Source organism: Paroedura picta, chromosome 4 (assembly GCF_049243985.1).
Source record: "Paroedura picta isolate Pp20150507F chromosome 4, Ppicta_v3.0, whole genome shotgun sequence".
Classification (NCBI taxonomy): domain Eukaryota; kingdom Metazoa; phylum Chordata; class Lepidosauria; order Squamata; family Gekkonidae; genus Paroedura; species Paroedura picta.
The window spans coordinates 13,007,524-13,137,931 of NC_135372.1; the positions used below are offsets into that span (position 1 = coordinate 13,007,524).

The 130,408-nt window shown below is 49.1% G+C and overlaps 2 protein-coding genes across 5 annotated transcripts; both read left to right on the forward strand.

Moving 5' to 3' along the window:
• Positions 1-1,348: 1,348 nt before the first annotated feature.
• Positions 1,349-103,569, forward strand: KCNN1 (potassium calcium-activated channel subfamily N member 1). Of its 3 annotated transcripts, none has more exons than XM_077331961.1 (9): positions 1,349-1,454; positions 55,683-56,132; positions 57,724-57,819; positions 64,430-64,848; positions 88,366-88,507; positions 90,291-90,401; positions 92,269-92,396; positions 97,955-98,024; positions 100,250-103,569. In XM_077331961.1, exons 2-9 carry the CDS (start codon positions 55,764-55,766, stop codon positions 100,520-100,522), a joined length of 1,608 nt encoding a protein of 535 aa, XP_077188076.1. In that variant the 5' UTR covers positions 1,349-1,454; positions 55,683-55,763; the 3' UTR covers positions 100,523-103,569. The 3 variants fall into 3 exon arrangements, with proteins under 3 accessions (XP_077188076.1, XP_077188075.1, XP_077188077.1); XM_077331960.1 differs by lacking the exon at positions 1,349-1,454 and adding an exon at positions 34,466-35,111; XM_077331962.1 differs by lacking the exon at positions 1,349-1,454 and adding an exon at positions 47,153-47,247.
• A 9,344-nt stretch (positions 103,570-112,913) lies between these two features.
• Positions 112,914-127,367, forward strand: OCEL1 (occludin/ELL domain containing 1). Of its 2 annotated transcripts, XM_077331963.1 has the most exons (6): positions 112,914-113,058; positions 116,318-117,581; positions 118,677-118,861; positions 120,403-120,574; positions 121,109-121,159; positions 125,967-127,367. In XM_077331963.1, the coding sequence occupies exons 2-6, from the start codon at positions 116,397-116,399 to the stop codon at positions 126,084-126,086; spliced, it is 1,713 nt and encodes a 570-aa protein (XP_077188078.1). In that variant the 5' UTR covers positions 112,914-113,058; positions 116,318-116,396; the 3' UTR covers positions 126,087-127,367. The 2 variants fall into 2 exon arrangements, 1 of the variants encoding a protein (XP_077188078.1); XR_013229941.1 differs by lacking the exon at positions 125,967-127,367 and having other exon boundaries at positions 120,407-120,574.
• The last annotated feature ends 3,041 nt before the right edge of the window (positions 127,368-130,408 follow it).

Consider the following 130,408-nt stretch of genomic DNA (forward strand, 5'->3'; position numbering starts at 1 on the left):
TGTGATCTGCCCTGGACAGCAGCAGCTCTTCAGGGGCTCACAGCCTGAAAGGTAGGTTTGCCAACTGCCTGGTTAGGCCTGGAAAACTCCCAGAATTACAACCGATCTTCAGGTGGCAGAGCTCAGTTCCCCTGTGTGGACACTCTGGCATTAGACCCTGCTGAGGTCCCAAACCCTGCCCACTCCAAGCTTCACCTCCCTCCAGGCATTTCCCAGCCCAAAGTTGGCAACCCTAACGCCAGAGGTGCTTCCCAAACACTCGAGATTCTGGGGATCGAACCTGGGACCTTCTGCCTGCAAAGGTTGGGGTCGTGGTTCAGAGCGACGGCCTCTAGTCTGGTGAGCCGCGTTTGGTTCCCCACTCCACATGCAGCCAGCTGGGTGACCTTGAGCTGCTCACAGCCCTGTGAGAGCTGATCCCACAGAGCAGTTCTCTGAGAGTTCTCTCAGCCCCACCACCCGCCCCAGGGGCCTGTTGCAGGGAGGAGAAGGGAAAGCAATTGGAAGCTGCTTTGAGACTCCTTCGGGTACTGAGAAGCAGGCTATAAAACCCAATTCTCCCTTCTTCTCTACAGGGTGGGGGCCAAGCCCACCCCAAGCCAATGTCCCTCTGGCCCAACCCCTGCATTTCTGCAGTGTTGTGGGGATCACGTCCCATTGTTTAATCCCTCTGCTCAAGCAGTAGGATGAGTGACGTGGGACTCACCTCCCCTGAAGCCTTGGCAGGGTTTGCGTGGGAAGCCGGGAAGTCTCCTGGGCAAGGGAGGACTTGGTCAAGTCCTGCTTCTTCTAGAAGTTTGGTGTAGTGTGTATTAGCGGGGGGGGGGGGGGGGGGAGAGAGAGAGAGAGAGAGAGAGAGAGAGAGAGAGAGAGAGAGAGAGAGAGAGAGAGAGAGAGAGAGAGAGAGACGCTTACCGAAACGTTCCTCTTGGCTGCACATGCCTTTGGGGAATTCCGTCCTTCCTTTGTACGCTGGCAGTGCCCTTCCTCAAGCCCCAGTATCCAGTTTCTCCCTGGGAAGGGTCACAGGGGGAGAGAAAACTAGGTTTTTCTTTTCCAGCAGGTCCCCCCCTCCTTCCCTCCCCCAAGGTGGATTCCCTCTCTGCCTTTGCTTCATCCGGGGATGCCCTTTTGCGGGGAAACTGCTTCACTCCAATTAAGATAAAGAGAGAGGAGGGGAGAGAGAAAGGGGGGGGGGGGGGAGAGAGAGAGAGAGCCAAGCTGGTTGTGTTGCAGGAAAAAGCCGAGGAAAAGCCAGGCAGGGCGGTGACAGGCATACCCAGCATAGCTGCATTGTCTGAGTATTTATAGACGGGCGCTTTTGACTGGGGGGGGGGGTGTGGAGAGAGGGGTGTGCGCCTGCCCTTTGGGATCGGGGAAACAGCAGGTGTGCGTCTGCTAGTCCTTTTCTTCCAAAGAGATGAAGGAGATGGAGCCTGCCGTTCCCGCCACAGGTAAGTCTGAAGCTTTGGCCTCACCTGCGAGGGGTCTGAAGGAGGGATGCGGGCGCCTTCACTTTCCAAACAAAGTCAAGATTGGAGAGGGAGGGGGTGGAAAGTTCTGTCTGACAGCTCCTGGCGGGGCCCCCCTGCTAGGGACGCCAACCTTCTCCCGTTTGAGGCTCGGAGGAGATAGGGTTCTGCATGCATGCCCCGGTCTGCTTTGGACCTCTTTGGACTGGCCGTTCTTTGGGGCTCGGTTGCCACTTTTCTTTCCGGGGTTATGTCGCCTGGTTCTGGGGGACTGAATGGCTACCAGGGATGGAGGACAGGTCTTTGTAGGGGCGCAAGTGGGATGAGGGAAGCTAGCTTAGAAAGGAGGGGACTGTGGCTGAGACCCAAAGTGCTCACCCGAGAGACCCTGCCCAGCCCTTCAGACCCCTCCCAGCTTCCTTTCCCTGCCTTCCCTTGAGAGTATGGACAGCAGGCCCCCACAGGGGTCAGTTGGTCTCCCCACGTTTTCCTTCCCTGGGGCAAGCGGGGCAGGAGGGGGGGCGCAATCCACAGGCTAATTTACAGACGAAAATCCTTCCCATTTTGGGGATGTTTTGCTAAGGATGCCACTTTGGATTGACCTTGGACTGAATTCAGCAAAGGCGCGTCCTTTGACGGGGTCTATCCACACCCATTTTAACCATAAGGTCTCAGTAGAACCTCACTGTATAGTGGCAGTATACCTCTTGTGTGCAGGATGTAAACCTTTATGGCCTGTTTGTATGTATCTGGCAGTGGCTGAGACACCGAGAGACGCTTGGCTATAGGATCTTTATTCTAGTATGGCAGAAAGATGTTTACTGGCGGCTCTTGGCTACAATAACTAAATGGAACCTCCAGGTTCAGAAACAGTGTACCTCTGATTAGCAGAGGCTAACAGGAGGGGAGGGCTGTTGCTTTTCTGCCCCACTTGTGGTCTTCTTTTCAAGGCATCCGGCTAATGACGAATGATCCTCTTAGCATAATGACACAAAGCAGTTCTTCCTTAGTCTGGGCACAAACATGATTATCAGTGGCTATGACCCGTGACTGGTAAAATGGAACTTCCATGGACATGGGCAGCCAACCTTGGAGTTAACGCTGCAATGGTGGAGGAGCATAGCTTGAATCTGACTCCCCTTGGACCTTTGGTCTGGCCCAGATGTGTTCTTTGTGTGTCCTGAACTGCAAGTCGGGTTGTTGAATTGATAAATGCCATGCATGGCAAACCTGTGGAACTCCCTGCAGCAAGATTTATTTATTTATTTTATTACGGCCCAGGGCAGTTTGCACGGAACGTTTCGGGAAACATAGAACATCATATATCAATAACAGTCATAATATAGCATAACATATCAGTCACCATTCTAACAATAAATATAAATTTTAGCAGATTACTATAATTAATTGATTGAACAATTTCAATAGAGCAACCCCTAAGAAGGTCAGAATCCATCAGGTGATGGCGGGTATGGCTTAAGGGGGACCACCTGGTCTTTGGTCAGATGTTTTGTCGGATTAACCTCAATCAAATGCCTCGTAGGGGAGCTCCGTTTTGCAAGCCCTGCAGAATTCTGAGAGTTTGTCCAGAGCCGTGATCTCTTCATGTGGGGGCCAGTACAGAGAAGTCTCAGGTCCTTGTTGGTCCAACGCACTTCTTTGGGCCAGGGATTACTAGCCAGTTGGTGGTGGCAGAGTGTAGTGCTCTTTTGGGGACAGTCTCTAAGGTACACTGGGCCCAGTCCGGCCTTGAAGGGAATTACCAAAACCTTAAGGCCAATCCAGAATTCAATTGGGAGCCAGTTGAGTTGTTGGAGTACCGGCCGGAAGTGGGATCTCCATGGTGTATTGGTGTGGATCCTGGCCGCGGCGTTCTGAACCGATTGTAGTTTCCGGATTGAGGATAAGGGTAGGCCTGCGTAGAGCGACGTGGTGAGAGCCTCTTCTAAAGGGTTGGACGGATTTGTGCGGAAGGAGACGCCTCAGCCGCAGCTATGAGGCTGGATTGCTAAATGAAATGTCCGTGTTCCCCTGGATAACCAGAGCTGGGAAGTGACATGAGGGGATCTGTGCTTTACTAAAAACCATTTTGGAGGCGTCTGGTATGTGGAAAACAGGAGCAGGGGCTGGGTACTTCAGGGCTGCTCTTGCCTTCTTAACATAAATTAGTTATGCTCAAACCGTTAAGAGATCCCCAGTCAATATTCTAGCTTGGTGAACTCGTATTATGCAATTATTCTAATCAAATACATGGGCGGCACAAGCCCTGGGATTTCTTTCATAGTTCTGTACAAGGCAGAATTACGGCAAGCCCTGCTTCTCCTTGCACCACAATGAGACAGAGAGAGGGGATATCTCTCTTTCCATGCAGTAGCCCTTCGAATCAGGCAACGCCCAGGAGACCTGCAAATATGGGACATCTCTGCAAAAAAAAAAAAAATTTGGAGGGGAAAGTCGAGATCTCAAGTCAAACTCTGACCTGGCCCTTCAGCTTCACAGCACCCCAAAATCCCCACGCATCTCTTCTTGGCTGTATGAAGGAAATATTAGCATCGTCTACTGTTCAAGAACAGAGAAGTTGAATCCTGGAGCTCGGGAAATGGCTGGTCTTGAGGAAGGAGCTGGAATCCAACACAGGTGCATCCATAACAGCTCCTGGAAATGCAAGGCCGAGCCCATTTTCCGACCCAGCCAACAAACTTTGCTATGCCAGTGAGACTCCGGGGTCTAGCGTGGGACTCAAAGTTAGGTGGGCCAGTTGGGAAAGAACTGGAAATTGGGGGGTGAGGGGTGGAGCCTGGGAGGGCGGGGTTCAGGGAAGGCAGGGACCCCAGTATGGTACAATGCCATGAGGTCGACCTTCTGAAGCAGCCTTTTTATTCAGGGGAACTGGTGTTTGTTAGCCAGAGAACCATTGTGACGTTGGGCTATCTCCAGGTCCAACCTGGAGGTTGGCAATCCTCTTCATATGCCCTGGATCCAGGACTGAGCTGGTAAAAAGCAAGATTACTGGGATCAGATCCATCATGGGATCTGCACCCTGATTCCCTCTGCTGCCGTTCGTTAGGGAAAGGGCACTCTGCACATGCTCAGATATGTTCCATCCTTCATCCAGGTTGGGAACAACTCCTGGGCAAGAAAGCTGAAATTTCTTTTATTAAAACTCCATGAAAACAATGGGGGAATTAGGTTCAGGAGATGAAAAGAAAGCCCTTCACGTGAGTCATTATTAAATTGTGGGACTCACTGCCACAGGATGGTCGTGACAGCCACTAGCTTAACTTGGAAGGGTGGAGCATGAGAAAAATTCACAGAGAAGGAAAGATCGACCCATGGCTAACTGGAACCTCCATTTACAGAGGCAGTCTACCTCTCAATACTGCTTAGAGGATGAGTGATGGGAGAAGACCCGGGTGCTAGACTGGAGCAAGACTTTTCTTATTAGAATAGTTTTAGACAAAATACATGAGATTTGTTAATTATTCAGTGGGGTAGCTCCAAAGGATCTCCCTGTCTGTGTCAGAATACCGAGGTTTGGGCAAGGAAGCAAGATGCTAGCTTGGAGCAACTTCCGAGAGGGGGTCACTGGGGGGGGGGGTGTGGAACAACATAGTTATTGAATTTCTTGTGTTGTTCATGAGCATGTCTAGATGCCACTTGAGTGGCCGTCCAGTTTTATATTTCTACGATTCTGCAGATTGGCGCCTCACTGGATGTTGTTTTCACCCTCTCTAAAAAAATTGATCTTTTTTTTTTTGTAATGTCTTTTGAATGACTTGCAAAGAAAAAAAAACATATTTTAACAAAATCTGTTTGTCTGGAAAAGCAATTTCTTCTTGGCACGGCAGGCGTGTGTTTCCAAAACGATAGCGACTAAACAGGGCAATCATTGTGCAACTCTCCCTCTTTGCTCTTTGGAGTGGTTTATTAATAGCACGTCCCTTTTGTTTTGGAAATGAATGGCTGGCAGATGGTCCAGACCTGAGGAGAGGGCCAGGATCAAGAGGACTCTCGCTCCTGATGGGGAACTGGCTCCACGCAAGGAGAAAGAACCTGCCAGGTGTGGCCAGGACAGGATATCCCGCAAGATTTTCCTATGTTTGCGATTTGCAAAAAGGTCCGGACTTGCCAAGTCAAATCTTGGTGATCCGTAAAACTTGCTTGGTTTGGAAAGTTCTACGGAGGTCAGGTCAGGTTTGCCAAATGTCCTCTTTGCAGCTGCAGCTGTGTCCATTTGCTTAAGAGCCAGTTTGGTGTAGTGGTTAGGAGTGCGGACTTCTAATCTGGCATGCCAGATTTGATTCTGCAGTCCCCCACATGCAGCCAGCTGGGTGACCTTGGGCTTGCCACAACACTGATAAAACTGTTCTGACCGAGCAGTGAAATCAGGGCTCTCTCAGCCTCACCCACCCCACAGGGTGTCTGTTGTGGGGAGAGGAATGGGAAGGCGATTGTAAGCCGCTTTGAGCCTCCTTCGGGTAGAGAAAAACAGCATATAAGAACCAACTCTTCTTCTTCTTCTTCTTCTTCTTCTTCTTGCTGGAGTCTTCCAAAAGCTAATTTGTCCAGATTTCAACACGGAGCCCCCAAAGTCCTGAGGCATCTATGCTTTAGGAATCCCCTCCCTCCCTACGTGTAAAGTTTCCAGTTAGCGCTGGCATAGCCCATGCATTTGTGATTTCCGTATAACAGATGACCCTTCAAAAAGGCAACCTTGGTGTGATAACATGGGCCTCCATACAAAATATCGTTCGTGTGATGTATCAGTGTGCAGAAGCACATGGGTTCAGCCACAGAAGGCCACATGAGAAGATGCTCGATGTACTCAGGCATACAGTCACACTGAGATTTATTTATTTGCAGTACTTTATCGGTGCATCTGTCCTTATCAGTGATGTTGGGGTAAAATAAAACACAGAAGGAAAGGAAATTGTTTCAGAGGAATGGAAGGAATAGAAATGTGTGGCAGCGCATGCACAAGGTTCTGCACATTTCGTGGTCTGGGCCAAATATATTTGCAGGACTGTTTAACATTCTATGCCCCTAGAAGAGCTTTGTGCTCTGCAGGAGCAGGTTGGTGACCCTTGTAAGGTGCATCTGGCCTAGCCTACGGCCAGGGCATTTTCGGCCCTGGCCCTTGCCTGATGGAATGAGCTCACGGACAAACTGAGGGCCCAGCGGATCTATCTCGGTTCTGCAGGGCCTGTAAGACAGAGCTCTGCTCCCAGGTGTTTGGTTGAGGGGGGGCTGAAAGAGATTCCCCCCCCCCTTGACAGTCCTATAGCCTATTTAATCATAGCTGGTTACAGGTAGCAATTCATTTGGAGGTTTAGGAGGGTGGGGGGAAGGAGTTTGGGGAGGGGTCTTTTTGGGGTGTTTGGGAAGGGTGGGAGGGGGTTTCTATTCAATGTTTTATTGATGGATGGATTTATTGATGGATGGATGGATTTATTGATGGATGGATTTATTGATTTATCTCAATGGATGTTGGGAGACACCGCGAGCTGGCTGGAAAGGAGCCATGGCATAGAAACATAATAAACAAACAATAAATAAATATTGAATCCTCCCCACTTGAAACATTAAAGAATAGTATACTGTTGAGAAACCCCCGAAACATTCTTCAGGCTTCAAGAAACCCCAGAAGTGGCGCAATTGTGCAGAATGTGGTAGGGAAGCAGAGCTGTGAATGACCCCCCTTCCCATCCCCATAGAGGAAAACTAGAGTTGATATTATTCTTTTGCAGAATAGAATTTTAAAGTGAATGTTATTAATTCGCTTAATTTTAATGCGTTTATTTATTTTCGTATTTGTTAACCGCCATTCCCAGACCCAACCCAATACATACAAACTAATATCGGTGGCAAAAAAGCAAAACAAAAACCAGTCTGCAAAACTCCCCTTTCCCATCCACCAGCATCATACTACAACAGTCACCATTGCCCTGAGGAGAGGGGGGGATCTACTGCCAGTGTCCAGCCTATGGACCTATGGAGGGAGGGATCAGATCTTTCTAGCCCAGCCTCAACCAAATGCCTGGTGGAAGAGCGCTGTCTTGCAGGCCCTAGGGCAGGGGTAGTCAAACTGCGGCCCTCCAGATGTCCATGGACTACAATTCCCAGAAGCCCCTGCCAGCGAATGCTGGCAGGGGCTTCTGGGAATTGTAGTCCCTGGACATCTGGAGGGCCACAGTTTGACTACCCCTGCCCTAGGGAGTGCTCTCCCGGGAGCTCATTCCACCAGGTCGGGGCCGAAACTGAAAAGGCCCTGGCCTTGGTTGAGGCCAGGTGTGCCTCCCAGGGACTAGGGACAGCCTGTAAATTCATATCCGCAGAGCAAATTGCCCTGCGTGGGGCATGAGGAGACAAACAGTCCGTCCGATAAGTGGGACTCAGGCCACGGATGGCCTTAAAGGTAAGAACCAAAACCTTGAACCTGAGCCAGCTGGTAACCAATGCTGCTGCCTCAGCATAGGCTGGAGATGGGCCCTCCAAACTTTTACAGGGATTGTACATATACCCAGAAATGTAATCCTTCCTGCGTTCCCAAAGAGAGATAGGGCAGAATAGGAAGGAAGGAAGGAAAAGCAACAGAAAGAAAGGGAGATGAAGGAAGGAAGGGAGGGAGGGAGGGAGGGAGGGAGGGAGAGAGAGAGAGAGAGAGAGAGAGAGAGAGAGAGAGAGAGAGAGAGAGAGAGAGAGAAGAAAGAAAGAAAGAAAGAAAGAAAGAAAGAAAGAAAGAAAGAAAGAAAGAAAGAAAGAAAGAAAGAAAGAGTGAGCATTGCCTGATCCAGCCTGGGAATTTCCTGGATATTTGGATGTGGAACCAGAGGAGGAGAGGGTCCTCAGTGGGGTCCAATGCTGAAGAATCTACCTTCCAGAGCAGGATCTGATCTTGGTCACCTGGAAGTCAAATTAGCCTCAGCATCAGAGTGGAACCTCCACGTTCAGAGGCAGTGTACCTTGATTACTTCATGACAACAGCAAAGGGTAGCTTTCTAAAATACCTTTAAAAATAAATTCATCCATGTCATTCATGTCTTGTCTCTAATCCTGGGCGATGTCTCTAAGCAGACACAGAAATGAAGATGCTGGATGGGTGATCTCCTCCAGCAGAGCTGGTATTATGGGTATGTCCGTGCACCGCTGCCTTCCATGATGCCGAACTAGAAAGTCCACTTGCTTTTGGGAGCCAATTCTGGATGTGCTCCCAAGCTGGTTGTATCAGTGACGGGATGCTACTTTAGACAGAGCAGGACTTTCATGTGCCCAGTTGTGAGCTTGTTATGTTCTTTTTAAAAATCCTCACCCTGAGTCAGATTATTATTATTATTATTTAATGTTTAGACTGCCCTTCTCCAATAGGTCTCAGGGCGGTTTACAACATAAATAGTTAAAACACCATAAAATCCACATAAAAACCCCAATTAACATCAACAAAAGTTACATATAACATATAAGCGGCGGTGGTCACAATTCTGATCTTAGTCACCTGAGTTCCCTTCCAAGTTCAGCCTGGTGGGGAGAATAATATTCAGAAGAGGGTGGCACCAATACAATAGATCTAACAATGATTTCGATGTTAGAGATCTCAATATTGGAGGGGATCCTCTGATGGATTTGTGGGAGAGATCCCTAGTATGCCCCCAGAAGAACCTTAAGATTGGCAAAAAACCAAACATATTGGTGGTCCTTTTTGGCTGTGGCCCCAGCTTAGTGGAACAAGCTGCCAATTGAGACCTGGGCCCCGACGGAACGACCCAAGTTCTGCAGGGCCTGCAAAACAGTTTTCTTCCTCCCAGCTTATAGCTGAGGCTGGGATGAGCTAATATAGTCACGGGATTCCCTCCCTTCATCTCTGGGGTATTCCCAACACTAAACTCAAAGGTGAACTCAAAGGGGAAATTGACTGACAGGTGGCGGACTGGAGTGCTAGGCAGGACAACGGAGCGCTGCAAGTTTTCACTGACTGCTTTAACTGTAATGTTAATAGCATGACGTACAAGATATGATCTGAATTGTTTACATGCTGTACTTTTAACGGTTTTCTATCCTGCGCCCTGAAGCGGTACAGTCCCCTCTTGCTACCCCAGGATTTAACCACTTTGCTTTCTTCTGCTGCACGTGCAATGTGATGGAAGACTCCGGCCGCTGTCGTCCCACCCAAAGCGCTCCTAGCTATCTTCTCCCCGTATTTGTCTGGCCCCGCAGTTCCTTACAGGGGGAGAGAGAAGGATCCCATGTGGAATTAATTCTCTCTTAGTCAGCCAAACTCTACTGAGAATTACTCCTCTGCCAGTGCCTATTTAAAGCATCCCTGACCTTTCTTGCATCTTTAGGAGGGGCAAGTCTTGGTTGCTACAGACAGTGGTGTGTGTTTTCTGGGAAAGCAAATCCCCCCCAGGGGGGGATTCTTGGGGGCTGAGAAGTCTTGCAAGTGAAGGGAGTCCATTCCAGCCAGCCTCAGAGGCAAGGCCGGGGGGGGGGGGAGGGGCGGAGCAGCAAGAGTGGTGCCAAGCTTAATTGTCTTGCAACATGCTGTCCAGAATTCTGTTTGTGATTTCGGAACTGCCATGTGCATAAAAGCCAGCAGGGTACCTTAATGTGCTCACATTCAAATACATGCATGTGTCCAAGTGACCTGGGAGGTCCAAGTTAGCTCAGCCTCATCAGATTGTGTGAAGGGTGAGCGGAATCAGCCCTACTTGGTCTTCAGATGGGCAGTCACCCTGCAACCGCTCTGCAGAGGCTGGCTGTGGCAAAGCCCCTCTGCACGCCTCTTGTCTTGAGGACTCGACAGGTCACCAGAAGTCAGCGCTGACTTGATGGCATTTTCTACCACTACCGTGCCAGAGAAAACGCAGCCTCTTGACACTCTGAGATTTGATTTCTATAGGACCTTGGAAGGGAGCAAACTAGGCCAATGCACGCCATAATCTTCCTTATCGCTTAGAGCAGCGTTTTTCAACTTTTTGACCATGGGGAAGCCCCTGAAAAAAAAAATCAGAATTCAAGGAGCCCAGGAAGTGATGTCAGCTCGTCACACACACCCTGCCACACCCCCAGAAGTGACATAACTACCTGCACCCTTATCCCTCCTTTTGCTCCCTCCTTGTGCCTTCCTCTGCCTCATGTAGGCCAGAAAGGAGAGCAGGAGCTGAGAAGACAGCCTGGACCCCTCATATACCATGCTGTTTCAGAGTTTCTTTCAAGCCAGGGATTTCTCCCTAGGGAACTGATCTGAAGTAAGATAGGAAGATAGGAAGTTAGGGAGCTAGATAGTAAGATAGGAAGTTAGGGAGCTAGATGCACAGATTATTACTGCTATTACAGTATAATGTTCATTTATTGATTTAAAAAACCAAATAAGCCCCCTGGTGGTGGGGAGGTCAAATTGCTTCCAGCTTGGTAGTGGCTGGGAAAAAGGAAACACTAAGGCCATTTCCACACAAGAAAAATGTTCCTGGACAGCCTTGGCATGTTGGCAGCATATATAAACCCTTCCACATGATGTTGCAAATATCCCAAGGCTGTCCAGTATCTGGGTTGTGATTTGGACATTTTACAATTGCGATTTCAGGGATACAAAACACTGGATTTACCACCCTAAATTCTGCAAACCACCGGTAAGCAACCAGTGAGTAACCAGGGATAAAACCATATGGAAAGGGGAAGGCACAATAGTCCCGCAGCTTTGTCCTGCCCTCATTCCTGCCCTCCTCTCTCCATTTCCTGCTCTGAGAAAAAAAATTTTTTTAATGCTGCCGTATGTGGAGCAACGAATATGTGCCTCTGTGTATAGGAGAAACGGTAGGGCACAGGCTTCTGTAGGGAGTGGACTGCAGCAATCTGTTTTATTTTTAAAGAAACATGAGTGGGTCGGGAGGGGGAATTTATGTGGAAGACCTCTCGCTCCTCACCTGGCGTCTGCTTTCTGAAATTTTTGTACTGTTCTTTCTGTGGCAACCGGTAGACATTACAGCATGCATGCATTGCCACACATAAGTTTCAAGGTGTGTTTTTTTTAAATTAATTTTTGCATGCACACACACACACCCTGCACCTAAGTGGCAGAGCACCGGCTGCCTTCTCTGGGTGACTTTCAGTTGTGACCTTGGCAGCCCACGGATGAGCCACACTCAGTCAAGCCAGGTGGCCTGTGGATGCCACGGGTGGCTGCCCCTTTTGTGCTGCCGGGGCTGGCGCCCAGGCCACCCTTCTTGCCTTGCTCTACTGCCCAAGGCCCCAGAGAGTTGGCTGCCCAGGCAGGTCCCTTGGCCCCCTGCAGAGTGGAGCGATGCCCGCAGTAGGCAGAGGAAGAGGAAAAAGAAGAAGAGTTGATTCTTATATGCCACTTTTCTCTACCCGAAGAAGTCTCAGAGCGGCTTACAGTCGCCTTCCCTTTCCTCTCCCCACAACAGACACCCTGTGAGGGAGGTGAGGCTGAGAGAGCCCTGATATCGCTGCTCGGTCAAAACGGCTTTATCAGTGCTGTGGTGAGCCCAAGGTCACCCAGTTGGCTGCAAGTGGGGGAACAGGGAATCAAACCCAGCTCACCAGATCAGAAGTCTGCACTCCTAACCACTACAGCAAACTGGAGTGGTCGTCTGGCAGCCCACTGAGCCAGAGATGGTCGGCCAAGGGCTCTAGACACAGCCTGTGAGTTCTTGGGGGTAGGGGAGCACAGGTGACTGCCTGGCAGGTTGCAATATTGGGAGGGTTAGAGGGACCATGCTGGGGGGGGGGGTGGACAGATGCAGCGGTGTCACATCCTCATAAAACACCCACATACACATATACACACATCCTGCAGGGAGCATGGCCAAAAGATCTGCATGAGCTGCGAAGGAGCGGTGAGACCTGCCAAGTTAGAAAACCCCCTTGGGGCTCCTCTAGTCCTTTGGCTCCCAGAAATGGCAAAGAAACCCAGCCGGCGGGAACACACCACAGACAGGCTACACATGAAACATGGAGTCAGCCTACCGGGGACGTTTTACCCGGCCGCACTTCCAGCTTACGGGATTTCACTCAGAGTTGGCAACATATCTTCGAGACGTGCATGAGGTCTAGCAACTTGTGTGTGTGTTTTTCCTTCCGTGAAACGGGGAAGCAGGATTCTGGGCCCAGTTCTGCAGTGGGTGGTTTGGAGTTTGGGGACCTATGCAGCGCCGATAGTTCCTTTTTTTATCTAGAAGGAAGCTTCTGCTGGGAAGGTAACGGTTTGCCTGAAGGATTTCCACCTTTCCTTGGGGAATGAATGTCAACAGCAGGCTGACACACATAACGCATACATACACTAAGTCCCCTTAACAGCCATTGCTTTCCCAGGGGGGTAATAAATTCTCCTCTCAAAGGATGCCTTTATTGGCGTCCATGACAGACCTGGAGATTTAAAGCCTCACCTTTTGTGTTGACATCAATATAAGCTATTAGGGAAACAACCGCTAAGTGGTGTTTAATAAAGTATTTACTCTGCCTTCACCAAGAGGAAAGAATCTTGGAGGGTTGGGCATTCCCTCCCCCAGCTCAGTTTGCCATGGAGTAGGGGCTAAACTAAGGTTGCCAAGTCTCCAGGTCACACCTGGGGATCTGCTATTATGCTTGCCATCTCTGAATTGGGAAATACCTGGAGATTTGGGGGGTGGAGTTGGGGAGGGTGGGATTTGGGGAGGGCAGGGACCTCAGCAGGGGAGAATGCTTTACAGCCCCCCACCTCCATGCAGCCATTTCCTCCAGGGAAATTGCCCTCTGTCACTAGATGAACTGTGATAGTGGGAAAACTCCAGGTCCTACCTGGAAGTTAGCACCCAAGTTTGGTTCCCTTGGAGAAAATAGCTGTTTTGGAGGATGGACTGTATGGCATTATACTCTGCTAAGACACCTCCCCAAATCCAGCCCTCCTCAGGCTCCACCCCCCAAATCTCCAGGTATTTTCCAAAACAGAGTTGGCAATTCTAGACTACACTCTGACTTAAGCCAGGTCAGATTGTGTTTGTGAGGCTGAATGATTTCTGTATGGGGTTATCTCTGGCTGGGATATCGCCATAGGGCTGTCAGCCGTTGGTTAGAACCTAGTGATGCGGCAATGGGAGGGGCAGAGATATGGTGGTAGGGGGTGTGTGCCGCTATGTATAACATGACATCACTTCCAGAGAAAACCAGAAGTGACATCATGTAACTCTAGGAGCCATTCCGCACGAGTTTAATGTAGCAGAAGGCTTTCATTTTGTAAACGCTACTAATTTGCAGTTCCGCAAGACGTCGTACACAATCTGCAAGACTCCTGCAACAGTTCTGCAAAAAGCGATTCATTGTAGCGCTTCTAGAGAAATCGGGAAAAGTGGATTCACCCTTCGAAAAGCGCTACACTCTTGCGAAAAAGAGTGTAGCGAAAAAGACCTGTGCGTTCTCATTGTTGTGGTTCTAACAAAGTCCCTCCCCCTGGCTCTCTCCTCCGAACTTCCGGCGAAGCAATTGCCATTTTTTTTCCTTGGAGCCAGCAGGGAAAGCAACGAACCAGCGAGGCTTCATTCACCCAGCGAGGCTTCTCTGGCTACAGTCCCTCCACAGAAGTGCTTTAAAGCAGTGGTCCCCAACCTGCGGGCCGCGGCCCGGCGCCGGGCCGCAAAGGCCATGACACCGGGCCACGGCTCCGTCTCCCCGCCCCCCCCTGCAGTAAAAAACTTCCCAGGCTGCAAGCCTGCGGCCCGGGAAGCTACTTACTGCGGGAGGCTGGGGAGAGGGAATCAGGGCCGGGCCGCGCCCGTGCAGGCCGCGCCCGCGCAGCCCGCGGGTGCGGCCTGATCCATGGGTGCGGCCTGCGGGCGCGGCCGGGTGCAGCCCGCGGGCGCGGCCCGATCCGCGGCTCGCGGGCGTGGCCCGATCCGCGGGTGCGGCCCGCGGATGCGGCCGGGCGCGGCTCGCGGGCGCGGCCCGAAGTGTGGCCGTGGCCCGCGCAGGCGCGGGCCCTGCGGGCGTGGCCCGATGCCCTGCCGGTCCCCGGCCTAATAAAGGTTGGGGACCACTGCTTTAAAGCTCCCCTCAAGTCCCCAAGCACAACACAGCCCCGTTTGCAAGTTCCCTTTATTTTCAGCTGAAAATCGCGCCCGTACGGGGGAGGGGGGATTTTTTTTTTTACTCGGGGGAGCATGGTAATGATGAATCGCCAGCTCACATGCCAGCTAGATGGGTCTCTCCATTGCAACGAATCAAGGCATATTCGTTGCAACACGTGTGTGTGTGTGTTTTTTTGACCTGTGCTTAAAGGGAAAGGGGCTTTTCCGGAGCATGATAACAACCACCCATTGGCTGTTCGTTTGATTGACGGCCAGGGGCGGGACCAAGCACAGAAAAAATCGCTTCCTTTCTAGCGATTTTTGCGAGACCGGAAACCTGTGGGAAATGAATGAAATGCTACTGGATTCCACTACAAAGGCAGATATGCGTAACACCGAGATTCCACTATTTAAAATAGCGTTTCCGCTTTGTGGAACCAATTGGCAACATTGGTCCTTGTGCGGAAACACCCCAAGAATTGCCAGAAACTCTGTGGTTCCCTAGGGCATAGGAAACATGGCAATCCTGCATGTGGGAGAGGACCGATGAAGAGGAAGATGAAGAAGAGTTGTTTCTGAAATGCCTGGCTCTTTCTCACAGAATGGCCCTTTGGGATTAGCCCAAGGTGGGTCCACCTGGCTTGTCTTCCTCTTGTCAACAGTGGCCAACCAGGCCGGAAGCAAAGGTGTGCAATCCCCATGTCTTTTCCCCAGTGCTTCATCCATATAGCTGGACTGCCTGTGAATCGCTCAGGGCAGGTAACAGTATTAAAATGACATAGAAATTTAAAATATCAAAACAATTACAATACAGCCAATATAATAATATGAATATAACTAATATAACTAGTGCCCGTTGAAGTAAATTGTCAGACGGGGGGAATTTGGAAAGGAGCTTTTCTTGCTGGGTCTTATTTTAGGCTTCGACCATAAGATCAGCAGAATAGCTCTGTCTCGGAGGCCCTGCGGAACTGGTTCAGGTCCCTCAGGGCCCTGATCGTCTCTGGGTGTTTGCTCCACCCGGCATGGGCCAGGGCCAACTTTACCTCCTTTGTGCCGGGGACCCTGAGCAGATGTTGACTCAAAGATCTTTGTGCTCTCAAGAAATTATACGGGGAAAGGCAGTCCCACAAGTATGCTGGACCCCAAAAAGGTGAGCTTCCCAGAGTGGGAGGGCTAAGAGTTTTCTGGACTTTGCAGACCCCTTGACCTGTGATTCTCTTGATCAGTTTCTTAGCAGTTGCTGAGAAGGGGCCTTGAGGTGGAAAGAGAATCCGATCCCTTCATTCCTTGTGGAAGAAGGGGAGGGGAGAGCCTTTGGCTGGCTTGGTCCTCTTCCTCCCAGTTTGGTGTAGTGGTTAGGAGTGCGGACTTCTAATCTGGCATGCCGGGTTCGATTCTGCACTCCCCCACATGCAGCCAGCTGGGTGACCTTGGGCTCACCACGGCACCGATAAAACTGTTCTGACCGGGCAGTGATATCAGGGCTCTCTCAGCCTCACCCACCTCACAGGGTGTCTGTTGTGGGGAGAGGAAAGGGAAGGCGAATGTAAGCCGCTTTGAGCCTCCTTCGGGTAGAGAAAGGCAGCATATAAGAATCAACTCTTCTTCTTCTTCTTCAGTAATCTCAGGGCTCTCTCAGCCTCACCCACCCCACAGGGTGTCTGTTGTGGGGGGAGGAAAGGGAAGGTGTAAGCCGCTTTGAGCCTCCTTCGGGTAGGGAAAAGCGGCATATAAGAACCAACTCTTCTTCTTCTTCTTCTTCTCCCCAGGGTCTAGTGGATTAATCAGGCTAATAAGAGCGTAATTTATCCCATGCCCTGGCAGGAGGGAGAGGGAGCAGCCGGCTCATGAAATATTCAGGCCTCTGCCCTCATAACAAGAAACGGAGCAAAAGTAATTAAAACATCATCTCGGAGGGGAGGGGAAGGACGGAGGCGAAGGGCTCAGGAGGCCAAAGACGGGGTGGGCCTGATCCAGCTTCCTCCGCTGGCAGCTGCTGAGGATGTTCAGATGAGCAGGTGGTATTGTGTTCCACGGGGTTGCCATATTTCTTGAGATACGAGATAGGAGCAAGGGGAGGAGAGGCACCTTACCTGGGGATGGTGCTTTACAGTTCCCAGATGTAAATCTGGGGGCAATAGTAGGCCCCCTCCCAGGGAGGGGTCCAGATGGTACAAGGACAGCCATTTGGGAATCCTATCCAGGGCCATCAAGAAACCCCAAGGTTTGACAAAACCCTGGTTAAGAAAGCTTGGATTAAGATGGCAGACATTCGAGATGCCAGCCACTAGGTGTCCTGAATTTACAATTCATCTCCATACAACAAGAGATCAATTCCCTAGAGCAGGGATTCCCAACCAGGGGTCTGTGGACCCTTGGGGGTCTGCAGGAGCTCTGAAGGGGGTCCATGGGAACTCGGAAGTGATGTGGTATGGGGGGCCTGGGTTATTTTCTCAACTCCTACTCTTCTTTCTGGCCTGCATGAGGCAAAGACACCGTAATAGCAGTAAAGGTGGAGGGAGAGAGCAAAAGGAGTGCTAAGGGTGCAGGTAGTGATGTCACTTCTCGGGGGTGCTGCCAGAGGCGTGGCCAGATGACATCACTTCCGGAGCTCCTCGGAGTCTGAAAAATTATTTCCAGGGCTTCTTCATGATCAAACAATTGAAAAAGGCTGCCCTAGAGAACACAGTTGTTTTGGTGGGTGGACTCTAATTCTACCATCGACATCACACTGGCAGGACAGCATGACCATCTCCATTTTGCAGAGGAGGGACGGAAGCAGTGAAAGTTTGGTTTTCCTGGGCTCATCCGGTGAGCTGATGAAAGAGGCAGGATTTGAACTGGTTCCCTTCCTCGAGTAGTCTTTGGTCTCAAGGAACTTCATGTCCAAAGGGTGTGTATTTTTATTTATTTAGAAAGTTATGAAGAAAGGAAAAAGAAATACTGCATATTATTTTATACTACAAAACTTCTATTTAGAAGGAGAAAATATTCATTGAGCTTACCTTTAACAATACACATCCTGTTCTTTTGCATTGCTTTGAAATTACAAACCACATTTTGCGTTCTCCCCATAGTTAACATATACAATTTGATGATCGCCGTTTTCTTTCCATTTTATATTCTACTGTTCAATATAGTCTAATATTGGCCTCCGTTCTCTTCTATATTCCATTGTTGATTTTGCCATTGTCCCGTATTCCATCAGTTTATTTAACCAATCTGGAATATCTAGTGGTTATTCTTCTTGATGCATAAAGGATCCTAGCTGCTGTTACTATATTTATACAACCTCATTATACATTTTAACATTATTTGGTACCTTATTTAATAACATACATTTTGGAGCCAACACACATGTAACTTTCAATATCTTTTGCATCTCATCATGGATCATAACCCAATATTTCCTTGCTTTCTGGCAGGTCCACCACATATGCATTTATATTTTGACATTTCCAGGACTTGTCATTATAGCTCTTATAAATGGTATGCACCTCTTACATTGCATTTGCAGAACCAGGCGATGGAGGGGGAAGGAGACTCACTTCATCCAGCATCCTGTGTCCACCTGAGGCCATTGGAAAGCTTCTGGGTTGCCATCTTCTGTTGCTTGGCCTTAAGGAGGGTGTTGACGTGGGAGTTTTCTTGACCTTGGTTTTCTCTTTTATCGACATCCTCCTTGCATTCAGACAGGTTTTGGCACTGTGATATTGCAGCTGCATGGGGCTTCCTGGGCAACTTCGGGCTGTACTTATCATTCAGTCACAGCATTTCCATTCCTCTCCTACCCCGATGAAGTTCTGTCTGAAACAATCCAGTGATTGTTTATTCCATGCAAGGAAAGTCGGCATGGTGGGGAAACAAAAAGGGTCCACTGGGCCAGCAGTGATGCCATTGCTTTTCCGTGGGGGAAAAAAAAAACTGGGGTGGGGAGCCAGGAGCTGGGTGGGAAGCTGATGCCAGGAAGGATAGACACTCAGGCCTCCCAGTTTTGTTTTGGCCACCTCGGACTGGTGTGCTTTTGAAAAGCTCCTCCAGATCTCTCTCCAGATTATGGGGTTCTGACATATCTGGGCTTGTTTCTGAAGTGGACACATAAAGCCACCTTATACTGAATCAGAGCCTTGGTCCTTCAAGGTCAGTATTGATTATTCAGACTGGCAGCTGCTTTCCAGGATCATAGAATAATAGAATCCTAGAGTGGGATAGCCAGACAGGCTATCTAGTCCAACCCCCTGCTCAATGCAGGATCAGTCTGCGTGGAGACTGTCAGTGAGAGGACCACCTTCTTAGGCAGCCCATTAATTGCTGAACTACTCTGATTGTGAAAAAAATATTTCCTGATATCTAGCTGATATTGTTCTCTCTGTAGTTTAAAGCCATTACTGCTGGTCCTCTTCTCTGGTGCAGATGGGAACCTTTCCCTGCCTTTCTCTAGTCTAAGTGACAATCATTCAAATACTTAAAGGCAGCAATCATAGCCCCCCTCCACCTCCCCTTCTCCAGGCTGAGGTCTTTCACATCACTTATTGCCTGATCCTTTTTAACTGCCTATATCAGGGATTGAACCTGGGACCTTCTGTATGCCAAGCAGATGCTCTGCCACTAAGTCACAGCCCCTGTGGAGGCAATACATTAGACAGGGGCTGGCAGGGGCTCATGGGAATTGTAGTCCATGCACATCTGGAGGACTACAGGTTGACTACCCCTGCATTAGGAAACTTCATTGTCCCCTTAAAAAAAAATTCCTCTGTTTCAGTAGGCATGTTAGTTTGTTGCAGCACCACAAAACAGAAGCCAGTGGTACCACAAAGATTAACAACATTTATTCCACAACGAGCTTTCATTGCTGACTTCCTCAGATACAATAGGAAGGAAGAAAATCATTGTCCTCATTTGGAAAGAAAAGGACAGAGTAGGGGAAAGTGGGAGAAGCTGACAATTAATCACTTGGGATTTTTTATACGACGGCTTGAAATGCTGAAGATTCATTTCTGCCTTGCCCCTTTCATGTACAAAGAATTGTGATACTGCCTTCTTTATGATCTCACAGGATTATTTTTTGTTTTGTAGTGCAGGAGCAATGCACACGGGCGCCACAATGATGGGGCAAACAATGCAGCGTGCAGAATGGAATGGAAAGATGCATCAAACTCAGCAGAATCTAATTCTATAATTAATTTTAGAAATTCTCCTAAGATTCTGGAGCAGTTAGAATTCAGGAACAAAGGGAGGGGTGGATTGGGATGGGGGGACGCATCTTGAATTAAATGGTTTATTGTTTGTACGCAGAACCTGGGGGTGAGGTATTTGGGTGTCTTTTCCAGTTGGCATTTGGTTGCAGAGGGAATTTGGTGCTTTTTCTCTCACTTCATTTTTTTGCCAAACACCCCCAAGTTCTTGTTGTATACCATTTGGCTGACACGAGTACTGAGCTCCTGAACACCTTAAATTGATTTTAGCACCTTCCCATAATAGGTGTGTATCTGGGGAAGGAATAATTCTGCAATTTTACAGACACGATGGTCTGAGCACACTGCTGTGATTCTGATCTGTGGACCGATCATTTAACCCCTCCAGCTATTGAAATGCACCAAAACACAATGAAAGAGCTCATCTGTCCCCGCGTGTAGAGAGTAAGCATCTCAAGACTCCCTATAATCTCTTTTCTTGGCATGCGAGTTTCTCTGTTGGGAAGAGATTGCAAATAAAATAACCAAGAATGCAGTGCCTCTGTATATAGCTTTCAGCAAAGCTCTGGCCCTCAAGGAGCTATCTCTGCATATGATAGCTGGAGCCAAATGCCTGCGGCTGCCTGTTAGCAGCAAGGTGTCATAAGAAGTGGGAGCTTTCTGCATTCTGCAGAGCCTGCAAGATGGAGCTCTTCCGCCAGGTCTATGGTTGAGGCTGGGGTCTGAGTAGAAGATCTGATAGCCCCCTCCCCTTGGTACTAGGCAGCGGTATGCCGGGGTCATCTATGAAGGGGGTTATGGCTCCCCTCTTGCCATTTCCCTATTGGAGGATTTATACTGCCATGTTCTTTTACCTATTTGTTATAAATTTTATGTCTTTTTTCATTTTAATGGGGTTTTATTGGGGTTTTAATTGTGGGCGATTGTTACCCGCCCTGAGCCGGTCTCGGGAGTGGCGGGAAATCAAAAGATAGATAGATAGATAGGTAGGTAGGTAGGTAGGTAGATAGATAGGTAGGTAGGTAGGTAGGTAGGTAGGTAGGTAGATAGATAGATAGATAGATAGATAGATAGATAGATAGATAGATAGATAGGCAGGCAGGCAGGCAGGCAGGCAGGCAGGCAGACAGACAGACAGACAGACAGACAGACAGGCAGGCAGACAGACAGACAGACAGACTTGGTTCTGAAACTTTCCTTTGTAAATTAAGGCTAGCGTTCTATGGGTAAGGTTTGTGACAGCCCCAATGTAAAGGGGTTGGAGGAAAGGGGAGATACCTCTATGAACCCCAGACTTAGCGTGGGAGCTTGTTCTTAGCAATGCCAATCTCTCTCGTGAAGTGCCCTGATGGGCCCGTTCTTTGAACTATAACAAAATTGCTCTGGACTCTTTCTAAGGAATGCCTCAGCTCTTTTCTTGTTCAGCAGAAGAGTATTGCAGGTTCGCGACAACTGCTGCTGAGCAGAGTAAGTGGACGGTGAGTCCGACCTTTTATGGGATGGTGACCGAGAAGTACAAACTTACTTGCCAGGGCAAACAGTCCAGGGCCAGCCAAAGGTGTTTTGTTGATGATCTTGTTGTCGGCTAATCCAGCACTGCATTTTCTTATGTGGCCAACCAGATCAGAACCAAACACAGAGCTGGAAGGGACCACTGAAGAGAGCAGGTAAAGGTTTGGGTTGGCAGCAGAGGATAGAACCGACAGTAATGGCTTTAAACCACGTGTAGTACAGTACTGGCTAGATATCAGGGGGAATTATTTCACAGTCAAGAATCATTCAGCACTGGAATGGGCTGCCTAAGTAGGTGGGGAGCTTCCCCTCACTGGTGGTCTTCAAGCAGCAGATGGACAGATCCTTATCCTGGGTGCTTAGGTCTGATCCTGCGTTGAGCAGGGGATTGGACTAGATGGCCTCTCTGACCCCTTCCAGCTCTATGATTCTAGGCCATAAACCAGTAAAATAGGACCGCAAAACAACAAAGCCATTAAAACCTTAGCTCCTGAGTGCCCGATTATCTGCGTCAATCCTGTATTTCCCTTCATTGTTTTCCTTTTCCTCTGCCGGATACTGTTGCATTGCAGGCAGTCTGGAAATATAAGAAGTAAAGTACAGAATTTGGCAAACTGGATTGTTTCCTTTGCATTTGGAATGAAAACCTAAGCTCCTGGAAACTAACTCTCAGCCCAGTACTGTACAGTCATCCGTTTGATAAGATCAGTCACGCCGGGTGCCGGTGCAAATGGTAGCCATAGCCAGTCCCCTCACCCACATATCGTAGCTTGATATGACAGCTCATGAAGTCATTTCTACTGGTGATACCACGTAGGGCAGCGTTGGCCAAACTGGCTCTCCAGAGGTCAATGAACTACAATTCCCATGAGCCCCTGCCAGTGCTGCTGGCATGGGCTCTTGGGATTTTTAGTTCATGGACCTCTGGAGAGCCATAGTTGGGTTTCAAGGGTTTCAAGGCAAGGGATCCACAGGTGTAGTGTGCTGCCTCTGTGTTGCAGCCCTAAGATTCCTTACTCTCTCGTCCAGAGCAGACTAGTGTGGGCTAGTGTGGTTAGGCTAGCACATGGATAAAGCCAGGATCGTCTTCATAGCTTTCTAGGCCCTGGGTCAAGCAGTGCACCGGGGCCCTGCCTACACAACCCCTCACAGGGATAAAAACATAAGCTATCGATAAAATCAAACATATTTATCAATACCTCTGTATCGGTCGCTGTAGTCTAGAGATCAACTGTATTAGCAGGAGATCTCCAGGCTCCACCTGGAGATTGGCAACCGTAGGTGTGTGGTGGTACTTGAATATTCCTCCCCCCCTTCCCCCATTTCCACTGCCACCTGCCTCCATCACACATCCCCAGCACGCAGGCACACAAACCTGCCTTTTGATGGGAACTCGAGAATGGTCAAGTGATTCTTTCACGAGACCCCAGAGTCCTTCTTTTCATAGCGTGGGCTTGACCTCTGCTGGAATATTTCCCGGTAATGCGTCCTGGCAGTCATTTATTAAAAGCCCGAGAGCTCCTGGCAAAAGCAACAAGTTGAAAAACAAACCCCAGGCAATACATTTGGCACACCACGCAGCCTTGATCTTGGAAACTCTGCGAAGGCTCTGGGAGTGCTTGTTCTTCCAAAGAGTACCAGGGTTGCTACACAGAGGCTGGCAATGCCGAATCACCTCTGAACCTTTGGACATCCCCTCCTGGCTAGACTTCTGCAACTCGCTCTTGCAGGGCTTCCCTTGAGACTAATCCGGAGACTCCAAACGGTCCTTGCGGGTACCCAGAGGAGGGCACACATGATACCGGTGCCCTCCTGGACACGTTGGCTCCAGATTAGAGACCGGATTAGATTCCGAGGTTTTGGTGCTGACCTTTAAAGCCCTAAATGGTCTGGGACTGCCTCTCCCCGCAAAAGTACTTCAGTCAGCAGACCAAAATTGGCTCCGGTTCTTTGGTCCCAAAGAGAAGAAACTGGCCTTACCCCTTGCCTGGTGGAATGCTCTGCCAACTAAGATCAGGGCCCTGCGGGACCTTAAGCACTTCCGCAGGGCCTGCAAGAGAGAGCTGTTCTGCCAGGCTTACGGTTGAGGCTGAGGATCAGACCACCTAATAGGATTGTACTGGCTGGCCCACACTTTCTGAGGGAACACCTACGGGGACACATTCCTTGGAGCAGCAAGAGCAATTCCGTCCACTTAAAGAGCAAAGCCCTCCTTACTGCTCCAATGACTGGTGTACCTTTTGGGGGAAAGGGTAGAATGTATTTCAACATAAACGTGATTTTAATATTATTGCCCGTATTTTATTGATTCATGTTGCCCACCTCGAGCCTCATGGGAACAGTGGGTTATAAGAATAAAGTTTGATTTCTGATTTTTTTTAAATTTTATAAGGGGAATGGAAGTCAAAGTTTGTTAGCATGGTGTAGTGGTTAGGAGCGCTGACTTCTAATCCTGCGACTTCTAATCCACTCCCCCACATGTAACCAGCTGGGTGACCTTCGGATTGCCACAGCACTGATCAAGCTGTTCTGACCCAGCAGTGATATCAGGGCTCTCTCAGACCTTGAACTGAGATGTTTTCACAGAGGAGGGCAGGGAATGGTTCGTGTTGGCAGCAGAGGACCGGACCTACATTAGTGGGTTTGAACAATATCGGATATATATCAGGAAAAAAAATTCCACAGTCACAGTAGTTCAGCAGAGGAATGGGCTGCCTCAGGAGGTGGGGAGCTCCCCCTCACTGGCACTCTTCAAGCAGTGGCTGGACAGATCCTTATCCTGGATGCTTGAGGCTGATCTTGCACTGAGCAGAGGGTGGGACTAGATGGCCTGTGTGGCCCCTTCCCACTCTAGGATTCTATGAGTCTATGAGATAAGGCATTTACACTAAAGAGTCTCTGAACTGCAGAGGCAGGAAAAGCCATAGGGGGTGGGAGGGGAGGGGCATGGCACATGACAAGGGCAGGGAGTGGGCTTAAATTACAGGCAGCTGGGTGATATTGAGAATGTGTGTGTGTGTGTGTGTGTTTTTAACAGCAATAGTGATTTAGCCATGGAATCGGGTGCCTAGAGAACTGGTGAGCTCTCCCTCACGGGCGGTGTTCAAGCTCCATCTGGATGAACGCTTGTCAGGGATGCTGTAGGCTGATCCTGCTTTGAGAAAGGGGTTGGACTACATGGCCTCTAGGGAGCCTTCCAGCTCTAGGATTCTCTGGTGGCCACCAGGTGGGATTGCCAGCTCTGACTTAGGAAATACTTGGAGATGTTGGGAGTGAAACCTGGGGAAGATGGGGCTTCTAGAGGAGAGGGGCTTTAGTGGGCTATAATATCATAAAGTCTACCTTCCAAGCCAGTAGTTTGCTTGAAGTAAACTTCTCTGTCACCTGGAGTTCTGCTAAAATTCCTGGAGATTCCTCCCTCCCTCCCCGAGGTTGGAACAAAGCAAAAATTAAAAAATGGAGGCTAAATATCTCTTCAAAACTTTTTGTCAAAAGATAGCCTCTTGGTTATTTATCAACAAGAATGTCAAAGTCTGCGAAATATAAGCAACTGCAGCTGATCTCAAAAAAAACCATAGGAAAGTCTCAAAGCAACTTCCAATAATGTCGATTTTCAAACTAAAATCTTCCTCAGGATTTTTATATGTTGCTGCCTCTGTACTTCCCACTTTGTTGGAATCTGTTCTCTGAATTTTGTTTCCAAAAGCAGACACTGACGTTCTTTTTGATAAGTAACCAAGAGGCCATCTTTTGACAAAATGTTCTTTAGGAGAGGTTCTTCCATGATTGAGCCAGCTTGGCGTAGTGGTTAGGAGTGCGGACTTCTAATCTGGTGAGCCGGGTTTGAATCTGCGCTCCCCCACATGCAACCAGCTGGGTGACCTTGGGCTCGCCACAGCACTGATAAAGCTGTTCTGACCGGGCAGTGATATCAGGGCTCCCTCAGCCTCACCCACCTCACAGGGTGTCTGTTGTGGGGAGAGGAATGGGAAGACGACTGTAAGCTGCTTTGAGCCTCCTTCGGGTAGAGAAAAGCGGCATATAAGCCCCAACTCTTCTTCTTTTTCCGTAATATCAGGGCTCTCTCAGCCTCCCCTCCCTCACAGGGTGTCTGTTGTGGGGAGAGGATAGGGAAGGCGACTGTAAGCCGCTTTGAGACTCCTTCCGGTAGAGAAAAGCGGCATATAAGAACCAACTCTTCTTCTTCTTCTTCTGATTATTAGTGACAAAGACTATTAGTGACAATGACTAAATGGAACTTCCAAAAACTGAGAGTCTATCTTGGAGTACCATTGGCTGGGGCCAGCTATAAGGGTGGGTTTTGTCCTGGGGATGCTGGCTTAGCTTCTGTATGGAGCAGGGTACTGGACTAGTTGGACGGTTGATCTAATCCAGCACAGTTGTTCTTATATTCACAGTCATGGGCTGCCCTTGAAGGCAGCCTGGCCCCATGCAAAATGCAGCCGCTTGGTTTTGCAGAGTTGGACTGCAGAGCAGGCTCATGTGGAGTTGCTAACAGGCCTGGAGAAAAATGTCTTCTCCCTTTAATAGAAGCTTAATCGGATGTTCTTGACCTCTGTGCAAGCCAATTTCTGCACTTCAAACCTCTATTTAAGGGAAAGGACTTTTTCCCCCAACCAAGGTCGGCTGACGATTCTTGAGCAACAGAAAAGAAGGAAAAGCAAAAAAAAACCACCTGAAAAACAGGTGAGAACCAAAGAGGTCGAGGGATTCACAAGTATCAAAATATATTAAACTAGTAAAAAGGCCCATTGTATGAAGAAGACAATAGGCGCTAGCAGGTGGGGACCAGAGCGAGCGGCAGGCGAGGGACAGAGCGAGGGACAGGCTACCTGAAAGAGGAGGCGGGCGGCGGCTCCTCGGCGTCTCGTAGTTTTTGCCGAGGAGCACCAGGTGTGGTGCGCTGGGCTGCGGTGGCTCCTCTGCATTTTTTTGTTCTTCTGCGGCTTTCCCGGCGGCTCCATTGTGTTCTGGGGCCATGAGGGCAGGGAGCCGCCAGCAGCAGCGCTGTGCGCGGCTGCCGGGGCTCCCAGGGCGCCGGCTTGAAGCGGCGACAGGCTCCTCCAGGGGTTTTTTTTTTCTGCTGCCTCTCGTGGGAGCGCCGGCTTGGAGCTGCGAAAGGCTCCTACAGGGTTAATTTTTTTCTGCTGCTTGGAGCTGGGAAAGGCTCCTAAAGGTTTTTTTTTTCTGCTGCTTGGAGCTGTGAAAGGCTCCTACAGGGTTTGTTTTTTTTTCTGCTAGCTCTCGTGGGCTTGGAGTTGCGAATGGCTCCTACAGGGTTTTTTTCCCCTGCTGCTTGGAGCTGCGAAAGGCTCCTACAGGGTTAATTTTTTTCTTCTGCTTGGAGCTGCGAAAGGCTCCTACAGGGTTAATTTTTTTCTGCTAGCTCTCGTGGGCGTGCCGGCTTGGAGCTCCTACAGGGTTTTTTTTTTCTGCTGCTTGGAGCTGGGAAAGGCTCCTTCAGGGTTTTTTTTCTGCTAGCTCTCGTGGGCGTGCCGGCTTGGAGCTCCTACAGGGGTTTTTTTTTCTGCTGCTTGGAGCTGGGAAAGGCTCCTTCAGGGTTTTTTTTTCTGCTGCTTGGAGCTGGGAAAGGCTCCTTCAGGGTTTTGTTTTCTGCTGCTTGGATCTGCGAAAGGCTCCTTCAGGGTTTTGTTTTCTGCTGCTTGGAGCTGGGAAAGGCTCCTTCAGGGTTTTTTTTTCTGCTGCTTGGAGCTGTGAAAGGCTCCTACAGGGTTTTGTTTTCTGCTGCTTGGAGCTTTGAAAGGCTCCTACAGGGTTTTTTTTTCTGCTGCTTGGAGCTGGGAAAGGCTCCTTCAGGGTTTTGTTTTCTGCTGCTTGGAGCTGTGAAAGGCTCCTACAGGGTTTTTTTTCCTGCTGCTTGGAGCTGTGAAAGGCTCCTACAGGGTTTTTTTTTCTGCTGCTTGGAGCTGTGAAAGGCTCCTACAGGGTTTTTTTTTTCTGCTGCTTGGAGCTGGGAAAGGCTCCTTCAGGGTTTTGTTTTCTGCTGCTTGGATCTGCGAAAGGCTCCTACAGGGTTTTTTTTTCTGCTGCTTGGAGCTGTGAAAGGCTCCTACAGGGTTTTTTTTTTCTGCTAGCTCTCGTGGGCGTGCCGGCTTGGAGCTCCTACAGGGGTTTTTTTTTCTGCTGCTTGGAGCTGTGAAAGGCTCCTACAGGGTTTTTTTTTTCTGCTAGCTCTCGTGGGCGTGCCGGCTTGGAGCTCCTACAGGGGTTTTTTTTTCTGCTGCTTGGAGCTGGGAAAGGCTCCTTCACGGGTTTTTTTTCTGCTGCTTGGAGCTGGGAAAGGCTCCTTCAGGGTTTTGTTTTCTGCTGCTTGGATCTGCGAAAGGCTCCTACAGGGTTTTTTTTTCTGCTGCTTGGAGCTGGGAAAGGCTCCTACAGGGGTTTTTTTTCTGCTGCTTGGAGCTGGGAAAGGCTCCTTCAGGGTTTTGTTTTCTGCTGCTTGGAGCTGGGAAAGGCTCCTACAGGGGTTTTTTTTCTGCTGCTTGGAGCTTTGAAAGGCTCCTACAGGGTTTTTTTTTTCTGCTGCTTGGAGCTGGGAAAGGCTCCTTCAGGGTTTTGTTTTCTGCTGCTTGGAGCTGTGAAAGGCTCCTACAGGGTTTTTTTTTCTGCTGCTTGGAGCTTTGAAAGGCTCCTACAGGGTTTTTTTTTCTGCTGCTTGGAGCTGGGAAAGGCTCCTTCAGGGTTTTTTTTTCTGCTGCTTGGAGCTTTGAAAGGCTCCTACAGGGTTTTTTTTTCTGCTGCTTGGAGCTGGGAAAGGCTCCTTCAGGGTTTTGTTTTCTGCTGCTTGGAGCTGTGAAAGGCTCCTACAGGGTTTTTTTTCCTGCTGCTTGGAGCTGTGAAAGGCTCCTACAGGGTTTTTTTTTTCTGCTGCTTGGAGCTGGGAAAGGCTCCTTCAGGGTTTTTTTTTTTTCTGCTGCTTGGAGCTGGGAAAGGCTCCTTCAGGGTTTTTTTTTCTGCTGCTTGGAGCTGGGAAAGGCTCCTTCAGGGTTTTTTTTTTCTGCTGCTTGGAGCTGGGAAAGGCTCCTACAGGGTTTTTTTTTTCTGCTGCTTGGAGCTGGGAAAGGCTCCTTCAGGGTTTTGTTTTCTGCTGCTTGGATCTGCGAAAGGCTCCTACAGGGTTTTTTTTTCTGCTGCTTGGAGCTGTGAAAGGCTCCTACAGGGTTTTTTTTTTCTGCTAGCTCTCGTGGGCGTGCCCGGCTTGGAGCTCCTTCAGGGTTTTGTTTTCTGCTGCTTGGATCTGCGAAAGGCTCCTACAGGGGTTTTTTTTTCTGCTGCGTGGAGCTGCGAAAGGCTCCTACAGGGTTAATTTTTTTCTGCTGCCTCTCGTCGGCGCGCCGGCTTGGAGCTCCTACAGGGGTTTTTTTTTCTGCTGCCTCTCGTCGCGCTAGCGGCGAAAGGCTCCTCCGGGGGTGTTTCTTTTTTCTCTGCAGCTTCTCGGCGGCTGGAGTCTTGTGTTGTGTTTGCGGCGGGGGCTTCCTTGGGGCCGGCCTGACGCGGTGAGAGACGCTTCGCGCCTCTCACCGCGTCAGGCCGGGAGCAACTGCGAGCCGCGCTGAGCGCGGCTCGCAGTTGCTGGGGCTGGGAATCGGAGGGACCAATCGGCAGGCGCTTCGCGCCTGCCGTTTGGTCCCTCCGGTTGTCTGTCATGAGGAAGGGTCCAATCCGGACCCTTCCTCATCCCGGACACATCCCGCCCCAGAACCCCTTACTGTTTTATTTAGTCCGTGGCGCCCGCGGCGCCACGGGCGGTGTACAGATGGCGCCCGCGGCGCCACGGGCGGTGTACAGATGGCGCCCGCGGCGCCACGGGCGGTGTACAGATAAACCATTTATTGAAAAAAGCTCAAGGTAATTAAAAAAAACCATTAAAAACATATAAATATCAGTCACCATAAGTACAAACAACTTGGACCTAACACATTTCAATCTATAAGATCTTCATCAGAGATCAATACAATCACACACAGTTACAATTACAGTAGAAGCATAAAAATCCTCCTTTCAACCAGGGGTTAAAAAATTCCTGTGGGTGACAAAGATATTACAAAACCAGTGCAGTGGTTTGCCCACAACTGTATTATAAATCTATTAGAATGAAACATTAATAATAACTCCTTCCTTCAGTAGAATGCCTTTGCATTTCCTGGGTCTGCAATTTGCTATTGTTGGATTCCATTCAAGATCTTCTCTTTGTCTTGAGAGCCTTTTACAGCCTGGCAAGGAAACCCTCGGAAGATCTCTTACTCCCATATAGATCTGCTTGCCATCTTTGCTCAGCCCAATGATAGCTAAGGAATGGTCTCCTTCTAGGAGAGGGCCTCAAAGACAGTAGTGGCTTTTTGGGGGTGGCTTCTGACTTCCAGAATGACCTGCCAGTGGAGGTGAACAAAACCATTGTGTTTTAGTGGGCATTTGCTGGCTGATTCTGACAGTGGTGACTTCTGCAAAGGGTTTTCTGTAAGCTCTATAATTTGGGTGGGTTACTTAACCTAGGATCCCGTTTTGGTTGACTCTTTATGTTTGATTGTTATAACCTTTTTCACTTATAAATATAGCAAAGACTACTACATCATTGTGTCTCGTGAGTTCCTGTTTTCTTCTGAGTCTATAATTTGGGCCAACAAATTTTAGGAATGGATTCTACTGTTGCTGTGTTTCTGCAGCCTTCGTTGTTGTGCTGATATTGGTTTCTTGAAAACTTCATGGAGCACAATTAGAAAGCAGAGTAGAAAGCAGAGTAGAAAGGGTCGAATAAATAAGTGGAGCCAGAAGGCTAGAAGGGCATCCATGAGCATATCTTTGTATGCTGTACACTGGGGAACATTTAGCAGGGTTCTGTGCCCAGCTGGCTGGATATTAAACAAAGCCCAGACTTGCTGGCTATCCTCAGAGCTTGGAAGCTAAGCAGGGCTGGCGCTAGGATGGGAGATCATCGGGGTAGGCTGAAGGTGCTCTGCAGGGAAAGACCATGTCTGATGACCTCCACTTCTCACTTCCCTTGAAAGCCCCTTGCTGGAGTGGCCATAAGTCACTCCACAGCACTTGCATACATAGAATGGTTTGTTCTGTTCTGCTACTTCTTGGTTGGGAGCATGGGGATTATAACCTCCCGTGAGTTACTTGCCTTTTTCACTTTGCCCATGTGGAATAGCATCCCTACAAAGAAAATTACTGAACATTTGGGCATCAGGAGGGCTGGGCTGGTTGTTCTACACAGGGCTGTTCCTGCAGTTGTCTATATTTTCCGGGTTTCTTTTGTATTGGTCGCTGGAAGTTGACATTGAATTTGCACCTGGCTGTCTGCATACAGCGTCTCCGAATACTGAGGATTAGTTTCATGTCATGCCATTCTCATTTGCCTTGGAGCTGGTGGCCGGTCCCACCTCCTGTGCTTTTTTCAGAGGCATGAGTGGCCCGGTCCTGCCCCCTTTCCTGTTTTTTTGTTTGCTCTCATCGCCAGCCTCCCTCCTCCCTCTCCTGTGGGAAAAGTGCCCAGGCCCGCCCCTTCTCCATATGCTGTGCCCCCCACACAAAGCTTCTCGGGAGCAAGGCAAATTCAAAGGCAGGTTGAGAAAATTAGTGCCTGCTTGCACCTTGGTTTTAAGTGTGCCACTTCAGGCAAGCATCTTTGGTCATCAACTCCCACCCCCCCCCACCCCCCAGATAGTGCCTGTTGTTGTTTTTTAAACAGTCATTATGTTAGGTCGCTCCTATGTTGTAAACAAGGGAGCTTTTTTTTTTTTTTTGTACAGAGAGCCAGTTGGTGGCCCGGCAAGACGGGTTCGATTCTGTGCTCCCCCACATGCAGCCAGCTGGGTGACCTTGGGCTCGCCACTGATAAAGCTGTTCTGACCGAGCAGTGATATCAGGGCTCTCTCAGCCTCACCCACCCCACAGGGTGTCTGTTGTGGGGAGAGGAAAGGGAAGGCGACTGCAAGCCGCTTTGAGCCTCCTTTGGGTAGAGAAAGGCAGCATATAAGAATCAACTCTTCTTCTTCTTCAGTAATATCAGGGCTCTCTCAGCCTCACCCACCCCACAGGGTGTCTGTTGCGGGGAGAGGAATGGGAAGGCGACTGTAAGCCGCTTTGAGCCTCCTTCGGGTAGAGAAAAGCAGCATATAAGAACCAACTCTTCTTCTACTACTTTGAGAAGGCCTGGAGAGGCTGCTGGATGAAATTAACAGCGTTCCTCCCTGCCTGAAACTGACCACAGCTTGATTTCTCTTCCTCAAATTGACAAAGAACGTTCAATCTAGCGATCCCCAACCTGTGGGCTGCAGACCACATGTGGTCTGTCGACTAATTGGGGGTGGGCCCCGAAGGACGCCTTCTCCCCCCCATCGGCCCTTTACTTCATCCCCCCCCCCCGGCCCCTTACAACACACTTCAGGTGTCATTGTCTCCCATCACTCCCAGATGGGACTATCTTGTTGCAGAGAAACAAGCTCAGGGTTCCCATTGATTTGTCATTGTCATGAGTTAAAATTTCCATGAAAATAAAACGTTCCTTATGTTCATTGTTGTGGCGTGTCTGTATCTTATTTTGAAGGGATTTTTAAACTTTATGATAGTGATCAGAGAGCATTAGGGCAGTGGTTGAGAGTAGAGGAGTAAACTACCCCCCCCCCCACTGGGCCTCAGTAAAAGGCGTTGAGTGGTCCCTGGTGAGTGGTCCCCGGTGTTGAGTGGCCCCCGGTGATAAAAAGGTTGGGGACCACTGGTTCAATCTTGCTGGAGGGGGAGACGGGAGGCAGTATGTTTGTGTCCTGCTTGTGCTACTTTGGAACTACATTGTAATGTGATCCTGTTCAAATAAAAAAAAAAAGCCATACAGCAGGGAGTGGAAGAGGGCAAGCAGAGACACTGCATTGGTCAGATCTCAAACGTCATCATTTTGAGGTGGGGAGCAGTGGAGGAGGCCAATGCAGCTTTTGAGTTCCACCTTAGGTTATTATGAAGTGGGAGGGACTCACATGTCCTCAAGCAGACATGGAGTGCAGTCGGGGCTGCGGCTGAATCAGGAGATTTTAGTGTGGAAGGAAGGAAATTCTGCAGAGGTTTATGGGTGCTGCGGCGAAGTTTTTAGTCACCTCAGTAACGGCCGTGGAGTTTAAAGCCATTATCGTGGGGTTCCACAAGAGCTCCCTGGGGGTGTCACAGACTTTCGCAGAAGTTTTCATGGCCGCTGACATCATTAGGCATCAATGGATCTCCCTTCTGCTGTTGCTCTCCAGGCCTGGTTTCTTTCTCCACAATTGAAATGGTCAGTGGTTGATTGAGTGATTGGCTGGTTCCCATATCTTACTTCTGCATCCGTGTCTCCACTTCTGGGATTTCACAAAGCCTGAAAAAAAATATTTCAGGGGGTTCGTCCAAGGTCAAAAGGTTGAAAAAGGCTGCCCTAGAGTCACCAGAGTTCCAGAGTTCCCAAAGGGGAGGGAACCAACCCATAAGTTATTTGGTCATCCTGGAGACACCATGGAGTGTTTGTCATAGTTTGAAATGAAGTCATGAAGAAACGAAAGCAAATGGGTCCTCCAGAAGCAGCAATTTGTAAAACGATTTGTTTTTAATGGAGCATTGGTTTAAGGGAACTTAGGCTTTTAGCCTCTAATCCATTTGTAGGGGAGATCTTGTAGTTCTACTTTTGAAAGCCACTGATATGGCATTGTCAACCATCCCATAGAAAAAGTGATGATATGGTAATGATGGTGAGCATGGCCAAGCCCTAGGAGAAATGGCTGAGGGATATGATGAGGTTCAGTGTGGGGCAGGGAAGGGGCAGGATGGCTCTCTTGATTTAAAAGGTTGTTACTTGGAGGAGGGCAGGGGAAGGTTCCTATTGACAGCAGAGGACAGGACCTGCAGTAATGGGCTTAAACTCTGCATTGAACAATTCCGGCTAGATATCAAGGGGAAATTTTTTCACAGTCCTTTCAGCAGTCGAATGGGCTGCCTAAGATGGTGGGGAGCTCCCTCTCACTGGTGGTCTTCAAGCAGCAGCTGGACAGATCTTTATCCTGGATGCTTGAGGCTGATCCTGCATTGAGCAGGGGGTTGGACTAGATAACCTGCATGGCCCCTTCCCACTCTAGGATTCTATGAGTCAAATTCAGCAGGGGAATGGGCTGCCTAAGGAGGTGGGGAGCTCCCCCTCACTGGCGGTCTTCAAGCAGCAGCTGGACAGATCCTTATCCTGGATGCTTTAGGGCCTAAAGTTTAGGCTGATCCTGCTTTGAGCAGGGGGTTAGCTGGTAAATTATGCCCCAGCTGTGTTTTCACCATCCCAGCCTCCTACTGTTGGAAAGTGGATAGACTTTAACTGGGACAGCTCTTTAATCATTTCAGATTCTTAACGTTAATTTATTGTATCTTCTGTACTGTTCTATTGGATATGTTTCATATATTGTTAACTGTCTCCATTCTCCTTCAGGGTAGAGGGAGCAGGACATAAATTTGATATTTGATTTGTTGAATAAATAAATCATCTGAATTGGGGAGTGAGGGGGGGCAATGAAAGTATGCAGAATAAATGGATGGATATTACCCCAAAGACAGCTGTGTTATTCTCTTGCAGTATAAAAAGAAAAAAAAGGGGGGGGGGCTTTTGGTACCTGAAAGGATGTTGGAATAAAAATTCTTTAAGGATGCCAGCTATTAAAATGCAGAAATTAACCCGGAACAGAACGGAAATGCCTCAACGGATTCATTCTTTGGAGCAGAAACGCAGCCCCACAACCCAGAATAAATGAACGGACCGTAGTGGTAAGGGGAGGTGGTGGGGGAAAAAAGCGGAATAAATTAACGCTTGCGGAATGATCCAAAAAAGAATCCAGCCTCATTTGAGGACGCCGGGTAAAGACGGAATGAACGCATCCGGAATATCGATCGCGTGTCCTGAAGAGTCGGAAGGACAGCCTCGCTCGCCGCCCCCCTCCCCGCAAGAGCACTTACTCCGGATCGCAAGGGGTGTGATTTTGCGCGTGTGCACCTTGAGAGAAAATAGGCAAGGGGGCGGCGCGGCGGTGGGGAGGGGGGTGGGCTGCGAGGGGAGGGGGCGGCGCTGCCCTGAAGCCCACCAATGGGAAGGGTCCCTTTCGGATCCCACCAGGGGGTCGGCGGGGCGGGCGGGGGGGAGCCGCCGGAAAAGATTGAATCGGCGCCCGGCAGTGGTGGGGATGCCGCGGCGGGCGCCCGGAGCTGTCCTTCAGCACCCTCCGCCGCAGCAGCGCAATCGCGCCAGCTCCGCAGTCCGGGCCGTGGAGACGAGCGGTCCGCTTCAGCACCACGGACAGCTCCAGAGTTGGCCGCCGAAGGACTGGGCGCTGGCCGGAGCGCCCCCGCAGCCGCCCCTTTTCCTCGCCTGCCCGCCCCCCCTGCAGCCTCTCCAGCACGCCCTGGACCCCCTTTTCCCCCTCTTCCGTCCGCCCCGGGACCCCGGCAGGCTGTGGCCGGCTTGCCCCAGCCCCTTCGGGCATTCCTCCAGTTGGCGCCCTCCCTGCCTCCTCTTCCGAGCCCATCCGGAGTGCGCCAAAAAGACGCCAAAGGAGCGCGGCTGCCTGCAAGGGCTGGTGCTCCGACCTCATCTCCCGCTGGCACCGCCTCAGTGGGCCAAGGAAGGACCCCAGGCTTGGCACCCTTCCGCCGGCGAGCCGGCCTGCCCGGACTTGGCACGGCAGTGGCGCTGCCAGGCGAGCGGGGAGCAGGCTCGGTGGCCACCGAATCCCCAGACGCAGGAGAGGGAGACAGCGCCGGTGCGGAGAAACTTCGCTCCCCAGCGCACGTCTTCGCAAACCTGCTTGTGGAACCGGCCGCCCGTCATCCCGCCGAAGGTAACCTCCCTTGCCTTGTTGGAGGGGGGGGGTTGCCACTTAAGACCCAAAGGTGCACGTCACGACCCGCAGGGATCGCACCGGATTAGGGGGCCGTCCTTCCCCTTCCCATAACGTCTTTCCTTCGGCACTTCTCCCCAAGCCAACGGGAGTTTTCTTTTCCACCGCCCTTGGTCCGTGCACATTCTTTTCACGACTTTCACAAAACGAGTGTTGTCTTTGGCGTTAGCGTTGTCATACGCCTTGCAGTGGGTGGGTTCCATTTGACAGAGTGCCTGTTTTTCATGGATTTTTTTTTCTGTTAAAAAGACTCATTGCTATTCTACATGGCCACGGCTTACTTAGAACTGCTCATCGGGATTTTTTTATAAATAAAGGGGCCGCTGTTGGTTTCTGAACGTCAATTCCTGCCAGTTAGGTCTACCCCTTTACTGCAGGGTTTGGGGGAGGGGGAGGGGTTTCACCTCTCTCAGCAGTTCCATTCCCTGCAAACCTCTTTCTAGTTTGAGTTCGGGAGGCTTGGGTGGCATCATCCCTATTGGTCTGCAAAGAGGGGATTTGGGGGGTTATCGTAAGGAAACGCCTTGTTAGAAAAAATGTTTGTTCGAGTGCAACAAATTTTCCTTTATTAGGGCCCCGTGGGGGGAGGGGGTGTTTGTCCAAATGATTCCAAGAAGTTTGGATGGACGTAAGATACCACGGATATGGGAAAGACGGGTGCAACGAGCAGGAATTGTGTTTGTGGTCTCCCTATTCTCCAGGATGGTGGGCAAAGAGCAGCGGAGACCCCCACATAGGCAGGAGGAGGCCTCTCTGTGTGGGGTGGGGAATGGTTTGTGGGTTTGTGCTTGCCCTGAGGGGTTGTGTCTATGGAATTAGCCTTACAATCGCTTTCTGGGTTGGTTTGTGTGTGTGTGTGTGTGCGTGCTGCTTTTAAAATAATTATCTCTCCCTGCCATTCTCTTTTTTTATGTAAAAGTTAGCGTTACCGTCCCCACCTCCTTTCACATAAGAAAATGGAAAACCCAGGTCCGCAGTCGGCCCAAAGCAAAATATAGGCTTCTGCCGCTGAGAATAGGTGAAGAGGTTGGGAAACATGCCCGACAAACTGGGAAATGGAGACATTTTACCCAACTCAACCTGGGGGTGGGGGTGACGGGAGCAGATATGGTGCTCTTTGAGAAGGGCTTTTCTTTTTCGTGCAGGGCCAGAAAACAGTTGCCTGCACGAAAGCAGGGAAAACCCTCTCTGTTTGGGGCAGGTCCTTTTTCTCACTCCTTCATCCCGCAGAGCAGGGGTAGTCAACCTGTGGTCCTCCAGATGTTCATGAACTACAATTCCCATGAGCCCCTGCCAGCAAACGCTAGCAGGGGCTCATGGGAATTGTAATTCATGAACATCTGGAGGACCACAGGTTGACTACCCTTGCCGCAGAGAGCAGACTGGGATGGGAGTCAGCCTGGAGCCAGGAATGCTTGGGTAGTTCAGTGTGGGGGTGGGTTGTGCCCCTTGGCAAAGGCGTGGCCCTTCAAAAAACCTGACTCCAGCTCCTTCCTGGTCTCTGAACGCCAAAGGAACAATCAGGAAGGTGGGTTAGGGACTGCAGCTGGTCTCCGCTTCGTGTCCAGAGGCTGGGGGACGAAGACCGCGTATTGACCTTGCCAAGGGTTGATGCAGGAGTCTTTTGACCTTTTGAGGTGTCAGCACAACCCCTAAGGGTTGCAGTAACCAGCTACTGTGGGTGGTAGAGAGATGGAGAGGGGTGGATGGGTGGTACCACCTGAAAGACAACCAGGGACCCATTCTGCACACATTAGATAATGTACTTTCAATGCACTTTAGAAGTAGATTTTCTTGTTCTGCACAGGAAAATCCAGCTGCAAAAGCACATTAAACGTGCATTATCCAACATGTGCGGAGGTTTGCAGTAGCACAAAATCTTTGCTAGCCAGAATCCCCTTCGTCTCGTGCGTTCAGAGATATTCTGCAATGGGGTGACTCATTGCCCTAGCAAATGGGTCCCTGTGCAAAAGGACCCTTCTGCTCCAGCAATAAGTGGGCAATGGGCAAAACCTCACAAGCCATGCCTAGCAATATTACATTTAATCTCAGGCTCTGCGCTATGCCCTGCCTACTGAAGTAAGGAGGGCGTTCATGGTCAACAGGGTTTTCTTGGTGATAGTCTCACACTTCCCTCTCTTTGTAGGAAGGGATTGTGGCTCGGCGCTAGAACATCTGCTTGGCATGTGGAAGGCCCCAGGTTCAAACCTGAGCATCCCCAATTCAAAGGACCAGAAAGCAGATGATGCCTGATACCCTGGAGAGCGGCTGCCAGCCTGAGGAGGCAATGCAGACCTCAATAAATTGCCTGACTCAGTGTGCAGCGTCTCCATGGATTCTCCCTGAACTGGGTGCTGTGATTGTGTGTGTGTGTATGTATGTATGTATGTATGTATGTATGTATGTATGTATGTATGTATGTATGTATGTATGTATGTATTTATTTATTTTAACCCTCATCACACCTACTGTTCACAATGCCTTTCATGTAGTTTCCTGCAGCCATTCCTTTGTGGATGTTTGGATTTAGTTTATATTTTGGGTCTGGGGGGAGGGGGATGTGTTTTTATATTTGTTGCAAACCACCCCGGGCATGCTTTTGAAGAGAGGCTGGGTATAAATATTTTAAAACCAATATCCAGATGCATCTGGGGTTGCAGTTGTGGTGACCGAGTGTAACCGTGGCTTCATTTGTGTGTGTGTGTGTGTGTGTGTGTTACTGTATTCCTGAGCAATTTCCTTTGAGAACCAAATCAGAGATGGGTCTCCCATGTGGGAAAGTTCCTCGTTCCATGCGAACAAGAACTCAGAAGCACCTAATTAAGTTGTGAAGAAGAAGCTTCAGGGCAGACACAAGGAAATATTTCCCTGCTCCATGAGTAATTAAACAATGGAATTTACTGCCAGGAGAGGGAATGACGGCCACACATGTAGATAGCTTTAAAAAGGGAGTTGGAGAGATTTGTGCAGGAGATGTCCATCAATACCTCCTAGCCATGGAGACTGAAGGAATTTCCTCCAGGCAGAGGCAGGAAATCTTTGAATACCAGTGCTAGGAGGCAGCAACAGGGGTGGGGTTCGGCCTTAATGCCTTTCGGCGAGAGCCAGCTCAGTATTCTGGTTAAGAGCGGTAGCTTCTAATCTGGAGAGTCAGGTTTGATTCCGAACTCCTCCTCCACATGCAGCCAGCTCGGTGACCTTGGGCGACTCACAGTCCTGTTAGAGCTGTTCTTACTGAGCGGTTCTGTCAGAGCTTTCTCAGTGTCACCTACCTCACATGGTATCTGTTGTGAGGAGAGGAAAGGAAGGTGATTGTAAGCCACTTTGAGACTCCTTCGAGCAGTGAAAAGTGGGGGATAGAAAACAACTCTTTTTCTTTGTTTGGTTTTTGGGGGTTACTGGTTGGCAGCCATGTGAAACAGGATGCTGGACTAAACAGACTACTAGTCTGATCCAGCTGGTGCTGCTTATGTTTTTTTATGATTGCCAAAGCATTTTTGTCACACTGTTGTGGGGGGATTTGCAGGTCACATTCCACATACCACGATTTAAGCTCCAGGAAGGAAGGGCTTTTCCTCGGACCTTTTCGTGGCTCCCACAGCAATTGGAACTGAGACGAGTCTGTGGAACATCTCCCCCCCCCCCCCGTGGCCTTCACCTGACGCCTTCACTGTCCTTAAAGCGCCATGCACAGACCTTCTGACTGCAATGTGTACTTAGTGAAAGCCAGCATGGTGTAGTGATTAAGAGCTCGGTTTGATTCCCTGCTCCTCCTCCACAGGTAGCCAGCTGAGTGACCTTGGGCTAGTTTCAATCCTGTTAGAGGTGTACTCACAGAGCAGTTCTGTCAGAGCTCTCTCAGCTCCACCCACCTCCCAGGGTGTTCGTTGAGTGGAGAGGAAGAGAAGGAGATTGGAAGCCGCTTTGAGACTCCTTCGGGGAAGTGAAAAGCGGGGTAAAAAAAAACAACTTTTCTTCTTCTTGGCTAACTTTCTCCCAGCACATTGGTTCACTAGATACAATGGTTTCAAGGAGGTTTCTCTGTCAATGGTCAGTGCTGTGGAAGCTGATTTAATTATGGAGTCAATGGTCTTTCTGGATTCCCCCGTGATCTAATGGTTATCTCTGTGATCTTTGTCATAAATTCTGTTTTCTTGCATTACGTGAAAGATGCTGAATGTCTGATTGGTGTAAATCTGTTACATAGTGGAATCCCAAAGAAGTGTGCTCGGCCCCAACCAGAACCAGGGCCTTTTCACCTCTGACCCCAGCCCGGTGAAATGAGCTGCCAGCAGGAATCTGGGCCTTATCAGAGCTACCAAAAGTCCCAAAGGGCCTGCAGAATGATGCTCTTCCAACAGACATAGGGTTGAGGCTGATAGAATCATAGAATCATAGAGTTGGAAGGGGCCTCATGGGTCATCTATTCCAACCCCCTGCATTATGCAGGACACCCACATCCCCATCGCTCATCCACTGTAACCTGCCAAGCCTTCACAGAATCAGCCTCTCCGTCAGGTGGCTATCTAGCCTCTGTTTAAAAATTTCCAAAGATGGAGAACCCACCACCTCCCGAGGAAGTCTGTTCCACGGAGGAACCACTCTAACTGCCAGGAACTTCTTCCGGATGTTTAGATGGCATTTCTTTTGAATTCATTTCATCCCATTTGTTCTGGTCCGTCCCTCCAGGGCAAGAGAGAATAACTCTGCTCCATCCTCAGTATGGCAGCCTTTTAAATATTTGAAGATGGTTATCAAATACCCTCTCAGTCGTCTCCTCTCCAGGCTAAACAGACCAAACCCCTCACCATCTTTGTTGCCCTCCTTGAACACAGAAATAATGCTGGGGCCACCCGCCCTCCTCTCCTCTCCACCCTCCCTGCCATCAGAATTTGAACTGGGGATAATGAAATTAGAAGATATCTTATTTAACCCTGATAGGAGATTTTATTGGAGCATTTTCAGCTTACTTAATATCTGTAATAGAAATAGATCTTATACAGCTTTTAACCATGTTTCATATGTTGGAAACTGGCCAGAGATACATTGAATAATTAATTAATCAATCAATTAATCAATTAATTAATTATATGATATTACTCAGTCAATGGATCTTCCATTTGGGACAGGGAAAGGGATAATGGGAGGGGAAGAGCTCCGAACGTTCTGCCATCTTAAGCCACTGCAGTGGAAGCCACACCTGACTCAGCGTCCTCTGGGAGGGCCTGTGGCTCACTGGCAGAGCATCTGTTTGGCATGCACAAGGCCCCAGGTTCAATCCCCAGCATCTCCGGTTGAAAGGGTCAGGCAAGAGGGAATGGGCAAGTCATCTGCCTCAGGCCCTGGAGAGCTGCTGTCGATGCAAGCAGAAAAAACTGACTTTGATGAACAGACAATGTGATTCAGAAGAGGGCACCTTAATGCGAGACATTTGAGGCAGGGAGCACTTCTTTGGTGCCATTAGAAATGTTCTGGACCCGCAGGGCCAGTTCGAGGTTTCAGTCGACAGTGACCATGGCCCCAATTGGCCGGACACCAGGGTTTATTATATTTATTTCTTTATTAGATTGGTTGACCATCACTCCCGGTCCAGCTGGCTCGTGGTGGTTTACATCAAGCTTTAAAATACAAGCCCAGGACCCTTCCCTAACCCACCCAACCCTTCTGTCCACTCCATGGCCCTCCACAAGCCCCCCATGGCACAAGAAGGGAGGAGCTCCAAGGAGGGATCCAGTAGATATTCCTCAGCCTGGCCTCAACCAAACGCCTCGTGGAAGAGCTCCGTTTTGCAGGCTCTGCAGGACTGTGATAGCTCCGACAGGGTCCTTAGGTCTTCCCGGAACTCATTCCACCAGGTAGGGGCCAGAACTGAACAGGTCCTGGCCCTGGTTGAGACCAGGTGCATGGCTTTGCATGGAGCATAAGGCGTTAGGTGGATCCTCAGATATGCTGGGCCTAGACCATGAATGGCCTTGAAGGTCTCCCCCTTATCCCTTACTATCCCCCTGCGTATCGCTCCCGTATTCTTCTCCCCCTTGAAAACCCTTCCATCTGTCAACATTCCATCTGTCAACATTCTGTACCCGTTTTCATGATCTCGCCATGAAGTGCTTTTTTGACCTGTTTATGTGAACTCTTTCCTTGAAACATCCGATGAGTTCTGATTTGTCATATATTTTAAAGCCTTGTCTCAATCACGTTCTCCCTGACCTGTTTTTCACTTATGTCTAAAGAGTTTCCCACTTGTGTCTAAAGAGTTTATCAGTTTCTTCATAGCTTCTCCACTTGCAGGTGTTTTATCTTTATGACCGTGCTAGCTTGCTTTCACCATTTTGATCTATGTTGTTAGGAATACATGTATTATCTGAAAGTTAGTGCATGCTTTTGATGGGGAATTAGCCTGGGAAGGGGGGGGCACATTGGTAAGTGTACCAAGACTTGAATTGGGGGATAGGGACTGCGAGGTATATATAAAAGTATGCTGGCAGTTTTGTCAGTCAGTTTCAGCAACAAAAAACCTTGCTTCTGTTCGCTGTTTTCTTCAATAAAGAGATTTCTTGTTTGCAGCAGACCTGCTTATTAGAAATTTGACAGGGTCCATGCTCATTTGCCTTCCCCACCTGCACATGCCCATTCCCTGTCACCAAGGGTTGGTATATGAAACTGGGGTGCCACTGCCATGGTCAGCAGAGGTACCACCAATGTGCAGCACCCATATGATCTTCCTCTGTGACACTGGGCAGTTGGGAGCATGGGTGTAGACAGGTGGCAGGGAAGGCGCATGAGTGGGAGTCATCAGCAGTGGGTCCACCAGAAGTCCGGACGCATGGCAACAGATATTCTTCTAAAACTGATTTCAAAAGCCAAGTAAGAGGGGGCACGGCTGGTTTAATGCAGGAGTGTTAACATCCCCCAAAAGGGGAAAGTCGGAGCAATTCCGTCCAAGAGGCAAAAGAGCCCCCTCCGATCAAATACAAACCATGCAAACCATTGGTCCATTTAGCCCTCTGCTGCTTCTTCTGACTGGCCATGGTTCTCCAGGGTCTCAGGCAGTGAAAGGTCCTCATCCCCAAGAGAGAATTGGTGGCCTTTGGCATGCAAAGAAGCTACTGAACCACTGAGAGATGACCCCTCTGGGTCAAAAGAACACACAAAGGTAAGGTCTATTAAGGTCAGTCTGGTATACCATGACTGGCAGCTCGACTTGCCAGCCTCCAGGCGAGCCCTGGAGATCTCCTGAAATTAGGACTGATGTCCAGACAGGTCCCCTGAAGAAAATGGCTCCTTTGAAAGGTGGACTTTCTAGGGCAATCTTTTAAAACCTTTTGACCTTGGAAGAATCCCTGAAAATATTTTTTAGGCTTCAAGGAATCTTGGAAGCAGTGCTGTGCCCCTTCAGAGAAATGGGTGTGAAGTAAGATGGTCAATCTATGATTGATCATTGACCGTTCCCATTGTGGAGAAAGAGACCAGGGGGAAGGAGACAGTGCTCCAGAGTCTCTCTCCGTGCACACAAACAATCAGCTGATCTTTGATAAGCTGTTGATATGCCAGCTTGGTGTAGCAGTGTTTGTGGACTTCTAATCTGGTGAGCCAGGTTCGATTCTGCACTCCCCCACATGCAGCCAGCTGGGTGACCTTGGGCTCACCACAGCACTGATAAAGCTGTGCTGACCAGGCAGAAATATCAGGGCTCTCTCAGCCTCACCCACCTCACAGAGTGTCTGTTGTGGGGAGAGGAAAGGGAAGGCGACTGGAAGCCGCTTTGAGAATCCTTTGGGTAGAGAAAAGAGGCATATAAAAACCAACTCTTCTTCTTAAGTAATCTCAGGGCTCTCTCAGCCTCACCTCCCTCACAGGGGGTCTGTTGTAGGGAAAGGAAAGGGAAGGTGACTGGAAGCCATTTTGAGACTCCTTTGGGTAGAGAAAAGCGACATATAAGAACCAACTCTTCTTCTTCTTTAACAAAGATCGTGGTGTGGGATTACTCATATTCTTCTGCTGTACAGCTCAGAAGAGTTTCTGTCCAAGCCCTCATCCACAGTGCACTCACATTTGGTTTTGACATCCTGGGGAGTCCCAGACCCTTCCTGAAATATCCAACATCACAATTGATCCATTTCTTTCTTTCCTTTTTCACACTTTTGACTGAGGAGGAGCCCCTGAAATGATCTTTCTGGTTTTGAGGAGCCTATGGGTTGGCCACACTTCCCCGCCTCACTCCATTCCCATGGAGTGGCATCACCACCTGCCTTAACAGACAGGCTCAAGGAGGATGTGGGGGAGAGAAGGAGGTGGTTTAAGGCAGGGGTAGGCATGTAGGTTCTGCCCCTCTCAGGCACAGACACCAGAAAACTGGAAAGGGAAGCAAATACAGCAGAAGACAGAATCAGGATACAGGATGATCTTGACAGACTGGAAAACTAGGCTAAAAAGAATGAGATGAATTTCAATAGAGATAACTGTAAAGTTCTTCACTTGGGTAGGAAAATTCATATGTATCACTATAGGATGGGTGAGACTTATCTTGACAGGAGTACATGTGAAAAAGCATCTGGAGGTCTTAGTAGACCAGAGACACTGAACATGAGTCAGCAGTGTGAGTCGGTAGCTAAAAAGGCAAATGGGATTTCAGGCTGTATCCAAAGAAGTATCGTGTCCAGATCACAAGAGCTGATGGTTCTGCTTTACTCTGCTCTGGTTAGACCTCGCTTAGAGTACTGTGTTCAATTTGGGCACCACAACTGAAGAAATCTCCAGTTAACCACGTCAAGTTCTGTATCCAGTTACATCAACAGAAGGTTCTGCATGCCAGAAGAAAGTGACACCACTTTGACGAACAAACCCATTAAGAGCTAGCCTGTTGTCTGTTTTGCAGATTTTTCTCCCCACGTAAAACTGCATTTCCAGCATTATCAGTTGGTTCACTGAGTGTATAATATTAGGAGTGATGGTTAGGGTTGCTGGGAATATATATTATGTCATCAGTGACTGGGGGGGAGGGGCAGAGAGAGAGATTATTGTTTGTTTATTTAATTTATACCCATCCTTCCTCCTTGGACTCAAGGTGGGTTACATATAAAATCCCCATAAAAGCCACCTAAAAACAACACAAATCTAAAATATACTGAAAGAGTAAGATCCCTCCTGCCTATTCCAGTCAACTAACAATCGTGCATGAAATATTATAGTGGGCCTTGAGGGGGGCCCATAGATCTTGCTAACACAACCTCAACCAAAGTCCTGGTGGAAGAGCTCCATTTTAGGGGCCTGATGGGATTTTGCCAGCTCTGTCAGGGCCCTTGGTTCTTCTGGGAACTCATTCCAGCAGGTCGGGGCAAGGACTGAAAAGGCCCTGGCCTGGGTTGAGGCCAGGCATATCTCTTTGGGGCCAGGGGCAACTAACAGATTAGTACCTGCAGAGCAAAATGCCCTGCAGGGGGCATAAGCAGACAAGCGGTCCCTCACATAGGCTGGGCCCAAGCCACAAATGGCTTTAAAGGTCAAAACCTTGAACTTGATCCAGGTTAGAACTGGTAACCAATGCAGCTGCCTCAGCTCTAGCTGGATATGAGTCACCCAAGATGAACCAATGAGGACCCTAGCAGCTGTGTTCTGCACCAGCTGGAGTTTCTGGGCAAGGGCAAGCCAGCATAGAGCGAGTGACAGAAGTCCAATCTAGAGGTGACCGTCACATGGACCACTGTGGCCAGGCAGTACGGGGGTGGTTAGGGCACTAGTAGCCTCGCTTGGCAAAGATGGTAAAATGCCATACGTGCTACCCTGTGACCTGTGCCTCCATCATAAGGGAGGCATCCAGGATCACCCCCAAATTCCTTGCTATGGACGAGGTGTTAAATTGTGCTCCCACAAAGTTAGGAAGGTATGCTTCCTGTCCTGCCCCTTTCCTGCTCAAGCACAGGATCTTCTCCATCTTGGAGGGTTTGGGTTTCAGGTGGCTCTGCTCTAACCATCCAGCCACGGCTTCCAAACATCTGGCAAATGTATCGAGAGGGAGGGGGGATTCCGGGGGGCCATCCATGGGGAGATACAGTTCGGTGTCTGCATATTGATGACAACCCAGACCATAATTCCATTCCAGCTGTGCTAGAGGGCACATGAAGATGTTAAGTAACATGGGGGATAGTACCGCACGCTGTGGTACCCTACAAGGGAATCTATAAGGGCATGATATCATCTCCCCCACTGCCACTCTCTGTGGAAAAAGGAACACAGCCATTGAAGGGATGTTCCCCAAATCCCATCCCCAGCGAGGCAGTGGGTCAATAACTTGTGGTCAACCACATGAAATGTGGCTGACAGATTGAGTCATACAAGTACTGCCAACCTGCCCCAATTCAGCTGGCACCAGAGTTCATCCAACAAGGCAACCAACACCATCTCCACCCCATGGCCAGGACGAAAGCTTGACTGGCATGGATCGAGCACCGAAGTTTCCTCTGAGTAAGCTAGGAGTTGGTCTGCTGCGGCCCTTTCAACCACCTTACTCAGAAATACAAGATGCAAAAAAGGGCAATAGCTAACCAGGTATCGCAGGTCCAGCAATAGTTTTTTCAGCAAGGGTCAAACTACTGCCTCCTTCAGCACATTTCACAGTAACATAAAAAGGTAAAGGTATCCCCTGTGCAAGCACCGGGTCATGTCTGACCCTTGGGGTGACGCCCTCCAGCGTTTTCATGGCAGACTCAATACGGGGTGGTTTGCCATTCCCTTCCCCAGTCATGACCGTTTACCCCCCAGCAAGCTGGGTACTCATTTTACCAACCTCGGAAGGATGGAAGGCTGAGTCAGCCTTGAGCTGGCTGCTGGGATCGAACTCCCAGCCTCACGGGCAGAGCTTCAGACTGCATGTCTGCTACCTTACCACTCTGCGCCACAAGAGGCTCTTACAATGTCCAAATAAAACCCCCATAAAATCCCCATGAAAACCCCAGACATACAAACACAATTCATTAATCAAAAACCAAGGAGGAAGATACGGCAGAAAAACAAGTCCCTCACATATGTAATGTACACGCACCGTACATGTATGATACAAATGAAACTGCCAAACCAACAGCAAAGTGTCGATCAGATATTCTTCAAGCAGGGTTCTGGTAAACCCCAAGCTTACATGAGAGCTCTCCATGGGTCATGCGGCCTTCCCCCGATGTTCAGACAACTGTCCACATCACTAGAAGCTACTGGAGCCCCTTCCCCTGTTGCTCCACAGGCCTAGTCTCTTTCTCCAGAATGGAAAAATGGTAAATGATCAATCCATTGATTGACTGACTTCTGCATCTTCCTTCCACGCCCACTTCTCCCAAGGGGCATGTCAACATTTCCAGGGGCCCTGGAAGGCTGAAAAACATTTCAGGGCTTCCTCCACAGTCCAAAGGTTGAAAAAGGCTGGGGTGACACCAGAAACCACTGGTAGCAATTCACATGCACCTAAATCAAAGCGCATTTCCATTCCTTCCTTCCTGCAACCCCAATCTGTCTAACAGAGCAGGCCTTTGAGCTCAGTTCTTGAGCAGAGTTGTGTGGGTGGAGATGCCCTTTCGGAAGCTTTTGCGCACTGGAAGAGTCCCTTGCTCTCTTCCTCTCCCCATTTATTTCTCCGTGACCCACTTCAGACCGACTCCTGGACTTGTTTATTTAGAAAATGTATTTGCTGCCTCTCCGGAGTCTGGAGACCTCCTCGAGGCAGCTCTGAAGATCAAAACAACGCAGCAAAATAATAAAATTGACCACGTGGGAATTATCAGTAATAAAACAAGCCGTCGAAACAAAGCCAGTGGGAGGGGCATTCCACAGCCTAAAGTGGCATAAAGAAAACTGCCCTCGGGTTCGAAGCAAACCAGAAGAACAGCTTTATCAAATGATAAAACACCATTGTCAGAACGCTGGGTGAAAAGAAATGTAAGGACCCAGCAATTCATGGAGGATAAGGCAGGTGGGGCCAGGTGAGAAGAAGAAGAGTTGGTTTTATACCCTGCTTTTCAGCACCCGAAGGAATCCCAAAGCAGCTTACAATTGACTTCCTTTCCTCTCCCCACAACAGACAGCCTTTGAGGTAGGTGGGCCTCCCCTCTGCTGTGCTTCAAGGGAGACTTTCAAAAAGACCCTACTCTGAAAGAATATGTCCCTGTAATACCGGCTGCATTGAAACGATTCTACCTCTGTTTTTCTCTTGTCTGTTCTACGCCATTATTCGTGGGCGGTCCATCAACCCCCTTTTTTATGTGGGACATATCTTCTAGCGTGCCCCCTGAAACAGATACAACTACGGACATGACGTCCGTAGTCCCACCCCAGGGAGCACGCAAGAAGAGGCCTGGGTGATTGCGGAGCAGTGCGGAGGCCGCTCAGCCCAGTACTGCTAGGAAGGTGAGTCTGGGGAGGAGGTGGGAGAAAGAGGAGGTGGGAGGAGGTGTCTGGGTGGGGAGAGGTGGGAGGGAGGAGAGGATCTGGGTGGGGTGAGTTGGGAGGGAGGAGTCAGGGTGGGATGAGGGGGGAGGGAGAACTGTGTCTAAATGGAGGGGAGGTGGGAGAAAGGAGGGAGTCTGGGTGGGGGAAAGTGGGATGAAGAAAGGAGTCTGAGGAAGAGTGCCTGCACTCGAAATCTCATGCCTTGAATCAATCTTTGTTGGTCTTCAAGGTGCTACTGCAGGGGTAGTCAACCTGTGGTCCTCCAGATGTTCATGGACTACAATTCCCATGAGCCCCTGGCAGCGTTTGCTAGCAGGGGCTCCTGGGAATTGTAGTCCATGAACATGTGGAGGACCACAGGTTGACTACCCCTGTGCTACTGGACTCTTTGTGGTGCTACTTCAGATCAACACGGCGACCCACTTGACTGTAGGCATATAAGTTGGTCTTAACAAAAAAACGCTCATGAGCTTCATTGGTCTCTTTTTAATCAAGCGCTTTTGCCGAACCTGCCAAGCCTGGTTATGGAGAGGTCAACAACCTGGCAATCTCCATACGCTAGAGGTCAATTGCACTAGAGAAAAGGGCTGCACCGCAGGTTGAACTTTAAGGCACTGGACCCCCCTGAGGCCCTTGCCCTCCCCAGGCTCTGTCCTCAAATCTCCAGGAATTTGCCAACCTGGAGCTGGCTCCCCTGTCCCCCATCTCTTGCCAGCAACCCAAGGAGGTCCTGGCAATCCGAGGTCCTGCCGAGATCCAGAGCTGGGAGACTGGGGATTGTAAGAGGGTTTCCGACAGATTTGCCATGGCTTCTTTCCATTTTTGTTTTCTCTAGTTCTTGTCTATTAATTTGCAGTGTTCTGTTGGACGGAACAGCACAGCAGTATCATTATAATCGTGGTGGTGGTGGGGGGGAGAAGGTCTGCATTTCATGGGGCGGGTGCAGTCGATATACCCTCCTCAGGGGCAGGCTGAGGTCAACCTGGCTTTCCTAGGGAGTGCACCAGTCTTGGCTGGCGTGGAGCCCCTGTGTTTATGAATAATCAGCAACAGTCTTCTAATCAGTTTTATTTTATAATTTTTAAAAACAAACCCCAGCCTTCCCTGTGTCTCACCGAAGGATCTATCCAAAACCAAAAGCTTATGCAGAGGATGTTGGGAAGTCAATTTCTATGGCTATGAAGGGGGAGCTCCCCTCCAGCGGTGGATTGCTTTCCTTCCCCCTGGCACTGAGCATCTCTGTGCATTTTGGAAAGCACAGATTGCCTGTCAAAGAGATGCTCTTTCCCCCTGCCACCCCCATCCTGTTACCGGAGGCTGCCAGAGCTTTGGGGCAGAGGACATGGACATGTCATCCGAGTGTCCTTTCCATCTCCATCAAAGCTGAATGCCGAGGCAAGCACTGCCCAGGGAGACAGGGCCAGAGGGCACCTAGGGGAAAGCCGGCTGGTGCAGGTTAAGGAAGAAGATCTCCTGGGTTGCTCCTGGGTTGTTCTGGGATGTGGCCCGGGCTCACCCCCCAATCCTCTCTTTGATTCAAGTGGAATGTCTAAAATTAGGTCAGATCGGAACGTGTTTCCTTCAGCCCCTTATCAGCTGCTTCCATTGGAATGCTTCCTGGCCCACCTTCTAGGCAAACAGGGCGCACCTCTGTGCTGATGAAGCCCTAGACTTGCCCCTTTCAACCTTTTAATGGTGGAGGAGACCCTGAAATATATGTTTAGGCTTTGGGGGGCCCCGGCAGTGATGTCAGCTGGCCACGCCTCCCTACCACGTTCCCAGGAAGTGACATGTCTCTGGAAGTGACATCACCACATGTGTTAACAGGCAGGCTTAAGGAGGATTGGAGTGAAGGGGGGAGAGGAGCCAATTCAAGGAGAGAGTAGGTGGGCAGGACCTGCCCCCTCCCAGGCACAGAAACTAGGAGAGAATTCACTCATGCCTGAGGGTGGGGGAGCAATGGAAGTGACCAGTTCCCTAGCTTGTGGCTGAGTCCATCAAGGCAGGAGGGGAAAGGCCAAGGACACCTGGGCTGATTCTGCACTTACTTTGTTTTTTTTCCATTGTGGATCCTGCTGAATTCAGATCAATTTGAACTTGGGACTTCCTCTATTCCCCCCCCCCCAATTGAAACAGAAAGTGTCCTCCACTTGATTTGGGAAGCTCAGAGCGGGGAGGGGGGCCAAGCACAGCAGGAGTCTTGAAGGGAGGGGGGATTGGAGACAGCAGAGGAGGGAAAATAAATCCAAGAGGCAAATCTCTGCCGAGAGAAGTTAGGGCTTCTGGAGCGCAGTCACTTTAAGAGAAGCCTTGCAACTGGGAACCAGGAAGTCTTTGAACTGACGCCCTGGCCCATCAGGCAAGACTGCTTTGCTACAGTGTTGGAGGCATGAGGCAGGAAGTTAATTCTCAGAAAGCAGAGATCTGCACATTTACTGATTCTGATTTTTGAAATATTGAGGGTTATATCAACTTCTGGATATCACGGGGGAAAGGTAGGATCACTCTGGATCAATCATACATGTTGCAGAGGGAAAATGTAAAGAGCCCAAAATCAAAGCGGAAATCGAATTCAGTGTAGACAGTAGGAATTTATTCAAGCTAGCAGTGGGTAAAAAGCCCTGTGCAGACTACACCCCAGTTGGGAAACTGTGCCCTAGATAGTTATCCACTTTATTTACATCTGGCCTTTCTCTCCCATGGGAGCTCAAAGGGGCTGACCTCATTCTCTCCCCCATTTATCCTTACAACCACCCTGTGAGGGAGGTTAGGCTGAGAGTGTGTGACTGGCCTCAAGGTCACTCCGAGACCTTCCATAGCACAAGTGGGGATTCAAACCTGGATTTCCCAGATTCTAGTCCGACATTTCAACTACTACCCCACACAATCACAAAATTGCCTGTAGGACTGAATCGAGATTTTTTTTCCCTTTCTGTATGAAAAAGTAGTGCCACGTGGGTGCACCAAATGGAAAACAAATTGCGCACAGAGAGCCAACGTGAGGCAGCTGTTGGAGCATTAAGAGTGGGGAGATGCTGATTGGGATCTAGCTTAGCTTTGGTTAGTTGCACCGCATCAGCCCAACCTAACTTGCAGCGCTTTTGTAAGGATAAAAACAAAGGAAGGAAGAGTCCTGCTACTGTGACTGGCAGGTGAGGAATCTTTTCTGCATTCGCTTTTCTGTGCTTGTAAGTACTTCTTGGGGAGCTGGAGGTTTCAGGTGTGTTTCGCTCCCTCTAGTGGTCAATTCGATATTACATCACTTCTTGTTGGACATAAAAATCTGCAGTTTAAATCTACAGGGAGATATGCCCGACAGAAAGCAATATCATATTGAATCGAGAAGCCACAGGGACACACGAGGGAGGGAAATGAGCTTGTGTTAAAGCCCCTTAATAATGCTGACTGTCCCCTTACATTTGTGCTTCATCAATGCATTTGAATGGGTTTGTAATGTAAAGGGAGGGCAAAAGGGAACTATGGAGCAGGGTGATTAATGGCAAATGCCTTCTGCGTAAACTTTGGAAATCAGAAGCCTGATGATGGCAGCTTCCTAATGCACCAGACTCAGATCTGCAAGACCCAGGTTCGAATCCCCATTCCAGCCCAGAAGAGTGGCCTTAGGCCCAGTCACACTCTCTGAACCTAACCTACCTTTCAAGGTTGTTGTGAGAATAAAATGGAGGAAGGCAATAATGTCATAAGCCAGCTGGGTCCATGGGGAGAAAAGTAAATATATAAAACTTGGAATTGCAGCCCAGGAACCAGAGTGAGAAGATTTTTGGAAGCTTCCCTGCACTCTTTCCTTAGTGTGTCTAAGGGAGGGTGGCCAGACTGTGACTCTCCAGATGTCCATGCACTACAATTCCCATGAGCCCCTACCAGCATGCAGGAGATCTGACGAGCCACAGTGTGGCCACCCCTGCACTATACTGAGAAGGGCTGCCAACCTCCAGGTAGAGGGAGCCAAAAAATACAAAATGGGATACACAGTGTTCAACACTTTCAAATCCAGCCAAGGAACTGGTCAATCTTGTGCTTTGCTCGTGAATGCTTGCTCAGCGGACCCCAACAAAAACTTTAAAAGTACCTTCCTTACAGTCTTTTATAGTGTTCGGAGTCATCACTTTGCAATGAAACAATGAAGAAACTCAGAAGGATGTGAATATTGTCCACAGTCAAGCAAATTGCTGGATTGACTGGTTCCTCGGTTGGATGTTGGCATTTCCAGGGGCATTCCTGCAGCTTGTTAATATCTTTGCAGCCTTTCTATGAATTGTTTGGGCTTTCCAAACATTCGGTAAAAGCTTCCCTTCCCATTGCACCAATTCTTGCTGTGTTGTCTTCACACAGTGGATGCTGTTCTTGTGGATAACCTCCAGGTAGGGGCTGGAGTTCTCTTGGAACGAACTGATATCCAGATTCGTTCTGCTGGAGAAAATGGTGCTCGAGTGGACTCTACGGCATTGGACCCCACTGAAGCCCCTTCCCAGGCTCTCCAGGCTCCCCCCCCCCAAATAGGGATGCCAGCCTCTAGGTGGGAGGTAGGGATCATCTTGACCACAAAGATCGGTTCCCCTGGAGAAAATGGATGCTTTGGATCTAACCCAATGATTTGACCCTCTGTGCCATTGTACGCCAGTGAAGTCCCTGTCCTCACCAGGCTCGACCCCAAATCTCCAGGATTTTCCCAAACTGGAGCTGGCAACCCTGTCCTCCCATTCCCTACTGGTATCCAGGGGGACCTGGCAAATCTAAATCTCCGGAAATTTCCCAACTCGGAATTGGCAAGCCTACGGGCTCTGTCTCATTCCACTGTGCAGAAACTCTGGGATGCCACAGCCTCTAGGAAGGGCCCCAATCCCCATTTCAGATGCCAAGGCCTTGGCACCTCCGCGTACTACCCCCCCCCCCCAACTCACTTCTCTTCCTTGAAAGCCATGGCGTCTCTTTGCCCTGTAATTTCCCTTGACAGCCCGGGGTCCCTTTGCAGGGAGCACTTTGCCTGCTGTCAGGGTGAGCATAATATGGGTGCCAGAGCTTTGGAAGGTGTAATTAGTCACCCCAGGAGTAGCACTTCAGTAGGACCCTTTTGGCGTGTGAACAAAGCCACTAGCTCAGGGGGAAAGGGGGAGAGCGTGGGGTGGAGCGCGGCAGGTACAATTGCACCCTGGCAGAGCGGATGCAGGGTTTGATTGGCACCTCAGCCCATCCCAGGAGAGTCAAGAGCTCTTGGTGTCGTGAGTGGGAGGGTGGGAGGGCGGGTAGAGCCCTCCCAGATCTATGTTTTGCATTGTCACTGTTTCGGCAGCTCTAACAGGACTGGGACTGGCCCGAGGTCACCCAGCTGGCTGCATGCGGAGGAGGAGTGGGGAATCAAACAAGACTATTCCAGATTAGAGGTTGCTGCTTTTAAGCACGGCACTGAGCTGGCTCACACCCAGGGGTGGCCATTGGTGGCTCTCCGGATGTCCATGGGTATCGTAGTCTATGGAAATGTTAACCCTGACTTACTTGGCAAGAGAGGATGTGTATGGCATTGCTGGTGTGGTCCCTGGAATGTTTTTAAGCATCTTACCACTGCTGAGAATTACAGGGTGGGGGGAAATACTATCTGGTTGCAGTTCACTTATGGGGACCCTCTTGCGTTTCGAGGCACGAGGCCTGCAGAGAGGTTTGCCATGGCCTTCCTGGGTGGTCTCCCCTCCAGCTACGAAGGGGAAGGAACCTTGGTCCATCGTCTACGCCAGGGGTAGTCAAACTGCGACCCTCCAGATGTCCATGGGCTACAATTCCCATGAGCCCCTGCCAACAAACTGGCAGGGGCTCATGGTAATTGTAGTTTGACTACCGCAGTTTGACTACCCCTGGACACAGACCAGCACCAGCTCTTATATCACCAACTACCTTGACTTTTTATCTGGAGATACCAGGGACAGAGCCTCTTGTGGTGCAGAGTGGTAAGGCAGCCATCTGGCAGCTTTGCCCATGAGGCTGGGAGTTCAATCCCAGCAGCCGGCTCAAGGTTGACTCAGTCTTCCATCCTCCCGAGGTCGGTAAAATGAGTACCCAGCTTGCTGGGGGGTAAACAGTAATGACGGGGGAAGGCACTGGCAAACCACCCCATATTGAGTCTGCCAAGAAAACGCTAGAGGGCCAAGAAAACACTAGACCCCAAGGGTCAGACATGACTCGGTGCTTGCACAGGGGATACCTTTACCTTTACCTTTACCAGGGACAGAACCATGGGCCCATCTGCATGCCAAGCAGATTCTCTACCACCGAATCACAGCCCCTCCCCTCATTTGAAGTTAAACAGCCTCTGAGGTAGGATTTATCTCTAACACTCATGCCAGGAGCTGCTGGTAGACCTCTCTGCTGATTTGCCCTCCCCTCCTTTTCCCAGCGAGTGGCCACCTCGGCATCTTGTTGCAGGGAGTTCCATGAGTGAACAGAGCCAAGTGGGACAAGGGATTTCCTTTTGTGCTAAGAATCAGGAACGGGACAGCAAAGGACAATAAAGTCTTGTCTTGAAAGCTTATTTTTGACAGAGCTTTTTTAAACAATCGCAGTAATGGTCATGCCAGGGGCAATAATTGGCATGTATATAACCAGTCTCTGAAAGGGGTACTATCCTGGCTTCTGCTGGGACAGGTAGTCCAAAGGGTAGAAATGAGTCTTAATTCTGCTCCCTGGAATGGGGACTTCTGCATTCTAGCTTAGCAATCGCGTTAGGAGAGATATATCTGTGCCAGTATGTTTAGTTGATCACCTCTGTCTGTCTGAGGGACAGTTATGATCTCCCGGCGTTGTAAACATGAATAATTGTTCCCCCGTTCTCTCTTTTGAACAGAGAAGGGCGGTTAAGGAAGGAAGCGGCAGAAACGCAAATGGGTGGAGAAGCCAGAGTTACGTGTTCGAGGGCTGTCCGATTTTAGCAGACTGTCCAGTTTTGGAAAATCGGACGTGGGACAAGACAGATCAACCTGTCAGATCCCTGTTAATTTTCTCGACAAATTCACTTGGCTTTAGCAGCAAAAGCAGATTATTGAGGTGGCGGTACAAAGCTTGTGATTATTCTCGCTGAAACTGATTCAATGGGCATTACAAGGATCCATATAACTCCTGAAACCCCAGCCCCAACTGACCACAGGCAGGCTTCCTCTGGTCCCAGGAAAAGGGGGGCTCCTCCCCCCTGCCCCAGGTATGGAGGGAGGGAGGGAGAATGAGAACTAGCCCTGCACCCAGGGGCCGATGTGACTTCCTTCTTGCAAAGCAGACTTAAGGCCAGCCTCGCCGATAACATGCAAGTTCCCTTCTCGCACAGTTCCATCCTCACCAGACAATGCTGGTAATTAGACGCATGAACACATAATGCAAGACCAGAAAAATAGATACACTCAGCTAGCTTTCCCTCCTCTTCTCCAGACTTAACATTCCTAAATCCCTCAGCCTTTCCTCCTAGGGCTTGGTCCCCCAGGCCCTGGGTCATCCTCGTCACTCTCCTCTGCAACCTCTCAGTTTTGTTCACCGTGAGGCCTCCAGAACTGCACACAGGACTCCAGGAGGGGTCTGACCAATGCAACAATGGGACTAGGACATCTTCTGATTTTGATGTGATGTCTCTGTTGATACAACCCAAGACTGCATTCACTTTCTGTACTGCTGCATCAAACCCTATGCTCCTATTTAGCTTACAGTCCACGAGGACCCCAAGATCCCGTTCAACACCGACTGCTCCCCAGATATGTCTCTCCCATCCAGCAGGCATGCTTCTCATTTTTGCAATCATGGTCAGGATTGTCCACTCAGACCAGCAGCCACTCTCCAGGGCCTACAAAGGAGGCCTTTTGTGCCATCTCCGGCCAGATCCTTTTTACTGGAGATGCCAGGGATTGAACTTGGGGCCTTCTCTGAGACAAGCCGATGCTCTACCCCTGAGCCCTCCTTCCCAAATCACCAGAAATTTCCCTTCCCAGAGTTGGCAACCCAAGGCACCTTCTCGCTGGGCCCCCATCAGAGGCAGGCCGCCAGCCCCCCAGTCCAATCCTCAAGGGCCCTTTTCTCTCTCCTCCCCAGGTCCATGCTGATTCCCCAATTGTGAGCCATGCTGGATCCAAGAGCCCGGGCAGCGAGAGGAGCCCTTTTGCCGAGATAGCCATGAACAGCTGCAAGTTCAACGGCGGCGTGGTCCGGCCCCTGAGCGGCCTGAGCGCCTCGCACCGGAACCTGCACGAGCTGGATGCCGAGACCCAGCCGCTGCAGACCTTCCACGACTCCGGCCTGGAGGTGGTGGTGTCCAAGTCGGAGCGCAGCAAAGTGTCGGACCCCCACTTGGACGAGGAGGGGGCGGCGGAGGGGGGCGCCCACGGCCCGAAGAAGAACCAGAACATTGGGTACCGGCTGGGGCACCGGCGGGCCCTCTTTGAGAAGCGCAAGCGTCTGAGTGACTACGCCCTGATTTTCGGCATGTTCGGCATCGTGGTCATGGTCACCGAGACGGAGCTCTCGTGGGGGGTCTACACCAAGGTAAGGAAAGGGATACGTGTGGGGCTTGGCATCACGCATTCTGTTTGTGATGTTGAGTCATTTCACAGGAACATGCCCCAAGTTTGCTTGACAACACTCCAGCGAGGTAGGCTCAGGGGCCGTGTGGCACAAGGTGGCTTTGAGTGGGGTTGATGCTCAGGCGTACCTTTGCACCCCCCCCCAAAAAAAAACCCTATGCCTCTTTTCGCTCGGTCTGGCTGTTCAAGGTGATTTGCTGTATTTTAAAAAAGCATCACCCAGAAAATGACACAGTCCGAAAATGACGTCAAGTCCCCCGCACGCCAGGTGACTTTGGCACCAAATGCGCTTTCTCAGCCTAACCTATCAGGGTTGTTGTGAGGACTCAACAGAGCCGTTTGGATGTCCTTGAAGGAAGGCCGGAATACAAATCGATAGATAAGTTGGTGGTGGTTTTATTTTTTAACATCCGTCAGAGCAGGGGTAGTCAACCTGTGGTCCTCCAGGTGTTCGTGGACTACAATTCCCATGAGCCCCTGCCAGCATTTGCAAACACTGGCAAGGGCTCTTGGGAACTGTAGTCCACGGACATCTGGAGGACCACAGGTTGACTACCCCTGCGCTAGAGGAGATCCAGTCGATTCGAATTCTCTGCCTTGCTAACAATGTAACTGGTCCGTAGGTTAGATTTCAAGTCATGTACGTTTTCCCGGGACCAGTTACATCATTAGCAAGGCAGAGAATTCGAATCGACTGGATCTCCTCTAGCACAGGGGCAAACGCTGGCAGGGGCTCATGGGAATTGTAGTCCATGAACATCTGGAGGACCATAGGTTGACTACCCCTGCATCAGAGGACTGCGGGGGGGGGGGGTTCTTTAACCCATTCACCTCTAGCTGTTCTTCTACCGAACATCATAAGAACATAAAGAAGAGCTCTGCTGGATCAGTCAATCTAGTCCGGCATCCTCACACAGTGGCCAACCCGTTTCTCTGATACCAGAGAAGCCACCCTTCAAAACAGCCATTTTCTCCAGAGATATGACCTTGGTCCCCTGGAGTTCAATGAAGAAGAAGTTGGTTCGTATATGCTGCTTTTCTCTACCAGAAGGAGTCTCAAAGCAGCTTCCAATCACCTTTTCTTTCCTCTCCCCACAACAGACACCCTGTGAGGTGGGTGAGGCTGAGAGAGCCCTGATATCACTGCTCAATCAGAACAGCTTTATCAGTGCTATGGTGAGCCCAAGGTCACCCAGCTGGCTGCATGTGGGGGAGTGCTGAATCGAACCCAGCTCGCCAGATTAGAAGTCTGAACTCCTAACCACTACACCAAACTTATCTCTGTAACAGAGGAAGAGTTTCAGGTGCCACCTGGAGGAGCCAGCACTGAGCTGGATGGATCAGGAGTACGATCCCTTCTTTGTACCTCCTGGTGCCACCTCTGCGTTGCCCATCTGCCACCACATTGCCCCTCTCCCTTGAGTCTGAGACTCTGAAGAGTGGACCACCAGCATCCAAAGCATTCCCCCCCCCAAAAAAAATAGGTCCTACTCTGGGTCAAGAGGATCTCTTTGCCTGTCTGACATGATTCTTTCTTCTCTGCTCTCTTTCAGGAATCTTCCTATTCATTTGCACTGAAATGCCTTATCAGCTTGTCTACTATGATTCTCTTAGGGCTTATCATCATGTACCATGCTAGAGAGATCCAGGTGAGATTCGCCTTCTTTGATGCCTTCTGGATGAGGGGATATGTGGCACTCTGGGAAAGGAAGAGGGCCTGAAGCTAGCAAATCATGGAGAAGTCTTGTAGCCCAGCTTTCTTCCTGAATTGCTAGCTTTCTAGACACAGGGATGGGTGTGCATGTTTCATAATGGGGACCACTCAGGTATGCAGTACTTTGCCTGCAGTTGGGATTGCCTCAAAATGTGATTTCCCTGCAATGCAGCTTTTGGTAGCAGCGACAGAGGCAGATTTCATGTGTAGATTCTGAAGAGTTCCCTCCCGATCTTGGCGTGCAAGATCGAAAGGCGGAAATTGAGTTTTCAATGTCGGCGTGCCAAGGTTTCTTCTAATTAATGACTGATTCCGTTTTCTGAATGTCTGGTCATTTTTTTTGTTCAGTCTTAGGAATAGCTCTCCAAGAGCCCCTCACTGACAAGGAAGTCTAAAGAGCAGCTAGAAATTGATCTCAACTTTTGCAGCATCTTGGGGTCAATAATAGAACCTGCTGATGAAAGGAGTGCAGAAAAGATAAAGTTTATTGATGGGTAGGTCTGAAGGAAGAATTTCTGATGCAGGGGTGGATCCTGACTAAACTGGCAGCCCCCCCCCCCTCCAATTCTCCTTCCTGGCTGCCACCCTCTATCAGGCAGAAGGGTCCTTGACCTATTCTGCACACAATAGATAATGCCCTTTCAATGCACCTTCGAAGTAGAGTATCCTGTTCCGCACAGGAAAACCCAGCGGCCAAAGCACGATGAAAGTGCATTATCCTGTGTGTGCGGAATAGGCCCTTGTCTCCCAGGACCCACATTTTTAGGAGATTCAGCAGACTGCAGTGAGATGGCCTAGGCAGACAAGTTTTATTCTGGAGCTAGATGGTTTTTGCTGGATCCACCTCGCAGGTCGGTAAAATGAGTACCCAGCTTGCTGGGGGGTAAACGGTAATGACTGGGGAAGGCACTGGCAAACCACCCCGTATTGAGTCTGCCAAGAAAACGCTAGAGGGCGTCACCCCAAGGGTCAGACATGACTCGGTGCTTGCACAGGGGATACCTTTACCTTTACCTTTTACCTTTTACCTCGCAGTTCACCTGAAGTGCATTTTTTTCAAGATTTCTGCCCACTGTTCCCCACCTCATGAAGTTTTGGGATGGGAATCTCTTTCCCCTTATTTTAATTCCCCTTTCCCCTGTGAACGTTCCCTCACAAAACCTCATCCATTTCATTGGGGTAATTTTCCTTCACTGTCTCCAACAAGGAGCATCCCTAATAGCCAAGATCTGAGGACCCCAAATGGATGCTGGTGGGCCAGCATTTTCCTAGTGCCCACTGTATGTTTTTTGAAAGCGGGAGAGAGTGGGCAGAGCCTTTGTTCATGAAGAAGAAGAAGAGGAAGAAGAAGAAGAAGAAGAAGAAGAAGAAGAAGAAGAAGAAGAAGAGGAGGAGGAGGAGGAGGAGGACGAAGAAGAAGAAGAGGAGGAGGAGGAGGAAGAGGAGGAGGAGGAAGAAGAAGAAGAAGAAGAAGAGGAGGAGGAGGCGGAGGAGGAGGAAAAGGAGGAGGAGGAGAAGGAGAAAGAAGAAGAAGAAGAAGAAGAAGAAGAAGAAGAAGAAGAAGAAGAAGAAGAAGAAGAAGAAGAAGAAGAAGAAGAAGAGTTGGTTCTTCTATGCTGCTCCTGATTGGCCACTGAAGGCTCCTGATTGGCCCCTGGAGGTTTGATTGGCAGTGCAGATTTGTAACAAACGTTACTTCAGGAGCAACTGTCTCTACTGGACTTCAAACACACACATCCCCACCTGAAAAGACCAATCTATCCACAACAGAGAACGATGGCAGCTTCCTACCAGTGTGTGTTATTGGTCAGTCTCACTTGGAACGAATTGGGTCCAGCCACATGTTGGCCGATTACAATTGCAGGATCACGATCCTGCCTTGGACCTCAAGCTCCAGTCTTCGGCAGATTGACATGTGTGCACACACACCCCTTCCAGAGCAGCCCTTTTCTCCAGGTGAACTGGTCCCTGTTGCCTGGAGATTGGTGATAATCCCAGGAGTTCTCCAGCCATGAACTGGAGGTCAGAACCCAGTTCTAAGAGCCAGGGGGCTCTAGGAACTAGCCTGGCTTCTTCCCCTACCATCTCCACTGAAAAGGATGTTTAGGTTTTGTTACTTTGGAAACCAGAAGAGTGGCACATGGGGACACCATGACCGCACGCCTGCTGGCCCTTGCAGCCATTACCCAGCTGAGCAATCACAGCTACTGTGAGAGCCATCACAGGCAGCGGACACTGGGCCAAAGGGCCTGTGCACGAGGCCTCACAGGCATCTGGTGCCAGCTTGCTGTGGGGTTGAACAGTATGGAGAGCGTTCCCTGTAAACCATCCTTATGTACTGCAGCTGCATGTCCAGAAAGCCCACTGTGGGCTGCTGGTGCCGGTGGCCGTTTTTGCAGGGAACAGGCGTATTGGGAATGAATGGGTGATCCTATTTGCCTCCCAAATCAAAAGCACCTAGCAAATGTTTGACTTTCTCCTGGCCCTCGTGGCCAGACAAGATGAGGTGGCATGGAAAAAAAGGCATAAATCATGCCTCATGCATGATCCACCACCCAATGACCGTCCCAAGTAAATGCAGGCTCTCCTTTTTGACAGCCGCACAAATCTCACAAATCATGAACTAGTTTTCATACTCTGCACTTTACCGATGCGTTAGAGCAGGGGTAGTCAACCTGCGGTCCTCCAGATGTCCATGGACTACAATTCCCATGAGCCCCTGCCAGCATTCGCTGGCAGGGGCTCATGGGAATTGTAGTCCATGGACATCTGGAAGACCACAGGTTGACTACCCCTGCGCTAGAGGAGATCCAGTCGATTCGAATTCTCTGCCTTGCTAACGATGTAACTGGTCCGTAGGTTAGATTTCAAGTCCCGTCCGTATTCCCAGGACCAGCAGTTGATTTAATACACAGGAGCTAGTGACAGCCAAGGTGGTGCTGTGAATGTGGCAATCTGTCTCAGATTAATATCGGGCAGATCTGGCCTGGAGTCCTCCCTCGCCGGCTGATCTTGACCTAGGTGTAAACTGCACGGGGCTTTTATTCCAGCCCCAGATCGATTCAGTCCCTGCCCTCTACACAGAATGCGATTTCCATTTGGATTTGGGGCGATTTTAATTTTCCTTCTGCAGCAAGAAGGATTGATCCGGAGTGACCCTACCTTTATTGTGCTTTATCTTGGAGTGCTTTTAATCCTGAATATATTCAGAAAATTGCATTGTTTTGAATCTGGGCTCTCCTCCGTGGTAGAGGACCCGTGATTGGCTACAGGTGGTCATGTGACAAGCCTGCCTTAAAGGAGAAGCCCCTAAGTTCTCTCAACTTCTGTCGGCCTTGGATTTTTTTGTGTGCCTTCTTCGTCCCCCTTCAAGAAAAGAAAGGATTTTTTCCCTCCCTCCTCTGACTTCTTGGATCCTCTTCCCCCCCCCTCAAGAAAACAAAGTAAGAGTCTCTATTTGCCTCCCCCCCTCCTCTGAGCCTCCCTAATCACATGCAGAAGACTTTCCTGTTTCAATGGGGAGGGGGGGAAGAGGAAGACTCGAGTTCAAAGCAATCTGAATTCAACAGGATTGACAATGGAATAAAAAAAGTAAGTGCAGACTCTGCCCTAGTTAATCTCTCTCAGCCTCGCCGACCTCGCAGGGCTGCTGTGGGGATAAAATGGCGAAAGATGCCTCGAGTCCTTGTTGGGGAGAAAGGCGGAGTACAAATGACATCCAAAAATATAACTAATATAGGCATTCACCTAAGCCAAGGGTGGCCAGACTGTGGCTCTCCAAATATATTCATTCATTCATTCATTCATTCATTCATTCATTCATTCATTCATTCATTCATTCATTCATTCATTCATTCATTCATTCATTCATTTGTATACCGCCCTCCCCGAGGGCTCAGGGAGGTTTACAAAAAAACAGGGAGGGTACAATTAACAAATGTCCATGGACTACAATTTCCAAGAGGCTCATGGGAATAGTAGTCCATGGACATCTGGAAAGCAGTTTGGCCACCACCCCTGACCTATGCCCTTGCAAATAATCCACCAAAACTGGGCCCTTAATTTGGATGGATTTAAAGGGGTTGGATCCAGATTGGGTTTTTAGCTGATGGGAAAGCCTTCTGTCAGGGGAACACAATTTAGAGCTAGATAGCTAGAGAGCCACCGGACAGAAATACAGATTCTGTGAGCTTAGACAGATTGCAGGTGGGTGGGCAGAAGGGATTGTGTCCATGCTTGGCCCTTGTGACCCTTTCTTTCATGCCTGGGAAAATCCCGATGGCCACTTTGGGATCAGAAGGTGAATTTCTTGCAGGCCAGATTGGCCAAGGATTGGGGGGGGGGGGGTTAGTTGGGGGGAAGCATCTTCTGGGCATGAAATTGGGGTCACTGCAGTGAGTTTCTTGCATTCTGCAGGGGATTGGACTAGATGACTCTAGAGGCCCCTTCCAGTTCTATATTCTGTGATTCTATTCCAGCCTTCCCCCACCCACAGCCAGCCATTATTGTTCTGGAACTGATGCTGGTGGGGCAGGGTGGGGAGAGACAGGAATGTTTAGGAAGGGCAGGAAGGGCAAGTCGACAGTCTGCCACAGGAAGAAGGAATTGACCGAAATTATACGTCCCCTTCTGTTAGCAGAAGACTTTGTCTGGTTCCAACCCAAGGTTCTAATCTAGGAACTAGCCTGGAAGATGCTCTGCTCATAGCTACTCCAGCAGGCTTTAGCATAGAAGGCAGATCTGAAAAACGATGCCAGCAAACATTCTCCTTATCTCAGTTTCTCCCTGGACTTTGCAACTGTGAATTTTGTGGCTGCATTCATAAGTAGAACCTGCCCATAGCGTGTTCGCATTTTTCATAATGCTACATTTTGTTCCCAGCACCACTATGAGTGCGTAGCCCCAATATCATATTACATTCCAGTTTATATTCTAATGCAACCAAGAGCTTTTAATTTGCACCTTAACGATTTTGTTTTTGTAATTTCTTGTGGATCCTAGCCTTCAAATGCTCCTCTCCCAGGGCTCTTCGCTATGGGGGTAGGAATCTACTGGTTGTCCCGGGCCTTCTCAGCCTTGGCCCTAACCTGGTGGAATGAGCTCCGGGAAGAGCTAAGGGCCCTGATACAGCTATCTAGATTCCACAGGGCCTGCAAGACGGACCTCTTCTGCCAGGCATTTGGTTGAAGCCGGGGGAGAAGGTTGACTGGAATTTTGATCTGGGGGTCCCACCCTATTTGAACGCCCCAGAGTTACAATTAAGATCAGGATATTGTGATCATTATTATTGTTGTTTTTCATGGGATTTCATGGGATATATTGTTTTATGGTTTTATCTGTAAGCCACCTCAAGGCGACATGGTCATGAGAGGCAGGGGATGGATGGATTTATTTGTTTGTTTGTTTGTTTGTTTGATTTATATACCGCCCTCCCCGGGGGCTCAGGGCGGTTTACATGAAACTTATGAACGATACGTAAAACAATCGATAACACATGAATAACCATACAATATTAATAACAGGTAGTTGTAACAATAAACAATGTAAACAATGATACAATAAACAGTACAAACAGGTCTAGAGCCCTCTGGTGGAGTTCTGAGAGGGAGGGAAGCTGGGGCCCTTCATTTGCTGTTGATTACGTCTGGTCTCAACCAAATGCCTGGCAGAAGAGCTCCCTTTTGCAGGCCCTGCGGAACTGTTTAAGCTCCGTCAGGGCCCTGATCTCTTCCGGGATGGATGGATGGATGGATGGATGGATGGATGGGTGGGTGGGTGGGTGGGTGGGTGGAAGGAAGGAAGGAAGGAAGGAAGGAAGGAAGGAAGGAAGGAAGGATGGATGGATGGATGGATGGATGGATGGATGGTGGGTGGCTGGGTGGGTGGGTGGCTGGGTGGAAGGAAGGAAGGAAGGAAGGAAGGAAGGAAGGAAGGAAGGAAGGAAGGAAGGAAGGAAGGAAGGAAGGAAGGAAGGATGGATGGATGGATGGATGGATGGATGGATGGATGAGTGGATGGGTGGATGGATGGATGGATGGATGGATGGGTAGGCAGGCAGGCAGGCAAACAAACAGGCAGGCAGACAGACAGACAGACAGACAGACAGACAGGTAGATAGATAGATAGATAGATAGATAGATAGATAGATAGATAGATAGATAGATAGATAGATAGATAGATAGATAGATAGATAGATAGATAGATAGATAGATAGATAGATAGATAGATAGATAGATAGATAGATAGATAGATAGATAGATAGATAGATAGATAGATAGATAGATAGATAGATAGATAGATAACTATCAGGTGTTACCCAAAAGGGAATTGTGGTGAATGATGAATATTGCAAGAGGCTGGGCATCTGCAGCTGCACTTTCTATCTGGGCATGTCTTGCAGGACAAGCCTCCAACTTCTCAAGCTGGCTTAGGATCCACACTTAACTATCAATGGCATCTCCCCCCCCCCCCCAAAAAAAAAATGCAGCAGAAAACTTTAAACGTTTTCGACTCGGTCGGTAATCCTGCCTGCCTTCTCTGTGCAGCTGTTCATGGTGGACAACGGCGCGGACGACTGGCGGATCGCGATGACCTACGAACGGATCTTCTTCATCACCCTGGAGCTGATTGTCTGCGCCATCCACCCCATCCCAGGCCAGTACTTCTTCACCTGGACCACCCGCCTAGCCTTCACCTACGCCACCTCTGAGGCCAACACCGACGTGGACATCATCCTTTCGATCCCCATGTTCTTGCGGCTGTACTTGATCGGCCGGGTCATGCTCCTGCACAGCAAGCTGTTCACAGATGCCTCTTCCCGCAGCATCGGGGCCCTCAACAAGATCAATTTCAACACCCGCTTCGTCATGAAGACCCTGATGACCATCTGTCCCGGGACTGTGCTCCTGGTCTTCAGCATTTCCTCCTGGATTATCGCTGCCTGGACGGTCCGCGTCTGTGAAAGGTAGGGCCGGAAGGGTCACGGGGAGAGTGCATGGCGATTTGGGGGGGCCTCCCGTACCTCTGGCGCAGCTGCGGAGAAACCCAGGACCCTTCACACATCAGCCCGAAGAAGAAGAGTTGGTTTTTTATAGCCCGCTTTTCCCTGCTCTAAGGAGTCTCAAAGCATCTTACAATCGCCTTCCCTTCCTCTTTTCACAATGGACACCCTATGAGGCAGGTGCCGCTGAGAGAGCTCTGAGAGAACTGTGACTGGCCCGCGGCCGCTCAGCAAGCTGCGTTGAGAGGCGGGGGGGAATGAAACCTGGTTCTCCAAATGAGAGTCTGCCGCTCTTAACCACAGTGCCACACTGGCGTTCCACACGGGGGCAGTACCTAAGGCAGGAGGAAGGTTGGGGAAGCAACTGCTTCCCCGCCCCCAACCAATCCGTGTATTGCACGGTTGGTTCTAACTGCAGCCTGCAGTGTTATCACCTTCATGGCAGTGCTAGCCTGCCCGGCCTCCGCACTGCCTCACAATGTACCCAGGCCTTGGGTGGGGTGGCGCTGACCTGGCCTCCCACAATGGCCCATGCTTCTCCAGCTGCCCGCCTCCTTCAGTGCCCTTGAGCTGTCCCAGCCTCTTCTGGCACATTCCCTGCAGTGGGGCTACAGATGCCACATCCGTACCCATTTCCATCCCAGGGGTGGCGCCACAAGATGTGTTCCACATCAAATATTAGACTGCTTCTTGCCCTCCAGATTTGCTGCAGAGTGAAAGTGAACTCATTCTGCAGATGCTTTTCGACGAGAGATTAGTTTTCTGTGCCTATAGCACCTTTTTGCTTCTTGGTGGGACATTAATTTTTGGAGTGAGGCCTTGCCTACGTTTTGGAGTGCTGCACTTCCCATGCTGCACTCCCCCCTCCCCCCCCCCTGGGAGAACTTAGCCGGAAAGGAAAGAGAAAAGGTAGGATGCCACTTTTAACCAGGCTAATGCGAAGGCGCAGAGTGGTAAGGCAGCTGTCTGAAAGCTTTGCCCATGAGGCTGGGAGTTCAATCCCAGCAGCCGGCTCAAGGTTGACTCAGCCTTCCATCCTTCCGAGGTTGGTAAAATGAGTACCCAGCTTGCTGGGGGGGTAAACGGTCATGACTGGGGAAGGCACTGGCAAACCACCCCGTATTGAGTCTGCCATGAAAACGCTAGAGGGCGTCACCCCAAGGGTCAGACATGACTCGGTGCTTGCACAAGGGGATACCTTTACCTTTACCTTTACCTAATGCGAAGGTTAGGATTATTAGCATTATTAATTATTAACAATTAATCATTAATTATTAACCAAATCCCTGTTGTTATTATTAACAACAACAACAGCAACAACAACAACATTTCTATCTCACCCTCACCTGGAGGCTCAGGGTGGGTTACGAAGCATTACAGTACATATATAAGATATTAAATGTTAAGTTTGAAAAAAATATTTCAATTATAGGCTCTGCTGTTTTGCCACCCTGCCCCATTCCCTGAAGCTACTGTTACTTTCAGTGCTGGGGTGGGGGACAAAATGAACTTGAGAGGAAACCAAAACAGGTTAACGTCTTTTTGGGTGCCCACCAAGTGTTCTTGAGAACCCATTCAAGCAGAGTCGTTGGGGATTTTAGCCAGCAAATAATCTAACTGGTCATTAGAGATTTGAGTAGCTGAGTAGAATTTTTAAAAAGCTGCTTTGGCAGCAGCTGCCACCACCACAAGAGGATGTTCAATGTGCAGGTGAAGGGAAGGGCAGGGTTGATTTCAGACTAGAATCTAGGAGACCAGAAGGAAGGGCCAAACTGTGGCTCTCCAGATGTCCATGAACTACAATTCCCATGAGAATTGCAGTCCACGGACATCTGGAGAGCCACAGTTCCAACCCCACCCCACTTTAGAGTAACATCTACCCACCAACTACTCCTCTTCCAGTTCATACTCCTCAGTGAGGACTATGTTAATCGGACTCCTCTCCCCCCCCCCCACTCTCCTACTAAAGGCAATATTAGCTATGCAATTTTCAAATATTTTAACTGTATTCAACCAATTTCAAATTTAATTTTTGTATACTGTTAGAATGCATTTATTTTATCGACACTGTAACCCACCTTGAGCCTTTTTGAGACAGGGTGGAATAAAAATTGAAACATTCACCCTCTTTCTCTCTCTCTCAGCCTAGCTTACCTTATAGGGTTGTTGTGAAGATAAAACAGAACGGAGGAGAATGAGGCCAACTAGTCCAACCACCCATCCATCCCTATTGGAGAGAAAGGTCGGGTAGAAATGAATGGGATGGCCAGCGTGGTGTAGTGGCAGACTCTAATCCGGAAGAGCCGAGTTTGATTTGCCGCTCCTCCCCATGCAGCCAAGCCTTGGGCTAGTCCCAGTCCTGTTAGAGCTGTTCTCACAGATCAGTTCTGTGAGAGCTCTCTCAGCCCCACCTACCTCACTGGGGGTCTGTTGTGGGGAGAGGAAGGACGGGCAATTGTAAGCCACTTTGAGATTCCTTCCCGTAGCGAAAAGCGGGGTATAAAAACCAACTCTTCTTCCCCTTCAAAAGAATTACTCCTGGCTTGGCTGGGCTGTCGGGCAGCTTGTCCTTCTCTGGACTGCTGCTGGCATCAAACGACTCCTCTAAGAGCGTTTTCAAGGCTGACGCCAATAGGAATGGGGAAGGACTCTCCGGAAGCCCCTTCCAATCAGATCAAATTCAGCAGGGAACCATGAACTCCAACCCCTTGGACCCATTTGGTTGCATAGCAATGGAAACACCACCCCCACGCCCCTTTGTGTCCCATTGCCATCTTGTGCCTGCCACAGGGCCTGGGCTTTTCCCCTCAGCTGGACCAGGCAAGGGGATGGCTAAACTGCACCAGCCGATTCCCGATCGTCTTCTCGTTGGTGTTGTCGTCAGCGCGGGTCGTGTTGTCGTCCTCTGTCGTGTCGCCGCCGGGCCTGTGATGCTTATTAATGTGCTGTTGTTTTTCCCTCCTCTCTAACCGCTCTGCTGCTCATAGGGATAAACTGTGAGTTTCCCCTTGGTAGAAGTCGGGTAGACGCAACCCTTGCACGGAGGCTGAGCTATGCGTAGAATTTAAGATTAGCTGCAGTTTGCGGGGCAGGAAAGAGCTGGGCGGATCGACATGAACCTTGGAAGTTATCTCAGAATGCCTAAGGTTTGGAAGGAACCTTTCTCCATCTATCATCCCTCGTTCTCTGCCCGCCTGCCCCCATTCCCTCCTTTGCATCATCCGTCCTTCCCTCTCCCCAGCATCTCTCTCTCACACTGGTTCTCCCTCACCCTGGTATTCTTCCCTCACTCAAGCTGTCCAGCCTTCCTAACTTCCCTCCCTGCCTCCCTCCATTTTTCCGTCCCTGCCTCCTTCCTCCTAGCTATCTTCCCATTGCCCCCTGCCTCCCTTCCTCTTATCCATTCCTCACACCATCCATCCAGTTCTCTCTCACTCCTTGCATCCTTCCTCACAGCATCCACCCATACTCCTCTCACTCCCTGCCCCTCTCCATCTATCCATCCATCCCTCATGCTAGCCCTGTTCCGTTCTCCTTTGGTCTCTCCCTCCCTGCCCCCTTCTTTCTATCTAAGCCTTCATCTTCTTTGTGCTCCTCGACACAGGCCCTGCTCTCCTTCTGGAGAACCCATTCAAGCAGCTGAGCCCGCGTCCGCCCTGTCCTCCTCTCCTATTTCCCCACCAAACCTAAGCAGCTATGAGCACCTCCAGAACACTGCTACTGAACATGGAGGTTTTCTTGAACTCCTACAGTTTGCAGAGGTTCAATGGACTCACCTTCTATTAGTTGGAAGGGAGTTTTCCCAAGCATCGTTCTGGCAATGGATCCTGAAGGGGTTTGGTGTTGCCCTAGCTAGAAGAAGAAGAAGAGCTGATTTTTATACCCCGCTTTTCCCTACCCAAAGGAGTCTCAAAGCGGCTTACAGTCGCCTTCTCTTCCTCCCTCTGCAACAGACCTGTCCAGTAGGTGGGGCTGAGGGACCTCTGGCAGGATTGCTCTGTGAGAGCAGCTCAACCAGGGCTGTGCCAGGCCCAAGGTCACCCAGCTGGCTGCATGTGGAGGAGCGGGGAATCAAACCTGGCTTGCCAGAGGAGAGGCTCTTGACCACTACACCCAGATGCCCACTGCTCCCTGGGAGCCATCGAGGTAGACTGGCTGACATTTTTTTCTGCCCTTCTGATCTGCCTCCTCCGTCCGTCGATCTAATTTGGCAAGCCAGGGTTCTGGCATTTTTTTCTCTCTCCACTCTAAGCATAATTTTATCAAGTTCTGTCAGGTCCCCTTTCTCCCATTCCCTTCCCTCTAAACTCAAGGTCCCCAAGCTCTTTCCCCATTCCTCTCAAGGAAAGGTATTCAACCCCCTTGAGAATCTCTGCTGCTCTTTTCTATATCTTCTCCAGCGTCCAATCTGCCTCCCTAGAATCATAGAATCATAGAATCATAGAGTTGGAAGGAGCCATGCAGGCCATTTAGTCCAACCCCCTGCTCAACGCAGGATCAGCCCTAAGCATCCTAAAGCATCCAAGAAAAGTGTGTATCCAACCTTTGCTTGAAGACTGCCCTATCTCTGATATTTGCATATGCTCAACAAATTACTGCCACGAGACATATGTCTTGAACCAGAGGGTCTGTGCCTGTTTCAAGAGAATATGTAGGTTTGGGCTTGGCAGTGAAGTACCCCCAATCTACAGAGGCTGTTTCATGGCCTTTGACCCTCATAGCACTTCTTTTTCCACCCTGTACCCATACTTTGGCCACCTCATGAGAAGGAAGGACTCCCTGGAGAAGAGCCTAATGCTGGGAGCGATCGGGGGCAAAAGAAGAAGGGGACGACAGAGAATGAGGTGGCTGGATGGAGTCACTGAAGCAGTCGGTGCAAACTTAAATGGACTCCGGGGAATGGGAGAGGACAGGAAGGCCTGGAGGATCATTGTCCAAGAGGTCACGATGGGTCGGACACGACTTTGCACCTAACAACAACAATAACCCATATATGTTATTGATATGTATTTTATGTGGGTTTTAAATTTATTGTCAACCCCCACGAGCTGGCATCGTCTGGGAGTGGCAGTTAATAAATATAAATAAATAAATATTTGGGGTTGTATCCCACTGATATTTTCCACGGATAGATGAAAGGGACCAAATATAATTGCCCAGTCAGCTTCCCCAATAAGCAGACTCTGAGTTGAAGAAATCTCTTTATTGTAAGGATTAGCAAAATAGGTACATGATGTTTTTCGGCAAAACTAAAGTTGACACAAACTTATACCGCTGCCCCAGAGCCCACCCCCCAGGCCCCCTTTGGCATGCAAAATGCCAGGTGCAATAACTCAATATTCCCACACTGCAAGCCTGCCAAAGTGAAAGCAATAAAGCAAATTGCCCACGGTATACCAAGAGCTGCCACCCAAGGTCAGGAGTAAACCAGGAGACTTGAAAAAGGCTTATTGGAAATTGACTGCAAGCCTTTCTGGCATTGGAAAGTTAGAATGGCAAAACTCACGAGACACTTCCCAGCAGGCCCCATTCTTTGGTCAAGCACAGCCAAGTCATGACGGTATACAAACAGCACACTAACCCATGCATAAACGCAACATCGAATCAACATGGCAAGATCTTGACAGGTCTCTCAGACACATCTACAGTTTAAAAAAAATCAGAGTCCGGTGGCAACTTTAAGACCAACAGGAGTGTAAGCTCTCTTCCTCAGACCAACACGGCTACCCACTTGAATCTACCTTTTTGAAGGGGGCAGTTCTGCTCATTTTAATAATTTTAATTTTAATAAAAATTTCAGTGTTGTCCCCTTTTTCATAAGCGGGACCTGCTGTGGTATACCTCCTATATTAGTTTTCGCTTTGCCATCTAGATGAAGTATTGAGACAATGATTATGCAAATGGTAAGACAAAACTGGGTCACGGAACATGAGACGTTTTCGAAGGTGTCGAAAGACCGAAATTTGCTGCCTAAGATTACTTCATCTGAGAAATAGTCATAGTACCATCCTGGTGGAAAACAGGCCCCTCTACTCTGTCTCCTTAAATTTTAGATTCAACTGGGTCGCCGTGTTGGTCTGAAGTAGCACAAATAAAATAGCGTCCAGTAGCACCTTTAAGACCAACAAAGATGTATTCAAGGCGTGAGCTTTCGAGTGCATGCACTCGAAAGCTCACGCCTTGAATAAATCTTTGTTGGTCTTAAAGGTGCCACTAGACTCTGATTTGGTGACTTCAGACCAACAGGGCTACCCACTTGAATCTACAGTTAAAGACACACACACGCACAGAGTCCTGGGTAATATCACAGTCAACTTTCTCATCTCTCTCTCTGCCAGTTTGCACTAAGGCTTTGCTTAGAGCAGGATATGAGTTGCAGTACCAACAATACAATACAATACAATACAATACAATACCTTTATTGGCATAAAGCAGATTAGGAGACTATACAAAGATAGTCAAGATACATCGGACAGTTTAAGTTTAAAAACTGAGGACAGAAATTTAGCCATAATAAAAGTGACGTCGGCATCCTTATCACTCAGTAAAAATTGGCAAACCAAGTCTCTTGAATGGTTTCTCCATTTTGGTATGAGAGGTATGATATGCCTTCTCTGTTGAGTGAACAAGGGGCAATCCAATAGGATATGTTGGATGGTGTCAGGAGAACTTGATTCACAGGTGCATAGTCTATTTTCGAAGGGGATCTTGGCAAATCTCCCTTGCAGTACCAACAGGATATCCCCTGCTCCAAGGTGGGAGCCCCAGAATCTCTTACAGTGTCAGAGCATGGCTTCCTGCACATCCCATCTTGACCTTTGTGCTGCTCAACTAGCAGCATAAGGAACCGCTGACAAAATAACCCTTCAAAGAAAAGCTCTAGCTTGAGAACCTCTGATAATGCCTTGTGGGATCGGACCAAGGGCCTTGAAGAGGCCATGAAGAGGCCAGACAGATGCCTCCCTCTCCAAAATCTCAGGAGTAGGTGATAACGTTTTGCTTTTTGCTGAGACCCCTTCTGTGGAACACCAGTAAGGGCAGCTTTGTGGAGTGCTCTGACGTGACATGTGTTATGCTACCTCCTGGCCTTCCTTGGCATTTCCTACTTATTGTCACGGCCACCAAAGGTTCTTGCCTTTGAATTCTTAGTGGGACCCAAAGAACTGGATGGCTTTAGTGACATTTGGTAGAATGCTAGAATGATCAGCATATGAAGGTGGTGCTGAAGTAAAAGGGGATAGAATCATAGAATCACAGAGTTGTAAGGAGCCATGCAGGCCATCTAGTCCAGCCCCCTGCTCAATGCAGGATCGGCCTCAAGCATCCAGGATAGGGATCTGTCCAGCTGCTGCTTGAAGACCACCAGTGAGGGGGAGCTCCCCACCTCCTGAGGCAGCCCCTTCCACTGCTGAACTATCGGACTGTGAAAATCCCCCCCCCCTCTCTGATATCTAGTTCTACACATAGTTTAAACCCATTCCTGCAGGGTTTATCCTCTTCTGCCAATGGGAGCCTTTCCCTGCCCAATTGACCACCTTTCAGATACTTCTAGAGAGCGATCACGTCCCCTCTCCACCTCCTCTTCTGCAGGGTGCCCATTCCCGAGTCTCTCAACCTTTCCTCATAGGGCTTGGTCCCCAGGTCCTGGTCCCCAGGTCTTCATTGCTCTGCTCTGCACAATTTACTCTAAATAAAACAGCTGCTTCCTCTTATACATAGGGCTTATTTAGAAGAGTTACTGTATGGCAGCTTCAGTAAACTTCATACATGTAATGGTTTCAAATAGGTACAGTTCTCATTTCTCTACACTTCCTTAACTAGACCTAGCCACGAAAGCTTAATTTGCTAACTTACTGCCAAGGCTAAAAAAGGTAAAGGTAAAGGTATCCCCTGTGCAAGCACCGAGTCATGTCTGACCCTTGGGGTGACGCCCTCTAGCGTTTTCATGGCAGACTCAATACGGGGTGGTTTGCCAGTGCCTTCCCCAGTCATGACCGTTTACCCCCCAGCAAGCTGGGTACTCATTTTACCGACCTCGGAAGGATGGAAGGCTGAGTCAACCTTGAGCCGGCTGCTGGGATTGAACTCCCAGCCTCATGGGCAGAGCTTCAGACTGCATGTCTGCTGCCTTACCACTCTGCGCCACAAGAGGCTCTTATTGCCAAGGCTAATAACTCCCATAAAGAACACAGATCCTTCACCCTCTCCACTGTACCTTGCTCAAATCAACTCATTTCTTATAAACTCATAAGAAGTAAGCAGTAAGGGATGCCTCAGGGAAGCTCATCCCCTGCCACAAGTTTTGAAGCAGAAGAGTTGGCTTTTATACTGCACTTTCACTGCTCAAACAAGTCTCAAAAGTGGCTTACAGTCGCCTTCCCTTCCTCTCCCCACAACAGACACCCTGTGAGGGAGGTGAGGCTGTGAGAGAGCTCTGAGAGCGAGTCACAAAGGGAGCTATCACACTTAGGTTGTTTCTTCTGCAGGTGGACTGTCAGGAAAAGGATGCCGTATTTGAATAAAGTTGTAGAAAAGAGCAAGAGTCCAGTAAAGGGCTCTGATAGAACTGCTCGGTGAGAACAGGACTACCAGGACTGTGAGTAGCCCAAGGTCACCCAGCTGGATGCATGCGGAGGAGCGGGGAATCAAACCCTGCTCACCAGATTACAAGCTGCATCTCTTAATTATTGGCAACAAGCTGGCTAATTTTGTTAGTCTTTAATAAGGTGACTGGATTGTCCCACTTTTGGAGGGACATCTGGGGGTACCTGGCAAATTGTACTTATGTTGAAATTTTTAAAAAATATACTATTTTTGCATTCTATCCGTTCTATGAAACTTTTTGTTGCTCCATATAGACCAAATTTTTAATCAAGACACCCCCCCCCCCGGTCAATGGTGTCCCGCTTTGTTGTTGTTGTTGTTGTTAGTTGCGAAGTCGTGTCCAACCCATCGTGACCCTATGGACAATGATCCTCTAGGCCTTCCTGTCCTCTACCATTCCCCAGAGTCCATTTAAATTTGCTCCGACTACTTCAGTGACTCCATCCAGCCACCTCATTCTCTGTCGTCCCCTTCTTCTTTTGCCCTCAGTCGCTCCCAGCATTAGGCTCTTCTCCAGGGAGTCCTTCCTTCTCATGAGGTGGCCAAAGTATTTGAGTTTCATCTTCAGGATCTGGCCTTCTAAGGAGCAGTCAGGGCTGATCTCCTCTAGGACAGTTTACTGTCCCGCTTTACCAATGTTAAAATCTGGTCACCTTAGTCTTTAAGACTCTTACTGGACTCGTGCTCTCTTCTTAAAAGTATCGCCGACCTGTTCTTCAGCGTCTAACGTTCAAAGCTACATTTGAAAACAAAGATAGCAAAGATCTGAAGATGGCAAGGAATTGTGGCATCTTAGCCTGACTCAGGTGAAAGCCCATCAAGGAATGCTTGTTTGGATGGTTAAACAGAACCTCTAGACGTAGTCTCTTTCTGATCACCAGTGACTGGACGGATCACAATAGCGAGAGATTTTGGCCTCTGTGCTCTGGTACTCCTGCTTGTAGGCTAGTAAATTAGATGCACTGCTGATCTGATTCTACAGGTCTCCTCTTACAGCAAAGCCGAGTGTCACTAAGATCTTCCCTCTACAGGTATTTCCAGTTACCTGGATTTTGACCTGCCTGTTCCTTGCAGAGGGTTCAGGTTGCACCCATCCTCCAAGGAACCCGCTCGCAGCCAAAGAAAAAAGGACCTGAGGCCAAGTCCCAGTGAGCAAACCATGAAAGGGTTGCAAGAGATCTGGGTCCAGCTGGCCAGCGTATCTTTTGCAAAAGCAGGGCAGAGATCCTCTTTAAATAATGTAGGAAGGGTCTAGATTGCCATCTGTGGGCAGAAGCTGAGTGCCAGTATTCACTCTTCCTTCACTTGGGAGAAGGCCGGGGCGCAATGGAAAGTCCGCCAAGGCTGATTCGGCAGGAGAGAGAGAGAATCCCACCAACTGGGACAAGGGGAGGGTCTGGAGCCACAGTCAGCAGCCTTTGACCACGGAAGAGCCAATGTCAGCAGCCTAAGCCGGAAAGCAACAAAGACCTAAGATCTGCAGCCAATAGATGCAGAACTCAAAGTAAACCCTGCTCATAATGACTGATATTTTCATTAACATAGTTATTGGGAGTCCTTTGCTAGGACATAGAATGCAAGAGTCTGAGAATACATCATACTGAGTGTTGCCAGCCTCCAGGTGGGGCCTGGAGTTTCCCCTGTATTGTAGCCGTCCTCCAGACTACAGAGGTCAGCTCTCCTTGGAGAAAATGGCTGTTTTGGAGGGAGGCCACTATGACATCAAACCAAGAGCTGGCAACCCTGGCAGGTGTCACCATCCCAATAGAGTTCTTCCCCAATGCATCTAGCCAGAAAGGCCACAGTTTTGGGATCGAGCATTTGCCTTGGAGTCGTGGGATCCACCCCAGCATTTCCAGTTCAATGGTCTGGGGCGTTGGGAAAGGTCTCTTTCTCTGCCCGAGACCCTGGATAAACCCTCTGTCAACCTAAGTGCTAAGCCAGGAAGGAGGGTTTGACACAGCTTTGGGTCTTCAGCGGCCCATCTCCTGTGACCTGAGATCCTTGAACCGGAGAGGCCAGAGCCCGTCGGTCCATCTTTCTGTAGCCAGATATGTGTCCATGTGAAACCTCACCTGAGCGTTGAATCTTAGAGTTGGAAGGGACCTCCGGGGTCATCTAATCCAGTGCAGGAAACTCACGACTCCATTGATTTCCTTGTATTGACTTCATTTATGCTTCACTGTTCTTCTCGATGAGGACCCAAGATGTCTTTGCAGCATCCCCCCCCCCCTGTTCTCTGCTCCCTTGATTACTGGGGATTGGGGGTGGATTCTAAAGTTCTGCTCCAATGCATCTCGCTGGAGAGGCCTCAGTCCTAGGATGGAGCACGTGCTTTGGAGGTTGTGGGATCCATCCCACCAAAGGTCACCCAGCAAAGGTCTCCAGGGCAGAGTTGAGATTCGAACCTGGACCTCCCGGATCCTACTTCAACAGTCTAACCTCCCCACGGGCTTGACACTGCCTTCAGTAGAGCGTGCCTTTTGGCACCTTTCGTTCTGAACAGCAACCACCCTCTAGGGCAGGGGTAGTCAAACTATCGGCCCTCCAGGTGTCCATGGACTACAATTCCCATGAGCTCCAGCCAGCATTCACTGGCAGGGGCTCATGGGAATTGTAGTCCATGGACACCTGGAGGGCCACAATTTGACCACCACTTCTCTAGGGTCTTAGGAAGCCCACTGTAACAAGAAAAGATTTTTCAGTTACGTGAGGAGCAAACGTAAACTAAAGGAGGCAATAGGCTCGCTGTTGGGTGCGGATGGACAAACTCTAACGAAAGATGCAGAGAAAGCAGAAAGGCTTAGTGCCTATTTTACATCTGTTTTTTCCCACAGGTCAAAGTGTTTAGGCACATCTAGAGATGGCTGTAGCCAAAGGATAGTGTCTGGGTGGCAGGTTAACATGGATAGAGAGGTTGTCGAGAGGCATTTAGCTGCACTGGATGAGTTCAAATCCCCTGGTCCGGATGAAATGCACCCGAGAGTACTCAAAGAACTTTCCAGAGAACTTGCACAGCCCTTGTCCATCATCTTCAGAACCTCTTTAAGGACTGGAGATGTCCCGGAGGACTGGAAAAGAGCAAACGTTATTCCGATCTTCAAAAAAGGGAGGAAGGATGACCCGGGAAACTACAGACCAGTGAGTCTGACCTCCATTGTGGGGAAGATAATGGAACAGATATTAAAGGGAGTGATCTGCAAACATCTGGTGGATAATTTGGTGATCCAAGGAAGTCAGCATGGATTTGTCTCCAACAGGTCCTGCCAGACCAACCTAGTTTCCTTTTTTGACCAAGTAACAGGTTTGCTGGATCGAGGAAATTCGGTTGATGTCATTTACTTGGATTTTAGTAAAGCTTTTGACAAGGTTCCCCATGATGTTCTGATGGATAAGTTGAAGGACTGCAATCTGGATTTTCAGATAGTTAGGTGGATAGGGAATTGGTTAGAGAACCGCACTCAAAGAGTTGTTGTCAATGGTGTTTCATCAGACTGGAGAGAGGTGAGTAGCGGGGTACCTCAGGGCTCGGTGCTCGGCCCGGTACTTTTTAACATATTTATTAATGATCTAGATGAGGGGGTGGAGGGACTACTCATCAAGTTTGCAGATGACACCAAATTGGGAGGACTGGCAAATACTCTAGAAGACAGAGACAGAGTTCAACGAGATCTGAACACAATGGAAAAATGGGCAAATGAGAACAAGATGCAATTTAATAAAGATAAGTGTAAAGTTCTGCATCTGGGTCAGAAAAATGAAAAGCATGCCTACTGGATGGGGGATACGCTTCTAGGTAGCACTGTGTGTGAACGAGACCTTGGGGTACTTGTGGATTGTAAACTAAACATGAGCAGGCAGTGTGATGCAGCGGTAAAAAAGGCAAATGCCATTTTGGGCTGTATCAACAGAGGCATCACATCAAAATCACAAGATGTCATAGTCCCATTGTATACGGCACTGGTCAGACCACACCTGGAGTACTGTGTGCAGTTCTGGAGGCCTCACTTCAAGAAGGACATCGATAAAATTGAAAGGGTACAGAGGAGAGCGACGAGGATGATCTGGGGCCAAGGGACCAAGCCCTATGAAGATAGGTTGAGGGACTTGGGAATGTTCAGCCTGGAGAAAAGGAGGTTGAGAGGGGACATGATAGCCCTCTTTAAGTATTTGAAAGGTTGTCACTTGGAGGAGGGCAGGATGCTGTTTCTGCTGGCTGCAGAGGAAAGGACACGCAGTAATGGGTTTAAACTTCAAGTACAACGATATAGGCTAGATATCAGGAAAAAGTTTTTCACAGTCAGAGTAGTTCAGCAGTGGAATAGGCTGCCTAAGGAGGTGGTGAGCTCCCCCTCACTGGCAGTCTTCAAGCAAAGGTTGGATACACACTTTTCTTGGATGCTTTAGGATGCTTAGGGCTAATCCTGCGTTGAGCAGGGGGTTGGACTAGATGGCCTGTATGGCCCCTTCCAACTCTATGATTCTATGATTCTATGATTCTATGAATTATTAATAATTATTAATAATAATTCTGCCTTGCTTTTCTTGGTAATATTTATTCCCCATTCCCCATTCCCATGCTTCATAATGACGCTCAGTCCATGCTTGGCTGAGGTTCTTCCAAGCCAAACTTCACAAGGTTCAGGTTTCCCCTTCTCTGGTCAAGGAAGACTTTGTTCTGGATTGACTACCTGGGGGCGGGGAGGTCTGTGGATCCCAGCTGGGCCAGGAGCCACATCTGGTTTGAACAAAGCAGCAATCCTAAATTCCTCTCTCTCTCCCCACTGCTTGGAGTCAGACTCGTTTCGGACTCTCTGTTCTCGTGACGGTTTCTTCCGGGCCTGTTCTTTTCTCGGGTCTTTCTTCCCTCGCATGCTTCCTCCTAGCACCTTTGCCCTGGATGCAACTTTTTAAATCGGCGATGCTCCGTGCCGGGCAGGAGAGAATCCCGTCTCCGTCGTTTGCTTTCTGTGATCCTTCACTTGCCGTGGGGCGGGGATGCAGGAGGGGGTGCAGGGAAGATTTGCACTGAAGGGTTTTGATGAAAATCTGACTCCTGATGAGGGCCAGGCTGATTTTCTTCCCTTTCCGGTGCTGTTTCCTTTTTTCTTTCTCTAGAATTCCACTCTTGGTTTCGTCCTGCTTTAACACTAGGCCTTTCCGCCACCAATCCTGGGGGTTGCGTTGTGTGCAGTTTGCTGCACGTTTTTTGAGTTCCTGAAGTTAATTTGCATCGTGTTCTCTCCCCGTGCCGGGTGGGGGCGCACTTGTGCATGGATAGAACACTGCCCAAAGAACAGACACCCACAGGGGGATCATGTGTACGACTGCATTGAGATTCTTTTTCAAGGTGGTGCTTTGCATCACAGAAGCCCTGCAAAACAGTGATCCGGACTGGGCTGCATAAAAAGTTTGCTGGGGGCGGGTTTTTTAGCCAAGGGTGTACCGATACGCTCGCATGCCCCAAATCCCAATACCACCGAACATAGGATCACAGCAAGGCTGCTTGCTTGCGGTGTGCATGTGCAGAGCTCCGCTGCGGAGGAGAGAAAAGAGCCACTAAGGAACAAGGGACTGGATCAGCGTCCAGCTGGCGCACTGCCGTGTACAAAATGCAGAACTCCGGAAACAAGACCCTGGATGTCTCCTGCATCCATGCCGTTTTCCATGCCAGAATTTGGAGATAAATTAGGACAAGGCGGAATTACAGGCACCTCCTTGCGCTAGAGCTTGCAATGCCAGTCTTGTGGCACCTGAAAAGAGGGCACAGGGCTTGTGGCACAAGCTCTGATGGCCGGGATTGACAGGTCTGGAGCTGGGATTCCTACTCACCCCTGTGGAAGAAGAAGAAGAGTTGGTTCTTATATGCCGCTTTTCCCTACCCGAAGGAGGCTCAAAGCGGCTTTCAGTCGCCTTCCCTTTCCTCTCCCCACAACAGACACCCTGTGGGGTGGGTGAGGCTGAGAGAGCCCTGATATTCCTGCTCGGTCAGAACAGTTTTATCAGTGCCGTGATGAGCCCAAGGTCACCCAGCTGGCTGCATGTGGGGGAGTGCAGAATCGAACCCGGCATGCCAGATTAGAAGTCTGCACTCCTAACCACTACACCAAACTGGGCCGAAAAACAGGATGGAAGAGAACGATGCTTGCCACTTGGGCACCTCCCTCCTATCCAGATTGTGCAAAGTCTTTCCTATACATGCTGAGAGCATACGGATCTCCATCTATAATGTTCAGGCCCGCAGTGTGACATGATTGGCACCGTGGCACCTGCTGACACATTTCTTGGCTCCCAACAACAGTTTTGAGGAAATGTGGGGGGGGGAGGGGGAAGGTAGGGCGTTTCCCCAGCAAAGCTTCAGATTGACGATGAGAAATTTGATCGGCTGGGCAGTTTTTTGTTTGTTTGTTTTTTAAAGGCTGCTTCGGAAGCAGCGGCTACTGCAGCAGAGAGACCCACGCCAAAGTCACGGAAGCAAAGCGCTACTGGTCCTGAGCTGTGGCAATCCTGATCCTGAGTTTTGCAGCTGGATGCACCGTTTGCGGCAGCCCTCTTGCTGCCGGGTCAGCACCCCCAGCATCCCTGCCGGCTCTAGAAGTTTGGGGATCCATGCTTCAGAGCCCATAAAAAAGTGTCCCTGCCCTGCTTCATTAAGATGCCGATTTCTGCCTTTAAAGACTAAACCTTAACTATTTCTAATTGCAAATGTTTAAATGTTAAGACATTGCAAGGGCCAGCTTTAAAAAAGATGAATTTCGCTCCTATTGGGGAAAGGCCTTTTCCACTATAATGCTAGAGGAGAGGAGCAGCTGCGGCTGCAATGAAGCAACAGCACTTCCCGATGAGATCTTGCTCTGCGGTGGCTTCAGATTCATGGGGCTGTGCTGTTCAGATTTCTTTAACTGGGTGTCGGCTCTCAAAGTTTTACGTGGAGGGGATTCTGTATGGGAATCCAGGACATGATGGAATGTTAGCAAGTTTCTGGTCCTCAAGGTGACGATTAAGTTTGAAACCAAGAAGACAGTCTTGGAGAAGAGAAATACTCCAAGCGCTGATCTCCGATTGCTTCCTCTCATCTAAGGTTGCCAACTCCAGACTGGCCAATTCCTGGAGATATTTGAAAAGGAGGTAAATGTGAATTGAGAATTCACTCCATCTCTGTCGTGTAGGGCAGGGGTAGTCAACCTGTGGTCCTCCAGATGTTCATGGACTACAATTCCCATGAGCCCCTGACAGCGTTTGCTGGCAGGGGCTCATGGGAATTGTAGTCCATGAACATCTGGAGGACCACAGGTTGACTACCCCTGGTGTAGGGTTTCCAGAAGAGATCAGGAACTGAATGCTGCTTAGCATTAAAATCGAGCGCTTCCCTGCTTGAAGAAAGCAAGCTCCTCACCACCCCAGATGCTGGCTCCACACCCAAACACTCAGCTCTGCTCACAACTTCCCTTTCCTGAGCTCACAGACAACCGTAGGTTTCATCTTCAGAGTTGGCACACCTGTGTAGGGTTGCCATCCTTTTGATGAGAACTGGAGAGAGGCCGTCAGTCCAATGAGACCTGGAGATCTCCAGGCGACAGTGATCCGTTCCCACAGAGAAAATGGCTGCTTTGAAGGGCGGAATTTCACCCAAACTCATGCTGAGGTCCCACTCCTTCTCAGGCTCCCAAATCTCCAGGTCCTTCCCAATGCAGAGTTGGCTGGCAACCATAGGACCTAAATGCAATGAAAATGTGGGCAACTTTAAAAAAAACCTTGACTCCAAAGCTCAATGTTACCCTTCAGTGGGGTCTTTAGAAGGTCCAAAAGGGCACCAATTGCTCCTTGGATTTTATTTTGGCAAAGACAACTCGGCCTGCCTGTGTTTATTTTGCCAGCCCCAGTGAGTTCCCTTAAAAAGAGAACCTAATTAGTGCGCTGAGTGTTTATCCCTGCGCCTGAAATGGTGGTCTCAGTGAGCAATGGTTTCTTGGAAGGCAATTTAGTGCATCATCTAGCGGGAAGAAGCAAACCCTTAAAGGAGGGAGGCATCAAGCTGAGAAATATAATCACCACCATCCCGGTGTAATATTCTCTGACTTGAGAGGCCAAGGACTTGGGGGAGAGAGTGAGGGCTGTTTTCAAATGGGAACTGACCAACCCTAGAAAAATCCTGATTTTCAAAATCTTAAACTGCTGGTTTAAAAATTAATATCAGAGTGTTAGGACTGCTGGGCTTCGGATAGGGTGGCCAGCTTTGAGTTGGGAAATACTTGGCTATTTGGAAGGAGGAGACTGGTGAAGGAAAGGTTTGGGGAGGGGAGCATAGACTTATAGAATCCTAGAGTGGGAAGGGGCCATGCAGGCCCTCTAGTCCCACCCCCTGCTCTGTGCAGGATCAGCCTCAAGCATCCAGGATAAGGATCTGTCCAGCCGCTGCTTGAAGACTGCCAGTGAGGGGGAGCTCCCCACCTCCAGAGGCAGCCCCTTCCACTACTGAACTAGACTCATAGAATCCTAGAGTGGGAAGGGGCCATGCAGGCCATCTAGTCCCATCCCCTGCTCAATGCAGGATCAGCCTCAAGCATCCAGGAGAAGGATCTGTCCAGCCGCTGCTCGAAGACCACCAGCGAGGGGGAGCTCCCCACCTCCAGAGGCAGCCCCTTCCACTGCTGAACTACTCTATGAAAAAAAAATCCTGATATCTAGCCGATATCGTACTACACATAGTTTAAAAACCCATTACTGCGGGCTCTATTCCCATTATGTCCAGGGGAACCACTCTCTGGAGATCAATTGTAATCTCAGGAAGAATTACAGACCCATCGAGTTGGAAGGGGCCATCCACACCATCTAGTCCCATCCCTTGCTCAATGCAGGATCAGCATGAAGCATCCAGGATAACAATCTGTCTGGCTGCTGCTTGTTGAATCAGAGAATCCTAGATTTGGAAGGGACCATACAGGCCATCATGGGCCTCTTGTGGCGCAGGGTGGTAGAAGAAGAAGAAGAAGAGTTGGTTCTTATATGCAGCTTTTCCCTACCCGAAGGAGGCTCAAAGCAGCTTACAGTCGCCTTCCCATTCCCCTCCCCACAACAGACACCCTGTGAGTTGGGTGAGGCTGAGAGACCCCTGATATCACTGCTCAGTCAGAACAATTTTATCAGTGCCGTGGCAAGCCCAAGGTCACCCTGCTGGTTGCATGTGGGGGAGTGCAGAATCGAACCTGGCATGCCAGATTAGAAGTCGGCACTCCTAACCACTACACCAAACTGGTAAAGCAGCCGACATGCTGTCTGAAGCTCTGACCACGGGTTCGATCCCAGCAGCCAGGTTGACTCAGCCTTCCATCCTTCTGAGGTCGGTAAAATGAGTACCCAGCTTGCTGGGGGGTAAACGGTAATGACTGGGGAAGGGAATGGCAAAACCACCCTGTATTGAGTCTGCCAAGAAAACGCTAGAGGGCGTCACCTCAAGGGTCAGACATGACCCAGTACTTGCACAGGGGATACCTTTACCTTTTTATACAGGCCATCTAGTCCAACCCCCTGCTCAATGTAGGATCTGCCTCAAGCATCCAGGATAAGGACCTGTACAGCCACTGCTTGAAGATCGCTTGTGAGGGGGAGCTCTCCACTTCCTTAGGGAGTCGATTCCACTGCTGAACTACTCTGACTAAAAGATTTTTTGCTGATATCTAGCCGATATCATACTACACGTAGTTTAAACCCATTACTGCAGGCCCTCTCCTCTACTGCCAGAAACTACTCCCTGCCCTCCTCCAAGTGACAACCTTTCAGGTATTTTAAGAGAGCGACCATGTCCCCTCTCCACCTCTTCTCCAGACTGAACATTCCCAAGTCCCTCAGCCTTTCCTCAGAGGACTTGGTCCCCAGGCCCAGATCATCCTTGTCTCTCTCCTCTGCACCCTCTCAATTTTATCCATGTCCTTTTTGGAGTGAGAACTGCATGCAGGCCTCCAGGTGGGGTCTGACCAATGCAGTATATAGCAGGATAATGTCATCTTGCAATTTTAACGTGATATCGCTGTTGATACAGCCCAAGGAGATCTCCAGGCCTTGCCTTGGCAGTTGGCAACCCTATCCCCCCCCCGAAAAAAAGAATTCAATTCAGCGTTAATGTGCAGCCATTACATCCAGTGAGGAAATGTAATGCGCTTCACCATAGGCCCTGCATCAAAGAGGGAAAATCCACCTTCAGCCACGTGGGGAGTGGGGGTGGGACAGAATCATGCCCCCCCTCCTTCTGGAAGGCTGGGGGATTGAAGTCGGTCTCTTTTCTCCCGCACCCGCCAAACACACCCACCCTCCTAGCTACCGGGCTGCGATATTAATTAGCACCATTAGTAATTATGTAGCACTTTCTCGTAAATGCATTTCACACGGCTCTTAAATGCTCCTCTGCCACAGCTTGGCTGTGGGTGTGTGGGGGGGGGTGAGTTGTTGTGGAGCTGCTCGACACGGCAGACAAATCTCAGGGCGCTCCCATCCCACTCATCTGGCATTAGCTCTAATTTGCTGTGCATTTGAACAGCACACGCAAGCAGGCGCTTTCATCCCCGGCTTTGTTGACATTCCCAATTCCCTTGGAGATCTGATTAATAAGAGAAGACTCAGTCTCTTGGAAGAGCCTCAGCTGGGTCTCTTTGGGTGGGATCAGCAGAGATCTGCAAAGCTCAGGCCTTGAAAGGGGTGGGGGCCACGCTTTGGGACTGCAGACCTCATCGAGGTGCCAGACCTTGGCTAGAGCTGAGCGAGGAAATCTAGGGTTGTGTTGTCAGCCTCCAGGTGGCAGGTGGAGAGCCAATGTGGGATAATGGTGAGGAGCGGCAGACTCTAGCTGGGTGTGATTCTCCGCTCCTCCTCCACATGTGGACCCTAACCCTGGGCCTGTCAGTCTTGTTAGAGCTGCTGTCACAGAACAGTTTTGTCAGAGGTCTCTCAGCCATACCTACCTCACAGGGTGTCTGTTGTGAGAAGAGGAAGGCAACTGGAAGCCGCTTTGACACTCCTTCAGGTAGGGAAAAGCAAGGTATAAAATCCAACTCTCCTCTTTCTCCTCTTCCTTCTACATAGAATTGACTGCCTGAAAAGGTGGTGATCTCCCCCTTACTGGCAGTCTTGAACCAGCAGCTGGACAGATCCCTTTCAAGGATAATTGAGGCTGATCCTGCATTGAGCAGACGGTGGGACTAGATGGCCTTCATGGCCCCTTCCCCACTCTAGGATTCTATTAGTCTAGTTCAGCGGTGGAAGGGGCTGCCTCAGGAGGTGGGGAGCTCCCCCTCACTGGTGGTCTTCAAGCAGCAGCTGGACAGATCCTTCTCCTGGAAGCTTGAGGCTGATCCTGCATTGAGCAGGGGGTGGGACTAGGTGGCCTCTGTCGCCCCTTCCCACTCTAGGTTTCTCCGAGTCTCGTTCAGCAGTGAAAGGGGCTGCCTCAGGAGATGGGGAGCTCCCCCTCACTTGTGGTCTTCAAACAGCAGCTGGACAGATCCTTCTCCTGGATGCTTGAGGCTGATCCTGCATTGAGCAGGGGGTGGGACTGGATGGCCTGGATGGCCCCTTCCAACTTGATGGTTCTGTAATTCTTCCTGAGATTACAATTGGTCTCCAGATGACTGAGGCTTGTTCCCCTGGACATCCCCTGTGTTGGGATGCCAGTCTCCAGGTGGGACCAGGTGGGATGCCAGTCTCCAGGTGAGTCCTGGGGATTCCCTGGAATGATAGCTCATCTCCAGGCGATAAGAGATCAGTCCCCCTGGGGACAACAACTGTTTTGGAGGGTGGACTCCTCAGCATTATATTCCCACCCCAAGTCTCTCCCGCTCCCAGCTCCACCTCCAAAGTGTCCAGGTATTTGCCCACCCAGAGCTGACAACCCTAAGAGGCAACAGAGAAGGCATCAGACTTGCCGAAAGCAAACCATCAAGGAGTCTGGCAAACGGCCAACATCAGTAAAGCCAATAAGCAAAGTCATCTTTTTTCCCCCAAAATAAAGTGTGCCAGGATGCAGTCAGGTGATTAAGCATGTTCCAGTGTCTTTTCATCACTGGCAAACTATATGAGGGATATAATAAATATAAATTTAAAGCTAATCATTACAGAGATCCGCAGGGTAAACGAAGCGAAAGGAAAGCTATTGCAAATACTTAGCTAAAAATATTACCAAGACATTTTTCTATTATTATTATTATTATTATTAATAATAATAATAATAATAATAATAATAATAATCTTATAATCTATAATAAAAACATAAGAGTAACCCCTTAGCCCCTTCTCAACCTGGGGGTCAGGACCCCTTTGGGAGTCAAATGACACTTTCACAGGGGTCGCAGAAGGGCAAGCTTGGCCGGGGCAGCCCATCCACACAACAGCCTTGTGGGGTAGATCAAGATAGAGCGTTCGTCTATCTGGAGCAGCGGAAAAGAGCAAGATCAACATGGTGGGACAAGAGGCAGAACTGAACTGAGAAACCCCGGGGGGAAAACAATTTATATACAATCATGAACAATGGCTCTTCACGCCATTGGTTAATTTTGGTTTAATTTCTGTGAAAGAACCCTTGCCTAATTTTATGGTTGGGGGTCACCACAACATGAGCAATTGTACTAAAGGGTTGCGGCATTAGGAAGGTTGAGAACCACTGCCTTAATGGGAGTGAGAGCTAGGACAAAACACATTACTAAAGAGTAAGTTCAGCACGGTGAAAGAATTCAACCACACCTTAAGACCATAGTTCAAGAGAAAATTCTTGGAAAGTAATTTTTAGATATATTATAATAATAAAGTCGTATGCCAGGTGGTTCAGGGGACAAGCAAGTGTGGCAGGAGCCTACAAATTGCTTATATCCGCCAATGAACTCACAGTCCCAAAACATTTAAGTACATGGATTCTAACAACCGTTGAGTCATTCTTAAAGAGACATTTATCAAAAGCAAGAAATATCCGCAGGTGAGTTTAATACCCTAGGAGCTAAGGAACGTAAGCCGAAAATATAAAATGCATCACGTTATAATAATATTTTTGAAATATTAATTTTTGGGTTTGGTTTGCAAGCAATCGTCTCAAGGCCCAAAAATCTCACATCCATACAATTATGTATGCAGGTGGTACACAAGAGGAGCTTCTAAGAGGCAGGCAAATGGTAAACCACTCACACGCAAGGAGCCGTTCCTCGATTCTGCAGCGGATTTGAACACTCAATGGTAGATTGCGAATTTCCTGCAATCTGCAGAGGGTTGGACTTGATGACCCTGGAGATCCCTTCCAACTCTGTGAATCTATGACGGTCCAAACAGAACAGATGTTGCTACTAACTGGGATTTCCTTTGACCACAGCGCTTTCTATCAAAGAAACGGCTTCCGTGGATTTTTTTTTTAAGCCAAACATCTTACATTAGATAGGAAAGAAACAGGAGAGTTCTTTTAAATCAGGGGTAGTCAAACTGTGGCCCTCCAGATGTCCATGGACTACAATTCCCATGAGCCTTTGCCAGTGAACTGGAGGACCGCAGTTTGACTACCCCTGTTTTAAATACTGGCTTGCATTTATAAACACATATATCACACCGATAAGTCATACATACACATCATATGCTGCAATCCTTCTGATCGGCCTTTAACATATTTCAAACTAAAAAACTAAAACTTTTTTTGAAGAAAAGAAAAAAAAATTTAAAACCAGCAGAGGGGAATTCTCCCTATATTTTACCATGTCCCCCCCCCCCCCGCCCCCGATTACGCTGGTAAGAACAGTCTCTGGACTGGAGAACGTATGTGTGTGTCTGTGTACGTATGTATACTTCCAGCATTTCAGGGCCCCTAAAATGAATGGCTGCTTTGCAGAATGGACAGTCTGGCATTACAACCAGCAGAAATCCCATTCACTCCCCAAATGCCACCCTCCCAAGGCTCCACCCCCAAACCTCCAGGAATTCCCCAGCCGTGAGTTGGCAACCATAGCTGAGCGTGTCTTTCGAACCTTTCCCAAGGCAACACCACGAGCAGTGTGCCGTGGCCCAGTCCCTAAAGCCCAGTCATTTGCATGCGGGATGAGAATTCCAACTTGTTGCTGATCCAAACAAAGAATCTCGGGCTTTTAAAAAAAAACACGAAAAAAGAAGGAAACAAAACCCTTCAGGCTGTGATAGATTTTTGACCCATCGAACAGACAGTTGCTTGGATTTACGGAGAGCGGCTTGCAGATGCTGCAGAGAGAATGCAGGGACTGCCCTCTTAATTGGTTTACATAAAGAGCTAAAATGCACTTCCAATGCTTCAGGGTTCCGTAGAGAAGGAGCCAGCAACAGAGATCGTGTCCAGGAATAGCGCATAAATTGGGGTGAGGACGGAGGCTGTTCCCTAGCGTTGTGCATTGATTTTAACGGCTCCGTTGGCTCAAAATGCACTTTTGATTTTTGTTCTTCTTTTTTAAAGCCACTTCCAGATACGGTGCATCGTTTGCGTTTTCTTTTCTTTTCTTGCATTGCTTGGATGTGCAGATGGAATGTGAAAGCTACACGGTCTGAAATGCACATTTGATTTCTTTTCTTAAAAAAAAAGAAAAAAGGATTCCTCTTCTCCTTTTATATCACATTAGCAACCTGTGTAGTTCCTGATCTGGTTTTTAGCAGTGTGGAGAGTACCACATTAGTAGGGTGGTAAAGATGCCTTTGGGGTTTTGACTCACCACCTGCGAAAAGTCATGCCCTGGTCAAGAGCGGGCCTCTCCCCATTCCAAGTGGCTGGCTGTTTTAGAGGAAGAACTGATGTTTATGGGCACCTAAGGCCATTTAGGGACATGTCTGGGATGCGGGGAAGGAACCTAAATGGGTTTTGATGGGGACTTTCTCCCTCTGGCTCTTTGACAGGTATCACGACAAGCAGGACGTGACCAGCAACTTCCTGGGGGCCATGTGGTTGATCTCGATCACCTTTCTCTCCATCGGCTACGGTGACATGGTCCCTCACACCTACTGTGGGAAAGGGGTGTGTCTACTCACCGGCATTATGGTAAGGCCCCAAAGGGACCAGAACAAATGGGATGAAATGAATTCAAAAGAAATTCCATCTAAACATCCAGAAGAAGTTCCTGGCAGTTAGAGTGGTTCCTCAGTGGAACAGGCTTCCTCGGGAGGTGGTGGGTTCTCCATCTTTGGAAATTTTTTAACAGAGGCTGGATAACCATCTGACAGAGAGGCTGATTCTGTGAAGGCAAAGGGGTGGCAGGTTACATTAGATGAGCGATTGGGATGTGAGTGTCCTGCATAGTGCAGGGGGTTGGACTAGATGACCCATGAGGTCCCTTCCAACTCGATTAGTCTATGATTCGATGATTCTATGGGGCTGCTGGGCTGAAGGACTGGTGTTGGAATGGAAGAACGATGTCAAAGTTAAGCCGAAAAGCAAATGCTAAAAGTATAAACTTTCCCCTTGTGGGGAGCCCCAGAAACAAAGACTATGATCCTCAAGGAACCTGTTTTTCTGTAGTTAATTTCACCTGGAGAGAAAGCCAGCATGACATACAAGTTAGAACAATGTTTCTCAACCAGGGTTACATATAATCCCAGGGTTATGCCAGAAGTCATTCCGGCCTAGCACCTGCCTGCCTCTGTGGCCTGAATTTCAGAGTTGGTGGTGGACAGAGCTGGACATTGGGCAGCTTCAGGACTTGGGGGTGGGTGGGAACATGTGGGAGTGTCTGGGTGATGTCACTTCCAGTGACATGTCATGGCTAGTTGACATCACTTCCGGGTTACTTCAACGCCTGGAGAACTTTTCAAAGCTTACTCCATGGTCAAGAAGAAGGCTGAGTTACAATGTCAGTTTGTGATCCGGGAGACCCAGAGTTTAATCTCCATTCTCCCAAAAAAGCTTTCTAGGTAATCTTGGGGCACTCAAGGATTACTCAGGGATTCCAAGCCAGCACTTGTTCTCAAAGGAAGGTCCATGGGTAGGGAAAATGTTGCTGGTGCTTTGATATCACTTCTAGGCAAAGACCTGGACATGATGTACCTTCCCACCCATAACGCTCTAGGGATCCCCCAAACTCTATGGTAACAACCATAGAGATTTGATCAGTACTTAAAGCATAAGGCTGTGATGTCACTTTCAGGTATTCATCAAGAAGTGACATCACAATATTAATGTCATTGTTCACGCCACGATTTTCTTCTGCTGTTCACTTTTCTAGTTTGATACTCAGATTTGGGTTCAAATCCTCATTCCACCATGAAGCTCACTAGGTAGGTGATCTTTAGGGATGAGCACAAACCAAACCATGAAGCAAAATTCATCCCAATTTTGACCTGTTCATGTTTTAAAGCAGCTTGTGGTGGTTCTTGGAGCAGAAAGCAAGGGTTAAAAAGGATTCTGTCCCTTTCAACCCCTACTTTCTATTCCTGTGAAAGCCACAAAAGCATGTGAGTGAAGGGGAGATGCTCCCTGCTGCTCAGTTGTTCCAGGCTACCTTGGACAGTCATTTTAAACTTTAAAGGGACTTCAAAAAACAGCCACCCCCCAAAAAACTGGATGGCAGGGAGGTTCTTCCTGCTATCAGTTGTTTTGGGCTGTCTTGTACAATCCCTTTAAACTTTAAAAGGACTACAAAAGACAACTAGAAACAGCTGAATGGAAGGGAGCAAGCAGCTCCCCAACTCTCAGCTCTTTTTCTCACTGTCTGAAAGTCCCTTTCAATGGGGTTCGCAGGGCCACCAACCACAAATCGGTTCGCTTTGCAAACCAACCTCCTGAAAGCAGTTTCACAATTGCCCCCCCCCTCTTCTCTCTGTCCTAGGGGGCAGGATGCACAGCCCTGGTGGTCGCCGTCGTTGCCCGGAAGCTGGAACTCACCAAAGCCGAAAAACACGTCCACAATTTCATGATGGATACGCAATTAACAAAGCGGGTAAGAGGCATCTCCTTGGCGTCTGGCAAGCTACAGGTCCTTGGCACTCAGGACTTCCCTCAGCCCACAGCAACAGGGGTTGCTCTTTAACCAGGAGCATTTCAAGAATTCATGACTAATCTGATTGAGGCAATGATATAGGGTTGAGGAGGAGAGAAGCTGTTTGTGAAATCGGCAACAGGAGAAACAGCCAGAGGCTGCTGCTGGAAACGGCACGGGAAGGAAAGGAGGCAAGACTGAAACGAGGCACGTGCGCTTCGGACCACTGCAGTTGAAAAATCTCCGGAGTAGGGCTGCTTCAGAGATAAATCAACCAGACATGGTCCGAGGCGTAAAATCCTCTAGGGAAACTGAGACGAAGCGGCTGTCAAAAACTCACTTCAGCATGTTTTGGTGCCCACCTGCCTGGAAGAAAAGTTTCTCCCACAAGGCCTGCCCTGCAGGGAGGAGAGCGAGAGCCCCACCCTGCCCCATTCCCTGGAAGGGCCACTGCGACCACTCCCTCCCTCACTCACCTACAGCTGGTCCTGTCTGGAGGGAAGGGCTCCAGGGTCTCTGCCCTCCTGCTGGAGGGGCGATGAGCAGCAGCCTCCTGGGCTGCCACCTCCTCTGGGCACCGTGGAGGAAGTATGCCACTGAGGGGAGCATCCTGCCATCCCACCGGGCATCAAAGCTCGTCTCCCTGCTGCCCTGCTGCCCAAGTGAGGCTGAGCTAGGGCGGGAGCTGCACCAAGCTGGGAAGGCAATCGCGCCAGCTCGCTTGCCCCGGAGTCGGAGAGGACAGGCTTCTAGGGGGGGGGGAAGGCAAGCCCTTGCATTTTCCACCCCCCAAAGCAAGCCCCATGCCTGCCACGGCAGTGCAGCTTTGGCCTGCCCGGTGGAGTGGGCGAGACTTTAATGGCCAAAGTGCTACTTCGGCCAAGTTTATACCAGTCCAAGGCGGGTTCTTCTGAACCAGAAGCGGTCTGGATTTTTTGTAAGAGCATATGCCTAGCTGAAACCCCTCCCGTTGCCATGACATGCTCCAAATCTGATTGTGGGAGCGCTGAACATTTTAAAAGTGAGTCTCAGTTGCATCAGGGGAAGTGGCCACCTGGCTTCCAGGTCTTGCCGTTCTGTTCCTTTGCATCTTTCCCCCTCTTTGATGTGACTTCTGCAAGGACAAACAGTCCTAGTGATGCCCCAGTATTGAAGGGCACACATCGCTTGGAGTGGCAAAATATCTTGTACTGGACCTGGTTGAGGCCCCGCAAGAAGGAATCCCTTTGCAAAATGACATACGCTCGCATTCAGATTTCTCTTTTACCAGCCCAAACCAAACTGCACGCCTGCCTTGAGTTGCAGCCAGACATTATGTCATGAAATGAACAGTCCCGAACATGCCCGGGCCTGATTCAGCTTGGGACCATGGCATGTAGGGTGAAGGGCTTCAGTTTTGCCTCCCTACCATTTTCACAAGTCAGCTGGAGCCCAGGTGCATTTGGGAACCTTAATTCCCTAACTTAACATCTGTCTGCAAGTCGGGGGTGCCCAGCCTGACTCATGGTAGCTGGATCATCTAATTCTGCACTGTGTGTAAAAGTAACATGGGCAGGAGAAAGGAGAGATTCCAGTGTTGAAAACTGATGCTTTGTAGGATCAACTCTATGACATTCTTCCCCAGTGAAGTCCCTGGCCTCTTCAGGCTCCACCCCCAAATCTTTAGGAGTTTTCCAACCTGGAGCTGGTAACCTACTCCCATCCCCCACTAGTGGCCAGGGCAACCTAAGCGAGAATTTTGGAAGCATCCCAAGTCCTCCTGACCTGTCGTATTTCCGTATTCAGGGGCCTCCTGTCTTGTTTCCTCTCCCCTGTCTGAATCTCCCAGGTCAAAAATGCTGCCGCCAACGTACTCAGGGAAACCTGGCTGATATACAAGCACACCAAGCTGGTGAAGAAGATAGATCACGCCAAGGTGCGGAAACACCAGCGTAAGTTCCTCCAAGCCATCCATCAGTAAGTCCTACACGTTTACCTGCTTCAAATCCTCGGCCTGTGGCTCTCCCCGCCCCCATCCTGGCCTCCGTCCCCTGGCTCCATCTCCTCGTGGTCAAGGGCCCTTCCGCAAACTAGGCAAACCTCTCCCACCCCACCTCAGTTGGATGGCTGCAAAACCCACCTCTCGCAGCTGGGGAAATTGGTTGTATGAATCTACTTGGGAGGGGGGATATGTATAGGCACAAAACCTTGGTTGCATTGACCATTCATCACACCCAAGTTTGGCTGAGAGACGGATGTGGTGGTCTGCCTACAAGCTTGGAGCGGAAGACAAACAAAACAAGAGTTGTTATTATTAGTAGTACTAGGACTAAAGCCCATTTTAAATTGAAATAAAAGGGGAGCTAGGCCCCCGGCCCCGGGGAAGGTCGGCCCTCCGAGGGCGGAGAATTGGTGGGGCTTCTCGCGGCTGCAGGAGCGGCCAGGAGAAGGCTGACAGGCACCCACCGGAGACCGGACGGTGGATGGGGCTTCTCCCGGTCGCAGGAGCGGCGTCGGCGTGTCCAAGACGCGGCGAGGGCGCGGCTGCGGACAGGAGAAGCCAGGAAGGCCCCCACCCCAGGGCAGACCATGGACTTTGCACGCCTCCCCATTGGCTGCTGGCCCTGGATGGACAGGGCCCCCCCTAACTCCTCCCCGACAGCCCTTACTGCTTTATTTAATCCGCTCTGTAGGAGCGGAATTAAAGATTATTCGTATTATTTTATTTCTAGACCGCCTCTCTGCTGTTGAGCTCATGGTCGGTTTACAACATATTAAAATACATATTCTAAAAATTAAACACTAAGAATAACCACTTCTCTGTCCAGCAACTAATGTGGTTAATTAACTAGCTGCCAGCCGCCCCCCCCCCCCCCCATTTTCTGCCATCGTTTCTGTGAGGGTCTATTGGATATGACAGCTGGTTTTCACTACCTGAAGGAAACTCTCCAAGCGGCTTCCCGTCGCCTGCCCTTCCTCTCCCCACAGCAGACACCCTGTGAGATAGGGAGGGTTGAGAGAGCTCGGAGAGAACTGGAACTGACCCAAGATCACCCAGCTGGCGGCATGTAGAGGAGGAGGGAATCAAGCTTTCCAGATTAGAGGCTGCCACTCTTAACCTCTGCACCATGCTGGCTCTGAGCAGAATATAGGCCTGAATTTTCCTGTATTCCCCTGCTCTTGGAAGAAAGGTGAGGCATCCCCAGGGTAGGAGAACAAGGGATCAGGCCAATAGGTCACCCACCCAAAAACAAATCCAAAGACGGTGGGAAATCCTTTGGCAGAAAGATTGAGAAGGGGCATAGGAGAGCGATGAGGATGATCCAGGGTCTGGGGACCAAGCCCTGTAAGGACTGACTTGGGAAAGTTCAGCCTCGAGAAGAGGAGGTTGAGAGGGGGCAGGATATCTCTCTTAAAATACTGAAAGGTTGACACTTGGAGGAGGGCAAGGAAAGATTCATGTTCACAGCAGAGGAGAGGACCTGCAGTGTAGGATGGGATCAGGGGAATCACAGTCAGAGTAGTTCAGGAGTGGAAGGGGCTGCCTAAGGAGGTGGGGAGCTCCCCCTCACTGGTGGTCTTCAAGCAGCAGCTGGGCAGATCCTTATCCTGGTTGCTTGAGGTTGATCCTGCATTGAGCAGGGGGTGGGACTAGATGGCCTGTGTGGCCCCTTCCCACTCTAGGATTCTGTGAGTCTAGTTCAGCAGGGGAATGGGAGGTGGCCCTCTTACTGGCAGTCTTCAAGCAGGACTGGACAGATCCTTATCCTGGATGCTGAACCTGCGTTAAGCAGGAGGTGGGACTAGAGGGCCTGCATGCCCCCTTCCCACTCTAGGATTCTATGACATTGCAGCCAGAATTCTATCATCCCTTCTGCGCTGTTTAAAAGGTATTTTTGCCTTGGGAGCAAATAACGCTAAATGTCTTCTTCACGGGAAATGTGGGGGCACAATCTGCCCTTTTCGACTGACCCTATGGACCTCCCAGGATCATAGGAAATGGCTGGGATAGGTGCATTTCCCAGGCAGGGGCATGATCCAAAGGGGTGCAAAGGGAACCTACCCTCCCCCTTTACCCCAATATTAAATTACATCAATGCAATGCCCCAAGGCATTGTCTCAGCCTCGCCCCTGAATTTTCAGAATTTCTTTTAGAAAGGAATGCAGGCTGGAGATCACATGGGCCAGCACTAATAGCCACTCTTCAACAGCTGTGCCAGGTGGTCATTTGCAACCAAGGGTTCTCGCTTTTAAGGGTCACTGTGCTCCTCTCCAGCTATTATGGGAGAAGACCCACCCAGGCCTGCTTTTCCCAGCTAGTAGCCTAGTCCTCCTTGTGGTCAGACTCCCAGATGCCACCCCGCAAGTGCCCTTCTGGTCTGCCACCATCAACGTCACCCTCCCGTCCTCTTTTGCCAGCTTCATCACCGCCTCTCAAATGTCTTCCCTTTTTAAATTTTCTTTTGCAATTATGTATTTGGGTTCTCGTGTTGCCCTGGAACTGAATTGGGTGACAGCCCACTCATAGAGCAGGGCCTCTCACTGGAAACAAAGGAAAGGTCTTTGTTTGGGGGTATTTTGGAGCCATGAAAGCTACAGGGGCCGATCATGGCGAGGGAACGAACGTAGGGCTGGGAACACGGCCATTTTTGCTGCTGACGTTTTATTGATTTCGTAAAAACAGTCACCCACTCCTCTTCCGTGTCACTGTCAACATCTAACATTCCTATTTTTTTTTTAAGTCTCCCTTCCCTTTTTCTCCCTTTCCCCCATAATATCCCTCTTTATTATGGCATCGATATCCTTTCCCCATGACGTTGTCCTGTATGGCTTCCAAGAAATATTTACCTTTAACAACAACAAAGCCCTCCTTGACCAGGGCTGTCCAAACTGTGGCTCACTAGATGTCCACGGTCTACAATTCCCAAGAGCCCCTGCCAGTGCTGGCAGGGGCTCGTGGGAATTGTAGTCCGTGGACATCTGGAGAACCATAGTATGGCCTAGACCTAACAGTCTTGTATTCGGATGAGGCAGTATTGCCTTTTGCATTGATTTGTCACATCCCTCTCTCTGTAACGCCCTCCTAGGGGTATCCTGCCGTGTCCAAATTTGGACTTCATGAATCCTTAGATCCCATCTAGAAGTGTGGGGATGCATGCTGATCGACTCCTCCTCCCCCCCAGCAAGGTCCATGTGTCCCCCATGATTTCACACCAGCTTTTTGCTGCTCTGGGATTGTTCCCCGCCTTTGACCAGGGACCTCCCGCAACTTTCTGCATGACAGCAGGAGGGGGAGGAGGCAACCTTGGGTGGGGGCGCAAATGAGGAAGGCCAGTTTGGTGTCTGTCTCTGGCTTCTTGTGTGTGTTCCCACCCCACCCCCCAGTTGTGTTATTTAAACCTCTGTTGTTTTGTCTCTGTTTTGCCCCCACCCCCTCCTTGCAGAGCTCAGAAGTAAGTTAATCTTTGTCTCAGAGCTGCCTCTGTTTCGAATGTGAACAGTCTCTCTGCATGGTTTCCATTTGGGGGTTTTGATTTGGACATTCTGGAAGGCTAATGCAGAGCCCATTGAGACCCCTCTCGCAGCATTCTTTCCCCCCCCCTTCCTCCGCTAATACAGTGGCCCACATTTCTGGCTTGCTTGCCATGGAAGCTGGCAAAGGACACCCATCTGCCTTTGTTTTGTCACCTCCCCCCCCCCTCCAAATTTCACAGTGCTTGAAATTTGGACATGTTGGCGTTTCAATTGTGTGGCATGTCAGTCGACCAATGCGAAATCTGTGTTTCTAGCGCATCTTGTTTCTTCTGCCCACGGCACGATGTTGCTCGGAATAGATGTCCGGCAACTTGGCTTTCTGGTGGAGATCTCCATCCATAAATGGGAATGCCATTTTTCCATCACAAAGTGCGTGGTTCACACATACACACACATGGCTGTTCCATCAAGCTCTGGGCTTTTCCACATTCTTGTTTGTAAGTGCCTGGTTTTTTAAGGAGGGGGGGGGCTGTTCTGCATGTGTTTTGCGCCCTCTAGTGGCCAATTCAGTATCACACAGGTTTATGTCCAGCTGGAAAGAAACTAACGTGATATTGAATCGACCACTAGAGGCAGCAAAACACACATGGAACAGAAAGCCCCCAAAGGAAACGGGAACTTACAAGGAAAATGAGAGGACAGAAAAGCTTAATGCCTTCTTGTTAGAGTGTCATGCTGCATCCTCCACCTTAGGCTTTTAATCTGATGCCAGCCCCCAGGGAATTCCTTTTTCTTAGGACCAACCAAATTATCATCAAGTAGTCTGCTTTTGGGGAGGGAGACAACTCTAACCAGAGGTTGGCAATGCCCACTTGCAGTTCTATTGACTTTTTACCAAATCATCTGCCTAACACTGACCTCTCATTTGGGTTTAACGGACGCTTCCCTTCCAGCCCTTCCAAAGGTCCTGATTTGTTCACTTCTTTATTTATTAATTAAAACATTTAAACCCCCATCTTTTCTCAAGGCAATTTGTGGTGAAGACTGATCTATATGCCAACTGGCTTTTTAAATATTCTGTTTCTTGCTTCTTGGTACCTCTTGAAATTTGCTTTACACCCAATGTCCCGTAATCGATCTAGGTCTCCCTCATCTCCTAGTTTCCATTTCAAGAAGGCTGTAAATTTCTTTGAACTGTCCCTTCTCCCCTCCCCGTTTTTGGGTCTCAGCATCTCTAGACTGGTGAAGGGGAATCTCCAAGCTTGTGTTTTGCTATTTGGCAATCATTTTGATTGGCCCAGAACATGACTTCTGGGTCAGTGGGGCAGCAGAGAATTACTCTGTAAATAGGGTTGCCAACCTCCAGGCAGGACCTGGAAATCTCCCAGAATTACAACGAATCTCTGGATGACAGAGGTCCGTCCGTTCTGCTGGAGGAAACAGCAGCTGTGAGGGTCGATTCTGTTATATTTCATTCCCACTGAGCGCCTCGTTTCCTGAGCTCTAAAATCTCCAGAAAATCCCCACGTTGGATTTGACAACCCTACCTGTAGACCTACCACCTGTGACTGGAAATCTCACCACCATTGTCCCCAGTTTGAAAGGGTTTGGACTCTGTTTTTTAGGCGGGAGATTTGGTGAGCCATTTCTCTGGAGCTTTCCCCAAAGCGATGTATGAACCTGCAAAATCTTTGTTTCCAAAGACCCCAGAAGGAAAGAGCCAGTGTGGCCCTACAACTCTGCCCAGCCATGAAATCAACCAGTGCCCCATAAGCAGACTTGCTGGAAAAGGTTTGGGGGGGGGGGTCCGAGAGGCCTGAAATGAAAGAAGCGGAGCCCCACCCCCACCCCCACCCCCAAGGCTCGCTTGGGCCAGTGACGACCTCATTGGCTAGCTGCATGTGTGTGTGCGTATGTGGGTGCGCGTGTGGATCCAGCAAGGTTGGATCTGGAATTTTGTGCATGTCTGTTTGCAGTGATGGTGGAATCAGACCTTTCTCTCTCGCCCATCACTTCTTCCCACGGACAGGTCAACTCTGTTCTTCCCTCTTGCTTTGCAGGTTGAGGAGTGTGAAAATGGAACAGAGGAAGCTTAATGACCAAGCAAACACCCTTGTGGATCTAGCAAAGGTGAGACCAGCACATTGGGAATGAGGGCGTGGGAAGGGGGCAGATTTTCACAGATGGCTGTAGGGGGGGGGTGACAAAGGATCTAGGTCTTTGGGGAACGTTGACCAAGCAGGTGGGCTTTTCCGCGACATTGTATTTCTTCGCTTCTGTGCCTGAAAGGCATTGTATTTCATGTCTTTTCTGCTCATGTTTTGCTCCCTTTCTTTGATGTTTATAAATATTTTTATTATAGTTGAAACAACATAACTCCTGCCCCAACAATTATCTCACAGAACAAAAATAAAGCACTGGCAAATTATTAATAAATCCCAGGCATCATTTCCAATGGTCAAAATTGTTCCAGGGGGAGTCTTTGATTCAGCCAGTTTGTCCATTTTGCCATTGTAGCAAGTGCCCCAATTTTACGCAGCCAAATATCCACAGCAGGTAAATCCAGCTGTTTCCCTCGTCGTGACACTGTAAGCCTGGCTCAGCGATTGCATACATAAAAAGAAAATTCCCCTGCATATACAGGTAGGTTATCAGGAAAGGGGGTTTAACAGCATATATAACGTAAAGAAAACTTAGAACATAAAGGAAGCTTAATTTTTCCAAACATTTTTTCCCGTTATTGCATGAATTTTTAACCAAATTATTTTTACACAATCGCACAAGCACCCTATATGGTAAAAGGAGCCAATCACCCTGTAGCCTCATAGCATCTACAATGTCTCCCAACATGTTGACTGGGCCTTCTGAATATACCTTTTGGGGTTACATAGTGCCGATAAAACATTTGACACCAATTTCCTCTCCGTAATTGACATTGTGTACGTTTAATATTTTTACAGGCTCATTGCTCCCAATCATCAAATGAGGTGTGGTCCAGATTCTGCATCCGTTTTGCTCCCTTTAGTGGCCACTTTGATATTACATCGCAGTATCTCGATGATTTACACACACTTTTAAAGGGCGTGTGAATAAACCAGAGATAAAGTGATGGACTATTGAAGTGACCGTTACTGGGAGGAAACACACGTGGGAAAGAAAAATAATGAGGCAACAGGGGTACGTAAGTGAAGAATTAACATGTGCGGAATCGCCTTGCGAGCCCAATACCTCTGCGGCTTTTATTAGGGGATGTCTCCCAGCACGACACAGGGATGAGAGTGTAGAACTTGAATCTGAGAGATCCAGTTTTAAATCCCCGTTCTGCCACAGAAGGAGCCATGCATGAATGAAAGGGGAGACTTTGATGAAAGGGGAGACTTTGATGCTCAGGTGAAAGATGGAAATGGGTCAGATCTGCATGAATGCTGGAGGGACCCTGACCCTTCCAATGGACTTAGAAGGGCATAACTTGACATCAGGGATGGCCTTAGTCAACAGGCTGTTGGGGCCTCTGCCTGAGGCTCCACACTGGAGAGGGCCTCAATCCCCCCTCCACCCCCATACCCTGTTTCTCCAATGAATTGGGGTAGAGGGGAAGCAGCTGGCTGTGCCTACCAGTGGACCCCTTTGAGCTCAGGTGGCTTCTTGCATGGCCCCCTAGTGGGGGTCAGGTGGCAGTGATTCCGGGGAGCCCACCCCACTAAGACCATCCCTGCTCTACTGAGGATAACCCCAATGGTGAAATTTGTCCTCTTCCATTCCACTCATTGGGAGACCCTGTGATACTCCCTTGAGCTGTTCTATTCATCTTCTATTCATTTTCCTTCTGTGTGTATATTTTTTCATGCTTACAGGGATGTCCTGGAAGAATAGTCTTAATTTAATTACGATGGATTTTATTGAAGATTGAGATTCTTGGCTGTCAACCTCTCTTTGGGTAGCTAGGCTTGCCAAAAAGGCAAAGCGTGGATAGATTTGGGGGCTGAATTTCTGGGGCAAGGAGGGAGAAAGGCATGCCTAAATTGAGAGAGGAATAAAGATGTGATTTGTTTCTCATCTATCCGCGATAAATTTTAGCTCGTACGTTCTCCGTTATCTACTGCCTGCATTTGCACCTTGGGTATTCCATCTGCTGAACTGCATTGTGGAATTTTCATTCTCGTTGCTTTTGGCTTGGAGAAATGCCAGTTCTCACTTCTGATGTGGATTTTAGTCAGGACGAGTGTTTTAGGGCTGGTTCACGCATGACATGCTCCTCGTGGATCGGCCCTTAATGCTACGCCACGGTTTCCCACATGCAAAATCTCTTTTTTTCTTCTTCTTCCCCTCCCCCTTCCCCTCTTGCCCCTTGGTAGACGCAGAACGTCATGTATGACATGGTGTCCGAACTGCAGGAACGCAACGAGGACCTGGAGAAGCGCATCAGCGCTCTGGAGGGGAAAATTGACTTGCTTGGTCTCACCCTGCACGCCCTGCCCAGCCTGGTCAGCCAAGCCATACGTCAACAGCAGAGGGCCTTGGCCCGGGCCTGTGGCACCTCCAACAGCTCAGAACGCTCTTCATGGACCCCCACGCGGCGGCGGAAATCTCCCTCCACTGCCCCTCACACATCCTCGGACAGCGGGTGAGACAGGCAATCCCTGCCGGAGCCCCACTGACTCTTATTTATGGCCATTGTGTGGCCGAAACCCTCTGAGCTTTTTTTCTGGAAAGCCCTGTATAGTTACAACAACCTCCCAGTATTCATGGTGCCACAAAGGAGGCAGCAGGTTCCCACAACCACAGGAAACCAGATGGGACCGTTTCCAAGGTCACATTGTGCGGGGAATAGATCGCTCTCGCTTTCCGCCCCCATGGAATTGCCCCGCCGACTTCAGCAGAGTTCTGCCTTCCGTTTCAGTTCCCGCCTTAATTCCGGTTCTTTAGAAGGGGAAAGCTCTCGAGCGATTTCCGGAACTGTGCTGATGGCTTCAAGTTTTTTGGTCCTCGTGTTACCAGTGCCCATTGATCAAGCCCAGCAAAACCAAAGTCATCTCGGTCTGACCATAGCTATGAGTTCATCCAAACTCTTTCTGTTTGGTGTCTGGTCGAGCCACACGTGGGTCCCAGCACACCGCTGGGTTGTGGCGCAAAAAGAATCTTGATAACGTTTGCGTAAACCTTCGAGATTGCTCTTTTGCTGGGCTTTATCAGCGTGCACATTTGCAATCGTAGCATGAAGAGGATGACGAGTTGCAAATGGATTGGAGGAACTGAAAAATCTGGCAAACCACATCTGAGCAATGCTGGGATTTTTAAAAAGGAGAGTGACATATAGAACAGCTCCATGGGGGAAGGGGGGGGGGAGTAGATAACCTAGAACTGTAATATTGGGGAGAGGATTTGAATAGGGAGAATTTTGGGGAGTATCCCTAATGAAAACAAATCCAGCTTTTGCAGATGCAAGTCCAAATTTACATGCATGTCCAAAGGGGGAGGGGGGGGAGAGACACCCACCGGAATGTTTTCTGGGAGATTGCAGTGCAGATGTTACATTGAAACTGGTTCTCAAATTAGGGAGGGACACAGATCCCGCCTCCAATCCAAGAGGCTTGGGTTAACGGATGTGTACTTGCATCATCGGGGCTGGGTCCTGGAGACCCAATCTGCTGGCCATGGCCCTTCCCTCCAGTGAAGAGTCCTGCGCGCAATAGACAATGCACTTTCAATGCACTTCAGAAGTAGATTTTCCTGTTCCGCACAGGAAAATCCAGCTGCCAAAGCACATTGAAAGTGCATTATCCCATGTGTGCGGAATGGGCCCTGCTTAGACTTGCCTCAGTGGGAGTCATCTAGCAGGACAGATCCCCGGGATTTGTAATTTAGCACCGAACGATTTCTTTGAACATCCCTTGGCTGTTTTGAAAGTGGGCTTTTCATTTTAAATTTTATGGCAGTTCCCCCTTTTCCTTCCCTCTCCCTGCATTTTTGGCTTATTACTTTATTCCGCTTTATTCCACTTACTTCCACCTGTTTGGCTTTTCCAGTTCTGTGGATTTCTGAACATATCTCCCCCCCTATCCTGTCCATCTCCTGTTTCTTGACTCAATAACAAAAGGGAGGGTGGCGTGGATCAACTTTCTGGTGGTGTTGAATGACCAAAACCAAAACCAGACAGGAGAGTCCACCTGCTGTTTTACCCTGTTCTAGAAAATAGGGGGCACAATCCAGCCAAAGCTAAGCAGCTGAAGGAGAGAGAAACCAAATAATGGCAGGGGATCGGGGGGATGCAACATGACACAAAAGAGGGGCAAAAATATTTCCTGGGCCTGCCCCTCTTTGGCAGCCCCTCTTCCTAGCACCTCCTAGCACCTCCCACCAAAAGCTCACTCCTTCCCCAAATGTTCTGGAAGTGACAGCAAAAGCCCCCAGCTGCATCTCCCATTGGCACTCACATCAGTACCATTCATTTTTTGAACAATCAGGTTCCCTCCCCCAATTTCTGCAGGTCCAACTTGCAAACAGAAGATCTGGTATTCCCGGATTAAAAGGTTTCAGGCGTTGGGAAATTTCTTTCTCTTCCAGAGACCCTACAAAGTCTCTGGATGATACTCGAGTCAGATTCTGTGCAAAGGACCCACAAAGGTGTGCATGAAGAGTCAGTTGGGTGTAGTGGTTAAGAGCGATGGTTTCTAATCTGGTCAACCAGGTTTGATCTTCCACTCCTCAACATTCTGGGTGACCTAGGGCTAGTGACATTACTGTTAGAGCTGTTCTCACAGAGGAGTTCTTCCAATGTTCGCTCAGCCTCACCTACCTCCCAGAGTGTCTGTTGTAGGGAGAGGAAGACAATTGTAAGCTGCTTTGAGACTCCTTCGGGTAGTGAAAAGCGGGGTATAAAACACGAATTCTCTTCTTCTTCTTCTTCTTCTTCTTCTTCTTCTTCTTCTTCTTCTTCTTCTTCTTCTTCTTCTTCTTCTTCTTCTTCTTCTTCTTCTTCTCCTTCTCTTCCTCCTCTTCCTCCTCCTCCTCATGGTTTCATGAACCATAAACTTCAGCTTCCCTTTTCCAGTCTTAACTAGGGAATCTGAAACCTGTTGAGCAGCAAAACCCAATTTTTAGGGGAAGTTCCTAAATTTCAGATTCTGGGTGAATTTTTGAGAAGTGGGAAGTAGCCACAGCATCCTCCTTTCTGATAGTGTCACCTAGGCTGAAAGCAAACGAGATTTCTGGATTTGGGGCGGGTGGGAGTTGCCCTGGCCTTCAGTACTTGCTAAGGGGTTTGCAAAGAGATTTATAAACGAATATCCCTCGGTGGACTGCATCCTCTTGACTGTGCAGTCTACCTGGTAGCATTGCTTTGAAGGGGATGTGTGTTCAAGTTTGAACCACCTGTCCACAATTTTGTGCAACCACATGCCCATCAAAGCATATCTAGAAGTGGACCAAAGGTGTAATTCCTTGCATAATATTCTGAAGTAGCAAGGGATAGAATTACATTCAGAATTTGAGCTGGGTATCTCGCTAGATACACCAACCGGGGCGAAAGCCTGACATTTCAAAATTTCACATTTTTTTTTTAAAGACAACTTTTCAAATCCATTCTTACAATTCGGGGGCGGAGGGGGGGGAGGGTCTAGCCAGAACTGCAGAATTCTTGGTTTCCCATTAGGAGGAAATTAGCAATCAGTTCTAATGTGAGCATCCTTGACTGTTTGGGGAAGGGGGTCATGCACGTTTCGGGCAGGGCGGGGCGGGAGGGGAGCAAGATTTGGTTCTGGGCATGACAGTCCAGAAACACATGTGCAAGGATTTTAATTAATGTTATTTCAGGACTGTGGTGACCATCAGTGATAACTCTGCACGGGTTACAGTGGGAGAGGACTGGGAGGGACGGGGTGGGCGGGAGAAAGACTTTGGGGAATAAAGATTCACATCCTGCTGTCAGATTGAAGGCATGCTCAGAACAAAAGGAGAGCCAAGTCTGGGCATTGTGAAAGTTAAAAAAAAATAAATCTGGGATTCATATATGCCGGAAGAAACTTGGATTTGCAAAGCGAAGATGACTGAATCCATTTGGAATTTCCATGATTATCGAAGCAATATCAGCTTGATTGCAGCAGAGATCAGTTGAGGGTCCCAAAATGATGGGGTGGGAGATTTGCTAAGGTTTGCATTTTCAAGTGCTCTGAATATAGCAATAGATTTTTCTTGTTGGCCTGCACCAGTGGAGGAATGTGAGCAGGCGTGGGGAAAGCAATCCCTTTCAGAACCCAGGCGATTAATTTTTCAAAGTTAAATTTCACAGAACAAGAAACTACCTTCGTAACTTTGCTGGGTGATGCATTCCACACTTGGGTCAGCCATTAGATGACATCATAAAATGTCAACACCATTTTTCCCTCTCTCCCCATTCCACAACAACAACAACAAATCTACCAGGTTTTCTTACGGCCTCCTGTGTGGGTGAAGACAAATGTAATGTTTTAAGTGTGGTGGAGTGAAGGCAGACGTAATGTATGCAGTATGGCCAGGGTGCTTCAAAGTGCTACGGAAACGCATGCTCATTTTTCCATTGGAGCGAGGGGGAACTCTCACTGGTATGGCCACCAGTCGTAAGTACCTATTGGCTAGCATCTGTCATGCCACCAACATTCCTCAAATAGTTGCAAATGTTTGGAAGGCTTGTAAAATGATACATATGTAAAAGATTTTGGAGGCCTGTGAAGTTATACAGTATGTGTATAAAGGCATTTTAGCTGATCCAATATCTGCATATTGTTATATGCAGCTATATATGGGCAGCTGCTAGGATTGAGAAATGACCCAGCTCTCAACAGTCATAGATGGATGAGGATGCCTAGCAGATGAAAAACACCCCAAAGTTGTTCTTGGCATTACATCTGGCTTCACCCTGGGCTAATTACGTCTAATTCTTTTAGATTTCTGTACTTAATTTCAAACCTGTTTCATTGACTTGTGATCAAGAGAGATGCTTCTGTGTAGAGCAGGGGTAGTCAACCTGTGGTCCTCCAGATGTTCATGGACTAAAATTCCCATGAGCCCCTGCCAGCGTTTTCTAGCTGGGGCTCATGGGAATTGCAGTCCATGAACATCTGGAGGACCACAGGTTGACTATCCCTGGTGTAGAGGACAAAAGTTAGGGTCAAACAATACATTTCAATTTGTAACGTATGGTGGATTCCCCTAACCTGACCTGACCGATGCTCAAACAATCACATGTCAAGGACAAAAGGTGACTGAACAGTCCAGAGAGCAGATTCAAATGGCTAGGTGAGTTGGTCTGAAGTAGCACAATAGAATCAGAGTCCAGTAGCACCTTTAAGACCAACAAAGATTGATTCAGGGCGTGAGCTTTCGAGTGCAAGCACTCTAAGAGTGCTTGCACTCGAAAGCTCACACCCTGAATAAATCTTTGTTGGTCTTCAAGGTGCTACTGGACTCTGATTTTATAGTCCAGAGAGCAGTATTGCTTCTTCAGAGAAGCAAGGAGAAGCCCTCTTTCCCCCTGCACTCCTGTCCTGATCTGAATCAGGGGCCCAAGCGCTTGGTGCATGAAGTCCCAGTAGGGAACATGTGACTGTTTAAGTCAGGTTGGGAGAACCCCAAGGCACCATGTGTCCCCCCCCCCTTCGAATAAATCATAGCATGTCATCGAGTTCTTACAGAAGGTCCAATTGAAATCAACAGCACTTACTTCAAACCAAAACCATTCCAGAGGAGAATGGCTTGAGCATAATCGATTCTCCCAAGAGCATCAGTCAACACCCTGGCCCGAGCCCAAGGGTGGGCTGGGAAGTAGGGGCACTCATGCCATTCTTTGATGTGAATGACGAAGCCATTCCAGGCAGCCGGTAACTTGGGAAGGATTTGGGAGGAACGGGTTTTTTCCAGCTCCCGTTCCTTCGTCTCATTCTGTGAGTTTAAACCACTATGCATTTCTCCTGAGTTCCCATTTCTCCTGAGTTCCCATAGGAGATTCAGATTCTCCCCCATGCGCCCATCTGTGGACTGACGGGTCAAACGTTGCAAAAAAAGAACAAAAATTACAAAATCAGCTGACAAGCATTCTCGCCCCTTATGTGGAACATTTATATAAGGGGCGAGAATCCTTGCTCCCTGGACCCTCCCTCCCTCCTCCCCCCTCCCCCTCCTTACCTGCTGGTATGTCTGCTAGCAGGGGTGGAGCCAGCTCTGTGCATCACCGTGCTGGCCCCGCCCCTGCCAGTCTCCCGAGCCCCCTGCTCTCCAGTGGCCTTGGAAGACGGGCAACGGCGATGCCAGAGCACTGAGCATGCCTCAGTGCTCTGGCTCCACTTCCCATCTAGTGGCGTGGTCCCTGGGGGCAGGCCTATGGATGTCATGTCCGTAGACTTCCGTTGGAGGGAGAGCACCAGTAGATGTTCCACATCAAAAAAATCCTTCATGCAATGATATCTAAAGCTCACATCGAGACTTCTCTTTTTTGTTTTTGCACAACGATTCACTAATGCACACGTGTGTGTGTTAGCACACTTGGGGGGGGGGGGGGAACACCACTCAAGAAGGCTCTTGGTGTGACCCTTGGTTACCATTGCATCCAGGTTGCCTCTCTTCTTTGCAGTGTTTTATGGACAGGCAGCAATGAGATAGTAAGATGAGTAACAAACAAGAAGGAGCTGCAAAAGTCAGCCCAATTCCAACCCAAAAGGATGGAGAGGATTTTGAATTACGTAATTGGTTCAGCCTCAGGACAGAAGGCCACAGAACCTGAGATGCTGAGAAACTAGGGGGGGCACTGGGAAGAGGAGGAAAGATTTCAAGAAAGAGATCGGCGCAAAAGGGCTCCACAAGCTCTCGAAAATTCGGCCTCTCCACTCAGTTAACAACAGCTCCTCCCTCCCGTTCAAGAAACCTTCCTTTGCGGGAAGAAGACTCTCTTGCATCGGAGGAATATGCCACTGTCAGCTGAGTGAGGCAATAGGATGACATGCATGGCCACTACTAAGAAACATGGTCTCCAAGGTGAACATGCCCAGGGTGGAGAGACCAAGCCTCTTTCCCTTCCTTGCCTTTCAAATATTTTGAAATGTCATCCTTTTTTTCTCTCTTTCCTCCTTCCTTTCACCATGCCTTGATTTTCCTCCTGGTCCTTCCCCCCCCCCCCATGTCTCAGTCTTCCTCCCTCCCTTCATGTCTCAGTCTTTCTCCCTCCCTCCCTCCCTCCCTCTTTCCTCCTTCCCTTTGCCATGTCTTTATTTTCCTCCTGGTCCTTCTCTCCCTCCTTTCCATGTCTCAGTCTTCCTCCCTCCCTCCCTTCATGTCTCAGTCTTTCTCCCTCCCTCCCTCCCTCCCTCCCTCCCTTCATGTCTCAGTCTGCCTCCCTGCCTCCCTGCCTCCCTGCCTCCCTGCCTGCCTTCCTTCCTTCCTTCCTTCCTTCCTTCCTTCCTTCCTTCCTTCCTTCCTTCCTTCCTTCCTAGTGCAGCAGCAAACAACAGGGGAGGGAGGTGTCAGGGAAAGTGTGGCCAGACTCAAATAGTATTTCTTCTTAGGAATATTGAATTTTCTCTAACAGTGTTTTATGTACACTGCTAACGTATGCAGAACTAGAACCAATGTCATAAAATACTCTGAATGAATGGTCTCTGTCTGACTCTTTTTGGTGTCCTTTGAATTTCCCTTCCTGGTGGTGGGGCCACTATGGGCCGACTTTTTGTGCCCAGGGTGGGTTGGGCCTGTTTTATTTTGCTGAGGAGTGGCTGAGACGTGTGCTGTTCCTTTATCCAAGACCGGCCAGCGTACAATGCCCTTCTGCAGAAGATTGACAAGATCGCTGGCAGGGGCTCATGGGAATTGTAGTCCAGGGACATCTGGAGGGCCCCAGTTTGACTACCCCTGAGATTGACCATAAAGAGACGGTAAGGTGTTGGGGGGGGGCTGAGAGCCTGGAGCTTAGCCCTGCTTCCCTCTGCTTAAGGACCATTTGGGGACCTGGAGTGGCTTAGGAGCCTTGAGCTACGATTCCAGAATCTGTGACCCCACCAGCACATCACGGCAAGCCAGTCTGGCTTTCCACATGGAAATACTTCCCAGTGACTTCCACCCTTTTTAAAAGAGGTTATTAGGAAGGTCAGTAAAAGCAACACAAACTCCGCAATAAAAATGGCAATCGCTCCTGCCTCTTTTTCTGCTCCCTGCCCCTCTACAACGTAGAGCAGTCTTTGTCAACCTTTCGACCATGGAGAAGCCCCTGAAATCATTTTTCAGGCTTCGAGGGGCCCAGGAAGTGATGTCAGCTGGCCACACCTCCCAGCCACACCCCCACATCACCGGAAGTGACATCACCACCTGCGTTTACAGGCGTTCTTGAGGAGGACTGGAGGGGAGGGCATGGTCTAAGGTGGGAGTAGGTGTGCAGGCTCCGCCCCCTCTCAGGCACAGAAATGACTCATGCATGGACAGGGGGAACATACATAAAGGGGCTGACATGTGGAAATGCTAAGTGTGATTTGAGGAAGAGGAAGGAAGCAGGGAGAGCTGAGTGGAGGATCCTTGGAGGAAGCAGGATGGTTTTGCATGACATTCAAGGTCACTGGTCTTCAGCTCCTAGGTCAGGACGCTCAGGTGAGCCACTTTTGAAGAAAGACCTGCTCGTGTGTCTTTCTTAGAGAGCCAGAGCTGCCACCTGCAACACAAAAGCTCTTCCTTGCCTTCTTTCATAGAATCCTTGAATGGGAAGGATTCTAGAGGCATCTAGTCCCACCCCCTGCTCAACACAGAATCAGCCTCAAGCATCCAGGATAGGGATCTGTCCAGCCGCTGCATGAAGAGTGCCAGTGAGGGGGAGCTCCCCACCTCCTGAGGCAGCCCATCCCACTGCTGAACTACTTGGACTGGGAAAAATCTTTTCCTGATATCCAGCTGTTACTATTCTGTGCAATGTTTAAATCCATTCCTGCGGGGCCTCTCCTCTGCTGCCAACAGGAACCTTTCCCTGCCCTCCTCCAAGGGACAGCCTTTCAGATACGAAAAGACAGCCATGATGTCTTTTCTCAACCTCCTCTTTGCCAGGCAGAACATTCCCAAATCCTTCAGCCTTTCTTCATAGGGCTTGGTCCCCTGGCCTTTCCCTCCCTCCAGCCTAGCCAATTCGGCCACTAGGCTCCATGGGTCTTCACAAGCACTATGTGGCACCAAACATGAGGTCATTACTGCATCTTCTCTTCTTCCTGACTCAAGACTTCCTGTTGGGTTCTTGCCTGTTGAAGACCCTGGGCTGCCACCCAGGCACTGAAGGTGTGTCCCTGTTGCGGGAAATGCTGAACACCAATTGTTTATCAGCTTGGTGTAGAAAGCCAGCTTGGTGTATTGGTTAGGAGCACGGACTTCTAATCTGACAAGCCGGGTTTGATTCCCCACTCCTCCTTCACAAGCAGCCAGCTGGGTGACCTTGGGCTTGCCAAAGCATTGATAAAGCTGAGTCTGCAGACCCCTAGCTGGGAATCCCTAACCTGGAGAGTGGACCCCCCAAATTCATCCTGAAATCTACAGGAATTTCCCTATCATGAGTTGGTAGCCCTATGCGAGGAGTGGGTCACTGCTAAGCGCTCCTGTTTACAAGCTCAGCTCCCCCACATGCAACCAGCTGGGTGACCTTGGGTTTGCCACAGCACTGATAAAACTGTTCTGACACAGCAGGAATATCTGGGCTCCCTCAGCCTCACCTCCCTTCCAGGGTGCCTGTTGTGGGGAGAGGAAAGGAAAGGCGAATGTAAAACACTTTGAGTCTCCTTCAGGTAGAGAAAAGTGGCATATAAGTACCAACTCTTCTTCTTCTTCAGTAATATCAGCGCTCTCTCAGCATCACCCACCCCACAGGGTGTCTGTTGTGGGGAGAGGAAAGAGAAGGTGACCGGAAGCCACTTTGAGACTCCTTCAGGTAGAGAAAAGTAACATATAAGAATCAACTCTTCTTCTAGGTTTAAGGCAGCCATTTTCAACAGGGGGCATGTGGCCCCCTGGGAGCCCTGGCACATTTGAAGGGGGCCACCAACTGAAAGAAAAGTGAGAAAGGGAGCCCAAAGTGTTTATAGGGGGGCCCTAGCAACTGAACAGATGAAATGCCCTTTTTGTCATGTCATTAATCATTAATCGCTAGAATGTCTGATCTTCCTCTAGGGAAAGAAAAAGGAATCATGCAATCCGCCCCTTTGTGCGTGCTTGAATTATGGCATTCAAAAGGAACAAACACGAACACACGTTTCTCTTGGTCAAATGTTTTAGAAATCCGCCACTTTGCGCTTCACACACACACAAAAGATGTGTGTTTTTTAGATTAAATTACTCCATTGGGAAAGGGGGGCAAGGCTCCCAGAGGCGTGCGTGGATCTGCCCCTTTTTAAAACCTTTTTTTCCAATTTCATATGTTATTGGGAGCTTGTTTAATTTCTGGCCTCTTCGGTTCCTTTTGTTTATGCGGTGCCCTTTGACTGTTCTGGGGCTATTTCCGTTGTCTGCATCATCAGTCTGTAATGGACACACACACCACTCCCCTGAAAATGGTGTTAAATTTAACCACCACCACCACCACACACAAAGTAGCACAAAGAAACAGGACATCTTGGTTCAAGGGTGACCTGCACATTCAGCTCCGGAAACGAACCCCATGTAGCCATTTGATGGCTCTTTGCTGCCATCTAGTGAGCATTGGATGCATGCGTCTCCCCTTCCAATGTATACACAAGGACAGAGAATTCAAGAGCAGGGGTACGGAGCCTTTTGCTTAAACCTGAACTGGGAACTGGGGGTGGAGGCTGGCCATGGCCCACAGAGGCAAGAGAAATTGATCTAGCAGTCAATTCAGGACCAGCAAAAGGATGCACTTCTTCACCCAATGGGTACTTGACCTGTGGGACTTTGAGATTTCATGCAGTCATGGGCACTGGCTTGGTGGTGGTGGAAAGTGTCCTTGAGTCATAGCTGACTCATGGCAATCTCATTGGGTTTTCAAGATGAGAGGTGTTCAGGGGTGATTTGCCATTTCCTGCCTCTGCGACACAACCCTTATCTGTCTGCTCTCTGTTCCATGTAATATATTTCTGGTGAGGCTTTGGAGGAGGAGCGTGGCCTCATGGCTTAAGTGCCACTCAGCACTTAACACCCAATCAGGGCGGCTGTTCCGCCCGTGAGTGCCTCCTCCTCCAACTTGCTTGCCTGTCTGTCCAATGGCCAGCCAATCACCTTCCACCCCCCACCCCTGACCACCCCCTCCTCCTTCCACTTCTCTCTGGGGCTTGGAGGTTGCAGATCCCTGCTGAGTGAGAGCTGCCCCTGCTGTTGAGGTCCCTTCCTGGGGGGACTCCAGTCAGCCACCTTTCCAGATCCTGGGGGGAAGGAGAGACCATCTGCAGAGTTCTTCCACCCCACCCCAATCTAGCACCCGTTGTATGCAACAGGCTTGGCCCCAAGTCCAAATATAAACCCACGAGATCTAGTACTTTGGGAGTGGGAGAAAAGTTTCCTTGTCAGCTCTCTCCATCCCACGCGTGATTTTACAAACCTCTCTCATGTCCTCCCTTAGCCAGGTCTTCAGCCTTTCCTCACAGGGAAGGTGCTCCCAACCCCCTTGTCTCTTCCATACATGTTGGATGGGTTTTCCTGTGAGAAAGTGCATTGAAAGTGCCACTATGTGGATATGTTAATCCTTCCTCTGTACTTTTTCCATCTCTGCAATGTCCTTCCTGAGGTTCGGTGACCCGAACTGAACATAGTGTCCCAAATGAGGCTGCAGCCGTAGACCTATATATCTCTAATAATATCAGCTGCTTTATTTTCAATCCCTGCCCTAAAAATCCCTCGTAACTTTTTTTTTTGCACTGCTCCGGCACCCTGGGTGGGCATTTTCCTTGTGCTAGCCCAAGACTTTTTCCCCTCTCAGCCACCACAAGCTCAAACCTCGTCGTTAGTCTATTCTTGAAATAGGGATCGTTTTTTGTCCCAATGGGCGTTGCCTAACAGAATCATGCTCATGGATCTCCATAAACCAACTGTTTTACAGTTGAGAAACCCCTGAAACATTCTTCAGGCTTCAAGAAATCCCAGATGTGGGTCAACGGTGCAGAATATGGTTGGGAAGCCGAGCTGTGGACACGCCCACCCGAGTCCCCGCCCCTTCCCACCCCCCTCCACGCCCATCATTGGCTATTTTGCAAAGCGGGGTGGGTTAACATGAGCCTATATGGTCATCCCACCCGATAAATGTTTAAGAACTTTTAAACATATGTTTGAAAATTAATTAACTCCCACCGATTCGGGAAACCCTTCCTGGGCCGTCAAGATATCCCGGGATTTCACGAAATCCTGGTGGAGAAAGCCTGCCATAAATGAAAACAACAAATTTAGTTAAATTTGCTAACTGCAGAAACACTTTACTCTGCATTGCTCTAATAGAATCCGACAATTTCAGGAGGCTGGCCTAGCCCCGAGGCAGCCGGACATCCCCTGGGGCCGTGGCTTTGGTATAGTGGTTAGGAGTGCGGACTTCTAATCTGGCACGCCGGGTTCGATTCTGCACTCCCCCACATGCAGCCAGCTGGGTGACCTTGGGCTCGCCACGGCACTGATAAAACTGTTCTGACCAGGCAGTGATATCAGGGCTCTCTCAGCCTCACCCACCCAACAGGGTGTCTGTTGTGGGGAGAGGAAAGGGAAGGTGACTGTAAGCCGCTTTGAGCCTCCTTCGGGTAGAGAAAAGCAGCATATTAGAACCAACTCTTCTTCTTCAGTGATATCAGGGCTCTCTCAGCCTCCCCTCCCTCACAGGGTGTCTGTTGTGGGGAGAGGAAAGTGAAGGTGACTGTAAGCTGCTTTGAGCCTCCTTCGGGTAGGGAAAAGCGGCATATAAGAACCAACTCTTCTTCTTCTTCTTCCTCCATCCCTGCCTCCCAGGCAATGTTCTGGCTGGCCAACAGTTAATAATTAATCACATCAGAGACCGATAACAATTGGGTTTCGAGCTGAACACCTCCTGGTCACTGCAGAATGATTTGTGCTTTCTGGAGAGTGGCTGAAGGCAGCACTGACCCGTGAAGACTTCCTTTGGAGCTTCGAATCGCTGGACCAAGCCCATTGAGACCTCGAGACCCCTGCCTTTACCGTGTCGGCTGGCGCCACAAAGCTATCAGAGGTACTTGAAAAGTAACAGGGGGTTGTCTGGGGTAGAACCAAGGGGAGCCAAGAAGCCCTATTTCATTTCTTTCCAGATCCATTTATTTTTTCCTCAGCATGTTCAGTTCTCTACTTTCCACTGTTGGTTTTGCAAATTTGGTTGTTGGACGGCCAGCTTCTAATCTGGAGAGCTGGCTTTGATTCCTCCCTCCTCCACATGCAGCCAGCTGGGTGACCTTGGGCCAGTCACAGTCCTTTTAGAATTGTTCTTGCAGAGTGGTTCTGTCCAAGCTCGCTCAGCCCTGCTTACCTCAGAGGGTGTCTTTTGGGGAGAGAGGAAGGGGAGGCAATTGTCAATTTATACGAAAAGTCTCCTAGATACTATTCTTCTAATTTGCACCCCTTAGTAGTGATTAATATGTCATTAAGTATGGCTTGCCAACTCTGGGTTGGAAAATTTCTGAGGATTTGGGGGCCCAGCTTGTGGAGGGACAGGGCATGGAGGGGGGGACCTCCTGCCTTAGAGTTGACCCCCTAGAAGGAGAACAGATGTCTCTGCAGTCTGGAGATGAGCTGTAATTCCAGAAGATCCCCAGACCCCAGGTGGAGGCTAGCATCCCTGGACCACAGCCCGCCCTGCCAGATTGTTGTGAGGATAAAGAGTAGTCTGGAGAGCTCCAAGTCTCACCAGGAAGTTGCAAAATCTATGACGCAATAAATCTTTTGTCTGACGTTATTTATAACGTTGCCTTTAATGGTGCATCTAAACAAAGCCATATGTAGCTAGAATAACATTTTTAAAAAGAACATTACCGAACAGTATTGCATTTTAGACCTCTTAAATATAAATCATAGAATCATAGAGTTGGAAGGGGCCATGCAGGCCATCTAGTCCAAGCCCCTGCTCAACGCAGGATCAGCCCTAAGCATCCTAAAGCATCCAAGAAAAGTGTGTATCCAACCTTTGCTTGAAGACTGCCAGTGAGGGGGAGCTCACCACCTCCTTAGGGAGCCTATTCCACTGCTGAACTACTCTGAATGTGAAAAAAATTTTCACAGACGGATATATTTTTTTTAAATTGCAGTTTTATGGCAATTAATCATTTCAAAAAATAATAATTTGTACCTACATCATACATATTACATGATTTTATGTCTATACTAGATTTATTGCAACAAAAATAGAATCCAATAGCACCTTTAAGACCAACAAAGATTTATTCAAGGCGTGACAAAAGCTCACGCCTTGGATAAATCTTTGTTGGTCTTAAAGGTGCTGTTAGACTCTATTTTTGTTGTGCTACTTCAGACCAACACGGCTACCCACTTGAATCTAGATTTATTGGAGAGACATACTAACAGGTACATAGGAGTCTTCAGCCAAAACATCCGAACAATTATACAATCCAGCTTTCTCTCCCCTGCCCGACCAGCTGTTTTCACACTCAGTGACTTTACAAAGAATCCTTATCCTCAAAGTGAAAGTTCAGTTTACAACTTAGCACTTCCAGCTGGAAAGTAGACATAATATTCCAAGCAGAGATAAGGAGACCAAATGGCCCAGTGAGCAGAGGTGCTAATTTTCCCTTGGGAACAAACAGGAGGGATCTGAAGCCAAGAGTGAGGGTAGCAAGGATCCTGAAAGGCAGTGGTCCCCAACCTTTTAATCACCGGGGGCCACTCAACGCCGGGGACCACTCACCGGGGACCACTCAACGCCTTTTACTGAGGCCCAGTGGGGGGGGGGGGTAGTTTACTCCTCTACTCTCAACCACTGCCCTAACGCTCTCTGATCGCTATGGTAATGTTTAAACATCCCTTCAAAATAAGATACAGACATGCCACAACAATGAACATAAGGAACATTTTATTTTCATGGAAATTTTAAGTCATGACAATGACAAATCAATGGGAACCCTGAGCTTGTTTCTCTGCAACGAGATGGGAGTGATGGGAGACAATGACACCCGAAGTGGGTTGTAAAGGGCCGGGGGGGGGGATGAAGTAAAGGGCTGTGGGGGGGGGGGGAGAAGGCGTCCTTCGGGGCCCACCTCCAGTTAGCCGAAGGACCACATGTGGTCCGCGGACCACAGATTGGAGATCACTACCGAAAGGCATTATGGGACTTTGGTCAAGATGAACATGGTATGAACCAGGGGGCAAATATGACGTAATGACGTAACCATTTACCAGACACCTGCTTGAGAAAAGGGCATCGTCCCCAAGTGAGAAAGATGGACACGGTCCTTCCTGTGGGCACAGCAAAAGCTCCAAACTTCTTTCGATGCTACCAGATCCGGCCCTCTCTCCACGCGAGTCCTCTTCCATTCGCTCATGGCCATTTACTCACTTAGCAAAAATATACCGCACTTTTCTTCCAACACAGCATAAAGCTCTGGCCTCCCCTCCATGCTCAAATCCACCTTCTGATGTAGGATTCTTCCTTTTTTTAATTTGTTCTTTGATTTCTAGGCTGCCCATCCCTGTAAGCAGGCTAGAGGTGGCTCACAACACATAAAATTGCATTAAAAACATCATCAATCATTTTAAAACAAACATCTTTGTTTCGTTCTGCAATCCCCGCTGTCTTGTCCAACGCTCTTCCCATTCTTTGTGAATTTCACAGGCATGGGGGGGGGGGGAGACGTGAAATGGGTAAAGCAGGGGTAGGCCCAGAGTTGTATCTCAGCTGCCCTGGCTTCAACCATAACCCTGGTGGAAGGGTGCCTGGGGTTATAAGATCGTGTGTCCCCCCTTGGGGTTTTCCCCTTGGGTTCTCCTGGACTGGGTGTTAGATCGGGTCTGGGACTATTGGGTAATCTACACCTCCGGGTTACATCCGATGATAGTCATGGCATCATATATTAACACCAAGGCATTGAGTTGTTGAAGAGGAGCATTGAATTTTTATCGTCATCTTGGAATTATTGGGTTTATAGTATGTTTTATGATAATTTTATGGTATTTTATGGATGGACTTGTGATTTTATTGGTTGCAAACCACCATGAGCTGGCTGGGCTGGGAGTGGCGGTATAAAATGTAATAATGAATGAATGAATGAATGAATGAATGAATGAATGAATGAATGAATGGGTCTCCTACCTTTTTTTTTTACACAATAACCTTTAGGCTATGCTGCCTGTAGTGAGTTGTGCATTCAGCCAACTTCCTCACCTCAACAAGTCTTTCTCCAGCCCAAAGTTTCCCCAGAGAGCTATTATAACCCAAAAGCACCATTGCTGTTTTCATCAGTTAAACTTTAACTTGCTTGCTTTAGGTGCCCCTCCATCTTCTTCATATAATGCTTGACAGATCCTGCCAGTCATTACAATTCAGCCTTGCAGCCCGTTGGGGAAATGGCCTTTGAGGAGCAAACCATCAAAGAGAAGAGGCGACCCATGGTAGGTGTTGGTGGAGATCTGCTCTATTCCATCAACTGGCCAACACAATCCTGGAAAAAAAGTTCTGGAGACTCTTGGGATTCCAGCTCCTTGGAGGGTCTCCATGCCTCTCCTGATGGGCCTGCTCCATGCCCCCAATCAGCCTTCTCCAAGTTAACTCAGGACCCAGAAGCCTCCTCTTTGAAACCCATCCGGAAGTTCATCCCACCATCTTGGAAGACTTTCTTCCACAAATTTTGGAGGAAGCCTTGGTCGGAGCTGTCTTTTGCGAGCTACTCTCCGGAAGGTGAGAAGACCTCACTGCCATTATCTCCCCTTTCTGACCATCCCCAGAGAAGAGATCTCTCTGACAGAGAAGACATCTCAGATAGCGAAGAGGACAGTGATTTTGAAAAGCCACCATCAGCCTCTGCCGACCCTTCAAGGTACAAGAAGACATTGCCGGACCTAAGCTATGGCGACTTGTCAACAGGGCCACCGAGCTACAAGGAGAAGCTGGAGGCCTACGACTATAAATATGCTTACATGAAATCATGGCCAGGACTCCTGCGGTTGATGGGGGGCCTGGAACTCATCTTAGGGGGCATGGTTTTCGCTTGCACAGCTGCCTACATCCAGAAGGACTACCAGTGGTCTCAACTATATGGTGGCAATCTTCCCTACAGCGGCATCCTCGGCGGAGGATACGGGTACAACTATTACGGCCCAATGACTCCCTTTGTGCTAGTGGTGGTTAGCCTGGCCTGGCTAGTGACAGTGATCCTGCTAGGTCTAGGTGTGACCATGTACTACAGGACGATCCTCCTCAACTCACACTGGTGGCCTTTGACCGAGTTTGGCCTCAACCTTTTCATGTTCCTGCTCTACATGGCAGCTGCTATCGCTTACGTCAACGACGTCAACCGGGGCGGACTGTGCTACTCCATCTTTGCCAGCAACCCACTCATCGTGGCTCTGTGCCGAGTCGAAGGGGGCCAGATGGCCGCCATCGCTTTCCTCTTTATCACCACGTTGGTCTATCTGACCGGATCCTTGGTCTGTCTCAAGATGTGGAGGCATGAGGCGGCCAGGAAGAAGGAGGCCCTGTCAAGACTCGTTGAAGTACCGTACGAGGGTAGACCACTGACCAATATACCTAAGGTGAAGCATCCATCCTGCTCAAAAATGCTGTAGGTTGGCCATTTTGCCTGCTGCGGTGACAGGCCTCCGCTCTCAGATCCAGCTGGCCCCACAAGAAATCGAGGAGTGGGAGGGAAAAGGGGCTCCATAGCAGTGCTCTAGGAATTTCCCCCTGTCTCTATGGTCTTTGCCATAGAGTTTAAGGGAAATTCTCAAAGCATCACCCAGAATTGTCATCACAGTCTCCCCAATCCATGCCTTCCCCGGACACTGCCAATGAAGGGTCTGGCATTTGCCACAGCAGTGCTGGCAACCCTCAGAAGGCCTTGCCCCATAGCAAGCCAGCTCGGTGTTGCGGTCAAGAGCAGCAACTTCTAATCTGGAGAGCTCAGTTTGATTCCCCACTCCTGCACATGCAGCCAGCTGGGTGACACCAGGCTAGTCACAGAGTAGTTCTCACAGAGCAGTTCTGTCAGAGCTCTCTCTATCTGTTGTGGGGAGAGGAAGGGATGATGATTGCAACCAGCTCTTTTTTTCTCCATTGGTGGGAGGTCGCAGGACTGATCCCTAGGATTTCAGGATCCACCTAGTACCTGCTTGACATCTTGGAGACATTCTGCCTGCCACAATAAATGCTGAAATGAACAGAGAACTAGCATGATGCAGTAGTGTAGCGGTTAAGAGAGGCAGACTCTGGAGAACTGGGTGTGATTCCCCACTCCTCCTCCACATGCAGCCAGTTGGGTGACCTGGCTGACCATAGACTAGATTCAGTTCTTAGAACACTTCTATTAGAGCTCTATCAACCCCACCTACCTCACAGGCTGCCCGTTGTGGGCAAGGAAGACAACTGCAAACTGCTTTGAGACTTCTTTGGGTAGTGAAAAACAGGATATAAAAACCAAGTCGTCTTCTGTAAGGCAGATCTAGGGGAGGCTCCAGAATGTAAGGCCTCAAGACCGGCAAAATTTGTGAAAGCTGTCTCCGAGTGAATGAAGACCTGAAGGGAATTTTCCCAAATAGTTCATAAGGAGATTGGGGCGTAGGGGTGGTTCCCTGATATCCCTGGCCATTTCTACAACCAATTGACTTAACTCTTGTGATTCTCTCCTACAGCAAAATCTGTCACCCCTGCAAGGTGTGTCCACGCAGGCTGGGTCTGGGGATGAAACTCAGCCCTCCAGAAAGGTCACCAAACGGGTTGAGTTTTCAGAGAAGGATCAGGAGGGCCCCACAGTGCTAAACTACAGCATCCCGACAGGCCACCACCCCAAACCACACGTCGTCCCGGATTATGTTATGTAAGTGTGTGATGGTTTGTGTTTGTGGGTGAGGAAAGGCTTGCCCTTTACACTTCAAAGGGCTTGCTCTTTACACTTCCAAGAACAGGAGAGTTTCCTTGCAGGATCAGAGCAAGGAATCAGATTTTTATGATAATCTGGTTTCTTTGTTTTGCTAAACAAACATCTGACAGCTAACCAATCCCTAGAGATTTTGGCGGTGAAACCTAGAAAAGGCAAGGTTTGGGCAGGGGAAGGATTTCCACATGGTGCCGTGCTACAGAATCAACCCTCCGATGTACCTATTTTCTCCAGGTGAACTGATCTCTGTAGTCTGGAGATCTTGAGTTTGAGATCTTCAGGGCCACACCTGGAAATTGGCAACCCCAATTACAATTCATCTCCTAGGCTTGTGCACTGAATAGAAATTTGTATACATTCTGCCCGAATCGATTAGGTGCCATTCTAACCTAGGGTACCATTAAAGTTGATGCGAAATTTTGCCGTCTTGTCTACTCTGTGGTCAGGGGCAGGGGAGGTTTTAGGTAGAGGCACCAAATTTTCAGCATAGCTGAAGAAACCTCTTCTCAAAAGTACCCCCATGTTTCAAAAAGATTCAACCAGGGAGTTCAATTCTATGGGCACCCAAAGAAAGTGCCTCCACCCTATATTGTTTTCAATGGTAAGGGGGAAAAGACAAGAACAGAAAATCTCTTTTTTTCCCCCACTATAGTAAACAATGGCGGTCGGATGAGGCACCCTCTTTGGAGCTTTTTGAAATTTGGGGGTCCTTTTGAAGAGAGGCTCCTGCAGCTACATTACACATTTGTTAGCTCTGCCTCAACCCCCCCCCCCCCCCAGACCATAGAATAGATTAAAAAGCAAAATTTCCCATTGACTTTAATGGCACTATAGGTTATAGTGGTACTAAAGCATTATCTGAAAGGGGAATCCCCTCCCACATCCTCCCCCACTGCTCACTAGAGGGGGTGAGATTGGGGAAGAATTAGCAATCCTAACTGGGAGGCACATGAAAAAATGTTTGCCTGGTCCATCTTTGGACAGTCAGATGAATAGCCGGGTCCAGTGATTAGCACGGTGATCTAGTAACAGGGAGATGCAGGTTCGAATCCGCACTCTGCCACGGAAGCTCACTGTATGGCCGTGAGTGAGGCACTGTCACTAGGCCTAGCCTACCTTGTGGGGTTGTTGTGACGATACAGTGGAGGAGAGAATCATTGGTCCTTAGTACAGAGTCAAGTGTGGAATCTTAATAAATGTGGTATCAGCTGCCTTAGGAAGTGGGGAGCTCCCCCTCACTGGCAGTTGTCAAGCCTGGACAGAGACTTATTTTGGATGCTTGAGGCTGATCCTGCATTGAATTTCGACTGTTTTGGCCCCTTCCAACTCTATGATTCTATGAAATGGGAATGGGCTTAGAAATTGAGTCCTGGGCTGAATGAAGTTTTTCCCCCTGGCTGCAGCTCTCCCATTGGTCCCTTCTCCTCTTCTAACGGTCCCCGTTATTCTCCTCCCTCCTTCCCATCTTCCCTCCTGCATAGAAAGTATCCGGCGATCAGCAGCCTAACTGAGCAGGAGAAATACAAAGCAGTTTTCAAGGACCAGTACGCCGAGTACAAGGAGCTGTACCACGAAGTCAGGGCCGCACGGCAGAAACTCAAAGAGCTGGGGGCTCTGATGGCCAAGTTGCCCCACACCTATCAGAATAAGGAGGTCAGTTGGCATGGAGGTGAACTTTTTTCTAAAAGGACCCACAAGGAATTTGCACAAAACACCCCCTTCCCACAGTGTTCGATGACACAAATGGCAAGGAACAGTTTTCCTATAAATGGAGAGGAGGAGGAGGAAAGGAAATGTCATGCTCTCTGCGTACGTCATCAGATTTTATTAATTAATAATAACTTAATAACTTAATAATAACTTTAATAATTAATAATAACTAGCAGATTTTATTTAATAATGATAATGTTATAGTAATAATAACTTTATTCTCATAGCCCGACCTTCCTGGCTGGCTCAGGGCAGCTAAGAACTATACAAGTAATCAATTACATGGATAAGTTTATATCCTGCCTTGGAGGGTAGTGGAGTCTCCTTCATTGGAAGTTTTTAGGAAGAGATTGGGTGAACACTTGACAAGAGAATGTGTTTTTGAAGTCCTTGAGAAGTTGGGGGGGCCGGACTGGATGGCCCACTGTGGTCTCCTCCAGCCCTCTGTGATTCTGACCTTGTCCTTTCTTTCTGCAGGAGCAGAGCAGGGTGTCCACCGTGCGGAGGGAATATGAGAACAAAAAGAAGGTGAGTTCATCAGAGGGGCGACCAGGTTGGGGGGGGGAGTCATTCCATAGAGCAGGGGTAGTCAACCTGTGGTCCTCCAGATGTTCATGGACTACAATTCCCACAAGCCCCTGCCAGCATTTGCGACCAGGTTGGGGGGGGAGTCATTCCACAGAGCAGGGGTAGTCAACCTGTGGTCCTCCAGATGTTCATGGACTACAATTCCCACAAGCCCCTGCCAGCATTTGCGACCAGGTTGGGGGGGAGTCATTCCATAGAGCAGGGGTAGTCAACCTGTGGTCCTCCAGATGTTCATGGACTACAATTCCCACAAGCCCTTGCCAGCATTTGCTGGCAGGGGCTCATAGGAATTGTAGTCCATGAACATCTGGAGGACCACAGGTTGACTACCCCTGCCATAGAGGTCTTCTTGGGGCTGCCCACTGGTGGACATTGAAGGAGACTGGTGGGCATTGAAGGAGGCTACTGACAGAGGACCAACACCTCTGTGTAAGACAAAAGATACTTGCCTGCTCTACCGGTCAGCACTATGACAGCATCAGCCCAACTTCGTAGGGCTGATGATCTCCAGGTGGGAGCTGGATTACATTGCCCTAGGTCTGCTGGATTCTGGCTGGGGATGCAGCAAAGGAGGGCATCCCAGCTCTGCCCACCGAGGAGAGCAGGGGTGGGGAGAGAATTTTGGACAAGCTCGATGACTTCTGGCCATCCATTTCAGAGGGTGCTTGAAAGCTTCATCTACTTGATGAAGAAGAAGAGTTGGTTCTTATATGCCGCTTTTCTCTACCCGAAGGAGTCAAAGTGTCTTACATTCGCCTTCCCTTTCCTCTCCCCACAACAGGCACCCTGGGAGGGAGGTGAGGCTGAGGGAGCCCAGATATTCCTGCTGGATCAGAACAGCTTTATCAGTGCTGTGGCAAACCCAAGGTCACCCAGCTGGTTGCATGTGGAGGAGCTGAGCTTGTAAACGGGAGTGCTTAGCAGTGACCCGCCCAACTCATGATTGGGAAATTCCTGGAGATTTCGGGGTGAATTTAGGGGGTCCACTCTCCAGGTTAGGGATTCCCAGCTAGGGGTCTGCAGACTCCCAAGGGTCCATAGAAGCTCCGGAGGGGGTCCTTGGCCTTTCCCCTGCCTTCATTCATTCATAGAATCATAGAATCATAGAGTTGGAAGGGGCCATACAGGCCATCTAGTCCATTCATTCATTCATTCATTCATTCATTCATTCATCCATCCATCCATCCATCCATCCATCCATCCATCCATCCATCCATCCATCCATCCATTCATTCATTCATCCATTCATCCATTCATTCATTCATTCATTCATTATATTTATATACCGCCCTCCCCTGAGGCTCAGGGCAGTTTACAAGAAACATAAAAGAACAATACATCAAACTCAGTAATTAAGTTGGGTAGAAATAACAATAACGGTCATAGTAATAACAAAGGGAACAACATTTTAACAGAAAAACAATCAAACAGACCCATGGTTGGTCAGTTCATTGGGACAGCTTAGGGGAGGAGACAGAAAACACAGTAAGTCACCAAACAGCATCCCTGGAAGCGGCTTACAGCAAGGAATTGTAGCATAGCTAATGGCCCAGAGCCTTGTCTGGGCCTTTTAGGGTTGCTAGGCTAGTGTGCAATGCCCAAATAGAATAATCACTAGGCTGGAAAACCTTTTATGATTTTTATTCAACTGCAGAAATACATATTGACACGGGTGGGATCGATCCCAAAATAAAGTACCTGTGATAAGAAAAATACATAGAATCATAGAATAATAGAGTTGGAAGGGACCTCATGGGTCATCTAGTCCAATCCCCTGGACTATGCAAGACATTCACATCCCTATCACGTTCAATATATGGTTTACTAAGACTCCTAGATCCTTTTCACACATGCTACTGCCAAGACACGTCTCCCCCATATTATATTGGTGTATTTGGTTTTTCCTACCTGAATGCAGAACTTTACATTTGTCCCTATTGTACTTCATTTTATTCAGTTTAGCCCACTTCTCTAGCCTATCAAGATCATCCTGTATTCTGATTCTGTCTTCAGTTGTGTTTGCTACCCCTCCCAGTTTAGTGTCGTCTGCAAATTTAATAAGTATCCCCTCTAATCCCTCATCCAAATCATTTATAAATATGTTGAACAACACAGGCCCCAGGACAGATCCTTGGGGTACTCCACTTTTCCAAGAAGATGCTGAACCATTAACAAGTACCCTCTGGGTACGATTTGCAACCAGTTATTGATCCACCTGACAGAATTAGGATCCATATCGCATTTTACCAACAATACAATTACATAAGATTAAATACCTTCCCATTGGAGGCTGGGAGAGATGATGCCCTTATGAGTCAAGCCAATAAACTGGGGTCTCCACCCCACTTGGTCATCCCATGGGACCACCCTGCAGCCACCGGGCCGGCCCCCCAAATGTTGCTGACATCTTCTGAAAAGCTGCTTCCATCCCTCCTCCCACCCAGCCTCCAATGGTTTACATAAACAGTGGCGACTTCTTCCTTTAAACTTGAGATTAGGCTGAGTCGACATAAACATAACGCCAACATTGGCGATGGGGATCCTCCTTCCGCAAGCATATCTAAAACTGCATTCCAAAATACAGCCAAGTGTATACTCTCCTGCATGCTAGGCCCACTGATTCGGAAAACAATTCTGGATGCAAAAAAATCTTATCCAGTTTCTACGAGCTGAGCAAAAGTTAGAGAACCCGATCTCCGTGACCTGGGCCTCAGTTGGAATGACAGGGGATCTCCATATCCCACCAGGAGGTTGGCAAGCTGACATCTTCAGCCATCCTCTTCCCCAGCCTTTGGAAGCAACCGTGCCCCAAAAGCCTACAAAGTCCTGCTGGGGCTTCTACCGTCCAGAGGTTTGCCTTTGGAAGCATAAAGGGGGAGTGGCTCCATTCTCACACCAAGGATTGCTGCCAGGGGTAGTCAAACTGCGGCCCTCCAGATGTCAATGGGCTACAATTCCCATGAGCCCCTGCCAGCAAATGCTGGCAGGGGCTCATGGGAATTGTAGTCCATTGACATCTGGAGGGCCGCAGTTTGACTACCCCTGCCTCAGACCATTCCATGGTGCCAGCCACATGTGTTTGCTATCCTGATGGTTGCGAAGCCAAGAGGGTGTCACTCTTTTCCATTACTGATAAACTTGGAGGGGAAAGCTACCGTGCAACGTGTTATCAGCTGCTGGGAAACACTGGCCTTTTGTGCGCTGCAGCATGCGAAACAGCAGGCTGTGCAAATTCCTTAGGGATTTTTAAGAGAGAGAAATCTTGTCTTCCTCTAAGAAGCTCAAGGCAGCACCCATGGTTCCCCTGTCTCGGGTTTGTATCCTCCCAATAGCCCTGCGAGGTAGGCTAGGCTGAAAGAGACAGACTGGACCAAGGACACAACCATAGCTGTGAATTTGAATCCTGCTCTCATTCCACACATGTAGGATAATGCCCTTTCAACGTGCTTTTGCAGCTGGATTTTCCTATGCAGAACAGGAAAATCCAACTAGGGGCAAAGAGTGTTGCACCCAGGAATACAACGGGCACTAGGACACACGCTGGCACTGTGTCCTTCCTGGGTGCTGGCCCTCCTCGTGCTGCTTCCTTCTGGAATGCGAGATCCAGTGGTGAAGCGGTTTAAAAAGTTGCAGACTCTAATCTCAAGGGCTGTGACTGATCCCCCACTGCTGCTCTGTGTGCAGGAAGCTGGTGGGCCCTTAGAGATCTTCAGGAATAACAACGGATCTCCAGGGAGGGAGGGAGGGAGGGAGGGAGGGAGAGTGTGTGTGTGTGGAAGGAAGTAAGGAAGGAAGGAAGAAAGGAAGGAAGGAAGGAAGGAAGGAAGGAAGGAAGAAAGAAAGAAAGAAAGAAAGAAAGAAAGAAAGAAAGAAAGAAAGAAAGAAAGAAAGAAAGAAAGAAAGAAAGAAAGAAAGAAAGAAAGAAAGAAAGAAAGAAAGAAAGAAAGAAGACAGACAAAAGGAAGGAAAAGTTATGGTCAGATCAATCATGCATGTTGCAGAGGGAAAATTTAAAGTGCCCAAAATCAAAGTGGAAATCAAATTCAGTGTAGACAGGAGGGATTTATTTGAGCTGGCGGTGGGTAAAAAGCCCCATGCAGACTACACCCTGGTTAAGAGCAGCAGCTTCTAACCTGGTGAGCCAGGTTTGATTCCCCACTCCTCCTCCCCATGCATAGGCTGCCTAAGGAGGTGGTGAGCTCCCCCTCACTGGCAGTCTTCAAGCAAAGGCTGGATACACACTTTTCTTGGATGCTTTAAGATGCTTTGGGCTGATCCTGCGTTGAGCAGGGGGTTGGACTAGATGGCCTCTATGGCCCCTTCCAACTCTATGATTCTGTGATTCTATGATTCTATGCAGCCAGCTGGGTGATCTTGGGCCAGTCACAATCCAGTTAGATCTGTTCCCACATAGCAGTTCTGTTAGAACTTTCTCAGCCCCACCTACCTCACAGGGTGTCTGTTGTCAGGAGAGGAAGGCAATTGTAAGCCATTTTGAGACTCCTTTGAATAGTGAAAAGTGGGGTATTAAAAACAGCTCTTCTTCTTCATCCACCATGAGTGGTAAAATGTCCCTTCATGTTCACATTTGCAACAGACATTCAAAACGTTTTTATACATTTTAGCTACTTTATTTGGGGCCATGTGCAACCGATGCATCATTTTATAAAATTCTCTTTTAGATTGGAACTTAATGTAAGTTTAAAGCCGTCCTTGTTGGGTATTGATAATCTGCATCTGATTCCAGGATCCTGCCTACTTGGAGAAGCTGGAACGCTGCGATTATTTGAAAAAGAAGCTGGCACACATCAAGGCCCAGATCCAGGCGTACAACGGCGAGGCGGAAGAAGCCTCTGTGAGCTTCTGAGGCACTTCTGGATGTTTGATTCCCCACTCCTTCACGTGCAGCCAGCTGGTGACCTTGGGCTTCTCACTGTCCAGTTAGAGCTGTTCTCTCAGAGCAGTTCTGTCCGAGCTCTCTCAGCCCCACCTATCTCACAGGGTGTCTGCTGTGGGGAAGGGAAGGGAAGGCAAATGTAAGCCGCTTTGAGACTCCTTTGGGCAGTGAAAGGCAGGGCATGAAAACCAACTCTTCTTCTTTGTTTTTAATGTTATCTGTCAAAATAGAAAGGTACATGGCACAACGTTGTAGGATGTGTAATGGGTAAGCATTCAAGATAAGGATCTGTTGAGCCACTGCTTGAAGACTGCCAGTGAGGCGGAAATCACCACCCCCTTAGGCAGCCCATTCCACTGCTGTACTTGGACTGTGAATACTTTTCCCCTGATATCTAACTGATATCATTCTGCAAATAGTGTAAACCCATTACTGCAGGTCCTATCCTCTCATGCCAACAGGAACTGCTCCCTGCCAAGAACACAGAGCAAGAAAAAATCAAGAGAGTAGCAAAGACAAAAAAGCTGAGATGCCTGCCAAATTTTGCTAAAACCTCCGGAGATGTGGAGAGGGTCATGCAGAAATCTTCCCTAAGCTAGATCAAGGTCATGCAGAAATCTTCCCTAAACTAGATCAAGGTCATGCAGAAATCTTCCCTAAGCTAGATCAAGGTCATGCAGAAATCTTCCCTAAGCTAGATCAAGGTCATGCAGAAATCTTCCCTAAACTAGATCAAGGTCATGCAGAAATCTTCCCTAAGCTAGATCAAGGTGATGCAGAAATCTTCCCTAAGCTAGATCAAGGTGATGCAGAAATCTTCCCTAAGCTAGATCAAGGTGATGCAGAAATCTTCCCTAAGCAAATCACCAAGCTGGGCTTTCTTTTATTTCTATATCCCAATTCTGTTTTGACTTCCTAGGTTTCCACTTGCTTTTTGTTTGCCTTCTCTTTGCCACAACCCAGATTCTTGTTATCATTCTCTTATGCAAGCAATGCGGAAACAAATATCCCCTCCGTTGTTGGAAAATACCTTAATTTTAATGGGAGACATTCGTCATGGGAATGAAAAATTCCTATATGGGAGAAACCAAATGTTGAAACGGAGGATGTCCAAATCAAACTGGTCAACACTCATCCCAGCTCTGCTGAATCGAGGTGGCAGACCAGCGTTTCCCAGCTAGCTGCCCCGGAAGGATTACACCGGTTGAGGGGAAATTAATTATTTTTAAGGTATATAAAATTTCAATTGTACCCGGGGTGGTTTTCTCCTTCTTTGGGCAGGTCAACCTGTCCCCTCCCAAAATGGCTAATGATGGCCCTGGAGGGAGGGGAGAGGAGGGGCCCTAGCCATACAAACTTTTGCTGTCTGAGGCTCTAATCTCAGAGTCCACCTGTTGGTGGCCTGGCTGAGTCCTGCGGCCTGAATTTTGGTCACAGCGGTGGTCACAGCAGGCCACTGGATAGCTGTGGGGCTGGAGGGGGGAGAACAGGTGCCTAGCTCCTCCCAGCAATGCCTGGATTTTGGTCACGGTGACCCGGGTGGAGCAAGCTGCCATTCTCTAACTGAGAGAGTCATCTTGGGGTAGATTGGGATGGGAGGGGAGCAGGGTGCTGTGTTTTTAAAAACAAAACTTTGGAGAGATGGGAGGGAGAGAGAGCAGGCAACTGGATTGCTTGGGAATTGGGTAGTGTTGCATAAGGGGAGTTTACTCTGGGTGGGTGGATGGGTTGAAGGGGGGTGCTGGCATGTTTGGGTGATGGTGACGTGTCATTTCTGGGGGCATGGCCAGCTGGCATCACTTCAGGGTGGCCTCGGAGCCTGCAGGAATGTTCAGGGGTTATTCCACAGTCAAAAGGATGAAAAGGGCTGTGATAGACTCGTCTTCTCTCCCAGCAGTTCCCCTTCCCTGGCAGAGAGCTGCTCCATCTGTTGCCAGCTGCAAATGCCCTCCAAGGAGTTTTCAAAAGATGCACCCCCCCTCTGTGTGCATTCCAGTCTTCGAGTCACATGCTTCTAGAGGGATGGGGTTGGCAACGGAGATCCCTGCAGGGCCTCCTTCCTTCTGCAAGGGCTGGAGACAAAGGCCGAACCTCGCTCAGGCCTCACAGACGCTGCCATTGTATCCCCCCAGTTCTACTCACTCTGGTTGGAAAGTGCACAACACCTTCGAGTTTTGCAACAACAATCCCTTACCTGTGACCAAAGTACAGCTTTAAAATCCCAAAGGCTAGAGCTTTCTGCTAACTGGGGTTTTCTAAAGGTTGGCTTGAACTAGCAAGCCCTTCCTCCTCCCAAGCGCTTAGAGCACTATCTGTGGTTCTCTGCTCCTCACAACAACCCTGCAAGGTAGGATAGGTTGGCCCATGCTTATCTGGGAAGCTCTGGGGCTTTGAACCCCAGATTCCCTAGTCTTGGTCAAGCACTCTAAACAGTACGTTCCATTTAGCTTCACTGGTTCTGTTCCTTCAATGTTTTGGAATTTCCTTCTGCACATAGTTCTGCACCTCGTGAACTCTGCTTTGGGAATTTCGAAAGGTAATACCAGAAAAGGGTCATGTGCAGCTTGCCCCAACTTTTGGGTAGCCAGATAGTAAAGAATCTCTGGTGTGGATTCATTACCACAGACAATGGAGTTTCCCATGTGTTTTGCAGTCCCCATTTCTTCCCTGCCTGGCCACAAGAGGGCTTTTGTTAATAGCTGCTATATTGCTATAGCATACGTTGCTATATAATATATCGCTATAGCAGATGCTTCTTTGTAAGTCCGCAAAAAACCTTCCAGCATTGCAGGAAGGAAACGGTGGTTACAACAAGGCGAGTACAATAAGGCAGCATTAATGTGACCAGGAGACTAAAACATTTCTGACTGGCAGAAACATTCTCCAGGCTTCAAGAAACCCCAGAAGTGGCACAATTGTGCAGAATATGGTTGGGAAGCAGAGCTGTGGACACGCCCACCCAGGGCCCCTCCCCACCCCCTCTGGGCCCACCGAGGGGGGGTCGACATGACCCTTTATGGCCGTATCACCCGATAAATGTTTAATCATCTTAAAAATATATATTAAAAATTAATTAACCCCCACATATTTGGGAAACCCTTCCAAGGCCATCAAGAAACCCCTAGTTTAAGCAAAACTTAAGCCTACACAGCAAGCCTAGTTTAAGCAACACTCGGATACACATATTGTGAAAAACATCACACCGAATGACTCCATTGAGATTCCTGGCTTGCCACGACTAGATTTCAGTGTATCATGCCATGGGTGTCAGACGCCTTTGTTTGCCATCAAGGTACAGCTAACTAACAGCAACCCTGTGCATTTTTCAAGACAAGAGAACCTCAAAGGTTTTTTGCCATTCCCTGTCTCTGGTGGTCTCCCCTCCAGATACTAACCAGGGGTGACCCCGCTTAACTTCTCAGATTCGCAAGATTTGGCTAGCCTGGACATCCGATGCTATAAATCAGGGGTAGTCAAACTGCGGCCCTCCAGATGTCCATGGACTACAATTCCCATGAGCCCCTGCCAGCATTTGCTGGCAGGGGCTCCTGGGAATTGTAGTCCATGGACATCTGGAGGGCCGCAGTTTGACTACCCCTGCTATAAATAAATGAAAAAACACTTAAAATATGCTGGAAATATGTGTCTTTTGAGGTTTCTTTGGACAATGCATAAGAAAGAGCTGTTCACAGGGTAAGATCAGCTTGGCAAGACCTCAGCTGCAAGACCCAATGGCTTGCCACAACTGAGTTGCCGGACCAAACTTGAGCTCGTGCCGTTTATTGATTTCATTCAGACCCTACCCGACAACCCCACGGAGACCTGAAGTGGCTTATATATTACATCTCCATTTTTATCCTCACACCACCCCTATGAGGTAGGTTCACAGAGGGGTGTCAGTGACTCATCCAAGCTCAACCGCTACAAGCTTCCCTGACAGATATGAACCTGGGTTTCCCAGATCCTGATCCAAAACTATAACCACTGTGCCACACTGGTGAAGACAGTGGGACTGGCGCCTAGGATGGATTGTTTACCCAGGTGACCCTTCAGATCCTATCGTGACCATGGTCCCAGGGGCTGAATCCCACAGAGATCGAGGCTCCCGCCCTCTAATCCACCTCTGCAGGTGCTCACGCTTAAGCCTGTGAATAACTCCCACTGACGCCACAGTCTGGGAATCCTCCGGCCCGTTACGGTTGCGAAAGCCGACAAGCAGCGAGCCTTTTACAGGATTAAAGGCTTGGCATTCAAAATGGTTTTTGCCGTTGTTTTGTTTTCAGTCTGGCCTT

Bases quoted from the DNA above. Each gene is read 5' to 3' on its own strand.
- OCEL1 (XM_077331963.1), top strand. From the start codon at position 116,397: ATGGCCTTTGAGGAGCAAACCATCAAAGAGAAGAGGCGACCCATGGTA. The intron at 117,582-118,676 runs GTGAAGCATCCA...TCTCTCCTACAG, and splicing joins CACTGACCAATATACCTAAG to CAAAATCTGTCACCCCTGCA. The intron at 120,575-121,108 runs GTCAGTTGGCAT...TTCTTTCTGCAG, and splicing joins ACACCTATCAGAATAAGGAG to GAGCAGAGCAGGGTGTCCAC.
- KCNN1 (XM_077331961.1), top strand. From the start codon at position 55,764: ATGAACAGCTGCAAGTTCAACGGCGGCGTGGTCCGGCCCCTGAGCGGC. The intron at 57,820-64,429 runs GTGAGATTCGCC...TTCTCTGTGCAG, and splicing joins ACCATGCTAGAGAGATCCAG to CTGTTCATGGTGGACAACGG. The intron at 90,402-92,268 runs GTAAGAGGCATC...TGAATCTCCCAG, and splicing joins ATACGCAATTAACAAAGCGG to GTCAAAAATGCTGCCGCCAA.